This window comes from Narcine bancroftii, chromosome 12 (genome assembly GCF_036971445.1).
Source record: "Narcine bancroftii isolate sNarBan1 chromosome 12, sNarBan1.hap1, whole genome shotgun sequence".
Taxonomy (NCBI): domain Eukaryota; kingdom Metazoa; phylum Chordata; class Chondrichthyes; order Torpediniformes; family Narcinidae; genus Narcine; species Narcine bancroftii.
Genome location: NC_091480.1, coordinates 61,834,896 through 61,959,944, shown reverse-complemented (window position 1 = coordinate 61,959,944; position 125,049 = coordinate 61,834,896). Strand labels below are relative to the sequence as shown.

Here is a 125,049-nt window from a genome sequence, read left to right as displayed (position 1 = left end):
TTGTCTCCGCTCCATCCTCAACATCCATTGGAGCGCTCACACCCCTAACGTCGAGGTACTCGAGATGGCAGAGGTCGACAGCATCGAGTCCACGCTGCTGAAGATCCAGCTGCGCTGGATGGGTCACGTCTCCAGAATGGAGGACCATCGCCTTCCCAAGATCGTATTATATGGTGAGCTCTCCACTGGCCACCGTGACAGAGGTGCACCAAAGAAAAGGTACAAGGACTGCCTAAAGAAATCTCTTGGTGCCTGCCACATTGACCACCGCCAGTGGGCTGATAACGCCTCAAACCGTGCATCTTGGCGCCTCACAGTTTGGCGGGCAGCAGCCTCCTTTGAAGAAGACCGCAGAGCCCACCTCACTGACAAAAGGCAAAGGAGGAAAAACCCAACACCCAACCCCAACCAACCAATTTTCCCTTGCAACCGCTGCAATCGTGTCTGCCTGTCCCGCATCGGACTGGTCAGCCACAAACGAGCCTGCAGCTGACGTGGACTTTTTACCCCCTCCATAAATCTTCGTCCGCGAAGCCAAGCCAAAGTGACTCAACACCTCCTTCTGTCTTAGCTTCTTACTGATTCCATTCTCTTTGTTTCTGACAGTCTCTGTCAGGATTATTTTTGTTTGTGCTAATCAACACCTCCTTTTGCCTTAACTTCCTACTAAATTGTTTCATACATATCCTCTCTTTTGTATTTTGGGAGCAGGCAATTCTAAACCTACTGTAATCAGCCAACTTTGCTACATACTGTGGCTGCCCCTTACTTACATTACTCTTTCCCTTCAGCATGAGGTAAATATAAAATTGTTACATAGTACTGGATTCATGTATACAAACTGAATAGTACATCAGCATATATTCTACATATTTTCTATGATTAATTAACCCCTATATTCCAACACATCAGTGCGTAAAGTCGCGTCTCCCTGGCTTGCATTGGGCATTCTCTCTTAAAATGTCCCTCCTTTGGGGGAGGAGTCACGTGATGGAGTAGTGGCCGGACGGTGAACTCCAGCCCTCTCCAGAAAAGTCGGGAAAAACAAAGGAAAACACAAAGGCACAGAAATAAAAGTTACAGAAAAGTGAGTATAAAGGTGGGAAGAAGATGGCGACAAAAAAAGAAAAATCGAAAGCAACGGTAAGAAGAGAGGAAGAGAAGACAAAGGAGGAAAAAGGTGAAGGCCTTACCTGTCCGAAGAGGCCCGCTGCGGAGAGAGAAACCCGCTCCCTCAGGTCGGTAAATAATGGACTACAAAAATGGCTCGCAGAGCCGAGTAAAAGTGCGCAACCGCGCATGCGCGATGCGAATGAAAAAAAACACACCGACGGGAGGGGGGACCAGCTGGGGAGTCGATCTCCACAGCCGGCAACGACAGCTGCAGAACACCTGCAGCAAGAAGAGACCACAGAAGACAATGGAAACAAGAAAGAAGAGAAGAAAAGGGCAACAAAGAAACAACAGATGACCAACCCAGAGGAAGAAGAAGAGGAAGAGGAAGAGTACGGTGAAATAGAAGAAGAAAAGAAAGGCAAGGTAAAGGATATACTTTCTCTTATTAAAGGATACATGGAGTCATTTAAAGAATGGCAAACACAGGAATTTAAGGATTTAAGAAAAAGAATAAACAACACAGAAGAGAAAATAAATAAAATGGAGATGACCTTAACAGAAATGGGAAAGAAAATGGACAAGATGGAAGAGCGGGCAGTAGCAGCAGAAATAGAGGTAGAAGACTTAAAAAAGAAATTGGAGAAATCTAATAAAAAAACTAAAGAGACACAAGAACTACTAGCTCAAAAAATAGATACAATGGAAAACCATAACAGAAGAAATAACATAAAGATAGTGGGCCTTAAGGAAGATGAAGAAGGCAAGAATATGAGGGAGTTTATAAAAGAGTGGATCCCTAAGACCCTAGGATGTCCAGAACTACAGCAAGAAATGGAAATAGAAAGGGCACATAGAGTATTGGCCTCTAAACCACAACCACAACAAAAACCAAGATCTATTGTAGTAAAATTCCTAAGATATACTACAAGAGAAAAGGTACTGGAGAAGACAATGGAAAAAGTAAGAGAGGGCAACAAACCACTGGAGTATAAAGGGCAAAAAATCTTCATTTATCCAGATATAAGTTTTGAACTCCTAAAGAAGAGAAAAGAGTTCAATACAGCAAAGGCGATTTTATGGAAGAAAGGGTATAAATTTATACTAAAGCATCCAGCGGTATTGAAAATATTTATTCCAGGACAACAAAACAGACTATTCTCGGATCCAGAAGAAGCACGAAAATTTGCAGAACAATTACAAAAATAGACTGAGGGAGGAAGACGGGTAATGAGAGTTAAAATGATCACGATTGATATGTATGTGGGTAAAGACAAAAATAGACTGAGGGATGAAGACGGGTAATGAGAGTAAAAATGATCACGATTGATATGTATGCGGGTAAAGAGGTATAAGAGTGAATAGAGACAATGAGCATACATGAATGTATCTGTACTTAGAGGAAAATATAGATAGTATAGACAAGAATTAATAAGGGAAGGTAATGGAATAGGGAGAATAAGGAGGGAATTAAAAGAGTGACCTTTGTGACATATGAAAAGTGAAATCTTTTCTGGGGGAGGCTGGGGGGGGGGGAAATAGCGGTCACTGCAAAATCAGTTGACGCTTGCGAGTGGATTCGCAAATCCAAATGGAGAGGGGAGATGTGGTTGTCCGACAAGGGATAAAGGACAACTCAGGAGGTGAAGGGGAGATTGGGGATAAATAAGATAGAAATAGGAGAATAAGGAAAATGTTGGATGTTGTAGGAATGTTGTCTTATAAAGAGTTGAAAATAAGAAAACAGAAATGGAAAAGGAGGAAAGGTAATGATGGAAAAACGGAAAGAGAAGATAAACAAAATATAAAAGGGCTACGCTGAACTATATGTCTTTAAATATTAATGGAATACATAACCAAATTAAAAGGAAGAAACTACTAAATTTAAATGAATAAATGTATTCCATTAGAAAAAATAACATATAGGTTAAGAAATAATATTGAAATATTCGAACAAGTATAGGAGCATTACATTAAATACAATAGCGAAAACCTACCGGGGACAAACATTACCTAAGTTGATGGAAGGAGAAGGAAAGAAAAGAATGGACTCAGTAGAATTTCTGGTGTAATTTTGTTGAATGACAACATTGTCTGACTGGCTTAATGCAACCTAGATTGTATACCTAAAATGGATGAGAGGGGGAGGGTTGGGGGGTGGTTTGGGAGGAAAGGGGGGGGGGAGAAAAAGTCACTGTATATGTGTGAAAAAGAAATAGTGTATATCATGGCTAATGTGATTTATGGTGTGAAAAATAAAAAAATTAAAAAAAAAAAGTCCCTCCTTTTACAATGGTAGGAAACTAATGCTCCTGTTTCCCAATTCCTACCGGGATTACCACGAGGTCCCGGGAACAGTCGTTGTCCCCGGAATTCCCCTCTACCCTTGCCCCTGCTCTGGTCTCTATTCTCTCACTCCCGGAGCTCCTCCCAATGTCCAGGAGCTGGCACACACCCCCTACCCTTTCCTTGCTGTCCCTCCACAACTTCCTTGACTGCCTGCATCAAAATCTTCGCCTTTCCTTTCTGTTTATTGGGCATTCTCTCTTAAAATTACGCACCTCCGTACTAGTCAGGGGCACATTTACAAAACCGAGACCCCCTCCCATGGGAACTTCCCGTAAAGGTCTCATCCAGTTAATTTCTGGCTTATCCTCTCCTTTATAATGTCTAGATTCCTGCTCTCCGGGAAATGAATCAAAGGGTTCTGGTCTGCCCTTCCCTCCCGGAGGGTCTCACACTGTTTTGAATCAAAGTCTCCTCCCTCTCTTGTCAATTGAGGTGGTAATCTAGTACTTTGTGAACAGGTCATCATACCACCCCTACTTTCTTCTCCTTTCTTTAGCCGTGGGGGAGGAGGGGAAGGTGCAGAAGGGTAGCGCATAGGAGAGAGGGGAAAGATAGGAGCCGGCATAGGAGGAGCATAAGGTGGAGGAAGGGACTGTAACACATCCCATCCTTGTGTTTCAGGGACAAAAGGTTCCTTATCTTTCTTGTCCTTGCATTCCTTTTCATTCAAAACCAGTTGATCAAAGGATCCCCTGAGCCAGCAGGCTGCGTATTCCCTGCTCTCAAGATTATCTCTTTGGTTTTGATAGAGCCAGATGTTCAATGCCTGACACATCCAGTCATTCTCGGATCCGAGCTTTGGCCAATATACTGAACTCCCTTTTATCGGACTTTTAACCCATTCCAAACAGCAATACCTGACCATGGTCAGTATGTCTTTCCCACGGGTTCTCCCCGCACCCCAATCAGATAGCATTAATCCTAACGGACTTTGCTTGGTTATCTGATCTTCCCATCCTTCCTTAGGACTCTCTTCCTTACTACTCACACCTCCCATACTAACAGGTAAGTAAAATTTCTCTTACCGAGATCCAGTAGCTAGTTCTAGCGTGCTTCCTTAACGTCCTCTTGTTGTTTGTTCTCAATGCCTCTTCTCGGATATCATTCGCTTCATCCACTGACCAGTCACCCTTCGTCCGTGAGTCCAGCTGAATCAGTTTGGGTGCACCTACCCCCGTCGTCGGGCACTCTGTCAGTGGACGGAGTGGGATCCCGGACAAGCCCCCATTTGTTAGAAATAGAAGTACCTTCACAGAAATTGCTCGAGACAAAAATTGAGAACAAAGAACATTTATTCTACAACAATGCAAAGTTGGGTGCTTCCCCTTACCCTGGGAATACACACATACACTGGGGCTCACCCAACTTTTATACAGTTGATTTCAGTATAGAAGTACCCTCCCCCTTACATTCTTCTGCCTCCTGGATGAGTTTGGCATTAGGCAATCCTGTCTGCCTTCGTGCTGTTTCTGTGAACTTGGAGGACCAGGGGGTATCCTGTCAATGTCCCATCATGTCATTGTCCTTATTCACACCTTCCTGACCCTCAGGGCTGACTAACTTCTTACATTCAGAACTTGCTAATTCTGTCTAAGGCTAGAAGACCCTTATCTTATTCAGACTAACTTTACTCCTACATTCTAATATCTATTCTTATCTTATTCATACTGGCTTTATTCATTTACCCATATATCTATTTTAGTTTCCTCATCTTCATATTTTTATATCAGTTTTACTCGTCTCTCACAATCCTCACTTTTCTTTTAGATCAGTGTTACTCATCTCTCACAGCCCTGACTAATGTTCTGCCTATCATTTTCCCACCATCTTCTTTGTTCCATATTTTTAGCACTCATCTCTTTAATATCTGTAGAGGCCGGGACGCAAACCCAATCCACTCCCCAGGCAGTTCTGTTTCCCTGCTCCATGTTGGGATCCTAAATTAAACCATACTAAATAAGGTACCCCACTATGAATACACTCTATACCTGTCCCCTGTCTGCATTCTAAAGGTAAACTTGTCCATTCCTCAAAGTAATTATCACCTCTGCTACCCCTATTCCAGGAGGACTTAATACATTGTGTACAATTGGGTGGTTTCCCAAAAATTGGGAACCAGCAGAAAAACAATACAGCAAATAATAAAAATAATATTAAGCACTTTTTCCCGGTGTAGCGTAACTTTCAGGCCAGAAGGATGTGAGACTGCATGCCAGGTGGAGGGTATATTATCAACGTCTTTAGTTCGTGGATTAGCTTGTTTAATGCGTTGTGTGTGAGTCCACCCCTTTTCTTTTGTTCGCACTGCAGTGTCTGTAATCAGAAGTACACAATAAGGGCCGTCCCATATCGGTTTTAGTTTATGGTCTTGCCATGCTTTTACATATACCCAATCACCAGGTTTAACAGAATGAATAGGATAGTCCAGGGGTGGGTTTTGAGCTAATAAATCCTTCTGTCTTAAGTCATACAGAGAAGTAGAAAGTCCCTGTAAATATTTAGATATATACTGGTCATCAGCCTCAGGGGTAGGGGTATCAGTGTGGAATCCCATGTAAGGAAGACCAAACATCATTTCATATGGTGAGACAGCAAGGTCCTTACGAGGAGCTGTGTGTAGAGCTCGTCGAAAGAGCCAAAGACTTGTTGATCCAAACCAAGGCTTTTATTAGCAAAAGACAGGAGCTCTTCACAGGTGGCCGACCTGTCCGGAATGATCCGACCTGGCTAGGGACACAACCCTTTAAGGCCCAGACAGTAGACGTGGCTAAGCTCTCAGCCAATCGCTGTAAGCACAGTCTAGATACAGTAACTATATACACTATATACATTGGTGATAGATCTGTACTATCACACTGTGCGAGTCCTAATCAAAGCTAAGGGTAAGCATTTAATCCAGGAGAGGCCAGTTTCCTCATGAAGTCGAGTGAGTTGATTTTTCAGGGTCTGATTCATCCGTTCAACACGGCCTGAACACTGGGGGTGCCATGGGGTATGTAACTGCCAATCTATTCCCAGGATTTTACACACACCCTGGAGTACCTGAGAGGTAAAATGTGTACCTCGATCTGAGTCAATGGTTTGAATGATGCCATAATGCGGAATAACAGACTCTAGTAATATCTGGATAACGGTGCTAGCACGATCATTAGGGATCGGGAAATCCTCAACCCATCGAGTAAAATGATCCACCATCACTAGGAGGTATTTATAAGCCCCTTTCTTAGGTAATTCCGTGAAGTCAATCTGTATTCGTTGAAACGGCGTACGGCTATATCGCGACCGCCAGGCATTACCTGGTGCATGAGTTTCTTATTCACTCGCTGACAGATTGGGCACCCCCAAGTACTTTGCTTGGCTATGGTGTATATTCCCGAGCAATTAAAGGACCATACAAAAGCATCAACAAGTGCCTGTGTTCCCCAATGTGTCTGCTGGTGGAGCTGATCAATAATCTGATGAGCCAAGGCTTTGTTTAGTACTTGGTGTCCCTCTGCCGTCCACCACAACCCATCGGCAGTTTGACGCATTCCCTGGTCTTTCATATAAACCTCCTCTTCCTGTGAAAAGATGGGAGTCTTTTTAACCTCGTGTGGGGTGGGGAGTAATAGCTGCATGTCAATTTTTTCTGTGAGTGCAGCCTGTTTGGAAGCTTCATCTGCCCGTCTGTTCCCCTGTGCTTCAGGACTGTCAATAATTTGATGGCCCCGTACATGAACTACAGCTATCTCCTCAGGTAACATAAGAGCATCTAAAGATTGAACAATTAAGTTTTCATGGATCAACTTTTGTCCTTTCCCAGTTATCATTCCCCGCTCTTTCCAAATCTTTCCAAAGGTGTGCACTACACCAAAAGCATACTTTGAGTCGGTATAGATTGTGCCCACCTTTCCCTCTAAACCCTGGAGAGCTCTACAGAGGGCATATAATTCACAGGATTGTGCCGACCAATGACTGGGAAGACGACCGTTTTCAATCACAACTCCTTCATTCCCATCCACTACACTATACCCGCTATACCGAATGCCGTCAATGCAGCGGGAAGATCCATCAATAAACCATATTTCACCCTCCTGTAAAGGTTCATCACTTAAATCATCTCTAATTTTTGTCTGTAAATCTATCACTTCTAAACATACATGCTCTAAATCATTGAGGACAGTATCAGAATCTGGAGAAACCAAGAAGGCGGCTGGATTCTGTTCTTTGTTTATAATCGGTGTCAAATCATCCCTATCCATGAGAATTGTTTCATACTTTAAAATTCTAGGAGGAGTCACGTGATGGAGTAGTGACCGGTCAGGGAACTCCAGCCCTCTCCGGAAAAGTTTAAAAAAATACACAAAACACAAAGGTACAAGAATAAAAATTAAAACAAAGTGAAAGTAAAGGTGGGAAGAAAATGGCAGCGAAGAAAGAAAAGTCGAAAGCAACAGGAAGAAGAAAGAACGTCGGAGGAAGAAGGTGAAGGCCTTACCTGTTCGAGGAGGCCCGCTGCGGAGGGAGAAGCCCGCTCCCTAAGGTCAGTGGAAGTCCCAAGCTCGGGACTACAAAAATGGCTCGCGGAGCCAAGTAAAAGTGCACAACCGCGCATGCGCGAGGAGTCGCGCATGAAAAAAAACAACACTGACGGGAGGGGGGACCAGCTGAGGAGTCGATCTCCACAGCTGAGGATGACAGCTGCAACACAACAACAGGAAGAGAACATAGAAAACAACGAGAACAAGAAAGAAGAGAGTAAAAAGAAAACAAGGAAACAACAGTTGACCAACCCAGAGGAAGAAGAAGAAGAAGAACATAGAGAAATGGAAGAAGAAGGGAAAGGCAAGACAATGGATATATTTTTTTTAAAGAATATATGGAATCAGTAAAAGAATGGCAATTACAAGAATTTAGTGAAATAAAAAGAAGAATTAAAAGTGCAGCAGAAAAAAATGAATAGAATAGAGATGGTCATGTCAGATATAGGAAAAAGAGTGGACAAGGTGGAAGAATGAGAAACTGCCGTAGAAATGGAAGTAGAGGACTTAAAAAAGCAATTAGAAGAATCTAATAAAAAAGTTAAAGAGACACAAGAGCTGTTAGCTCAGAAGATAGATATAATGGAAAATTATAATAGAAGAAATAATATAAAGATAGTGGGCCTTAAGGAAGATGAAAAAGTCAAGAATATGAGAGAATTTATAAAAGATTGGATCCCCAGGGTCCTAGGAAGACCAAAATTACAGGAAGAAATGGAAATAGAAAGGGCACATAGAACATTAGCCCCGAAACCACAGCCACAACAAAAACCAAGATCCATATTAGTAAAATTTTTAAGATATACAACAAGAGAAAATATATTGGAGAAAGCAATGAAGAAAATAAGAGAAGACAAAAAGCCACTGGAATACAAAGGTCAAAAAAATTTTTTTCTATCCAGACATAAGTTTTGAACTCCTGAAGAAGAGAAAGGAGTTTAATACAGCAAAAACGATCCTATGGAAAAAAGGATATAAATTTATGCTAAAGAACCCAGCGGTACTTAAAATAGTTATTCCAGGGCAGCAAAACAGACTATTCTCGGATCCGGAGGAAGCACGAAAATTTGCAGAACAACTACAAAACAGGCAGAGAGATGAAGACATGTAACGAGAGTAAAAATGACCACGAACTATATGTATGTGTGTATATGGGTATATACATATGTGTGTATGTATATATGTGTGTACATGAGTGTATGCGTATTTAAAGGAAAATATATAGAGTATAGATAAGAATTAATAAGGGATTGAAAGGGAAGAGAGGAAGTAAGGAGGGAATTAAGAGAGTGACCTTTGTTATATATGAAAATTGAAATCTTTTCTGGGGGGGGCTGGGTGGGGAGGAGTTACGGTCACTGCGAAATCAGTTGACGCTTGCGAGTGAATTCGCAAATCCAAATGGAGAGGGGAGATGTGGTTGCCCGACAAGGGATAAAGGGCAACTCAGGAAGGGGAGGGGATAGTGGGGTTAAAGAAATTTTAGATAGGAGAATAAGGGAAATGTTTGATGTTTTAGAAATGTTGTCTTATAAAGTGTTCAAAACAAGAAAGCAGAAATGGATAAGAAGGAAAGGTGATGATGAGGAAACGGAAAGGAAAGATAAGCAAAGTATGAAATGGCTATGTTGAACTATATGACTTTAAATATTAACGGAATACATAATCAAATAAAAAGGAAGAAACTGCTAAATTTACTGAAAAAAGAAAAAATTGATATAGCATTCATGCAAGAAACACACTTAACTGAAATGGAGCACAAGAAATTAAAGGGAGATTGGGTAGGACATGTAACAGCAGCATCGTATAATTCAAAAGCTAGAGGAGTAGCTATATTAATCAGTAAAAATGTACCAATTAAAATAGAAGAGGAAATAATAGATCCAGCAGGGAGATATGTAATGATAAAATGTCAGATATATTCGGAGTTTTGGAATTTACTCAATGTATATTCACCTAACGAAGAAGATCAAAAATTTATGCAAGATATTTTTTTGAAGATAGCAGACACACAAGGGAACATACTAATAGGAGGGGATTTCAACCTTAATTTGGATTCAAACATGGATAAAACTGGGAAAAAAATTAACAGAAAGAACAAAGTAACCAAATTTATAATTAAATCGATGCAAGAAATGCAACTTTTGGATATATGGAGGAAACAACACCCAAAGGAAAAGGAATATTCATATTATTCGGGTAGACATAAAACACACTCAAGAATAGACCTATTCCTGTTATCAGCTCGTATGCAAGACAGAGTAAGAAAAACAGAATATAAATCTAGAATATTATCGGACTACTCACCCTTGATACTGACAATAGAATTAGAGGACATCCCTCCAAGAATGTATCGATGGAGATTAAATTCCATGCTACTTAAAAGGCAGGATTTTAGAGAATTCATTGAAAGATACTTTAAAATTCTCGAATCAGTAAGCCACCTTCCGGCACGTTGTAAGAGAATGGTGCGGACTGTGTGAGGGGTATGAGCTATCATCGGGGCACCAAACGTAATCTTTTGTCCTTCCTCGACTAAAATAGCAGTGGCCGCAATTGCTTGCACACATTCTGGCCAACCACGACAAACAGGATCTAAAATTTTTGACAGAAAGGCAACTGGTTGTCTAAAGCCTGCCCTCTCTTGCGTTAATACTCCCATGGCCACACCGTCTTTCGCATTGGTATTTAGGTCAAATGGCTTATTTAGGTCGGGTAAAGCCAAAACTGGGGCACTAATAAGACGCTGTTTCACCAAGGTAAAATCTTTAATCTCCTCCTCCGTCCAGACAACAGTTTTGCCCCCTTGAGTCGCAAGTTTATCATAAAGAAATTTGACCAGGCTAGAATAATTCTCAATCCAAATTCTACAGTATCCCACTAAACCAAGGAATTTCCTAAGTTCTCGAGCACTCTTTGGAGGTGGGATCTGCAGAATACCGCGTGTTCTCTCTGGACTTATCTTCCTAATTCCTTGACTAACCAGATGACCTAAGTATTTAACTTCAGATTGAACAAATTGTAACTTTGACTTGCTCACTCTAAGACCCTTATTCCCTAGAAAATTCAGAAATTCAAGAGTGTATTGTTTAACCACATCATACGTTTTTCCCGTGATTAATAAATGATCAACATATTGTATTAATTGACAATTCTCTCTCCGAGGGGCCTCATCTAGTACCTGTTCTTTCTTTCTTTTTCAATCTTTTTATTATTATTATAATTTATAAACACATACAGTTCAAAGAGATATAAAAAAATACATAGTAAGTAATGAATTAATACAGAGATATTAAACAATAATATTACAGAATAAAAATATATCATAAAAAAAATTTTAGATCAGTTTAGGGTGTGAACTATCTCTAAAAAAAAGATATAATTAATAACAATATATGAAAAAAGAGAAAAAAAAACCCCAAAAAAGAAGAAAAAACAAATCTGAATTAAAAAAACAAAAAAAAACTTAAAAAAAAACCTACAGATATAGCTAAACCACGCCGATCACTCCGATCTCATCTTACAGCCCAATTATCATACATAATCATAGAAAGAAAACAGAGCCAGATCAACTCACCACAAATGAAAATATTGAATAAATGGTCGCCAGGTTAACTCAAACTTAGAAGGGGATTCATAGACAGAGTTTCTAATTTTCTCTAAATTTAAATATAGTATAGTTTGGGTAAACCATTGAAAAACAGTGGGAGGATTAACCTCTTTCCAATTCAATAGTATAGATCTTCTAGCCATTAGTGTAAGAAAAGCAATCATACGATCCGCAGGAAGAGATAAATAAGTCAAATCTATCATAGGTAATCCAAAAATTGCAGTAATGGGATGTGGTTGTAAATCAATATTAAACCGATACAAAATTTTTCAATTAGCTCTATTTTGGGAGCTGCTCTCCCTTTTACTCTTACTAAATTATATAAACAAATTGATAATCCAATGGCTAAACATACACTACGTATATGGTTTCAAATCCGGAGATTTTTTGACATAAGTCATTTTATCTTGGAAACTCCTATTGTACTAAATTTCCTTTTTCATCCCTCTTTAATTGATCAAGCTTATTTACTCTGGAAAGTTAAAGGTATAACATGCTTTTCGGATTTATTCTTGGATAACTCTTTCATGTCATTTGAACAATTATCCATGAAATATGATTTACCTCGATCTCATTTCTTTCGATATTTGCAGATTAGGAGTTTCTTAGTTTCGACTTTACCCTCTTTTCCCAATCGGGAGACTACAACTGTTTTAAAGGATATACTATATTCAAAATTCCCTCCAAAAGGTGTGATATCTAAATTTATATAATATAATTACAAAAATAAATTCTGGGACTTTTGAAAAGTTTAAAAATGATTGGGAAAGAGAACTCAACCTTCATATTTCCAATGAAAATTGGAATAAAATTCTGCGACTGGTAAACTCTTCTTCTCTATGTGCAAAACATTCACTAATACAGTTTAAAGTTGTTCATATGTCTAAAGATAAACTCCATCGCTTTTATTCTCATATCGATCCTATATGTGATAAATGTCAATTGGAAATAGCTTCCCTTACACATATGTTTTGGTCCTGTCCCTCTTTACAGAATTATTGGAAGGAAATTTTTTCTATTATATCTACAGTACCTGTTCTAAAACTTGGCCAAACAAATTTGGTGATTCTGTAAAACCCTGGGGAAGGACCGTCCACCGGTATTGATTTTTCCGTCCTGTAAAAGGATTCTCCCACTCAAATGCAAACATGTCCCTACTGTCTATTGCCAACGGACAGGTCCAGAAGGCATCTTTGAGGTCAATTACACTAAACCACTTACTATGGGGATCAATTTTACCCATTATCGTATGGGGGTTGGGTACAACCGGATAACGGGTGAGAATAATTTTGTTTAACTCCCTCAAATCCTGCACTCATCGATAGGTACCGTCTGGTTTTTGGACAGGTAAAATTGGGGTATTAAAAGGTGACATACAAGGTTCGAGTATACCATCTTTCACCAATTGGTCAATTACTGGCTGCAGCCCCTTTCGGCCAGCCATAGGAATTGGATACTGTTTTCGTCTAATTACTTGGTCAGGGTCTTTTAAAGTAACTTGCAGGGGAGGAACATCTAACCCTCCTCTATTGCCTCTTTTTGCCCATACTCTAGGATTTATTAGTTCCCAATCCTCCTCTGTTAGAACATAAAATTGAACCCCGATACCTGATCCCTGTGGTCTGGTACCGATAGCCAATTGGTCCTGTAAATCCCGTCCCAACAAGCAAACTCCAGCTTGGGGAACTAGTAAAATATCCTCTGTTATTATCTTTTCTCCCATTTGTATCCTTACATTCTATAGTATAGGGACCATAAACTCTCTTCCTCCCACTCCCGAAATCATCACTGTCCCTTCTGTTTTAACACCCTCGGGCTGTTGTAAAATACTAGACCGAGCTGCCCCAGAATCTACTAGAAAAGTCATCTCGTCACTGTGGGGTCCTATGCTTAAATTTACCAATGGTTCTCCGTGCAGTCCCACGGTGTGTATTGACTGAGAACCGTGACCCCCCTATTCATAATCTGCCTCCATCTCAGGGAGATCGCGTCTCCCTGGCTCGTATTGGGCATTCCCTCTTAAAGTGTTCCTCCTTTTTACAATGGTAGCAAACTAATGCTCCTGTTTCCCAATTTCTACCAGGGTCTCTATGGGGTCCCGGGAATGGTCGTCGTCCCCGGAATTCTCCTCTACCCCTGCCTCTGCTCTGGTCTCTACTTCCCCACTCCTGGCGCTCCTCCCAACGTCCAGGAGCTGGCACACAGCTCCTAACATTTCCCTGCTGTCCCTCCACAACTTCCTTGACTGCCTGCATCCAAATCTTAGCCTTTCCTTTCTGCTGATCTTCAGACCTCTGGACGTATGCCCTTTGTGCGATCTGTAAAAGCTATGTTATTCCCTGTTCATGCCAATTCTCTGTCTTTTGTAATTTCTTCCTGATATCTGGGGCTGAATTAGTAACAAAGCCTGTCAATACCAACTGTTCACCTGCTGGGGATTCTATATCCAAACCCCCATATTGCTGTATGGCCACACGCAATCTATTCAGAAATGCAGAGGGGATTTCCTCGGGACTTTGGGGAACCTCAAATGCCTTCTTAAAGTTCTGTCCTTTTGGAACAGACTCCTTCATTCCTTTTACTGGATTAACCCTGTACTCATCCATTCGTGTGCGACCATCATTAGTAGTCTTATCCCAACTTGGGTTTCCCAAGGGAAATTTAGCTTCTCCAGGTTTCGCCTCTGGTCCCCCTTGGTGTTCTCTATCCCTGCCTGGCGAATCATTCTATGCTCAACCAAAGTAAATAGTCTTAAAGATAGACTTTAATTCATCCCAGGTATATATATTAGGTCCCAAAAATTGATCTAATTGTTTTGCACATCCCTGAGGGTGTTCTATCAGAGATGTAATTTCCTTCTTAAAATTGCGCACCTCCGTACTAGTCAGAGGCACATTTACGAACCCGAGACCCCCCCACATCCCCTGCCAAGGGAACCTCTCGTAAAGGTCTCATCCAGTTAATTTCTGGTTTATCCCCTCCTCTATGATGTTTAGGTTCCTGCCCTCTGGGAGACAAATCAAAGGGTTTTGCCCTTCTCTCCCGAAGGTTCTCACACTGTTCTGAATGACCCTCATAATCAAAGTCTCCTCCCTCTCGTGTCAATTTTTTTTTTTTTTTTTTAAATTTTTTTATTTTTCACACCATAAATCACATTAGCCATGATATACACTATTTCTTTTTCACACATATACAGTGACTTTTTCTCCCCCCCCTTTCCTCCCAAACCACCCCCCCACCCCCCCCCTCATCCATTTTAGGTATACAATCTAGGTTGCATTAAGCCAGTCAGACAATGTTGTCATTCAACAAAATTACACCAGAAATTCTACTGAGTCCATTCTTTTCTTTCCTTCTCCTTCCATCAACTTAGGTAATGTTTGTCCCCGGTAGGTTTTCGCTATTGTATTTAATGTAAGGCTCCTATACTTGTTCGAATATTTCAATATTATTTCTTAACCAATATGTTATTTTTTCTAATGGAATACATTTATTCATTTAAATTTGGTAGTTTCTTCCTTTTAATTTGGTTATGTATTCCATTAATATTTAAAGACATATAGTTCAGCGTAGCCCTTTTATATTTTGTTTATCTTCTCTTTCCGTTTTTCCATCATTACCTTTCCTCCTTTTCCATTTCTGTTTTCTTATTTTCAACTCTTTATAAGACAACATTCCTACAACATCTAACATTTTCCTTATTCTCCTATTTCTATCTTATTTATCCCCAATCTCCCCTTCACCTCCTGAGTTGTCCTTTATCCCTTGTCGGACAACCACATCTCCCCTCTCCATTTGGATTTGCGAATCCACTCGCAAGCGTCAACTGATTTTGCAGTGACCGCTATTTCCCCCCACCCCGCCTCCCCCAGAAAAGATTTCACTTTTCATATGTCACAAAGGTCCCTCTTTTAATTCCCTCCTTATTCTCTCTATTCCATTACCTTCCCTTATTAATTCTTGTCTATACTATCTATATTTTCCTCTAAGTACAGATACATTCATGTATGCTCATTGTCTCTATTCACTCTTATACCTCTTTACCTGCATACATATCAATCGTGATCATTTTTACTCTCATTACCCGTCTTCATCCCTCAGTCTATTTTTGTCTTTACCCACATACATATCAGTCGTGATCATTTTAACTCTCATTACCCGTCTTCCTCCCTCAGTCTATTTTTGTAATTGTTCTGCAAATTTTCGTGCTTCTTCTGGATCCGAGAATAGTCTGTTTTGTTGTCCTGGAATAAATATTTTCAATACCGCTGGATGCTTTAGTATAAATTTATACCCTTTCTTCCATAAAATCGCCTTTGCTGTATTGAACTCTTTTCTCTTCTTTAGGAGTTCAAAACTTATATCTGGATAAATGAAGATTTTTTGCCCTTTATACTCCAGTGGTTTGTTGCCCTCTCTTACTTTTTCCATTGTCTTCTCCAGTACCTTTTCTCTTGTAGTATATCTTAGGAATTTTACTACAATAGATTTTGGTTTTTGTTGTGGTTGTGGTTTAGAGGCCAATACTCTATGTGCCCTTTCTATTTCCAATTCTTGCTGTAGTTCTGGACATCCTAGGGTCTTAGGGATCCACTCTTTTATAAACTCCCTCATATTCTTGCCTTCTTCATCTTCCTTAAGGCCCACTATCTTTATGTTATTTCTTCTGTTATGGTTTTCCATTGTATCTATTTTTTGAGCTAGTAGTTCTTGTGTCTCTTTAGTTTTTTTATTAGATTTCTCCAATTTCTTTTTTAAGTCTTCTACCTCCATTTCTGCTGCTACTGCCCGCTCTTCCATCTTGTCCATTTTCTTTCCCATTTCTGTTAAGGTCATCTCCATTTTAATTATTTTCTCTTCTGTGTTGTTTATTCTTTTTCTTAAATCCTTAAATTCCTGTGTTTGCCATTCTTTAAATGACTCCATGTATCCTTTAATAAGAGCAAGTATATCCTTTACCTTGCCTATCTTTTCTTCTTCTATTTCACCATACTCTTCCTCTTCCTCTTCTTCTTCCTCTGGGTTGACCATCTGTTGTTTCTTTGTTGCCCTTTCCTCCTCTTCTTTCTTGTTTCTATTGTCTTCTGTGGTCTCTTCTTGCTGCAGGTGTTCTGCAGCTGTCGTTGCCGGCTGTGGAGATCGACTCCCCAGCTGGTCCCCCCTCCCGTCGGTGTGTTTTTTTTCATTCGCATCGCGCATGCGCGGTTGCGCACTTTTGCTCGGCTCAGCAAGCCATTTTTGTAGTCCATTATTTACCGACCTGAGGGAGCGGGTTTCTCTCTCCGCAGCGGGCCTCTTCGGACAGGTAAGGCCTTCACCTTTTTCCTCCTTTGTCTTCTCTTCCTCTCTTCTTACCGTTGCTTTCGACTTTTCTTTTTTTGTCGCCATCTTCTTTCCACCTTTATACTCACTTTTCTGTAACTTTTATTTCTGTGCCTTTGTGTTTTCTCTTGTTTTTCCCGACTTTTCTGGAGAGGGCTGGAGTTCACCGTCCGGCCACTACTCCATCACGTGACTCCTCCCTCTCGTGTCAATTGAGGCGGTAATCTTGTACTCTGTGAGCGGGTCATCATAATACCCCTACTTTCTTTTTCTTTCTCTAACTGTGGAGGAGGAGGGGAAGGTAAAGAAGGGTAAAGCGGAGGTGAGAGGGGGAAGATAGGAGCCGGCACAGGGGGAGCATAAGGTGGAGTAAGGGAATGTAACACATCCCATCCTTGTATTTCAGGGGCAGAAGGCTCCTCATCCTTCTTGTTCTTACATTCCTTTTCGCTCAAAATCATTTGATCAAACGATCCACTGGGCCAACAGGCTGCATATTCTCTGCTCTCGGTATTACCTCCTTGATTTTGGTATCGCCAGATGTTCAATGCCTGACACATCCAGTCCTCGTCAGTTCCGAACTTTGGCCAATATACCGAACTCCCTTTTATCGGATTCCATATGCAGAACTTGCTAATTCTTTCTATCACTATAAGACCCTTATTCTATACTTGCGTAACCCTTCCTCACACTTATCGGAATTCATCCCTACTCAGCACTTACTTAACTTCCTCTAATCTAGTCTAGTATTCCTTATTTCATTCATACTAGCTTTACTTCCTATATTCTATTCTCTCTCACACTGCATTGTTGCTACCTCCTGTATCCAAGCCAACTTCCATTCTGCCTTGAAATTTACCTCTACCATGTGTGGAGAGTGTGAGTGGTGTCCTGGGTTCTGTGGGTCATTGTGGGGTGGGTATTTTATTCCCGTCTCGCGATAAACACTGCAATGAGGAAAAGGGGGAGACTGCAGGTGCAAACCCAGAACTGCCGGAGGGGCTGAACGGCCCACACAACGCCCACGAGCAAACTCGCGGTGCCCGTATCCCCGTCGCTTCCGGTCGTGACGCGCCCACTCAGTGACGTCAGTACTTGAACTCCGGAGGTCGGGCGGGTGGCGCAATCGGTAGAGAGAGGGTAAGGCGGCGGCGGTAGGTACGCACGCACGCAGGCCCCTTAGGCGATGGGCCCACGAACCCGGACCCCGCACCCATCCCCGGGCTCCGCACCCGGGCGTTCCGTACCCACTGGGCCTCGGCCGACGGGTGGCCCCGCGGATCGTCTCCCTCCCTCCCCACCACCACCGCGGATCCCATCCCTCTCTCCCCCCCCATCACCGCGGATCCTCTCCCACCCTCTGCTCCTATCTTCTATGTTTCTATGTCTAACCTCCCTCCCCCCACTCCCCACCACCGCGAATCCCCTCCCTCTCTCCCCCCACCACCACAGATCCTCTCCCTCCCTTCCCCCCCACCACCGCGAATCCGCTCCCTCCCCCCCATCACCGCGAATCCGCTCCCTCCCCCCCATCACCGCGGATCCTCTCCCTCCCCCCCCCATCACCGCGGATCCTCTCCCTCCCCCCCCATCACCGCGAATCCGCTCCCTCCCCCCCACCACCGCGAATCCCCTCCCTCTCTCCCCCCACCACCACAGATCCTCGCCCTCCCTTCCCCCCCACCACCGCGAATCCGCTCCCTCCCCCCCATCACCGCGAATCCGCTCCCTCCCCCCCATCACTGCGGATCCTCTCCCTCCCCCCCCATCACCGCGGATCCTCTCCCTCCCCCCCCCATCACCGCGAATCCCCTCCCTCTCTCCCCCCACCACCACAGATCCTCTCCCTCCCTTCCCCCCCACCACCGCGAATCCGCTCCCTCCCCCCCCATCACCGCGAATCCGCTCCCTCCCCCCCATCACCGCGGATCCTCTCCCTCCCCCCCCATCACCGCGGATCCTCTCCCTCCCCCCCCATCACCGCGGATCCTCTCCCTCCCCCCCATCACCGCGGATCCTCTCCCTCCCCCCCCATCACCGCGGATCCTCTCCCTCCCCCCCATCACCGCGGATCCTCTCCCTCCCCCCCCATCACCGCAGATCCTCTCCCTCCCCCCCACCACCGCGGATCCCCTCCCCACCACCGCAGATCCTCTCCCACCACCACCGAGGATCCGTTCCCTCCCTACCCACCACCGCGAATCCTCTCCCACCCTCCCTCTCCCCATACCACTGCGGATCCCCTCCCTCTCTCCCCCCCACCACCGCGGATCCCCTCCCTCTCTCCCCCCACCACGGATCCTCTCCCTCCCTTCCCCCCCACCACCACAGATCCTCTCCCTCCCCCCCATCACCGCGAATCCGTTCCCACCCTCTCTCCCCCCCATCACCGCGGATCCTCTCCCTCCCCCCCCCCACCACCGCAGATCCTCTCCCTCCCTCCCCCTCCACCACCGCAGATCCCCTCCCTCTCTCCCCCCCACCACCATCACCACAACCACGGATCCTCTCCCTCCCTTCCCCCCCATCACCGCGGATCCTCTCCCCCCCATCACCGCGGATCCTCTCCCTCCCCCCCCATCACCGCGGATCCTCTCCCTCCCCCCCCATCACCGCGGATCCTCTCCCTCCCCCCCATCACCGCGGATCCTCTCCCTCCCCCCCCCATCACCGCGGATCCTCTCCCTCCCCCCCATCACCGCGGATCCTCTCCCTCCCCCCCACCACTGCGGATCCTCTCCGTTTCTCCCCCTCTCCCCACCGCGGATCCTCCCCCTCCCCCAAATGCAGATCTTTCCCCTGCCACCCCCCCTTTCCCCTGCCACCCCCTCGTCCTCCGACCTCTTTTCAGTCTCTCGTCCCCTCCTTCCTGCCCCCTTCCTGTTTTCCCCCCCCCTGACCCAGAGATACGGAGACTAGAGCTGTGCAAGGTACTCCCAGTGTGGCTGACCCAGGGATATGGTTACAGTGGGCCATACAGGGACTTCTGTCGATATACACTTGCACTGTGTGCAGTTCTGGTCACCCAGCTAATGGGAGGCTCTTAATATAAAACAAAGTGTTCAGGGTGGGTGCACCAGGATGTTGAAGGGCCTGGTGGTTTTGAGTGATAGGAAGAGATTGCATAGGGTTGGATCTTTCTCCCTGGAGTGTAGGAGGCTGCAGCGAGGCAGGGGTGGGTGAGGGGGGGGAGTACTTATAGAGGTTTCTAAAACCATGAGGGGCATAGATAAGGTGGGGGGGTCACAGTCATTTCTCCAGGGTCAGGGAGTCTAAAACTAGAGGGCACAAGTTTAAGGGGAGAGATTGATGAGGGAGCAACTTTTTCCTCAGAGGGAGGTTCATATCTGGAGCAAACTACCAGAGACAGTGATAGAAATGGTGCAATTATAATGTTCAAAAGACATTCTGACAGATGTATGGTCAGGTGCAGTTTAGAACAATGGTTCTCAACCTTTGTTTTCCCCACTTCACGTACCACATTATGTAATCCCTTACTAACCACACATATTAGGCCATGGGTGGGGAAAAATTAAGTGGGAACTGCTGGTTAAGAAGGATTTGGAGTATGTACAAGCAAATGGGTTTGGCCTAGAACACCAACTGGCTCAGCATGGACCAGTTGGACTTAAAGGGCCTGTTCTTTGCCTAATCACTCCTCTTTGGGTGGGGATAATATTCTTCCTGTTTCCTGCATGATGATTCTCGACTTCCTTGAATGGCTTTCTGTTGTGAGATTATTTACTCAGTTGTGCTAAACTCTTACCTCTGACGTCTTCCATAAACTTCCCTCCACTGACCTTAAACAGATTTCCTCTGGGATTTGTTATGAGTGGCATTGTTGGTATAGTGGTTAGTGTAATGCCTTTACAGCACGAGCGATTGGGAGCGCGCTGTCTGTAAGGCGTTTGTATGTCCTCCCTGTGTCTGTGTGGGTTTTCTCCTGGGTCTCCGGTTTCCTCCCACACTTCAAAAAAAACGTACTGGGGTTGTAGGTTAATTGGGTGTAAATTGAGCGGCACAGACCCTGGCTGAAATGGCCTGTTACCGCGCTGTAAGTCTAATCTCCCCAGGAAAAAGGTGCTGGCAGTCCACCCCATCTCAGCCACTCTAGACGCTCCAAAGCGAAAATCCCTAGCTGTATCAACTCTGCTTCATAAGACGTTCTGCAATCCAGGCAACATCCTGGTTGATCACCTCTGCACCCTCTCCAGAGCTTCCACATCCTTCCTGTAATGATGTGACCAGAACTGAACACGATACTCCAACTGTGATCTCACTAGAGATTTATAGAGATGCAACATTACCTCACGGCTCTTGAACTGAATCCCTTGACTAATGAAGGTCAACACATCGTAAACCTTAACCACCCTATCAGCTTGTGCTGAAACCTTAAAGGGGTCTATGGACTTTGACCCCAACACTTCACTGCTGAAGGGATGGGATCTCAGTGAAGAGAGGTTCTGCTGCAGTTGGACAGGGTCCTTGTGAGACCGCACGTGGAGTACAACATGCAGTTCTGGCCTTCTCACTGGAGAAAGGATAGACTGGAGGTGGTGCAGAGGGGGTCACCATGTTGGTTCTGGAGATGAGGGAGTGAGCCTGTGGGAAGAGAATGAGTCGCCTGGGACTATATTCTGAACAATGAGGGGGGGTCTTATAGAACCATAAAACAATGAAAGGAACAGATCAGATAGAAACAGGGAGGTTGTTCACACTGGGTGATGGGACTAGAACAGCGGACAGAGATTCTGGGAGTAGATGACAGAGATGAGGAGGAACTGCTTCTCCAAGAGAGTGGGGAATATGTGGGATTCTCTGCCCAAGGAAGCAGTGGGGGCTGCCTCATCAAATGTATTGTAGACATTGTAGATGGATTTTTGAACAGTTGGGGAATTGAGGGTGATGGGGAAGGGGTGGGTGTGGACCTATTGAATGGGGCAGCAGGGTTGATGGGCTGGGTGGCCAGAGTGGGGGAGCAGGATCAATGGGCCAAGTGGCAAAAATGGGGAGCAGTATCGATGAGTTGAGTGGCCAGAATGGGACTGCAGGCTTGAGTGGCTGACTCCTTACCCCTGTTAGTTAGGTTCAACAGTTGAATGCCATATGATCTCTGCCTGGCAGCAAAGCTTGGTCCTTGCTATTTATAACCTTCCAGAGCTTTCTGAGTGCTTATAACCTTCCAGAGCTTTCTGAGTGCTTATAACCTTCCAGAGCTTTCTGAGTGCTTATAACCTTCCAGAGCTTTCTGAGTGCTTATAACCTTCCAGAGCTTTCTGAGTGCTTATAACCTTCCAGAGCTTTCTGAGTGCTTATAACCTTCCAGAGCTTTCTGAGTGTTCGCTCCTGCTTCTCCCTCACCACAGGTGTGCTGTAGAGAGAGTAAAGAGTGGGCCAGGATAACTGGCAGGGTGTCGCTGATGGGGTACTGCAGTAATTGTGCTGAGGGCCCAATTCTTCGTAGTGATGTCCCATTAGCTGGGATTGTGAATAGGGAGGAGGAAGTTTTCCCAAAAATGTACATTATTCTTAATATCCAGTACAATTGGTGTGGTGGTTAGCGCAAGGCCTTTACATCCCCTGGAGGGCTGGAGTTACAAGGGGAGTCTGACATTTTCTCCCTGAGTGGAGGTGGGGGGAAGTGGGGGGGGGGGGAAACGGGACCTTATAGAGGTTGATAAAGCCATAAGGGGCATGGTTAATTTTCTCCCATTGAAACTCCAATCACCCCTTCCAGGTTGAATGATCTGCACCTTTTTTCAAGAAACTCTGGATGCATTTAACAAATTCTGCCCCATCTCGGCCTCTGGTACCGAGAACATACCAGACAATTTGGGGAAAATTAAAGTCTCCCACGACGACAACACTATTACCTTTGTAGCATTCTGTAATCTGTCTACCTGTCTGTTCCTCCACTTCCCAGTGGCCATTGGGAAGCTTATCGTATAGTCCTATCACGGTAATTGCACCTGTTTTATTTCCAATGTCTACACACTCTGCCTGAGTAGTTGAAGCCAATGTAAGGCCCTCCCTGAGTGAAGAAGTGACACTTTCCTTGATTAGCAATGCCACACCTCCACCTCTTTTACCTCCTTCTCTAGCCCGTCCAAGTCAACAAAGCCCAGGAACATGGAGTTGCTAATCCTGCCCCTGGTGCAACCATGTCCCGTAACAACATTGTAATTCCAAGTACCAGTCGAGGCTTGTCCACCTGCCTTCCCCACTGCCCCCAGCAGTTACCTAAGAGGTCCATGTTACTGAGGAGAATGGCCACAGCATACCCTGCACTGCCTGCTTTCTCCCTTTACTCTTCCTGCAGCCTGTACCTTAGGTGTGACCAACATTACTCCCTGCAACCTATCACCTTCTGAATGATCCGAGTTCATCCAACACCACCTCCAGTTAACTGGCTCATGAGTTGCAGCTGGATGTACTTCCCACAGATAGGGTGTCCAGGGACACTGATGTTTCCCATCCTGCATGAAGAGGGCACCAACAGAGTGAATGCTCAGTCATTTCTCAGGGTAGGTTAATTCCAGAACGAGAGGTCACAGTGTTAGGTGAGAGGGAGCTTCACACAGAACGTGGTCCATTTCTGGAATGAGTTGTCAGAGGAAGCTCTAGAAGTAGCTACAATGACAATGCTCAAGACATTTGGACAAATATGGGAATTGGACAGGCTTAAATGATGTGATCTAAGTGCAGGCAAATGGGATGAGCCAGCATGGTTGGCATGCATGAGTTGGGTCGAAGGAGCTGTTTCTTTTCCATTTGGGTTGCTGGGGGAATGTGACAGAGCTGTCTGTCCAGCCAGTGTGGGGTTGGGATGGGATGGGGGGATTCAGTCTGCATCCGTGAGGGGGCAGTCCACACTGTGTTGGGACCCTTAATGAGATCATCCCATTGTGAAATACTGTCTCTCTCCATGGATGATCCATGACACACGGAGACCTCCAGCCTCTCAGCGATGTTCTGTGCTCACCCTGTCCATCCCTCCAGGTACCTAATTGTGTCTGGACTCATCACTTAGGGTGGATAAATCCACAACAAGATGAACGCCTTCGACCGAAACCTGAACCTGGACAGTCTGTTCAAATTCTCCCAGATGTGAGTCTCCTCGGAATGGTGGGGTGGGGAGGCAGTGATGGGAGAGAGAGTTGTGTGTAGTCAAGGGCACGGTGCAGGAGGTCGGGTACAATGCACGGGTATGGGCAGTGGGTATGGTGCAGAAGGTGGGTATGGATGCGGAGTACTGGCACGGGGAGGAGGGGGGTACAAAGTTGGTGTCAGATTCTCTTCATTCTGTGCTTCACAATCAGAGAAATATTCTCCCCCCCCCCACTCCCCCTCTCCCCCCACCTCGCCCTCTACATCCCCTCCCACTCCTCCTCCCCTACCCTCTTCTCACCCCCACCATCTCCCCACAGCTCCTATTCCACACAGCAACACTTGAAGAAGGTGTACTCCAGCCTGGCCGTCTGCATGCTCCTGGCAGCAGCTGGAGCCTACCTTCATGTGGTCACAAGGCTCTTTCAGGTAAGCTTTGATTGGTCCTCCTGCTGGTTCTGCTCCAAATCACCCAATGGCCAGTCCCACAGGATTAAAAGAAACATGGCTTTCATCTCAAACCCCTCCTTCCCCAACCTTCTGGGATCTCTGGGCCCCAATCCCCCCCCCTCACCTTCCCTTTCCCTCTCCCTCTCCCAGGGTCACCGAGTGCTCCCCAGCATCTCCACATTAGGACTTGGTGTCCAGCTGCTTCACGGGGACAAGAGGGAAGAGGGTGGTGTCTGGCTAGGAAGTGGTGGTCTGACTAAGCTGCTACTGTTACAGGGCGGACTGCTGTCCACACTGCTGTCCCTGGGACTCATCCTCTGGCTGAGCATGACATCTCACAGCCCGCAGAATGAGACACGCAGGCTGTGCATCCTAGCTGCCTTTGCCTTCTTCACAGGTACGGAACTGCCCAGCACTTGGGCTTTTTACTCCTGTTGTCCCTCTCGCACTATTCTACAAGGGCAGAAGGTCTGCCTCCCTACCAACTTATTCTCCTCGTTCTCATCCACACGATGGCAGACACCCAAAAGTCTGGTGAAAGACCCGCGTCCCTCAATCAAGCCTGGCACCATGAGAGCTGTAATCAGACAGAATTCACATCCAGGTGCAGCCAACATACCTGGAAGTTGAACACAGGCTATCAGGAGAGGGTGACACAGAGAGGCAGGGAGGTATAGGGGTTACAGAGACAGGGAGGAGTGTAGTGACTGGAGGGGGTTACAGAGACAGGGAGGTGTGTGGGGACCAGAGTGGGTTACAGAGACAGGGAGGGGTGTAGGGGACCGGAGTGGGTTCCAGAGATAGGGAGGGGTGTTGGGGACCGATGGAGTTACAGAGACAGGGCGGGGTGTAGGGGACTGGAGGGGGTTACAGAGATAGGGAAGGGTGTAGGGGACTGGAGTGGGTTACAGAGACAGTGAAGGGTGTAGGAGACCGATTGGGTTACAGAGACAGGGAGGGGTGTAAGGTACTGGAGGGGTTTACAGAATCAGAGAGGAGTGTAGGAGACTGGAGGGGGTTACAGAGATGGAATCTCTCACGTAATGACTCTCTCCTCCATTCTTTTCTTACACCTTTTCTATCTTTCTCTCCCTCTCTTCATCTGCATCTCTCATCATTCTCTCTTCATTTATCCTTGATTGCCCTTCCTCTCTCTGCCCCCCACTCCCTGTCCCCCTTCCTGCCCCTCTCCCTCTGCCCTCCTCCCTATGCCCCCTCTCGTCCCCTTTTCTCTTTCTGCCCCTTCTCTCTCTCTGCCCCTTCTCTCTCTCTCTGCCCCTTCTCTCTCTCTCTGCCCCTTCTCTCTCTGCCCCTTCTCTCTCTGCCCCTTCTCTCTCTGCCCCTTCTCTCTCTGCCCCTTCTCTCTCTCTCTGCCCCTTCTCTCTCTCTCTGCCCCTTCTCTCTCTCTCTGCCCCCTTCTCTTTCTGCCCCCTTCTCTCTCTCTGCCCCCTTCTCTCTCTGCCCCCTTCTCTCTCTCTGCCCCCTTCTCTCTCTCTGCCCCCTTCTCTCTCTCTGCCCCCTTCTCTCTCTCTGCCCCCTTCTCTCTCTCTGCCCCCTTCTCTCTCTCTGCCCCTTTCTCTCTCTCTCTGCCCCTTTCTCTCTCTCTCTGCCCCTTCTCCCTCTCTGCCCCTTCTCCCTCTCTGCCCCTTCTCCCTCTCTGCCCCTTCTCCCTCTCTTCCCCTTTCTCTCTCTGCCCCCTTCTCTCTCTCTCTCTCTGTCCCCCTTCTCTCTCTCTCTCTCTCTCTCTGCCCCATCCACTTTCCCTTTGATTTTTCTCCCATTCCCATGTTCACTGTTCTCAGGTACTGGACTTGGCCCGCTGATGGACTTCGTCATTTCTATCAACCCATCGTAAGTCTGATTCCTGACTGCTCCCTTCCCTCAATACCCCTGTGCCCACCATGCCCACTCTCACTGTACCTCAGTGCCAGTGTGGGAGCTATAACTGCCTTTGCCTTGGCAGCCTGTGACTGCAGACAGTGAGAGCTACAGCCAATGTAACCCCCCAGCACAGTCGCTAAGCCTCAGCCACACCCAGTTACAGAACATGCCAACTGTGGCTCATGTGACAGCAGTCACACCTCGGTGGGAGCACCAATGCTAACCTGCAACTGGGCCTCAACAAGCGAGAGGCTCCTGTGGAGCTGACTGGGCAAATATGAGTGACCCTGGGGTACAGAACATCCAGAGCAGCCTTTCCACAGGACAGAGGACACTGGATGGGGTTGCAGAGATAGGGAGGTGTATGGGGGACCGGAGGGGGTTAGAGAAACAGGGGATGGGGTGTCGGGATCAGAGGGAGTTACAGAGACAGAAGATGAATGTAAGAACCATTGTCTGGGGGTGGGGTTATTGAGATTGCATTTAGGGGCAAGGAGTATTTGAGGGATAGGCCCATTTGGGTGGGGATGAGAGGGAGTTGCCGGAACAGATATATTGTGAGTGGAAGGGACTGAGGCATTGGTGACCAGTGGGAACGACCTGGAGGGGTTTGCAGAGAGGTGGTGGTGAGTGACAGGATTTTATGTGGTGCTCAGTGTGGAAGCTGGCCTTCATGTTGTTTGCCCTTACAGTATCATCCCGACTGCCTTCATGGTGTCCGCACTAGTCTTCTGTTGCTTCACGCTCAGTGCTCTGTACGCCCAGCGCCGCCAGTACCTGTTCCTTGGAGGTGAGTATTCATGAGTCTGGGAGTTCCCACATCCCCTCCTCCCGATCCCCATGTAACCCTTTCTCCCTCCTCCCGTGACCTCTCCACTGTAATGCCTTCTCTCTGTGATGAACCCCCCCCCCCGGTTTGCACTTGACACTGAAGTGCCCTCTCACCACTAGGTACGCTGATGTCTCTCCTCACTCTGCTCTGCATTGTCCCACTGGTCAACCTGTTCTTTGGATCCATCCTGCTCTTCAAGGTATTGGTGGGTGGGATCAGGTGGAGGGTGTGGGTGGTGGTAATCTATGTCAGGCACCAGGTGGATTCAGCCTGAGATCAGTCTCACTGTCTGTGACTGGGTCAGAATGTCTCAGATCACTGCAGAGCCACTAGGCCCTTTCAAACTGCAGCACTGTGTAGCCCTCCTCGGTCCCAGGTGCGATTACAGAGTCATACGTGCAGGATGCACTTTTCAAATTGAAGGCGGACCTACCTGCTAAATTGAGGGGGATCCCGCCCTTGCGATATCGCAGTGAGAGTTCAGATGCTGACGTCACCGAAGTAAGCAGGTCGGCCATTTTCATTTTCAAATCAGCCATGGAGACCTGGGTAAGTTGAACTGGGTTCTCTGACCACCTCTGAGGTAGGTCAGGAAACTGGTTGGGTTCTGACCAGGTTGACCTGGTAGTACCTTTTCAAATTGCCATGTAACTGGGGCGCTATCTGTGCAAATTGCCTGGTAAACCCTATTTAACACAACAGTTTGAAAGGGCCGACTAACTGCCCTTGATTTCCTCGCCAGGTCCAGTTGTACATCGGACTCCTGGTCTTCTGTGGCTTTATCCTGTTTGACACACAGCTCATCATTGAGAAGGCAGAGCATGGGGACAAGGACTACATCTGGTAAGTCGAGGTAGTGGGGGAGGGGGGGAGAGGTTGGCTGGTGCTGTCTCTGGGTGGTCTGACGATAGGATGCCCGCTGAGTGTCTGAATGAATGAGAGTTTATCGTATGCATGTATCAAAACAATTTATTGTCAGAGGAAAAAAAATTATAAAAGGCTGAGAAAAGAAATAGTTTGTCTTGGTGATCCCAGATTAATTTCAAGTCAGGGTTAGGGTAGTACGGTTCTTGCCAGTCTTCAGGCTTCTGCTCAGAAGGAGCAGTGAGGTTGTGACTGTGGGGTGATGGGGCAGAGATGACTGGTGTGTCTAGTTTGTCCAGAAGTCCTGCATTTGTTTTGTCGGTGTTGAAATCTGACCTACTCGGGGGAAGCTGAGTCGATTATCCTGCTATAACTAGCTCTTTCCCCCCCCCCCCCTCCCCTCTCTCTCCCCCTCCAGGCACTGTGTGGATCTGTTCATGGATTTCATCGCTGTCTTCAGAAAGCTCATGTTGATACTCAGCATGAACGAGAAGGTTAGAATACAACTCCTCCCATCCTCTGAGTCTAAACGAGAGCATTCTACAGGACATCTGAGGACCATGGGAAGTGGGGATAAGGAACAAAGGTCCACAGTCAGTTACAAGAATATTGATGAGAGGGAATCAGGGTCGCACACTCCCAGGGGTCAGACACAGAGTGAAGCTCCCACCACACCGTCCCATCACACACTCCCGGGGTCAGACGCCGAGTGAAACTCCCTCCGCACCGTCCTATCATACACTCCCACGATCAGACACAGAGTGAAGCTCCCTCTGCACCGTTCCATCACACACTCCCGGGGTCAGACGCCGAGTGAAACTCCGCACCGTCCTATCATACACTCTCACGATCAGACACAGAGTGAAGCTCCCTCTGCACCGTTCCATCACACACTCCCGGGGTCAGACGCCGAGTGAAACTCCGCACCGTCCTATCATACACTCCCATAATCAGACACAGAGTGAAGCTCCCTCTGCACCGTCCCATCACACACACCCGGGGTCAGATGCCGAGTAAAACTCCCTCCGCACCGTCTTATCATACACTCCCATGATCAGACACAGAGTGAAGCTCCCTCTGCACCGTCCCATCACACACTCCCGGGGTCAGACGCTGAGTGAAACTCCCTCTGCACCGTCCTATCATACACTCCCATGATCAGACACAGAGTAAAGCTCCCTCCACATTGTCCCATCACACATTCCCGGGGTCAGAAACAGAGTGAAGCTCCCTCCACTCGGTCCCAACATACACTCCTGGGGACAGACACAGAGTGAAGCACCCTCTACACCGTCTGATCACACACTCCCAGGGTCAGACGCCAAGTGAAACTCCCTCCGCACCATCCTATCATACACTCCCATGATCAGACACAGAGTAAAGCTCCCTCCACATTGTCCCATCACACATTTCCGGGGTCAGACGCCGAGTGAAACTCCCTCCACACGGTCCCATCACACACTCCTGGGGACAGACACATTCCATCACACACCCTCATAGTCTGATACAGAATGAAGCTTCCACTGCACTGTCCAATCGCAAAATCTCAGGATAGGGAATATTGTGCACTGAAGTATTTTACAGGACCTGATAATATAACCATATAACAATTACAATCTGGAAACAGGCCATCTTGGCCCCTCTAGTCCGCACTGATTTAAGTGAACTCCTCTAGTCCCACCTACCTGCTCCTTCTCCATAACCCTCCAATCTCCACATCTATACACTCATCCAACCTTCTTTTAAATGACAAAATTGACCCTGCTGCAACCACCTCTGCCGGAAGATCATTCCACTCAGCCACCACTCTTTGAGTGAAGAAGCTTCCTCTCATGTTGCTTCTAAAGTTTTGCCCCATAACCTTCAACTTATGACCTCTCATTCCAATCTCACCTACCATCAAGGGGAAGAGCCTATTCACATTTACTCTGTCTATCCCCTCATAATTTAAAAAACTCAATTTAAAAAAACCTCTTTCAAATCCCCCCTCAACCTTCTACGCTCCAATGAATAAAGACCCAGTCTACTCAATCTTTCTTTGTATTCTATACTGTAATCCAGGCAACATTTCAATAAATCTTCTCTGCATCCTCTCTACCTTATTAATATCCTTCCTATGATTTGGGGACCAGAACTGTACACAATATTCCAAACTTGGCCTCACCAATGCCTTGAACAGCCTCAACATCACCTCCCAGCTCCTATATTCTACGCTTTGATTTATAAAGGCCAGCCTACCAAAAGCCTTCTTCACCACCCTAGCTACATGAGATTCCACATTCAAAGAACAATGAACTGTTATTCCAAGATCTCTCTGTTTCTCTGCATTCCTCAATGCCCTCCCCTTCACTGCATATGTCCTGTTTTGATTATTCTTCCCAAAATGAAGCACCTCACACTTATCGATATTAAACCCCATCTGCCACCTTTCAGCCCACTCTTCTAAGCCGTCCAAATCCTTCTGCAGTCCCCAAAAACCATCCTTACTATCCACAACTCGCCCCATTTTTGTATCGTCCGCATATTTACTCACCCAATTTACCACCCCATCATCCAAATCATTAGACAAGTATAAAGCATGAGTCATAAATGAGACTTGAAAGTTTGTGACTGTAGGAGGCTGGAGGGGGGGGGTGGGGGGAGCCTTATAGAGGTTTATAAAATTATGAGGGGCAGGATCACAGACTTTTCTCCAGGGTTGGGGAGTCTAAAACTAGAGGGCACAGATTTAAGGGGACTTGAGGGGGATCTTCTTCACACAGAGCGTGGTGGTTGTGTAGAACGAGCTGCCACAGAAAATGATAGAGTTGGGGACAATTTAACAGATATTTGGACAGGTACGTGAATGGGAAAGGTTTAGAGGGAGATGGGCTGAATGCAGGGAAAGGGGACCAGCTCAGGTTGGGGAACTGGATTAGCCAGGAGGGGTAGGGATAAAGGTCCTGTTTCTGTGCTGTAAATTCTAAATCAGCCACGTTAAAATCTTCAAAGGATAAGTTTAGAAAAGAACCAAAAATAACCAGTTGAGTGATACAGGCTCTGATAGGAGTCCATTTAGCCCCTCTTTTGTTTGTTCCAGATGGACTAGGGTGTACTGCTGTAATACAATTTCTTGTCTGGGATACAAATGATGTCCATGTGTCATTGCAGGAGAAAAAGAGGAGCGACTCTAAGTGAACATCAACACATCTCTCCTGAAGAATGTTTCTTTCCTACAATTCATTAAACAATGATTGTAATGCTGAAGATGGGTATTTCTCTTGTGCCGCCTTTGTTCAATTGCCCCAGTGAGTCCAAAGCCCCGGGGTACCACCCTACCTTTGCATCGTGGTCCCTGCAACCTTTCTCCTGCCACTTACCTCTCTGCAAACACTCTGGGCTGCAGTATAGTGAACCCTGTGCCAACTCATGGGGGCTGTTAATGAGGACTAGGTTCATCTTTGTGGGCAGCCCTCCTGTGCTTCCACCATGTCCTGACGCCTAACCCACCATGAGTTGTCACCTGAACACATCAATTTCACCTCAGAATTAAACTGTGGCAGTTTCAGCTGAAGGCGGGGCAGGTATGGACACTGCGGATCTCTTCATCCCCTCCTCCCATCTGACTTTCCTTTTCTCTCTGCGGCTTTTAACCAGAGGACCCATGATGGGTGTTTGTTCCTTGCCATCCCTGTCCTTGTTGCTGACACATGTCTGTCCTTTGCTCTGAACACAATTTAAATAAATATTAATTACTATACTGATTTCTAATAAATGGCAGTTTTCACGTTGTTGTGAATTTTGATTTAAAAAAAAAACAAATGAACCGAACAAGTGTTGGAGGAACCCAACAGGGCATTAGCAGCATTTGGTGAGGATCATCAACGTCAAGGGCGCACAAAAAGGGGCTCTACAAAACAAGATTCAAGGTTCCTGAAAAAATATTCATTTTAATACAGTTGACCCGTCCTATTAATGTTATAGGTAAATCTTTCCACTGATTCAAATCATTTTAATTTTAGACAAAGGTAGGTAATTCAATTAATATGAATTATTATAATTACTATCTAAATAACTAAATACTTTTAAATCCATTTAAATTTCACCATGTTCCTACACAAAGAATGATCCATTTTAGCTAGAGGCATAATCTCACTCTTCCCAGTTAATTTTATAACCTGATATTTCATCATACTGCTGCAGATTCCTCAAAAGATTCCAACTCAGAGAGTCTCCAGGTGGCGCTCATGGAGTGAACACGTTTTGGTTTTTGCTCCATAAAATATACTATTTTTAACCTGTATCCACCTTTGAACTAACTTCACAGAAGTCAGAAAGATCTTTATTATTTCTCTAATTATACTTGAGTCTGAAAATTTTGAAGAAATGACTGAAGGAAAAGCTACACGAGCTAAAACCCGGGCAGAAGAAGGTAACGGCCGAGAGAAGAAACAACCAGACATTAAACTAAGTGAGATGACCTTCACTGACTTTTTAAAATTCTTTCGTGATGAATTCAAAGATGTTTGTCGCAAAAAAGACCTAGCTGAACGTACAGCTTTAATTGCCTCAGAAGCTGAAACAAAAAAACAACATACCTTAATTGCAGCTCTTCAAACTGAAGTTCAACAAAAAGAGATTAGACTGACTGAGGTCGAACAGAAACTTTCCAAAGCAATTAAACAACTAGAAGCACTCCAGCTGAAAAGCATTGATTCAGAGAACCGTTCCAGAAGACAAAATATTCGTTTGGTTGGAATTCCTGAAGGCATTGAGAAAGGAGATCTCCTGACGTTTTTTGCCGAGCTTTTAAAAGAAGCATACCCATCCGAATTCCCTGCTGATCCACCGCTACTTGATAGAGTACATCGTATCTGGAACCGAAATGCTGAAGCTTCCAAACCCAGAGTGGTGATGGTCCGTATGCATTACGTGAGTACAAAGGATAGATTGATTCGTACAGCCAGAAGACTTGGAAATGTGACTGTTCGTGGCTTTAGTCTAAGAGCCTATGAAGATTTTAGTCCGGAGGTGGTACGCGCTCGAAGACTGTTTAAAGATCTGATGTCCGAATGTTTTGAGAAGAAACTGAAACCTGCGCTCCTGTATCCTGCGAGGCTCAGGATTTCTCCGGAGAACCAAGCTCGTCAAATATTCGACTCCGTGTCTGCAGCACGGAACTACCTGTCGGCTAATTTCCCGTCTAGCGCGACCTCTCAGCCCGAGTGACCGATAAAAAATGCGGTAGATATTGGTCTTTTTCAGGTTAATAGTCAGATTCTGATTTCTGACCATTCGAAAAGTAATAGATCATTAAAAGATTCCAACTATTATATTAAATATATCAAAACATCATCTGCAAATAAATTTATTTTAAATTCATCAGATTTCACCTTAATACCTTTAATATTACTATCTTGTCTAATTTGAGCCAAAGGTTCAATAACCAATGCAAATAGAGCAGGTGACAAAGGGCAGCTTTGCCTAGTTGATATAATTAATGTAAAAGGTGAAGATAAGTGTCCATTTGTCACAATTCTAGCAGTAGGACTCTCATATAACACCTTAATCCAATCTTAAAAAAAGGCCCAAAGTTAAATTTCTCCAAAACTTTAAATAAAAAAAACTCCATTCTACACTATCAAAGGCCTTCTCTGCATCAAGAGAAGGCCTTTAATGCTCCCAAGAAGCATTAATTAACGAAATCAACTTTACAATATTGTCTGATGAATATCGATTTTTAATAAAACCCACTTGGTCTACATGGATTCAATCTGATAAATGTTTTTTTCAATCTATTCCTTGCAACATACCTAAAAAAAAATCTAAATGCTTTGGTGAGGTTTTGATGGAAAGATAAAATGGTAAGGGAGTCTTTACAGAAATTAACTTGGAAGTGTGCAACTTAATTTTCAAAATGATTATGAATCAGCAAATGGGTAAACCTTTGATATGGGTTAATGTTGAATTATCTCAGATCGGTGAAAAGATGGATCAGTTTATTTATGGATGGAACTCTCAATTAAGTAATTATAATTTACCTGTGTTGAAACATTTAATGGATTTATGGAGTTAAAAAAATGAAATTATAGGTACTCAAGGTAAAATTTTGGGTAAAACCTCTTTCAAAAGTTGTGGGATCAGAAAGAATTAGATTAGTAGAAGATTGTTATGAAACTGGATATTTTACTTCATTTCAAAGAATGAAAGAGAAATATGACATATCTTCGAATAGTTTTTTTATTCTTATCAATAAAGCCTTATTGGATAATTTTGGGCATACATTAAGTTACCTAGACAGTCTAAATTTGAAATTTTACTTACTGATGGTGGCAAAAAAAAGGATTTATATCTGAGATGTTTGCTTTATTATAGAATAAAATGCTTAAGCTGGATGTTTATAAATCTAGATTAAAATGGGAAAAAGATTTGTCTATATCTATTTCTCAGGATGATTGAATGAAGTTATGTGCAGATACTATGACTAAAATTGTACATGCAACGTACCGATTGGTTCACTATAAGTTTATTTCTTTGGATTTATGTTTTAGATGTCGTAAGGAAGTTGGTTCTTTTTTACATTCTACTTGGCTATGTGAGACGGTGAAACATTTTTGGAATAGATTTAAGGAAGTTTTAGAAGTTATTTTTAAATTGAAAATTTCATTTGATCCTTTAGTATTTTTTTTGTGTGACAGTATATAGAAATGTTTTTGGGAGATAAATCGGAAAAAGTTTGTTAGAGTAGGTCACATACAAACACTTTAAAACAGATCTTGTTAGAAATACTGAAGTTCTGCTAATGCTAGACATGTCGGGGGATCAAAGCTTTTGCAAGAGCTTTGGAGAGTGTCCAAGAGACTTCACTAATGGGTTGTTAACAAAAGGCAACAGATGAAAGATCTTATTGGAACCGCAGATTGTCTGGAAGAGAACCTGTTGTTCTAAGTGGTTTTGCAAGCAGAGAGTCAAACAGGCTTTCTCTAAGAGAGAGAGAGTCAGAGATCATTCTACAGATTTACAGCCAGCAGAAGCAGTTGGGACTGGAACAGGACAAGTGGGCAAGCTTGTGTAAAACCTTTTGGAAGACGGCCTGGTCAAAGCCATTGTGGTTCATGCAAGAGGAGAGGACTGGCTGTCTAATGTTTCACTTGGAATAAGGGATACAAAAAGGCACTCTATGGTGACCTGAAAGAAAGAAGTTATCATCTGGAGAAGCCTGAGGGGGCAGGTTTCATCAGCAATACACTGAAGTGAATGATGGAAGTACATCAGTTGTGGATGTCCTGGAACAACAAATCTTTCTCTGAAATATGACAAGAACCTTCCTGAGCAGTAACCATTTACCTTTCTAACACCAAAGCCTGGTGAACTTTATAAATGTTAAATTCTGTGCACAGTATAATAATTGCCTGCAACCAGTGAACTTGGAGGAATGAGAAGTGAGATTGGACTGTGAACCAAAGAACTTTTCTGAACTTACACACACATTACATACACGTGCACTTAGAATTAGAAGGGGAGCTCTCTTAAGGAGAGCCAAAAAATATATAAACAGAAATTAAAAATATAATAAATCAAAGTACATCTAAATGCATATAGTCCAAATATGGTAACCATTCATCAACAAAAAAAAGAATAATTAGCATGCAAAGTGTATGTAATTTTTTTCCATATTAATACAAATTTTCATTATGCCATCACATTATGTTAATCACTGTATTTTCTTTCCATGTACTTGCTACACATTTTCGAGCTATGGACAATGCTAAATATACAAAAGCAATTTGAAAATTATCCAACCTCAATCCCTTTAAAGGAATCACATAACCCAATAAAAAAATGGATGGATCTAATGGTAACTTAAACTTATACAATTTTTCCAAAATGGTTATACATACACACAGGACCAAACAGCATGCAAAAAAAGTTCCAACACGTACCACATCTAAAATAGGAATCTGAATCACTGAAACCACATTTGTTTTATTTTGTTGGGTATTTTGGTCTTCTTATTTTTATTAGAAATGTCTTGATGTTGGTCTTCTTCCTCTGGGTGGGTCATCTGTTGTTTCTTTGATTTCTTATTTTTATTCTCTTCCTTCTTGTTCTCGTTATTTTCTATGTTTTCCTCTTGCTGTTGTGTTGTACTTGCCTGTTTCAGCTGTGGAGATTTACTCCTCAGCTGGTCCCCCCTCCCATCAGTGTTATTTTTGTCTTGCGCATCGCGCATGCACAGTTGCGCACTTTTGTTTGGCTCCGTGAGCCATTTTTGTAGTCCTGAGTTCGGGGCTTCGACTGACTTCAGGGAGCGGGCTTCTCTCTCCACGGCGGGCCTCCTCGTACTGGTAAGGCCTTCACTTTCCTCCTCCGACGTCCTTCCTTCTTTTCTTACCGTTGTTTTTGGTTTTTCTTTCTTCGCTGCCATTTTCTCCACACTTTTACTTTCACTTTGTTATGATTTTTATGTTTGTGCCTTTGTTTTTTCTCTATATCTTTTTTACTTTTCTGGAGAGGGCTGGAGTTCCCCTACCAGCCACTACTCCATCACGTGACTCCTCCCATATCTGTCCAATATTCTTCAGGAAAAATAAAAGTTGTAATTTTCCCATTTAAATTTAGATTTCTCCCATTCCGGTTTATCCATATTGTCTTGTAATACTTGATACATAACAGGAATATAGCCCTTTTATGGTAGAGAGGAAATCAGACTCAAATTCCAATAATGCAGATAAAATAATCTCTCTACCATACATATTTTTCACCGAAGATCAAATTTGATAATAAATAAATAAATTTCCGCGAAACCAAAACGTTCTTTCAATTGATTAAAAGAAAGAAACTGTCTTTCTACAAAGCAATCCTGTAATGTTTTTATACCCTTAGAATCCCAACTCTTTAAATAACTATTAAATATTGAAAAAGGAATAAGCTGATTATTATATAATGGTGTTAAAATAGACAATTTACCTTTTGATCCTAATCTTTTTGTCCATAACATCAATAAATGTTTTAATATTGGCATATTATACTCCTGTAACAAATTTATATTCCACCAAAATATAAATTGATGTATTGCAATTTCAGAAATACAGACCATCTCAACTTTAGCCCAACTTGGAGGCCGATCCAAATCCATCAAACCACTAATAAATTTGAACTGGGCTGCTTCATAATAGTTCTGAAAATGAGGTAATTGTAATCCACCTAATGCATACTTCCAAGTAAGTTAACTTAATGCTACCCTTGGTAGTTTACCTTTTCATAAAAATTCCCTAGCGACTTAAATATTTAAGTCCTGAAAAAATTTATTTGTAAGAAAACCTGGTATTGATTGGAACAAATATTGAATAAGTGGAAAGATATTCATTTTAATGCAGTTAACCCGACCAATTAGAGTTAACGGAAGGTCCTTCCACTTAATTAAGTCTGCTTTAATCTTTTTCAACAATGGAACATAATTTATATAAAGATTGATACTCAATATTCACAATTATTCCTAAATATTTAATTTTATCTGACCATTTCAAATTAATGACATTTTATATACTGAATAATCTCCTTCACCAACTGGTAAAATTGGACTTTTATTCCAATTAACTTTATATCCAGATAATGATCTGTATTGTAATAAACATTCCCATAAATATGGCAAAGATTGTTCTGGGTTTGTTAAATATATCAAAACATCATCTGCAAATAGATTAATCTTATACTCTTCATCCATAACTCTCATCCCTTGTATCTGTTCATTTTGCCTTAATAATTGAGCTAACGGTTCAATAACCAATGCAAATGGAGCTGGTGACAATGGACAACCTTGTCGGGTAGAGCGTGTCAATTTAAACGATGATGAAACTTGTCCATTTGTCACCACCCAAGCAGTCAGGTTTGTATATAAAACTTTAACCCAACCAATAAAAAAAGGGCCAAATTTAAACATTTCCAAAACCTTAAATAATCCCATTCGATCCTATCGAAAGCTTTTTCTGCATCAAGTGCAACCACCATTGATTGGATGTTTGGGTTGCTGCCAATATGCATTGACCAAGTGTAATGTGTGTCAAAAGAACCAAAGACTTGTTGATCCAAATCAAGGCTTTTATTAACTAAAAGAATGGAGCATATCACAAGTAGGTCGACCAGTCCAGAATGACCTGGTCTGGCTAGGAGCAATCTTTTGGAGTGTGGCTACACTCTCAGCCAATCACAGTCATCCTACACTACCATCTGTACATATGTACATATACACATTGGTGATAGAATCTGTACTATCACATTCACCCCTTCTTTGAGAACTGACCCCAGGGTGAATGGAGGTTAGGGGCTGTACCAGTCAGGGGATCTGGCCATCCAGTGTGACTGTCATGTCGCCGGGATTGGGGTCGCCAGCAGGCCCGTAGAGTGCAGCCACTGCTTCGCTCAATTCCCCAATGGCATTGTCAACAGACTGGCCTAAGCTGGTGGGGTGGTGTTCGTCCCTCTGTTCAAGCACATGACTTGGGGGAGAAGGAATAGGGGGAGGTTGGGTTAAAGTCACTGCTGTGCTTGATTCAGCTTGGGCTAGGTCACTTACCGAGACTGTGTCCTCCCGTCCGTCCGGGTACTCAACGTAGGCATAATGTGGGTTCGCATGGAGCAGAGTCACTCGGTCAACCAAGGGGTCATTCTTAGAGTACCAGATGTGGCATCGTAAAAGGACTGGACAGGGAAATGTGAGCCAAGCCGGTATGGTTGTACGCGACTTGGATTTCCTCAGGAAAGAGAACATCCTTTCTTAGGGGGTGGCATTGGTCGCGGTGCATAGGAGGGAGTGGATGGAGTGTAGGACATTAGTGAGCACATCCTGGCAGTGAGAGGTGGGGAGACCTTTGGACTGGAGGGCATTCTCTCTTTCGACTTTCCCATTACCGCATCGGTTATAGCTGGTGGTCCTGCTTTTTTTAAAAATTTTTTTATTTTTCACACTATAAACCACATTGATCAAGATACATACATTTTCCTTTTCAAATATATACAGTGTCGTTTTCTCCCACCCTCCCTCTTCCCATCCCACCCTCCCTACCTTCCCTCCCATTCATTTAAAGTTCATAATCTAAGATACATTAAACCCGTCAAACAATGTTGTCACTCAATAAAAACAAACAAGAATTTCCACTGAGTCAATTCTTTTCATTCCCTTCTCCTTCTGTCATTTTAGGTGGTAGATGTCCCCAGTAGGTTTTCTCTATTGTGTTTCATGTATGGCTCCCATATTTGTTCAAATATTGTAATCTTCTTCTTCTTCTTTGGCTTGGCTTCGCGGACGAAGATTTATGGAGGGGGTAAAAAGTCCACGTCAGCTGCAGGCTCGTTTGTGGCTGACAAGTCCGATGCGGGACAGGCAGACACGATTGCAGTGGTTGCAAGGGAAAATTGGTTGGTTGGGGTTGGGTGTTGGGTTTTTCCTCCTTTGCCTTTTGTCAGTGAGGTGGGCTCTGCGGTCTTCTTCAAAGGAGGTTGCTGCCCGCCAAACTGTGAGGCGCCAAGATGCACGGTTTGAGGCGTTATCAGCCCACTGGCGGTGGTCAATGTGGCAGGCACCAAGAGATTTCTTTAGGCAGTCCTTGTACCTTTTCTTTGGTGCACCTCTGTCACGGTGGCCAGTGGAGAGCTCGCCATATAACACGATCTTGGGAAGGCGATGGTCCTCCATTCTGGAGACGTGACCCATCCAGCACAGCTGGATCTTCAGCAGCGTGGACTCGATGCTGTCGACCTCTGCCATCTCGAGTACTTCGACGTTAGGGGTGTAAGCGCTCCAATGGATGTTGAGGATGGAGCAGAGACAACGCTGGTGGAAGCGTTCTAGGAGCCGTAGGTGGTGCCGGTAGAGGACCCATGATTCGGAGCCGAACAGGAGTGTGGGTATGACAACGGCTCTGTATACGCTTATCTTTGTGAGGTTTTTCAGTTGGTTGTTTTTCCAGACTCTTTTGTGTAGTCTTCCAAAGGCGCTATTTGCCTTGGCGAGTCTGTTGTCTATCTCATTGTCGATCCTTGCATCTGATGAAATGGTGCAGCCGAGATAGGTAAACTGGTTGACCGTTTTGAGTTTTGTGTGCCCGATGGAGATGTGGGGGGGCTGGTAGTCATGGTGGGGAGCTGGCTGATGGAGGACCTCAGTTTTCTTCAGGCTGACTTCCAGGCCAAACATTTTGGCAGTTTCCGCAAAGCAGGACGTCAAGCACTGAAGAGCTGGCTCTGAATGGGCAACTAAAGCGGCATCATCTGCAAAGAGTAGTTCACGGACAAGTTTCTCTTGTGTCTTGGTGTGAGCTTGCAGGCGCCTCAGATTGAAGAGACTGCCATCCGTGCGGTACCGGATGTAAACAGCGTCTTCATTGTTGGGGTCTTTCATGGCTTGGTTCAGCATCATGCTGAAGAAGATTGAAAAGAGGGTTGGTGCGAGAACACAGCCTTGCTTCACGCCATTGTTAATGGAGAAGGGTTCAGAGAGCTCATTGCTGTATCTGACCCGACCTTGTTGGTTTTCGTGCAGTTGGATAATCATGTTGAGGAACTTTGGTAATATTACAATAATATTGTAATATTATTTCTTAAATTATATGTTATTTTTTCTAATGGAATACATTTATTAATTTCTATATTGTTGTATTCTCAAGTTATCTTCTAATTTCCAGGCTGACATAATACATTTTGTTGCTACAGCTAGGGCTATCCTAACAAATCTTTTTTGTGCACCATCCAAATCAAGTCTAAATTCTTTGTTTTTTATGTTACTTAGGAGGAAGATCTCTGGGTTTTTTGGTATATTGCTTTCTGTGATTTTATTTAATATCTGGTTTAGATCTTCCCAAAATTTTTGCACTTCCTCACATGTCCAGATTGCATGAACTGTTGTTCCCATTTCCTTTTTACAGTGAAAACATCTGTCAGATACTGTTGGGTCCCATTTATTTAACTTTTGAGGTGTAATATATAGCCTATGTATCCAGTTATATTGTATCATACGTAACCTCGTATTTATTGTATTTCTCATAGTTCCTGAGCATAACTTCTCCCATGTTTCCTTCTTTATCTTTATGTTTAGATCTTGTTCCCATTTTTGTTTAGTTTTACCATTGGTTTCCTCGTTCTCCTTTTCTTGCAGTTTAATATACATGTTTGTTATAAATTTTTTGATTATCATTGTGTCTGTAATCACATATTCAAAATTACTTCCCTCTGGTAACCTCAGACTGCTTCCCAATTTGTCCTTCAAGTAGGATTTCAGTTGGTAGAATGCCAACACTGTATCGTGAGTGATATTATATTTATCCTTCATTTGTTCAAAGGATAATAATTTATTTCCTGAAAAGCAATTTTCTATTCTTTTGATCCCTTTTTTCTCCCCTTCTCTAAAGGAAAGGTTATCTATTGTAAAAGGGATTAGCTGATTTTGCGTCAGTAGTAGTTTTGGTAGTTGGTAATTTGTTTTATTCCTTTCTACATGAATCTTCTTCCAAATATTGAGCAGATGATGTAATACTGGAGAATTCTTACGTTGCACCAATTTTTCATCCCATTTATATAATATATGTTCGGGTATCTTCTCCCCTATTTTATCTAGTTCTAATCTAGTCCAATCTGGCTTTTCCCTTGTTTGATAAAAATCTGATAGGTATCTTAATTGTGCGGCTCTATAATAATTTTTAAAGTTTGGCAGTTGTAAGCCTCCTTGTTTATACCATTCTGTTAATTTATCTAGTGATATCCTCGGTTTCCCCCCTTTCCATAAAAATTTCCTTTTTATTTTCTTTAATTCCTTGAAGAATTTCTCTGTCAAGTGTATTGGCAATGCCTGAAATAAGTATTGTATCCTTGGGAAAATGTTCATTTTAATACAGTTTATCCTTCCTATTAGTGTTAGTGGTAAGTCTTTCCAATGCTCTAAGTCGTCCTGTAATTTTTGTAATAATTGAGTTTATATAGATGGCCGAGGTTTTTATTTATTTGTATACCTAGGTATCGTATTGCTTGCATTTGCCATCTGAATGGTGATTCTTTCTTAAATTTTGAGAAATCTGCATTATTCATTGGCATTGCTTCACTTTTATTTGCGTTAATCTTGTATCCCGATACTTCTCCATATTCCTTCAATTTCTTATGTAATTCTTTTATTGATATTTCTGGTTCTGTTAAGTATACTATAACGTCATCTGCAAATAAACTGATTTTATATTCCTTGTCTTTTATTTTTATCCCTTTTATTTTATTTTCTGTTCTTATCAGTTCTGCTGGTGGTTCTATGGCTAACACGAACAATAACGGCGATAGTGGGCATCCCTGCCTTGTTGATCTGCTTAATTTAAATTGTTTTGATATATATCCATTTACTGTCACTTTCGCCAATGGCCCCTTATATAATGCTTTAATCCAATTAATATATTTCTCTGGTAAACTGAATTTTTTGTAGTACTTTGAATAAATAATTCCATTCTACTCTGTCAAAGGCCTTCTCTGCATCTAAAGCCACCGCTACTGTTGGAGCTTTATTTCCTTCTACTGCATGAATTAAGTTAATAAATTTACAAATATTGTCTGTTGTTCATCTTTTTTTAATAAATCCAGTTTGGTCTAGATTTACTATTTTTGGTACATAGTCGGCTAATCTGTTTGCTAATAGTTTAGCTATTATCTTATAATCTGTGTTAAGTAAAGATATTGGTCTATATGACGCTGGTGCGAGTGGATCTTTCCCTGTCTTTGGTATTACTGTAATTATTGCTGTTTTGCATGAATCTGGTAAGCTTTGTGTTTTATCAATCTGGTTGATTACTTCTAGGAGGGGAGGAATTAATAAATCTTTAAATGTTTTATAGAATTCTATTGGAAATCCATCCTCTCCTGGTGTTTTATTATTCGGCAGTTTTTTTTTATTATCTCTTGTATTTCTACTATTTCAAATGGTTCTGTTAATTTATTTTGTTCCTCTATTTGTAATTTCGGTAGTTCAATTTTAGTTAAAAATTCATCTATTTTGTCTTCTTTCCCTTCGTTTTCAGTTTGGTATAATTGTTCGTAGAATTCTCTGAAGTTTTCATTAATCTCCGTTGGATTATATGTGATTTGCTTGTCTTTTTTCCTTAATGCCAATACCATTCTCTTAGTTTGTTCTGTCTTAAGCTGCCACGCTAGAATTTTGTGCATTTTTTCTCCTAGTTCATAATATTTCTGTTTTGTCTTCATTATGTTCTTCTCCACCTTATATATTTGTAGTGTTTCATATTTTATTTTTTTATCTGCCAGTTCTCTTCTTTTAGTTGTGTCTTCCTTCATTGCTAATTCTTTTTCTATATTTGCTATTTCCTTTTCCAACTGCTCTGTTTCCTGATTGTAGTCCTTCTTCATCTTGGTTACATAACTTATTATTTGCCCTCTGATGAACGCTTTCATTGCGTCCCATATTATAAACTTATCTTTCACTGATTCCGTACTTATTTCAAAGTACATTTTAATTTGTCTTTCAATTAATTCTCTAAAATCCTGCCTTTTAAGTAGCATGGAGTTTAATCTCCATCTATACATTCTTGGAGGGATGTCCTCTAACTCTATTGTCAATACCAGGGGTGAGTGGTCCGATAATATTCTACCTTTATATTCTGTTTTTCTAACTCTCTCTTGCATGCGAGCTGATAACAGGAATAGGTCTATTCTTGAGTATGTTTTATGTCTACCCGAATAATATGAATATTTCTTTTCCGATTTAATTATAAATTAGGTTACTTTGTTCTTTCTGTTAATTTTTTCCCAGTTTTATCCATGTTTGAATCCAAATTAAGGTTGAAATCCCCTCCTATTAGTATGTTCCCTTGTGTGTCTGCTATCTTCAAAAAAATATCTTGCATAAATTTTTGATCTTCATCGTTAGGTGAATATACATTGAGTAAATTCCAAAACTCCGAATATATCTGACATTTTATCATTACATATCTCCCTGCTGGATCTATTATTTCCTCTTCTATTTTAATTGGTACAGTTTTACTGATTAATATAGCTACTCCTCTAACTTTTGAATTATATGTCGGTGCTGTTTCATGTCCTATCCAATCTCTCTTTAATTTCTTGTGCTCCATTTCAGTTAAGTGTGTTTCTTGCATGAATGCTATATCAATTTTTTCTTTTTTCAGTAAATTTAGCAGTTTCTTCCTTTTGATTTGGTTATGTATTCTGTTAATATTTAAAGTCATATAGTTCAACATAGCCATTTCATACTTTGTTTATCTTTCCTTTCCGTTTCCTCATCATCACCTTTCCTTCTTATCCATTTCTGCTTTCTTGTTTTGAACACTTTATAAGACAACATTTCTAAAACATCAAACATTTCCCTTATTCTCCTATCTAAAATTTCTTTAACCCCACTATCCCCTCCCCTTCCTGAGTTGCCCTTTATCCCTTGTCGGGCAACCACATCTCCCCTCTCCATTTGGATTTGCGAATTCACTCGCAAGCGTCAACTGATTTTGCAGTGACTGTAACTCCTCCCCACCAAGCCCCCCCACAGAAAAGATTCCAATTTTCATATACAACAAAGGTCACTCTCTTAATTCCCTCCTTACTTCCTCTCTTCCCTTTCTTTCCCTTATTAATTCTTATCTATACTCTATATATTTTCCTTTAAATACGCATACACTCATGTACACACATATATACATACACACATATATATATAAACCCATATACACACATACATATAGTTCGTGGTCATTTTTGCTCTCATTACATGTCTTCATCTCTCTGCCTGTTTTGTAGTTGTTCTGCAAATTTTCGTGCTTCCTCCGGATCCGAGAATAGTCTGTTTTGCTGCCCTGGAAGAACTATTTTAAGTACCGCTGGGTACTTTAGCATAAATTTATATCCTTTTTTCCATAGGATCGCTTTTGCTGTATTAAACTCCTTTCTCTTCTTCAGGAGTTCAAAACTTATGTCTGGATAAAAAAAAATATTTGACCTTTGTATTCCAGTGGCTTTTTGTCTTCTCTTATTTTCTCCATTGCTTTCTCCAATATATTTTCTCTCGTTGTATATCTTAGGAATTTTACTAAAATGGATCTTGGTTTTTGTTGTGGCTGTGGTTTCGGGGCTAATGTTCTATGTGCCCTTTCTATTTCCATTTCTTCCTGTAATTCTGGTCTTCCTAGGACCCTGGGGATCCAATCTTTTATAAATTCTCTCATATTCTTGTGTTCTTCATCTTCGTTAAGGCCCACTATCTTTATATTATTTCTTCTATTATAATTTTCCATTATATCTATCTTCTGAGCTAACAGCTCTTGTGTCTCTTTAACTTTTTTATTAGATTCTTCTAATTTCTCTTTTAAGTCCTCTACTTCCATTTCTACAGCTGTTTCTCATTCTTCCACCTTGTCCACTCTTTTTCTATATCTGACATGACCATCTCTAATCTATTCATTTTTTCTTCTGTACTTTTAATTCTTCTTTTTATTTCTAAATTCTTGTGATTGCCATTCTTTTACTGATTCCATATATTCTTTAAAAAAAAAAATATCCATTGTCTTGCCTTTCCCTTCTTCTTCCATTTCTCTGTGTTCTTCTTCTTCTTCCTCCTCTGGGTTGGTCATCTGTTGTTTCTTTGATTTCTTTTTACTCTCTTTCTTGTTCTTGTTGTTTTCTATGTTCTCTTCTTGCTGCTGTGCTGTGGCTGTCATTCTCAGCTGTGTAGATCGATTCCTCAGCTGGTCCCCCCTCCCGTCAGTGTTTTTTTGTCTTGCAAATCGCGCATGCGCGACTCCTCGCGCCGCAAGCCATTTTTGTAGTCCCGAGCTCGGGACTTCGACTGACCTGAGGGAGCGGGCTTCTCTCTCCACAGCGGGCCTCCTCGGACAGGTAAGGACTTTACCTTCTTCTTCCGATGTCTTTTCTTCTTCTCTTCTTCCCGTTACTTTCGACTTTTATTTCTTCGCTGCCATTTTCTTCCCACCTTTACTTTCACTTTATTTTAATTTTTGTGTTTGTGCCTTTGTGTTTTCTGTGTTTTTTAAATACTTTTCCGGAGTGGGCTGGAGTTTCCCGACTGGCCACTGCTCCATCACATGACTCCTCGCTGTTGGTCCTGCTTGAAGTAATACCATGCTCCAGAAGGTACTGCCGCAGCTCTGTGCGCATAAACGAGGAGCCCTGTCACTGTGGATGTAATTGGGGTACCCAAAGATGGCAAAGATGCTGTGCAGGGCCTCTTTTGCTGAGGAGGCAGTCATGTCCGAGCAGGGCACAACAAACAGGAAGTGGGAATACTCGTCGATGGCTGTAAGAATGTAAGTGTTATGGTTGGTCGATGGTAGGGGCCCCATGAAGTCTACACTGAGATGCTCAAAGGGGTGGGTGGCTTTGATGATGTGGGTTTTCTCCGGATTAAAGAAGTGGGGCTTGCACTCAGCGCACACTGGGCAGGCTTGGGTCATGTAGCGAATCGCCTCGACCGTGTAGGGCAGGTTGCGAGATTTGACAAAGTGCATGAACCTAGTGACCCCTGGATGACAGACCTCCTCATGGAGTTTCTGCAACCTGTCCAGTTGCCTGTTGGTACAAGTCCCCCTGGAGACTGCATCTGGCAGGTCATTGAGTTTACCCGGCTGATACAGTATGTCGTAATTAAAGGTGGAGAGCTCGATTCTCCACCTGGTGATTTTGTCATTCTTGACCTTACCTCACTGGGTATTGCTAAACATGAAGGAGACCGCGCGTTGTTCGGTCAGCAGCATAAAGCACCTGCCAGTGATTAGTGTCTCCAACGATGTACTGCCTCGACTATGGCCTGGGCCTCCTTCTCAACAGAGGAGTGTTGGCTCTCAGGACCCTGGAGGGTTCTGGAGAAGGCTACCGGCCGGGTTCAAAGTGGCTGCCAGTCCAAAGTCAGACTCATCGTTTTCGACTTGGAATGGAATGGACTTGTTGATGGCGTGCAGCGTGGTAGCAGCAATGTCTGATTTGATGCGGTTGAAGGCCACTCTGGCTTCGGTTGACAGGGGGAAGTCTTGATGACTGGCCGTGCCTTGTCGGTATAGTGTGGAACCCATTGGGCATAGTAAGAGAAAAAGCACAGGCAGCGTTTGAGTGCCTTCTGGGTGTCGGGGGGTGGGGGGCAAGTCCATGAGGGGACACATGTGGTCAGGGTCTGTCATGACCACCCTGTTCTCCACCACACAACCCAGAATTGCGAGCCGAGTGGTCCGGAAGACACACTTGTCGAAATTGTAGGTCAAATGCAACCGAGTTGCAGTCTGAAAAAATTTCTCAAGGTTGGCATCATGATCCTCCGTGTCATGGCCGCAGATGGTGACATTGTCCAGATACGGGAAAGTAGCAGTCAGCTACTGGTCCACCATCCAGTCCATTTCCCGCTGGAAGACCGCGACATCATTTGTGACCCCAAAGGGTACCCTGAGGAATTGATACAGCCACCCATTCGCTTCAAAGGCCCTGAAAGGTCGATCTTCTCGGAGGATCAGGAGCTGATGATAGGCCGAACATGTCAATGTGGAAAATACATGGTATTGGGCGATCTTATTCACCACATCCATGATCCATGGAAGGGGGTACGCATCCAGGAGCGTGAAACAGTTGATAGTCTGGCTATAGTCAACCACCATCCGCAGTTTCTCCCCGTTTGTAACAACCACTACCTGGGCCCTCCATGGACTCAAGCTAGGTTCGATAATGCCCTCATCCAGCAGTCTGCACACCTCGTTTGTGATACATTTCCTGTGTCCAGAACTATATTGCCGGCTTTTGGTGGCCACAGGCTTCCAGCCAGGAGTGAGATTTGCGAAAAGTGCTGGCGGAGCAACTCGGAGGGTTGAGAGACTACAGGTGAGGTCCTGGGGCGCGGGGGTGGGTGGCTCGGCCTGCTGCTGGCAGGAGGTTCCCGGGGTGGAGTGGTTACAGACAGGGAGCGGAGCGTGAGGCCCCCCAAAGTGCAAGTTTGAAATTGGCACTGAAAATCCAGTCCCAGCAGTGCAGGGGCGCAGGGGAAGGACTAATAGTTTGAAGCCTGTGAACATGATGTCCTGGACATTCAGGGTCGCCATGCTGTACCCCTTTACCCAAGTCAAGAGCGATCTGGTCGCCAATTAAATTCTCTGTGTAGTGGGGAGAATAACTAGTCTGCAACGGTGGGCCAGGTCCGGGCGGATAAAACTGTCAGTTGACCCCGAGTCAAATAAGCAAGTGGTATAGTGTCCATGCACTTTAATCAGTTCCATTGCTTTTGTGAGGGGTTGGGGGAAGCCCTGGTCAAGGGTTATTGATGGAGAGACTTGTAATGTAGACAGTGGAGACCTGCATGATGACGTCACGCAAACAGTGAGGACTGAAAAAAGTGTCGGGGAGGTGGTGTTGGGTTGGGGGTTGCTGCATACCATCGGTGGTGGGGCGGTCAGCAGGGAAGCGGTCAGTGGCGGCGGGTCCCTGGTCAGCGGCGGCGGGTCCCTGGTCAGCGGCGGCGGGTCCCTGGTCAGCGGCGGGCATTGAGGTCGGGGCTAGGGCCTGGTCGGATATTAGGGTGAATGTAATTCCGGCGAGAGTGGGTTGTACCTTTCACGCTCGGCATCTGTCCCGTGATGTCAGGCGCTGCAGTGCGGTGGAGTCCTCGCTCTCATTGGACGAGAGCTCTTTTTTTTTAAAATTTTTTATTTTTCACACCATAAATCACAATAGCCATGATATACACTTTTTCTTTTTCACACATTTACAGTGACTTTTTCTCCCCCCCCTCCCTCCTCCCAAGCCACCCCCCCACCCCCCCCCCCCTCTCATCCATTTTAGGTATACAATCTAGGTTGCATTAATTCAGTCAATGTTGTCATTCAACAAAAATACACCAGAAATTCTACAGAGTCCATTCTTTTCTTTCCTTCTCCTTCCATCAACTTAGGTAATGTTTGTCCCCGGTAGGTTTTCGCTATTGTATTTAATGTAAGGCTCCCATACTTGTTCGAATATTTAAATATTATTTCTTAAACTATATGTTATTTTTTCTAATGGAATACATTTATTCATTTCTATATACCATTGTTGTATTTTCAAATTATCTTCCAATTTCCAGGTTGACATAATACATTTTTTTGCTACGGCTAGGGCTATCTTGACAAATCTTTTTTGTGCATCTTCCAAGTCAATTTCAAATTCTTTATTTTTTTATGTTACTTAGGAGAAAGATCTCTGGATTCTTTGGTATATTGTTTTCTGTTATTTTATTTAATATCTGATTGAGATCATCCCAAAATTTTTCTACTCTCTCACATGTCCAGATTGCATGAATTGTTGTTCCCCTTTCTTTTTTACATCGAAAACATCTATCAGATACTGTTGGGTCCCATTTATTTAACTTTTGCGGTGTAATGTATAGTCTGTGTAACCAATTATATTGTATCATACGCAGCCTCGTATTTATTGTATTTCTCATCGTTCCAGAACATAATTTCTCCCATGTTTCCTTTTTTATCTTTATATTTAAATCTTGTTCCCATTTTTGTTTAGTTTTACCATTTGTTTCCTCATTCTCCTTTTCTTGCAGTTTAATATACATATTTGTTATAAATCTTTTGATTAACATTGTATCTGTAATCACATATTCAAGGTTACTTCCCTCTGGTAAACTCAAATTGCTTCCTAATTCATCTTTCAAGTAGGATCTCAGTTGGTAATATGCCAGCGCTGTATCTCCAGTTATATTGTACTTATCTCTCATTTGTTCAAAGGATAAGAATCTACTTCCTGAAAAACAATTTTCTATTCTTTTAATCCCTTTTTTTTCCCATTTTCTAAAGGAAAGGTTGTCTATTGTAAAAGGGAGTAGCTTATTTTGCGTCAATATTAGTTTTGGTATTTGATAATTTGTTTTATTTCTTTCTACATGAATCTTCTTCCATATATTGAGGAGATGGTGTAATACTGGAGAAGTTCTATGTTGTACCAATTTTTCGTCCCATTTATATAATATGTGTTCAGGTATCTTTTCCCCTATTTTATCTAATTCTAGTCTCGTCCAGTCTGGTTTTTCCCTTGTTTGATAAAAATCTGATAGGTACCTTAATTGTGCGGCTCTATAATAATTTTTGAAGTTTGGCAATTGTAAGCCTCCTTGTTTATACCATTCTGTTAATTTATCTAGTGCTATCCTCGGTTTCCCCCCTCTCCATAAAAATTTCCTTATTATTTTCTTTAACTCTTTGAAGAATTTTTCTGTCAGTTGTATTGGCAATGCCTGAAATAAGTATAGTATCCTTGGAAAAATGTTCATTTTAATACAGTTTATCCTTCCTATCAGTGTTAGTGGTAGCTCTTTCCAATGCTCTAAATCGTCCTGTAATTTTTTCATTAGTGGATTGTAATTGAGTTTATATAATTGGCCTAGATTTTTGTTTATTTGCACACCTAGGTATCTTATTGCCTGCATTTGCCATCTGAATGGGGATTCTTCCTTAAATTTTGAGAAATCCGCGTTATTCATAGGCATTGCTTCACTTTTATTTACGTTTATCTTGTATCCCGACACTTCTCCATATTCCTTCAATTTCTTATATAGTTCTTTTATTGATAGTTCTGGTTCTGTTAAGTACACTATCACATCATCCGCAAATAGACTGATTTTATATTCCCTGTCTTTTATTTTTATTCCTTTTATATTATTATCTATTCTTATCGATTCTGCTAGTGGTTCTATAGCTAGCGCAAGCAATAATGGTGATAGTGGGCATCCCTGCCGCGTTGACCTGCTTAAGTTAAATTGCTTTGATACATGTCCATTTACTGTCACTTTCGCTAACGGTCCCTTATATAATGCTTTAATCCAATTAATATACTTCTCCGGTAAACTGAATTTTTGCAATACTTTGAACAAGTAATTCCATTCTACTCTGTCGAAGGCCTTCTCTGCATCTAAAGCAACTGCTACTGCCGGTGCTTTATTTCCTTCTACTGCATGAATTAAGTTAATAAATTTACAAATATTGTCTGTTGTGCGTCTTTTTTTGATAAATCCAGTTTGGTCTAAATTTACCATTTTCGGTACCTGTTCTGCTAATCTGTTTGCTAATAGTTTAGCTATTATCTTATAATCTGTGTTTAGCAGAGATATTGGTCTATATGACGCTGGTGAGAGTGGATCTTTCCCTTGTTTTAGTATCACTGTAATTATTGCTGTTTTACATGAATCTGGTAAGTTTTGTGTCTCATCAATCTGGTTGATTACATCCAGGAGGGGCGGTATTATTAGATCTTTAAATGTTTTGTAGAATTCTATTGGGAGTCCATCCTCTCCTGGTGTCTTATTATTTGGTAATTTTCTTATTATCTCTTGTATTTCTACTGTTCCAAATGGTTCTGTTAATTTATTTTGTTCCTCTATTTGTAGTTTTGGTAGTTCAATTTTAGTCAAAAATTCATCTATTTTCCCTTCTTTCCCTTCGTTTTCAGTTCGGTATAATTGTTCATAGAATTCTCTGAAGTTTTCCTTAATTTCTTTTGGATTATATGTAATTTGTTTGTCTTTTTTCCTTGTTGCCAATACCATTTTCTTAGTTTGCTCTGTCTTAAGCTGCCATGCTAAGATTTTGTGTGTTTTTTCACCTAGTTCATAATATTTCTGTTTTGTCTTCATTATATTCTTCTCCACCTTATATGTTTGTAATGTTTCATATTTTATTTTTTTATCCGCCAATTCTCTTCTTTTGGTTGTATCTTCCTTTATTGCTAATTTTTTTTCTATGTTTATTATTTCCCTTTCCAACTGCTCTGTTTCCTGATTATAGTCCTTCTTCATCTTGGTTGCATAACTTATTATTTGTCCTCTAATGAATGCTTTCATTGCGTCCCATAGTATAAACTTATCTTCCACTGATTCCGTATTTACTTCAAAGTACATTTTTAATTGTTTTTCAATAAATTCTCTAAAATCCTGTCTTTTAAGTAGCATCTCCATCTATACATTCTTGGAGGGATGTCCTCTAGCTTTACTGTCAGTATTAAGGGTGAATGGTCCGATAGCATTCTCGCTTTATATTCTGTTTTTCTTGCTCTATCCTGCATACTAGCTGATAACAAAAATAGGTCTATTCTTGAGTATGTTTTATGTCTAGTCGAGTAGTATGAGTATTCCTTTTCTTTTGGGTTTTGTTTCCTCCATATGTCCACAAGTTTCATTTCTTGCATTGATTTAATTATAAATTTGGTTACTTTGTTCTTCCTGTTAATTTTTTTCCCCGTTTTATCCATATTTGGATCCAAATTCAGATTGAAATCCCCTCCTATTAGTATGTTCCCTTGCGTATTAGCTACCTTCAAAAAGATATCTTGCATAAACTTTTGATCTTCTTCGTTAGGTGAATATATATTAAGTAGATTCCAAAGCTCCGAATATATCTGACATTTTATCATAACATATCTCCCTGCTGGATCTGTTATTTCCTCTTCTATTTTAAATGGCACATTTTTGCTAATTAATATAGCCACTCCTCTTGCTTTTGAATTATACGATGCTGCTGTTACATGTCCTACCCAATCTCTCTTTAATTTCTTGTGCTCCAATTCAGTTAAGTGTGTTTCTTGGACAAATGCTATATCTATTTTTTCCTTTTTCAGTAAATTTAGTAGTTTCTTCCTTTTAATTTGGTTATGTATTCCATTAATATTTAAAGTCATATAGTTCAGCGTAGCCATTTTATATTTTGTTTATCTTCTCTTTCCGTTTTTACATCATTACCTTTCCTCCTTTTCCATTTCTGTTTATTGGACGAGAGCTCTGAGGAAGGAGTGTTTGAAATGGAGAGTGGCAATTTGGCTTCACACGAGGCACTGTGTTTGATGGTAGCCATTTTGGAGCAACAGACTGCAGCAAAGTGGCTGTTTTTAAGGCACTTCTGGCACCTGGCTTTTCTCGCTGGGCACTGGAACCTGCTGTGCTTGTTCTTCCCACAGAAATAACACTTTGGGGTTGCATCGGGCAGCGTAGCATAGAGGGAGGGCATCCTACTCACATCAGAGTGTGGGGTCCAACCCTAAGAGTACACATCCATACTTAAGACCGCAGCCTCCATTGTCTCTGCGATCCGGATCATGTCCTCTAGGTTTTCTCCCCCATGCTCTAGCAGGCACTGCCTCACCTTATTCGATCGAACCCGGCCACGAAGGCATCCTGAATGAGATTGTCTGTGGTTTCCGCAGCAGTTCTGTCTGTGCAGGCATAGTCCTGGCCCATTGCCCTTAGTGCCTGAATATAAGCTTTACAGGTCTCACCGGGCTGTTGCCTCCTTGTAGAAAGTTTGTACCGAGCATAGACCCTGTTCACTGGTCACACGTAGAGCCCTTCCAGCACCTTCATGGCTGCGGCGTAAGTGGTCGCGTCCTGGACACTCTGGTAGACTCTCGGGGACACCATAGTCATCAATATTAGTAGTTGACGGCTGTCCTCTATCACAGGAGGATCAGAGAGCTGCAAGTATGTTTCGAAGCATCTCACCCAGTGCTTAAAGTAATTCGAAGCTGTAGCTGACTGTGGGTCGATGTCAAGGCGTTCCAGCCGTAGCATATGCTCCATCCCTTCAAAATTTATTTTAGTTAATAAAATTGTAATGCGCGTCAAAAGAACCAAAGACTTGTTGATCCAAACCAAGGCTTTTATTAACTAAAAGACTGGAGCATATCACAAGTAGGTCGACCAGTCCAGAATGACATGGTCTGGCTAGGAGCAATGCTTTAAGATCTGCCAGTAGGTGTGACTACACTCTCAGCCAATCACAGTCATCCTACACTAGCATCTATACATATGTACATAAACACATTGGTGATAGAATCTGTACTATCACACCAAGCTAATTAATCGAAGAATATTATCTGAAGCATGTCTATTTCTGATAAAACCTGTTTGGTCTATATGTATCAATTTCAGCAAATATTTAGCAAGTCGATTTACTAACATTTTACCTATTATTTTATAATCCACATTCAGTAAAGAAATAGGTTTATACGAAGACACCTTTAACAGATCTCTATCTTTCTTTGGAATTACAGTAATTAGAGCACTGGAACAAGATTCTGGTAACTCAATGTTCAGTCACTTGTTGTAATATCTCCCCAAACACCAAAGATAAATCTTCATAAAAAAACTTTATAAAATTCCACTGAAAACCCATCATCACCTTGTGACTTACCATTAGGCATTTCCAACATAGCTGTCTTAATTTCTAAATCTGTAAACGGAGCTTCCAAATCTATAATATCCTGTTCTTCTAATGCTGATAACATTAGTGTAGATAAAAAAAGAATCAATAGATCCATTGTCCCGTCTCCCCTCAGAAGTATATAATTTTTAATAAAATGAATAAAACTGATCATTAATTTCCTGAGGTTTATAGGTAACTGTTGAATTCTTTTTAACAGTATTAACCCGCGAGGTGTTTTTTCTTTAACTGCCATGCAAGTACTTCATGTGCCTTCTCACCCAACTCATAATATCGTTGCTTAGATCGATTAAGTAAACATTCAAATTATTAAGTCTGTAACATTATATCGCAATTTCAATTTAGTTAAAGCTATTTTCTGATCTTCCGTCACTTTTTTTCTGAAATTCCTTCTCCAGTTCAATTTGCTTCTCTAATTTAAGACTTTCAGCCATATACCCTTTCTTAACTTTACTAGTATAACTAATTATTTGCCCTCTTAAGTAAGCTTTTAACGCATCCCATAAAACAAAATGACTTTTAACTGAATTAGCATTTTCAGTTAAGAAAAAAAACAATCTGTTCCTTAACAAAAGTAACAAATTCAGGTTTTTTCAACAACATTGTATTAAATCTCCATCTATAGGATGAACGTACTACCTCTGAACTTTCATAGGGAAAAAATAATAAAGAATGATCTGATATAACTCTACTCTTATATTCTGCCTGCGATACCTTTCCTTATAAATGTGCTGATATAAAAAAAATCTATTCTAGAAAATGAATCATGTCGAGAAGAGTGAAAAGTAAAATCTTTCTCTGTAGGATTAACCCTTCTCCAAATTTCTACCAAATTTAAGTCTTTCATTAAAGCCCCAATTTGTATCGCCATCTTTGATTTCCTAATACATTTTGGGATTTATCCATCAAAGGATCCAAAACACAATTGAAATCTCCCCCAACTAAAATATTTTCATTAGCTTGACAATAACATAAAACCGTCTGAAATAAAACATTCATCATCCACATTAGGTGCATAGATATTAAGTCCAAAGTTCGTTAAAGATTTTACAATCCACTTTTAAAACCCTCCCAGCATTCCCCTCTACAGCATGCAACTCCAAAGATAAATTCTTATGAACTAGAATCGCTACACCTTTTGCCTTAGAATTAAATGAAGAAAAAAAAACATGACTAACCCAATCTCTTTTCAATTTCAAATGGTTTTTCGGTCAAATGTGTTTCTTGTAAAAAAGCAATATCAAGTTTCATTTTCTTAATATAAGCTAAAACTCGCTTTTGCTTAATTGGATTATTTAATCCCTGAACACTAAAAGTTGCAAATTTCAAACTAGACATCTTAACAAACTAACAATAAAAATCACTTAATACAAAAGATCGCTCTCCTAGTAAACAAACTCCACTCTCCCTCCCCTAATATTATAAAAAGTTTATATAAAAAGGAATATAATTAATTCCCCCCAAAAGAAAAAAAACCACCCAAAGGTAGTAACACCCTAAAAAACTGGGTGTGGTAAACCCCACCAGTGGCAGATGACTATCAAAGAGTTCAGTGCCATCCACCTCCCCCCAGCCAGAAATATATCTAATACAATTCAATGTCAAAGAAATATTCAGTCCGACTCCAGTCCCAATGACTGGTTTGGATCTTCAACACCAGTAAGACAGTGTGTCAAAGCCTCCTTCTTTCCATCTTTCCCATTCTTTCCATTTCCATTGGCCCTTCTTTTAGGCGATGACGGCGAAACTCTTCCCTGGCCATGTAAATCTGGTAATGAATTAGCAAAAACCAATTCATCATGATCATTCTCAAAAAATTGAGACTGATAATTGCCATAAAAAACCTTCATCACAGTAGGGTATCAAAAAGCAAATTTATATCCTTTCCGCCACAACACATCTTTAGCTGAATTAAACTCCCGTCAACGCCTAATAATTTCTTGACTCAAATCTGCATTAAAACTATTATTCTGAATCATAATTGGAGCTTGACTTTGTCTTGCCTTCTGGACTGCCAACCGTAGAATCATTTCTCTATCTTGATAATTCAGACACCGAATTAAAACTGCTCGTGGTGGTTGTCCCGGTAACGGTTTCCTCCTTAGCGCTCTAATACTAAACCTCCCGAAAACTCTTTACCCAGCATCTTGGGGATCCTGAAAAAAACTCTTTATCCAGCATCTCGGGGATCCAGTTCTTAAATTTTTTTTATTGGATCAGCTCCTTCAATGTCTTCTGGAAGACCCACAAATTTTTACATTATTTCTCCAACTTTGATTTTCCAATGAATCAATCTTCTTCAATAAACCTCTCTTCTGGATTCGAATCTTCCACTTTCTCTATTTTATCCTTATTACGCACATCTTGTTCTTTACATTCAGAAAAAGCTGTCTCAATTTAAAAAAATTTTTCTTGTACTACATCCACTGATGTCAGGCATTTAACAACATCTCTCTTAAGTTGGGACAAACCTTCAGACATATTAGAAATTTTAGTTGTCACTTGAGTCATCTGTTGAGATATGTTATCCATATAAGCAATCCCTTCCAGGACTGAGAGTCCAGTCCAGATTCCAGTGCCACATCTTGAGGTCTACCTTCTGCAAACTCTTCCTCCAATTGTTCCTGTGAACTGGCCATTAGAGGCAAGTCTTCTTGTTCCACTATTGAGACTTTACCTGTGCAGGTCCGCACACCCAACGGCGGCACCCCGACCACATTGGGATGCCTGTTTGGGCCCCCCCACAGTCCACACATGCTCCAGCAGATCGAGGACCCGAGGCCGTGCAGGGGCAGTCTCCAACGCCATCCTGTACGTCCTTGGCTCCCCCGACAGCAGCGCGGGCTCGAGGCCTCTTCTCAGTCGGGTCGTCCACGCACCAGACATCACGAACACGCTGGTCAACATCTACCAATTTCATCAACAAGCTGGCGCCATCTTGTGAGACAAGACCAGCACCGGCATAATACTTAACCTAGCTGGAGTTCTCTGTGGCTTGGAAGTTCCAGACGACGACTCCGTGGTTCCAACTGGACAGGTAGGCCTCAGTTCTTCAGCACTTTTAAAAAGTAATTTTTTCTGTAATTGGGTCTTAGGTTTTTTAATATTAGCCGCCATTATTAACAAATAGTGTTCTTAGAAGTAAAAATAAAATATTTATGTACATATTTAAAAATGGCTGTTTATAAAAACTGGCTGGGAGGATTAGGACCACACTTCTGCCCATCTGCTTGAAGGAGTGGGAGGGCGGGTGGGGATTTAATTTTGGTAATTTTTTGTTTCCTTATTTCTTTCATATAAAAATGTTATTGTTTGTATTTTGTATTATTAACAATTTTTCAAATAAAGTTTTTTTAAAAATTAGTTAAGTCAATAGAGATGTTAGTTTGATTCTGTTTTCATGTTTAAAGATAATTAAAAGCAACTTTTGTTTAAGTAACCATTTGTCTTGGTGAATATCTATTGCTGTTGGGTTTATGGGTCCTCTGGGCTTATAACAGCTGGATTATATTAAGAAATTGAGTTGGAGTTAAAATTAAATAAATTTCAAATTGCTTTTTTAAAGATTGGCTTTAGCTGTGGCTAGAAAATGTTTGGCAATAACCTGGAAAAATTAGACTAATTTGAGTATTCAGTGATGGCATTTAAAAATGAGATCTTGTATTCTGTGGAAAAGATAACATGATTTATGTAATAATTATTCCTTTTTTGTTAAAACTTGGAGCCTGTATTTGGAACATATGGGGCTGGATTATTAATTTTCTTTCCACGCATTGATGGTATTACTCCAAACCATTGCAAATAATTGATCAAGTTTTGTTATTTGATCTCTTTTCTTTGGGGATGGGTAAGAGTAGGGTGCTGTAGGGGTTTTATTACATAAAAAATATCATGTATGTATTTTGTTTTTCTAAGTTGTATCCATTATTGTATGTTTAACCATGATTTAATAAATAAAATTTTCAAAAAGATTCAAGGTTCCTTTATTATCACATACATAAACAAACATTTGGGTGCCACCCACCACCAATGAATGAGAGTCCTTCCCTGCATTGCCACAACCCTGCAGCTGCCAGACTTTCTGTGTGTTCCAGCAGTGACCCCGAGCTCCCAGGAAGCTGCTGACACCCAAGAGCCATGGTGATCCAGGACTGGACAGGAGTATCACCCAGCCCAGGGACAGAGCTCAGCTGTGCTCTGATGGTCACACAGACAAGAGGAAGGAGTGTGCCTATGATTCTGAATCTGATTGGGGTCGAGCCAAGAGTGTGGAGCTCACCACAGGGTGAGACAGTCGAGAGGTGGAGCACATGTCAGGCGGAGGGGTGACTGCCCCCGAGTCATCCGGAGCAGCTGGGTCAGTGCCATCAGCCAAGTCTGACTCGTCTGTTGACTGGGCCCCAGTGCCCAGTGTAGCATTGAAGAGCAGCGATGGTGGACAGTGGACACTGTCGCCAACCACGTCTAGGCAGTCCTAGGAGAGGCAACCAGAGTGAGAGAGAGGGACACACCCTCCCCATCTCCATTACCCCCACACCCCTCCCTGTCTCTGTAACCACCTTCCCCCCTCTGGTCCCCTACAACCCTCCCTGTAACCCTCTCTGCTCCCTTCCCAGTCTCTCTAACCCCCATAGTCCTCCTTACCCTCTGGTCCCCATACCCGTTCCTGTCTCTGTACCTCCCTCCAGTTCCTACACACCTCACCATCTCTGTAAACCACTCTGGTCCCTACACAGTTCCCCATTTCTATACCCCATTCCCCATCTCTAACCACAGAGCATCACATCTCATGTCACTCCCTGATGAAAATAACTGCTTTTTGGCTGCAAATGTGAGCAAACCAATAGACCACAGGGAGAAGAGCTTGATGTTGGCTTTCTGTTTGAAACCCCTGGGCACGGCAAGCCCGTGGGTCTTGATTCAGAGCCAGGCATTGCCATAGTTAAAGACCACCATTTATTTATGTCAAGACTCATCCCCCCCCCACCCCCCGCAAAATCCAGGCACGATAACATCTGCCCCATCCTACTCCACAGGATCCTACAAGCCTCACCATGCAGCCTGCCCCCCTCCTCTGTCACTCTACCAAGCCACACTCCACAGGAACCCATTGTCTGCTCATTCAGCTAGCACACCCTTCAGACTTGGTACACCAAGTCTCCAACCACATTCTGGGCCCCACACCTTTGTGGTGAGAAAGGACTCACTCACTGACTGCTTGTCACTTCCCCCCCAGAAAAGAACACATCTCCTTGGTCACCCCTCTCTCTCCAGCAATAGCAATAGCAAATAACAGCTGTTACAGTCCACAAAAAACCCCTCCAATTCTTACACCCCTCCCTGTCAGCTCCTCCAGTCCCTACACCCATCCCCATCTCCTTTACTCCCTCCAGTCCCCCACACCTCTCCCTGACTCTGTAACCCCCTCTGGTCCCCTACTTCCCTCCCTATATCAGAATTATGATGTTGTGGCTGTTTGGGATATGGTTGCACCAGGGGGAGGATTGGCAACTCCATGTTCCTGGGCTTCGTTGACTTGGACAGGCTAGAGAAGGAGGTAAAAGAGGTGGAGGTGTGGCATTGCTAATCAGGGAAAGTGTCACTGCTTCACTCAGGGAGGGCCTCACATTGGCTTCCACTACTCAGGCAGAGTATGTAAACATTAGAAATAAAACAGGTGCAATTACTGTGATAGGACTATACAATAGGCTTCCCAACGGCCACTGGGAAGTGGAGGAACAGACAGGTAGACAGATTACGGAATGCTGCAAAGGTAACAGTGTTTTCGTAGTGGGAGACTTTAAATTTCCCCAAATTGTCTGGTATGTTCTCAGTACCAGAGGCCGAGATAGGACAGAATTTGTTAAATGCATCAAGTTTCTTGAAGGTGCAAATCATTCAACCTGGAAGGGGGCCATACTAGACCATGTATTGGGCAAATGAACCTGGTCAGGTGATCAGAGCATCAGTGGGAAAATATTTTGGGAATGGGGACACTTAAGTTTAAAGATGGTTATGAACAAGCTCAACCTAACAGTTCTAACCCCCCACGAGCACTCAATGCCTCACCTCACTAAACTCCAGTGGCAAGACCTCAGAGGGCTGGAGCTCAGCAGCACTTAGATACATCTCGACAGGTGCACTCTCGAGCTGCTCAGAGACACAGCAGACGGGTTCAGGTTGGTACATCTGGGGAAGCACCTGGAGGTGGAGAGGGCAACAGGGTTCTTCACCCAGGCTCAGAGACACTGGCTTGGTGCAGGGTACCTCCTTCACTCCTGGGCACCTCCTGAACAACACCTGGCTGGGGTCCTGGCAAATGTCTGAGCACAAGTCAAGGGAGAACAGGCCAGGGAGGAAGGGAGTGATCACTCCTGTGATACCAAGCTTAGCCTATGCCAGGCTTCCCTGTCCCAGGATGTGCCCACGGTCAGCAGTAACGCTGGCCCCAGCAACACCATTTGCAGGGCCCACTACATTACTTCCTACGAGGCCATCGGGCCCTGACCCCCCACCGCCCCCACCCACCGGGTCCTATCCCCTCCAACCCCCCCCCCCCCACTCTGGGGCCCTCTCCGTACTGGCCCCTTTCCCCCCCCCCCTCCTGGGCCCTCTCCCTGCCCTAACTAGCACCCCACCTCAAATGCCCTCACCCTGGACTGCCTTCTTACCCCCCCCACCCCCTCCTGAGATGCTGCTGCCCCCAGATTAGCCACGGGTAGCAGCGGAAGGATACGACTGAGGCAGTGCCTGCTGAGTGGGAGGGAGGGAGCAGAGCAGCGGACTCCATCAGTCACCACACCACACCGCTGCACCGTGCGGGACGATGGATGTGCCTGACAGAGGAGAGAACATAGATCAGCGATGAGCACGAACCATCCCTGGACCACCCCATAGACACACTAACCTGCTGCAGATTCCCCTCGCTGGCCAATGCCCGCCGCTCCTTCAGCTGCCGCTGTAGCACTGCCTCAGCCCCATAACGCTTCCGGTATCGGCGCAGGGCTTGCAGCTCCTGCATATCCACACGTTCCCTGGGAGAGGCAGCGGCCTCTGAGCTGAGCATGAGGCTGCCCCCTTCCGCAAATAAGGGGGGTGGGGAACAGAAGCACCAGGTAATTAGTTCCTCATTGGTCAAGCATGATCCCCTTCCACTCCCACAAACACCTGGGATAGTTCAGTGACCCTGCACAGTCATCAGACAAGAGGAGGGAACCACAGTACCCAGGGTCGGGAGAAAAACACACAAGGTCTCAGGGAGACAGATGCCAACAGTGAGAATCTGTGCAGTTTCACTATCTGCACCCCCACCCACGTCATCCTGCCCAAGCCATTTACAATGTGACATTGAAAACTGTTCATGTCAGACCTTCAGTCTCCGCCAGAACCACCCCTCCCTTCCCCTCTTCTCCCCCCACCATCTCCCAGGTACCACAGGAGGCCAGTCCCTCCTGGAAAACATTCTCCTCTCTCCCCCTCTGAGCTCGACTCATAAACCAGCAATGTGGCCCTTCTCTCAGCATCTTTGTGCTCCCTCTGGACTCACCAGCCCCCTGGGCTTGGGGCCTGCTAGCATGCAGGTAGTGACGTCTCTTCTCCTTCAGCAAGTGCTGCAGCCGCTTGAACTGATCGATGTAGAGTGACTGGAGACGGATCAGCTTCTCACGCATGAGCAGTGCCACCTCCTCTGCTGTAAACACCCCCGCGTGCCTGTGGTGAGACGGAGGGGTCAGAGGTCAGAGAGGGAGTGTGCAGGGGGCAGGCTCAGAGACGTCGGGGGGTGGTGAGGGTCAGAGACGGGCAGATGGTAAGGAAAGTCGGGGATGTTGGGGGGGGCAGAGAAGAGAAGGGAGGGCCTTGACAATTGGTTTGGGGGGTGGGGTGGAAAGGAGGGCCAGGGGTGGGGGTTGAGTAGAGGTGGTCACCAAGCCTCACCACCCAGGCATCACTCACTCACTTCAGGGGATCCTCCTGGTCACTGTCAATGCTGTCTGCTTCACTGTCGGGGTCACCCCTCCAGGTCTGGTCCACGAGCACGGCTTCGGGCTCCCCCTCACTCCAGCTGTCATTATCTGCTGGTGGACAGACATGTGGACTCTTAGTGCTGCCGCCACTCATCCATCACCCCCATCCCTCCACCCCAAAGACCCTTCCCCACGAGCCTGGCTGGCGCATTGTTCTGTTTGAGAGAGATGATTGCATAGCTGCCATTTCCAGACACCCTCATATCTGCTGCCTCTCCCTCAGCCTACTCTCAGTGTCCACACCAGGCAACCCCAGGACTTGGAAATTGCGACCGTACCCAGGATCCTGCTCGCCTCACTCTGGTTGCTCTCCAGTCCTTGCAAGGCCACATCTCCCTTCAGGTAGTTGCTGAGCTGGACAAGCAAGGCCTCGGGCGAGGGTGCAGCACTGGGTTTCTTCGACGGGACCCGTACAGCCAGGGCATTCCTCCGTGTGTGCTCAGCGCAGAAGGCCACTCTGCAGGGTCGAAGGACCAGAGGTTAAAGATTATGCAAGCCCTCAAATTGGTCTGAATACAGAGGGTGAAAAGGTAGCAGACCTTATTTACAAGTGGGACACTTATCTGGTTTAAAAAAAAGCCCCATATTAAAACAATTTTTATATGGAACAAAATTAATCAATATGTAGGGTCTAAAGTGGGGCTGTCCCCAAAAACACCCGACTCCAAATAGATTAGTCACATTGACAGTGAACAACAAGATCCTGGTGCCAAAAGGGGGTGGGTTCAGGTATATCGAGGACTGTTATGAGCAGAGGCAATTATTATAATTTGCGCAACTCAGAAATAAATAAGACTTGTCAAATAAAATGTTCCTCTGCAACCTTCAGACAAGATCTTTTATGAGGGACAAATTATGCTCATCCATGACCTCATCTATATCCATGACATAGAAACCCTGATTCAAAAGAACACACGGAACTTCATCTCGGCGATTTATTTCTTACTCCATGCAGAAGACCCTAAACCAGACCTTCACAAATCAAGGCAAAGGAGGGAGTCATACTGAGGAAAACGATTGACAAGCGGTCCTGGTCAGAACTATGTTAGAACAGCATGACCGCAATTATTAATGCAAGGTATAGGTTGGGGGAAGTACAACTTTTTCCATCGGCTATATTTGACACTGCAAAAATTGCATAAGGCTAAACCAGAAATTTCAGACCAATGTTTCAGATGTGTCATTGTGACAGGAACCTTTGTGCATGCAACCTGGACACGTACCAAGGTGAGACCCTTCTGGGTGGCCCTCACTTAGACATTGTGTACTGGATACGGAAATGCAAAGCTGTGTTCCTCTGGAGAAAATTACCTACGACTTAAAGAAAATATAACATTTTTCTAAAAATTTGGCAACCATATTTTAAATTTTATAGGAACACAGTTCTAGTGTGAATCTGCATATCTCACTGGCCTGCCTCCCCCGTCTATCCTTCTACTGAGGGAGGGGCAGGGCGGTCCATTCCAACCTAACCAAGTAAAGTCAAGGAAAATGTACCAGCCAAGGTGCCGGCTGTCGGGCCGTGACAAATCCCTTTCTTTATTGTGGGTGTCTTGAATGCTGTGCATAACTGTGGTCTGTTGAGGGGGGAAAAATGACTTCAGATTCAATGCCGAATTTTGTATATAATTGATAACTGTAATTTCTGATTGATTACTGGAAACTGAAAATATATAAATAAAACACAGGTGCCCAAACATTTATCTGGAATTCCAAAAACTGGCACTTTTATTCTATAGATGACATCTGCTCATCAGAGATGGAGTTTGGCATCAAACGTGACCCGACGCAACCCTCCCTTGCTCAACTCCCGTTGCATTCCACTACTTTATAAGCACATCTGAATATCGCCTATACTGATGCCCATCCTGCATCACAGCACTTTCAGTTGGCTCAGTGGAGGCGGCATCATCTCTACCCATAACCCCCAAAGTGGAAGACACTGCCGCAGCAGTGCCAGTGCAGGGGACCATGACCCGTGCGCGGGGGGGGGGGGGGGGGAGAGAAAGAGGGGTGGCAGCACAACCCGGGCAAGCTTAAAGGGACAAAAATCAAAATGATTCCAAAATCCGAAAGATTCCGAACAATGGAAGGAGTCCAGTCCCAACAATCCCAGATAAAAGGTTAGACACCTATATTAAAAAAAAAAGACGATGCAACCCCAGACCTCCTGACCCCTTTCACTGCTCTGTGATCCAGGAAGATTCCTCCAGCTTCCAGGCCTGAATCCGTGGCTGAGTCCACCCCCAGGGCAAAACAAACAATTCTCCCGCTCATCAACACCATGGCTTCCAGAGCAGGTTGGAGTGACTCCCCTCCATCGGCACTTCATCCATCGACTCAATCTACACCTCATCACACCCCCTCCCCTCTATGTGCAGCTGACTGAAACCCACACTAGTGTCATAATGTTACCCATGCTCTGTCTGACAGTGAGTTCTTGTACTCTGTTTTTGTTGCTGTACTACATGTTGAATGTGCTGCTGGTCTCTTACAAGTCAAAGGTTCCCACTGCTCCTTGGTACTTGACAATAAACTTGGAAAAACATCTCCCTTTCTGATTCTTCTTTGTGTCCTACACCATCCTGACTGAGAAACACATCAGTTTCTTCCCTGTTGCTAGGTCCAAGCCCATGCTCACCACCTACCCGTCCTTCTTCTCCGGTTTGGGGGCTGCGTTCGGGCACCTCCTGTTGTTTTTTGATGATATATAGCTGCACTGCTTGAAGGGTGCGCTCTTGTCCTCGAGGATGTGCTTGAGGCAGAATTCCTGACCTTCCAGGCGGGCCTGAGAGCAAGGCCGGTGGGTAAAGGAGCAGGCCAGTGTCTCCTGCACTTTGGGTATCGGGGTCAGGCGTCCCCGGGAGGAAGGCAGCACGTGAATCCGGATCCTATTCATGACCCTTGGCACCTCACTCGGCCCAATCTTGACCCCTGCAAAGTACAACTGGCTGCTCAGTGGAGGTAATGGGAGTCAGTGCATGTTTTTCTTTCCCTCATATTGATTAGGGTATACATAAGAATGATTTGGAAGCACTTGGAACTCTGATCACCCCATTCCAGGAAAGATGTAGAGGCTTTGTACAGAAGATATTTATCATGATGCTGTACAGATTAGGTTGGGGGGGGGGGGGAGGGGGGAAAAGAGGGAAGAGTTGCAAGGAGAAGTTGGACATACGTGGGTTCTTTTCTCTGGCGTGCATACAGCGCTGTTAAAGGGTACAACAGGATACAGATCAGTGACAGATATGGGCAGAGAAATGGCGGATGGAGTTTAATCCGGGCAAGTGGGAGATGAGAGACTTTGGGAGGTCAAATAAAAGTGAACGTATGGAATTTTTCAAAATTACAACACAGTAGAAGCCAATTTCAGCCATTGCAACCTGTGCTGCCCAACTACACTCAATTAACCTACAACCCCATACATTTTGGAACACCTGGGGAAAACCCAGACATGGGGAGAACGTACAAACTTCTTACAGCCAATGCTGGATTCAAATCTAGGTCACCGAGCTGTTATAGTCTTGAGGTAACCACTATGATAACTGTGCCACCCAGCAGAATCCTTAACAGCATTGATGTACAGTGGGATCTGGAGGCTCAGGCCCAAAGATCCTTGAAAGTGACCATAGATGGAGCAGTAAAGCCAACATAAAGCATATCAACAGCAAACAAAATCTGTTTAAGGTGAGTGGAGGAATATTTAGCTGAGCTGACAGGTAATTTTTTTTTAAGAATAACAAATTGTAGTGGGTGCCCACTATGGATTGCCAGAGGTGGTGGAGGAGAGGGAGTACAATTGGGACATTTAAAAGATACTTAGACAAGAAACATGGATGTGAGAAAAATGGAGGGTTTTTTTACTGTTAGGGAGAACGATTAGTTTGACATGAGGTAGGTTTACATGGGTTGGCACAACATCATGGGCTGAAGGGGCCAGCACTGTGCTGTTCTACACTTGCTGGTACAATGAGTTTAATAATAATAATCTTATATCCACGTAAAACGTTGGTGTAAAACGTTGGTTAGAAAACTTGGAATACCAAATGCAATTCTGGTTATTCCATTACAGGAAGGACATTAAGGTTTTGGAAAGGCAACAAAGGAGATTTACCAGGATGCTGCATGGATTGGAGAGAATGAGTTACAAGATAAGAGCTGGACAAACTTGGGATAGAAAAGATTGCAGATTAAACAAAAACTAATCTGCTGAATAAACTCAGTGGATTAAACACCATGACAACAGGGTTCACAAACCACCTTAAATAATCATTACTAACCACAGAGTACTAATGACATCAAACACCATTGTCCCTGACTCCCATCTACCTGCCAGCTGCACGGCCATTTTGACTCCCTCCACACGTTACCATCAAATCCCCAGACATTCCAGCCTCCGCCGGCACAGAACCAACAACCAACTTCCCCTCACCCCCCCCAATTTCCCCTCACCCCCCCAACTTCCCCTCACCCCCCACCAACTTCCCCTCACCCCCCCCCCAACTTCCCCTCACCCCCCCCAACTTCCCCTCACCCCCCCAACTTCCCCTCACCCCCCCCCAACCTCCCCTCACCCCCTACCACTCACCCTCCGCCACCGCCCCTGAACCCCATCTCCTGCGAACACTCACCCTCCACCCCTGGACCCCCACCACCTGCGACCACTCACCTTCCGCCCCGAGCCCCCACCACCTGCGACCACTCACCCTCCGCCCCTGAGCCCCCACCACCTGCGACCACTCACCCTCCGCCCCTGAAGCCCCACCTCCTGCGACCACTCACCCTCCGCCACCGCCCCTGAGCCCCACCTCCTGCGACCACTCACCCTCCGCCACGGCCCCTGAGCCCCCACCTCCTGCGACCACTCACCCTCCGCCACCGCCCCTGAGCCCCCCACCTCCTGCGACCACTCACCCTCCGCCACCGCCCCTGAGCCCCCACCTCCTGCGACCACTCACCCTCCGCCACCGCCCCCGGGCCGCCACCGCCCCCGGGCCCCCACCGCCCACCGGTGCCGCCACCGCCCCCGGGGCCCCCACCCGCCACCGCCCCCCGCACCGCCCCCGGGCCCCCACCTCCCCGGGGGCCCCCACCGCCACCTCCCCCGGGCCCCCACCGCCACCTCCCCCGGGCCCCACCGCCACCTCCCCCGGGGCCCCCACCGCCACCTCCCCCGGGCCCCCCACCGCCACCATCTCCCCGGCGGCCGGGCCCACCGCCACCTCCCGGGCCCCACCGCCACCTCCCCCGGGCCCCCCACCGCCACCTCCCCCGGGCGGCCCCTCCACTCGACCACCTTCCCCCGGGCCCCCCGCCACCTCCCCGAGCGGGGCCCCCACCGCCACCTCCCCGGGCCCCGGCACCGCCACCTCCCCGGACCCCCACTTCCACCTCCCCTGGACCCTCATCTCCACCTCCCCTGGACCCCCACCTCCACCTCCCCTGGACCCCCACCTCCCTGGACCCCCACCTCCACCCCTGGACCCCCCACCTCCACCTCCCCTGGACCCTCACCTCCACCTCCCCTGGACCCTCACCTCCACCTCCCCTGGACCCTCACCTCCACCTCCCCTGGACCCTCACCTCCACCTCCCCTGGACCCTCACCTCCACCCTCCCCTGGACCCTCACCTCCACCTCCCCTGGACCCCCACCTCCACCTCCCCTGGACCCCCACCTCCACCTCCCCTGGACCCCCACCTCCACCTCCCCTGGACCCCCACCTCCCCTGGACCCCCACCTCCACCTGGACCCCCACCTCCACCTCCCTGGACCCCCACCTCCACCCCTGGACCCCCACCTCCACCTCCCCTGGACCCTCACCCCTCCACCTCCCCTGGACCCTCACCTCCACCTCCCTGGACCCTCACCTCCACCTCCCCTGGACCCTCACCCTCCACCTCCCCTTGACCCTCACCTCCACTTGACCCTCACCTCCACAACCCTCCTCCTGCCCTTACCCTTCACCCCCCTCCCCCTCGTAACTCTTACCCCTCTCCCTCACCTCCCCACATCTCGCCCTATTTCCTCATTCTCTCTTTGCTCCTCCGCTCTCTTTCCCACATTTCCACTCCTCCATCCCTTTCCCTCTTGAAACAAAATCCCCCGCCTCGCGGCACCAACCTCACCTCGACCACCTCTAACGAGCGAATGTACGTGCGACAGCATCGCGCGCCTACACCCGCTCCACCTCTCACCATTGGGCAGATCGCTCCCCTCTCCTGATGTTGATTGGATGTAAGACATGTCATTTAAACGCTCGGCGGAGAACCCTAGCTTGTTATTTGTTGAATATGACGTCACTCACATGGGACCCCACCCCCCCATGAAGGAGCCAACAAAACCCGCCCTTCTTACATTTGACTCATTTCCACTTTCAATTAAAATTATATACTTGTAAAAAACAATGCGATGGAACAAGTTAAGTTGTGTGGGAAGTTAAATGCTTTAAGTCGATGAGTTTATAATCAAAATTGACTTAAGATCCGAATAAACTCCGTCCTTTATTACCACTCCAACAGTCCGCACTCCCCCATTGGTCACTTGCACGTCAATCATAGACCTTAGCCGCACCCCAATCCAGCATAGAACCACCTCATTGGTTGCCTCTCATGGACATCAGAACTATTGGCCGCGGACTGGCTCTGCATTGACGTAGTCTCGCCTGATTGGATGATCGACCGCCCACTTTTTATCAATAGTTTTAAATGTTTTCATGCGTCTTCTTTTCAAAAGACGAACTGATTTGGTGCAATTCTAGTCCTCCTGCCTTGAAATGATCGGCAGCGACGTGGAAGAAACGCACCGTGACGGAGAGGAGGTTGGAACGCCCCACAAGGCCCTTCCGCCTGACGGGCAAGGCCCATTATTCTCCATGGGCGCCGTCCGAGCCACTCAGGCACTCCGCCCAATCCCTTTCCGCATAACATTTCCGCGCCCGCAGTCTTCGCGTTTTCCTTGTCCCTGGTGGCCACTGCGCAAACGCGGGTGGTGGCGGCCGTGCCTATTTATAGGACTCGCGCAGACTCCGCCACCATTCCCAGCAGAGGCTGCCAATGAAGATAGTAGTTGGGTATTATCAAACGGCATGGGGGTAGGGTTTTTTTTTTAACGGACAGCGTCAACAATAATAAAAGGCTGTAAATTTTATTTTGCAGGTTGTTTTTCAAGTGAACGTCGCGGATAAATAATATTTTGTATATCATCCACCTGGGATCAATGCAAAGACATCAGCGCAAGCGCAGTAGGGTGGCGGGCGTGCGGCGACGTGAGCGCAGGGAGGCGTTGTGCCTTTCCACGCATGCGCGTCCGCGTTGTTCCCCGCCGGTGCTGTGGAATAAAATGGCGGCGGGGTCGTTGACGCCGGTTGTTCGGTGGTGTTTCACCCGGCAGCAGTTACAGGATACCCCGTCGCGGCGCGGTGGTGTGGACTGGGACAAGGAGCTCTCGTATCGGCAGCAGGCCGCCAACCTGGTGCAGGATATGGGCCAGCGGCTCAGCGTGTATCCTGACGCCTGTACTCTTAAGCTGTGAAGATGAGGGAAGGGCCGGGGCCCACGGGCGGGAAGGGGAAGGAGGCCTCGAGCGTGGAGAGTGAGGTTTAGGCCTGACACTTGTAGTATCATGAAGGGTGAGTGACAACCCGTTGGAGTGGGATGACTGGGGCCATTAAAGCGAGAGCGGGTCGCCCAGATAGATACAAGGGTGTCCTTAAACTGGGAAGGGGTGTAGAAAAGGATGAACTGAGGTCAAGCAGCATCATTAGAGAAATAGATAATGTTTCAGTCCGAAATCCTCGGTCAAGACGTCAGCAAAATGCGTATTGATAAAGGTGTTCTGCCCGAAATGTGGTTTGGTTTTTATTTTGTTGCTCCTGCTGATGCTGCTCGACCCGCTGAGTTCCACCAGATTGTGCCTAGCTTCAAATTCCAGTATCGGCAGTCTCCTGTGTTCATCAGGATGTAACTGGGTCTTGGGGGGGGGTCTTGAGTTAAGAGGACAGGCTGGAGTGAAGGAAGGGGGATGCTGGGAGAAGTTTATGAAATCATGAGCGTATACAGATGAAGTAGATATTGGGATAATAGGAAGGCTGATAAGCTGGTGTGAAATTTGAAGAGAGGAGGTGTCAATGGTACATTTGTCATTGAAGGTTGGAATGCATGTACAGTAGGTCGTGAAAAAAGGAAGTGGGATGTTAACCCTATTGCATGTTAAGATACTACAGTTGTATAGGCCCTGGTGAGATTACACCTTGAGCATTGTGTCGTTGTTGCTTTTGAGGGCTACAGTGAAGGTTCACCAGAAGCTGGGATGGCAGGAGTGACTTGTGACTATGGTTATGCTTGTTAGAATTTAGAAGAGCCTTGTTGAGACAAAATTCTGGCAATACAGGTTAGATGCAGGAAGTGTTCCTGATGTTGGGGAAAGTCCAGAATAAGGGGTCACAGACTAAAGATTTAAGATGAGGAGAAACCTTTTCAAAATTGTGAACATTTTGAACTCCCTATACAGAAAATTAAAGCTGATTTGTTAGGTATAAAAAAAGGTGAAATGCAAAAGCTACAGATGCTAGAAATCTTGAGCAAGCAAAGAATTGCTGGAGGAACTTAGCAGGTTGTACAGTATTCATGGAGAGAATGGCCAGTCAATGTCTGTCTGAATCCTTTATCAAGATGGAGTAGGTGGAAGTAAGGGGGGAAAAGAAGTTGGGGGAAGGAGCCCAGTAGCCAAATGTTCCTACAGTGGCATATTTGTCCTCATCAGGGCAAGGTTCAATATAAAGTTGAGGAACAGCACATTTTCTTTTGGGTAGCCTTAAACCAAATGGCATGAACACTGATTTTGCAATTTTAAGTAATCCTCACCCCATCTGATAACACTATTCTCATCTCTTTACCTGCTTTTTGTTCTCTCACATTTTTCCCCACCCCTTCTCCATGGTTTCTCATTCTTGTCTTGCCACCTCTTACATCTTATACTCTTGCTTCTTTGACCCTTAAAGTATGTAGTTTCACCTGTTCTATCTTGATAAAGGCTCTGCACCCAGAACATTAACTGATCATTTTTACCCATTGATGAAGTCTGACCTGCTGAGTTTCTCCAGTGATTCTTTCCAAATTCAGAGTTGGATGTGGCCATATTGGTGAAATTGATCAGGAGGTTCTGAGAAAAGCAGGAATATTTATTTTTTAAAAATGTAGGCATACAGCACGGTAACATGCCCTTTTGGCCCATGATCCTTTGCTACCCAATTGACCTTCAGACCCCCCCCAGTACTTTTTGAATGGTGGGAGGAAACCTGAGCCCCCGGGGAAGAACCATGCAGACATGGAGAACATACTCCTTATGCTAACCATGCCACCCAGGGTACTAAAGTACAATTAGCCATGGTCTTGTTGAATGGTGGAGCAGGCTCAATGGATTGGCTGGCCTTTTGCTCTTTTCTGTTTCTGTAGCTAGTCTTTCCCAGAGTAGGGGAATCTAAAACTCATATAGACAGACAGCATGGTAACAGGCCATTTCAGCCCATGACTCTGCCACCCAATTTACCCCTGATTAACTTGTTTCCTCGGTACATTTCCTCTTCCCTCCCTGAAGTAACGGAGAGAGGATTCCTCACCTACCATTCCACCAGCTTCTGCACCCAATGCATAACTTTACACAGTTTCCATCTCCTATCAATAGGATCTCGCCAGCAGATGCATTTTACAGGATTGTTCTCTCCAACACCCTTTTCCTCATCCCTTTCTACTAATTGCCCTTCCCTGACACTTACCTATATAACTGCAATAAAAAGGTGCATCTGCTTCTCACCACTATTTGGGTCCCAAAAAGTCCTTCAAGGTTAGACTGCACTTCAACTGCAATGCTGTAGGAGTCATTTACTACATCTGGGGGTTGGGGGGGGGGGGGGGGCAGTGGATCTGGATGAAAATTGGGTGATTGCTTCATTGAGCATCTGCTCTCTGCTGCAACAACAAGGATTTCCTGGTGGCTAACTACTTCAATTCCATTTTCCATTCTCATACTGACATGATTGTTCAAGATCCATTTGTCATGTAATAATACAGAAGTATGTTGTGCACAATGTACTTTTACCTGCAGTAAAGGCCAACTGAGTCACCTGGTGCCTGGTGCCCCCAATAATAAGAAAGAGAAGCAAAAGAAAGTACCTTCAGAGACACTAAGGATTTGCCTTTAGTCCTTCCACTCAGATATCTGTTCAATCCATCGGCAACCCAAGCTCCAGATCCAAACCTGCAATATAATCAGGAATCTTTCACTGCCCGAGGCCCCTTGAGAGCCCGTCGCCCTCAGCACCCTCTGGAATCCCAGCCCTGATACCTGTTTTCCATGAATCAGTCTCTAGCAGCGGTGTGAGTCCTTCAACCGCAAGTTGGCAACAGCCTGCGTGTGTCCTTTGTTCACAAGTCGCCAGCAACCTGAATGGGTCCTTCAGGCGTTCAGCCTCTCACTGATCCCCTGTCGTGGTCATCTTGCTGTAGGGTCGTTTCCTAGGCTTCTCCAGTTGGTGGGGGCGGGGAAATGTTACCCCCATTTTTGGTGGCCTGTGCTGGTCCTTGTGGTCCGCTGCCCAGTACAGGTTCTGCCATCTTGGGCACATACCTCTGTGGATGCAGGATCTTGCAACAAAAAAAAACACCCTGCGCCTTTAACACCCCTTTTTAAACCTGTACAATGCCATCTGCATCAGTACTGGGCAATAGGACCCTACGGAACAGCACTGTGTCTGCTCCCCGCTCTCCCAGTTCCGCACCAGTGGCAGGACTGCTGTGTCGGTGGCCTTGTGTACTGCCAGGTTAAGGCAACAGGTAAATTAGAAGAACCGCAACTTGTACTCCATCAATGGTCTCCAACAAGACGGCATCAATGTCGACTTTTCCAATTTATGGTAGTCCCCACCCCTGCTTTCCTTTGCTTCTCTAGCCCCATTTGTTCTCTTTTCGCTCCCCCACCCTCCCTACCTGCCCTTTACCCACATCTCCATCCAGCTCCCCTACCCCTTCCTCCTGTCAGAGAGCATCTTCCTCTGCCCCTTTCCCCATCACCTCAGCTTCGCACGTTTGCGTAGCAATTCAACATTGTTACAGCGCCAGTGATTGGGACCAGGGTTTGAATTCTGCGCTGTCTGTAAGAAGTTTGTATGTGTCTGCGTGGGTTTTCCCTGAGGGCTCTGGTTTCCTCCCACCATTCGAAATGTACTGGGGGTGGAGGTCAATTGGGTGTAATTGGACGGCACGGGCTCGTCGGCCAAAAGGGTCTGTTACTATGCTGTATGTCTAAATTCAAATTTTAAATTTCTTCCCCCTCCCACTTGTCTCTTGCCAGCCTATGCTCCTCAACCCCACCTCATTTATTCAGGCATCCACTTGGCTCTTGCTGTTTCTGATGAAGAGTTTTTGGCCTGAAAAATCAACTGTTTTCCACTGATCTGCCTGTCCTCTTGAGTTCTAAAAGCACTTGAATGCTCTAGTTTTCCAACATGTGCAGACTTGTTCACCAATGTGAATAAAGATATTTGGATGGGTTCGTAGGCAGGAGGGGTTTACATCAGGAGCAGAAGTCTGTGCAGTTAGTACCATGCCAGCAACCCGGTTTGAATCCGATGCTGCCTGTAAGGACTTTGTACACTCTCTCCGTGTTTGCATGCTGGTTTCTTCTTGGCCTCTCTCTTTCACATTGACTTGCCTTGGTTCAAGAGATCCAGGGCTTGCAGTGTTTGTGGCATTGGTCCAATCTCTGGGTAACTTGCGTTGTTTTGCATTACCTCAGTATATGCTAGTTCTAGAGGTTTGCACTGTACTTGGAGAGTGAGAGAAATAAGCAACCCTGCTAAGGTATGAACCAACCAACCTTCATGTTTGCCCAGCCAGAAACAAGTGAATGCTTCCTACCTGAACTTGTATTGGAGATCAAGGGTTTGTGGTGTTGAGGCAGTTCATGAAGGGTCTGGCTGTCCCTTCACAATGTTGCCTTCTGAAACAGTAACAGAATCAGAATAACAGTGTTGGTGTTCAGAGGGACATGAATTGTTGTAAGTTGATGTGCAAATTCGATTATGAAGCCAAATGGTATGTTGGCCTTTATTCCAAGAGAATTTGAAGAGATGAGATGCAGTTAGGTGCAGTTTTGGTCACCTAACTACAGGAAAGATATCAATAAGATTGAAAGAGTGCAGAGAAGATTTACTAGGATTTTGCCTAGACTTCAGGTACTGAGTTACAGGGAAAGGTTAATCAGGTTACGTCTTTATTCCCTGGAGCGCAGAAGAATGAGGGGAAATTTGATGAGATATTTTATGACGGGTATAGACTGCACTGACTATAGAGAGTTTGTACATCCTCCCCGTGTTTGTGTGGGTTTCCTCCCACCATTCAAAAAATGTACCAGTGGTGGTAGGTTAATTGGGCAGCATGAGCTCGTGGGCCAAAAGCTGTGCCGTATGCCTAAATTTTAAAGAAATAGGGATATTACACTGAGTTGGAAGAATGGCCATGATCCTATGGAAAGGAGGAATGGGGTCGTTGCTTCTGTTTCTTGTATCCCTCTGGTCACTGACCCTCCTGTCCTTCCCATTTCTCGCTTGAAATCCCCACCTCCATCTGGGTGGGTGTGAATATAGCTTCCTCTTGAAAGGTAAATGCTCAGGAGGCATCTGAACGGAGAGAAACGGTTAGCGTTTTCAGGGCAATGGCCCATTTCGATCTCAGCTTTTCCAAAAGTCTCCACAGAAGTGGAGAGGGGTACGAAGGTGTTCTATGAGAGTGTTCACAGGTCTGGATCATGGTAGCTCAGAGGGAAGATTGGAGAACAGGCAGAGGAAGACTGAAGTAGTTAAGATTACAATGGGCTCGGATGGAGAAAATGTGAAGTGCACAGAGAAAGTGTTGTGCACAGTTCTGCCACCCACCTGTAGGAAGGATGTCACTGAGCTGGAAAGGGGGCAGAAAAGATTCACCAGGATTTTCCTAGGACTGGAGGACCAGAGTAACAAGGATAGTCTGGGACTTTTCTCCCTGGTGTGGAGGAAGATGGGGGAGGGACCTTCTAGAGGTTTATAAAACCATGATGGGTGTGGATAAGGTGGGTGGTCATAGACTTTTCCCCAGTGTCGGGAGTCTAAAACTAGAGGGCACAGGTTTAAGGTGAGAGGGAAGAGATTTAAAGGGGACCTGAGGGGCCTGTGTGGAACGAGCTGCCCCAGGAAGTGGTAGAGGCGGGGACAATTACACCATTTAACAGACATTTAGACAGGTCTGTAAAGGTTTAGAGCAGAGGTTCTCAACCTTTTTTTTTCCACATGCATTCCACCTTAAGTAATCCCTTGCCAACCACAGAGCACCTATGGCATCCTCTGTGGCTAGTAACGGATTTCTTAACCTGGTATGTGAGTGTGACAAAAAAGTTGCCAAAGAGCATGGAGGAGATGAGCTGAAGAGATGATTTCAGTGAATTCTGGATATACTCTTATGGCCCTTTCAAAGCTGCCTGGGGTTTCCTTAACCAGCAGCAGTCGTGGAAGTGTGTGAATCAATCTGCTGGTATTTTATTCTGGGCATGAGGTCCTTACAGATGGCAGGGCAGGGAATCGTAACAGGCTTTAAGTTTGCCAAACTGATGCATCTTTTCTTTAATGCTGCACTCACAGTTCACAGCTGACCATCAACACAGCGATTGTTTACATGCACAGGTTCTACATGCAGCAATGCTTCACCAAGTTTCATCGCAACGTAAGTGGCTTTCGCCAACCTCGACCAGTTTACTGCAGCAGGTGGGCGATGTGATGATGGACCTCATCACGCATCCCTGTCCATAATAAATATGTGGCCCACTCTGATAAATATGTGGCCCACTCTCTACTCTGCCCTTTGTAATGTTGGTGCATTGCAATGTTTCACACACAGACACAGTTAATGTACAGCAGATGGTGACACACAGATCCCTGTCATGTACAGCACTGTATCTCACATCCATGCCATGATACAGTTGATGTCCAGCACTGTAGCACACACATACACACCCCCACCACAGTTAATTTACAGCACTGTATCACATACTCCACAATACAGTTAATGTACAGAACTGTATCACACATCCACTCCACGATACAGTTAATGTACAGCAGTGTATCACACACAGCCCTGTACTCTGCCTTCAAGTTTAACCTTCCAAAATGTATCACCTCACACTTATCCGGATTTAATTCCATCTGCCACTTTTCTACCCAACTCTGCATCAACTCTACGAAATCCTTCAGCACCATCCACAACTCCATCCTTCATGTCATCCTCAAACTTGCTGACCTATCCCTCTACATCATTGTCAAGATCATTTATAAAAATCACAAAGAGCAGGGATCCCAGAACAGATCCCTGTGGAACTCCAGGAAGAATACTTCCCATCCACTATTACTCTCTGCTTTTTACAGGCAAGCCAATTCTGAATCCACACAGACAAAGTTCCATGGATCCCATGCCTCATGACTTTCTGAATGAATTCCTCATGATGGACCTTATCAAATGCCTTTCTAAAATCCATGTACACCACATCTACCTTCATTAATTTCTTTTGTTACCTCATCAAAAAACTCAATTTGGCTCGTGAGGCACAACTTTCCTCTCACAAAGCCATGCTAAGTATTCATGAAGATACTGTATTTCTCTAAATGCTCGTAAATCCTCTACAATAGTTTGTCCACTACTGATATAAAACTCACTGGTCTATAATTTCCAGCATTCTCCTTGTTACCTTTTTTTAAACAATATTTGCCATTCTCCATCATCTGGGACCTCCACTCTGGCCTTTAAGCTGCCCTGGCCATTCACCCACCAATTTGCTTGTTGGGTCCAGCGCCACTGCGCAGGCTGCTGGCCTTTGGTTGCACTCGCCGCCGCCGCAGGCTGCCACATGACCGCCCCCCCCCCCCCCAGAACTGGTCGTATTGTCGTTGGTGCTTGGAGGCAAAGTCTCTGCAGCCTTTGGTGGCCTGCTTCTTTGGCATGGTGCTGGTGTCTCAACCAGGAACGTCGGGTCCAGGTTTGCTGGCTTCAGCCTGTCTATGGTGAAGACCTTCATTCATCTTGCCGCTGACCTCCAGCTCAAACGTGGCCCTGTTATTGCGGATGACCTGGAACAGACCCTCATATGACCACTGAAGCGGTGGATGATGTGGACCTCTGCAAAGGAAAACACACTCACAGTCCTGCAGGTCTTTGGGTATGTTGGTCCTTGCATGTCCGTGTCTGGAAGGTGGAATTGGGACCAGGCTACTGACTCTTTCGCTGAGTCTGCTGAGGAATGCTGCAGAGTCATCCTGCTGTCTGCCTGGGAATGGTATGCATTCTCCCGGACCACCAGTGGAGGTCTGTAGATGAGTTCAGGCGAAAAAGTGTTGAGGTCCTCCTTGGGTGCTGTGTGGATGCCCAACAGCACCCATGGTAGCTCGTCTACCCAGTTGGGTACTTAGAGTCTGATCATAAGTGCGGTTTTGAGGAGCCTGTGGAAGTGCTCCACCAACCCATTGGACTGTGGATGGTAAGCTGTGTGGTGCAGCTGGCCGCCCACAAGCTGGTGAGGTCAGACCACAGGCTGGAGGTGAACTGGGCCCCTCTGTCCATATAACCATATAACAGTTTATGGCATGGAAACAGCCATCTCGGCCCCAAGTCCATGCTGGTTCATGCAAACAACTCCGCTAGATCCCCCTCCCCCCCCACCTATTCTCTGCCCATAACCCTCCAACCCCCTCCTATCCATGTATATATCCAGCCTCCTCTTAAATGAAAGAATTGACTCGGCCTCAATTCTTTCCTCTCTCTGAGTGAAGAAGCATCCTCTAATGTTTCTCCTAAAATTTTGCCCTCAACGTGTCCTCTGTTAGATGTGAGGTGGGACGGTAACCTGAACCATGCCACCCAGGATGAGGTGAGGGCCCTGGTGCATGAGGTTGTGGACGTGTCTGCCAGTGGGACTGCTCCTGGCTACCTGGTGAAGCGGTTGACCATTGTGAACAGATAGTGGAAACCCGGGGATACCACATAGATGTGGTCAAATCTTCATTCTGTGGGCTTGAAGTGCTGAGGTGGGGTCTTAGTGTGCTGCTATACCTTGGTTGTTTGGCACTGCATGCATGCCTTCACCCACCTGCTGACCTACTTCCGCAATCCATGCCACACGTATTTGCTGGCCACCAGCCAGACCATGGTCCTCATGGATGGGTGAGCCAGTCCATGGATGTTGAAAACCTGTTGTCTCCAAGCCGCCAGGACAATGGGTCTGACGTAACCGGAGGCCACGTCGCACAGGAGGGTGGTGTTACCTGTGTCGACTGGGATGTCCTGGAGCTGCAGTCCCAATATAGCAGTCCTATATTGGGGCAGCTCCTCGTCTTTCTGCTGCACCTCTGCCAATGCTACAAACTCCACTCACTCAGTGTGTGGATATTTTGCCTGGACAGTGCGTCGGCCACCACGTTGTCCCTGCTAGAGACATGCCTTACATCTATGGTGTACTCTGAGATGTAAGTTAGGGGCTTGTGATCTGTGAAAACCATGAAGGATCCGCCCTCTAGGAAGTACCTGAAGTGGCAGATGGCTAAGTGCAGCACCAGTAGCTCTCTGTCAAAAGCACTGTACTTCAGTTCTGGAGGCCGCAGGTGTTTGCTAAAGAAAGCCACCAGCCGCCAACTTCCTTTGACCTGCTGCTCCAGAACTCCACCGATTGCCGTTCATGGGGCATCCACCGTCAGGGCCATTGGAGGGTCTGACCTGGGATGTGCCAGGAGAGCGGTGTCTGCCAGGGCTTCCTTGGCCTTCACGAAGGCTTTCGCTGACTCCTCATCCCAGGTGATGTCCTTTGCCTTGCTTGCCATCTGGGCGAACAAGGGCCACATGATCCGGGCAGCTGAGGGGGATGAACCTGAGGTAGAAATTGATCATTCCCATGAACTCCTGTAGAACCTTGGGTCTGGGGAACTTCCGGATGGCCTCCACTTTACTGGGTAGCAGTGTGGCTCCTTCCTTGGTTACCCTGTGGCCCAGGAAGTCGATGGTCTCCAATCCGAACTGGCATTTGGCTGGATTGATTGTCAGGCCAAACTCACTCAGTCAAGTGTAGAGGTGGCAAGGTGTGCCATGTGCTCCTGTTGGTTCCTGCTCGCCACCAAGGTGCCAGCCAGGTCTCGGCCCACTGCGTCCATGAGTTGCTGGAAGGTCTATGCAGCGTTCTTTAGCCCAAATGGCATTCGGAGGAATTAGAAGAGGCAGAACGGGGTGATGATGGTGGTCTTGGGGATATAATCGGAGTGCACTGGGATCTGATGATATTCTCATACGAGGTCCACCTTGGAGAAGATCCTTGCCCCGTGAAGGTTAGCCGCGAAGTCCTGGATGTGTGACACGGGGTACCAATCCGGAATTGTGGTCTCGTTGAGCCGGCAGTAGTCGCTGCATGGTCTCCAGCCCCAAGTTGCTTTTGGTATCATGTTCAGGGGAGAAGCCCATGGGCTGTCCGACCACTGTACGATGCCGATCTCCTCCAGTTTCATGAATTCCTCCTTTAACGGCTGGAGTTTCTCTGGAGGAAGGCCCTTCTGTGGAGCAGTGGGCCCTGGGTCAGGATGTGGTGCTGTGCTCCATTTCTGGTCATCACTGTGGTGAATTGGGGGGTGAGCACTGCAGGGAACTCGGCCAGGACCCTGGTGTACTCGTCCAATCTCTGTACGGAGTCCAGGTGGAGTCCTGGGAGCCTGGTGTCTTTGAGGGGGAAGGATTGAAAAGTCTTGATGTGGACCAATCTTCATCCCTTGAGGTCCATGAGCAGGCAATGGGTGCACAGGAAGTCTACCCGCACCCGTGAAGCAGCTGTTCCACTGCGGCCAGCGTGAACACCCACGAGAAGAGGCCGCCTCCCAACTTCAGTTTGACCTTGCGGGTACTGTAGGTCAAAATTGTGCTGTTGTTGGCAGCCCTCAGCGTGGGGCACGACTGCCTTTTCCTGGTGTTCTGTTCCAACGGGGGCTCCTGTGTCCACAAGGAAGCGTTGCCCAGACTGGCGGTCCCAAAAATACAGGACTCTGTCTTGGTGGCCAGCCATCATGGCCATTAGCGATGACTGGCCCCAGCATTTCCCTGAAACATACATGACAACCTGCACCAGTGGGCTCCGGTGCCCCATCTCTGGTGGTAGAAACACCACTGGTCATCTGAATCACCTCCTCTTGGGCGCTGCTGTTCTCTCGGCGGGTCTGCACGGGTCTGGCTGCAGGGTTTAGTGATGAGCCCTACGGATGTCGAACACACTTCAGTTTCCATAGAACGTCCAATCATGTTGTGACTTTCCAGGGGTCACTGAAATCTGTGTCAGCCAGTAGCAGTTGGATGACCTCGGGCAGTTGCTCCAGGAATGCTTGCTCAAACATGATGCAGGGCTCTTGTTTGCCCAGGAGGGCCAGCATCTCGTTCATGAGGGCTGACGGGGGCCTGTCCCCTAGCCTATCCAGGTGGAGCATGTGTGCCCCTCTCTCGCGCCTTGAGAGCCCAAAGGCCTCGATCAGAAAGTCTTTGAAGACAGTGCACGCTCATTCCGATGGGGGGGTCCTGGATGAAGTTGGCCATTTGGCCTGCTGTGTCCTGGTCCAGGGCGCTCTCCATGTTGTAGTAGCAGGTGGATTCTGCTGTGATCTGCCAGATCTGGAACTGCCTCAGCCTGGTCAAACCACCGCGTGGTTGATTCTTCTTGAAGGTCGGCAACTTGAGAGCGGCCACATTGACTGCTGCCTGTTCGGTTATTGCTGGGTTTAGATGCCGTCTAAACAGTCAGGGTCACCAATTGTAGTTGTGCATTACTCGAAAGAAGACACACACACATAGTGTAGTCAGGTTAAGTTTTATTAGGGCTCAGGGCTGACTTTTATACTTGCACTGTTCCCACTGTGGCCACCCCTTGGCATAACAAATGCGGGTTTCCCACGGGTGAGTACTTTCCTGCATAACAATGCCCTTCCCCGTACAGTGTCCCTGTATTTTGGCTGCACAGCAAGGCCAGTGCCATTTTGGGGTCGCTGGCCTTTAAGCTGCCCTTGCCATTCACCCGCCGGTTCACTTGTTGGGGCCAGTGCTGCTGCGCGGGCTGCTGGCCTTTGGTTGAACTCACCGCCTGGAGCACCAGCTCGATCACCGCCGCGGTGATTAGATTATGGAGGAAGATTAACACAGGTCTCAAGAGCCTGGAAGAACACCTCTACATACTTGCATATACGTGCTCCAAATTTGCAAAAATATACCATATTTATTTCTTAAATTATATGTAATTTTCTCCAAGGGGATAGAGCTTTGAATTTCTGCTTTCCATCTTCCCATACCCAAATGTTAATCCAATTTCCAGGTCAACGCACTACACTTCCTTGCCACTATTAATGCTATTTTAACAAATTTCATTTGGTATGTTGATAACTTCGACTTGGGTCTTGTTCCTTCTATATCCCCCCAATAGAAATAAATCTGGGTTTTGTGGAAATACAATGCCTGTAACTTGTTTTAAGACATTCCCTAAATCCACCCAAAAAGGCTTTACCTTAGGACACACATGTCAAACTCTGGCCCCCGATATAATTATATTTGGCCCGCAAGATCATATTAAATATATATTAGCGTTGGCCCGCTGGCCGCCGCGCCAGTATAGCGCATGCACACTGAAGGTGAAAATGAAGACGCCTGAGGTGTGGAGGGATCTCAGAGTCCCGAATCCCGGGGATCGGAGCGCCGCACTCAGCCCGCCCGGCTCCCGGACACACAGACGTGGCTGGAGTTGGGGACCATCCTCGCTGGGTCTGCGCTTCAGCGGCGACGCCGGACCGAACGTCTCGTTGGCGATGCCTTCCCCCTCGCTCCGTGCGCGGCGGACCCTGCCTCCCGCTCCTTTTGTTGAGGACGAGCCCGGCGCCGTGAGATCGCAATTTAATCCCTCTCCAACCATGGGAGGGGGGGTGGGAGCAACGCGCTCTTCTCAGCCAATTCCTCCACCGCCCCGGACGCTGGCGTTTCAACGGGGGGTTCGGGTGCCTTCGTCAGGCGACCGACCTGTTGGTCCAAGACAAGGGGAGAGCGTACAAACTCCACACAGACAGCACCTGAACTCGGGTGAACGTGGACCTGCGACCCCACATTCCACATCAGGACTGTGTGTAACATTGGGAGCAGTGAGACGGAAGCTTATTTTGTTCCTGTGATTTAAGCCTTTCTTGGGGTGGGGGGGGGGTCCTTCTCTGACCACTTTCCTAACAATTAACCTAATCAGATGTGGAGTTACCACAATACAACAGTTCTCAACCTTTTTCTTTCCACTCGCGTCCTTGTGCCATTGGTGCTCTGTGATTAGTAAGGGATTGCTTAAGGTGCTCTGTGGGTGGGAAGAAAAGTTTGAAGACCACTGCTTTAATCATCCCTCATTGACTCGTCATGTCCACGGTTTCAGATCTCCAAAGGAAATGGGCCAATGACAATGAAAAAGTTTATCCAAAACTATTATTAAACATTTATTTTAATAAGAAAAAGTTTAACATTACATATGTTGAAAGAAGAGAAAACATGCAGATGTTGTTGAAAATTTTCAATAAATATTTAGTTCGGCCCTCGACTTAGTCCAAGTTTTTAATTTTGGCCCTCCGTGAATTTGAGTTTGACACCCCTGCCTTAGGACATGACCAAGTTGAAAGCAAGAAAGTTCCTGTCTCTTCAAACCACACCTAAAACATTGATCTGATCAATGTGTTTTCATTTTATTCAATTTTTATGGTGTCAGATATTAGCTGATGTGGCCATGCGAAGGACTTAGACATGTTTTGATTGAACTCTCTGTGAAGAGTATCAAAAAGATGGTTAAAATCTTAAAATTAAGAGCTTTTTCACCATCAAATGGACAAAACAAGGACTAAAAAACCAAGGCAGCCAAGAACAAAAATTGAGGGAGTTTCTACTCAGCCAGGAATATCGAGCGAAAACCCAAAAGGGAGTAGCGTAAGAGTGGCCTCGGGACCAGTGGACCCTGGAAGAGTCGGGACAAGAACTAAATATTATCATGAAGAAAATGGAAAACTTGAGGAATCGATTTGCAGGTGTTGACATTGCAATGAGAGCCACAACTGAAAGGATGATTGAAATTAAAAAAATTGTTGAAGATTTAATGGAAAGAATGACCCAAGCAGAGAAACAGACTTGGTAAAAACACAAGATAACCTAAAAGCTTTGGAGAAAGATGCGAAGAAATGGGAGTCGGACAGATAAGGTCTGCTGGACAAGATCGACCACAAGGAGAATTTTACCAAACGAAACAATGTTCAAATTATCAAACTGAAAGAAGGAATAGAGGGAAGAGATCTGGTGAACTTCTTTGAAACATGGATCCCACGAGTGTTGGGAGAAATTCAGAGAAAAATTACATATTGAAACGACTCACCAGGCCCTCGGACCCAGAGAGCCGGCAATCAATAACCACAACTGGTCCTGGTAAGCCTTTAGAGTTACCAGGAATGGGAGACAATTCTGGGAGCACTAAGCAAAATAATGGCCCGCCCAAGATTGACCATGAAAAAGTGCTATTCAAGATTTTTGACCTACTTTGATTAAGCAAAGGAAGGAGTATGACAGTGTAAAAAGGCAACTGTGCTCCAAAACTTGGAATATTTGATGATATACCACGTGACTCTGAGGGTCAAAGTAGCATAAGGTCATCGGCGATTTTTCAAGACTAAGAATGAGGTGGAAGACTTACTGCGAGGTTTATGAAAAGACAGGCTGTCAAAGAGGAACACAGTGAAGAATGTTTACAATGGGACTGTAAAAGTTGTATTTTTCTAAACTATTGTATTTATTGTTGAAAAGTAAATTTTATTGAAATGTTCACAGAGAGCTCAGTAAAAAGTGAAAACTTGGGAAAAGTAGTAGCAAGGTGGAAGAATGGCACCCAGAGAGGAGTATCAAAAAAAATGGCATTAAAGGGAGGGGTTCTTTTTACTCGAGAGATTCTGCGGACTTTTACTGCGGGCTTTCGGGGTTTCCTGTAGATGTCACCGTCAGGGCAGGGACGTTGTATGTGCTTTTTAAAGGGGAAAGAACAATATTATTTAAATAATCAGAAAGGTTTTATTGTTAAACAATACTTGTTTAAAAATCGATATGGATAGAATGTTAAAATTTATTAGTCTTAATGTTAATGGGATAAACGAAATGGTGAAAAGAAAGCGGGTCTTGACTCATCTAAAAAAATTAAAGGCGGATATCGTCTTTCTACAAGAAACATATCTTCCAAATCTGAACATGCTAAATTAAAAAGAGGATGGGTGGGACAAATAATATTGTCTTCATTCGGCTCAAAAACAAGAGGAGTAGAAATTCTAATTAATAAAAATATACCAATAATAATAGAAGAGACACTGACCAAGCTGGAAGATCTGTAAAGGCACACAAAATTTAAGCAGAATCATGGACTTTTATATCTATGCACCAAATTATGATGATGAAGCCTTTATGAAAGATATCTTTTTAAAAACAGCAGAGGGAAGATAAAATAAATTGGTTGGAGGAGATTTCAATTTCTGTCTAGATCCAGTACTAGATACATCAGCCAGAACAGTGACAAGGGCAAAGGCTTATTATTTATGAAGGATTTAAATTTGATTAATACATGGAGGCAGTTTAACCCTGTTCCACTCAAGGAATGATTTGTTTTTAACATCTGCTCAGTTAAAAAAATGTGGTAATTGGCGAGACCTTTATCAAATCATTCGCCATTAACTTTAATTATTGCGATAATGAAAATACAAGAAAGTGTATATAGATGATGTCTCAATACCACACTGTTGAAAAAGTAGGACTTTTACGAGTTTATTAATAGACAGATAGAATCATTTTGTGAAACTAATCTTCTACGGATAATAGCTTTTGAATATGGGATGCGCTTAAAGCTTATCTAGGAGGACAAATTATTTCTTATACAAAAAGTCTTAAGAGAGAATATGCTACAGAGTTGGAGGGTTCAGAGAAAGACAAAGAAATTGGAAAAAAAGATTATCAGAGCACAGGGTTACAAGAAAAATATAATTATTAGAGAATAAAAAACTGAAATCTAACATTACAAATATATAGAACAGAAAAAAAAATGAATTAGGAGAACGAGCACATAAAGTCCTATCTTGGCATTTAAAGGCAGAAGAGTCATCTAGAATGATAAATGCAATAAAGACAGAGGCCGATATAACATATAATCAAAAATAAATGTTTTTTTAGTCAATATTATACAAAACTATATATATCAGAACTATTAGGAGATGAAAATGAGTTGGATGAATTTTTAACAAATGTTGAACTTTTAAAATTAGAAGTTAGAGAACGAGTTGATTTAGATACCTCCTTCACAAGAGAAAAAAATCAAGAAAGCTGTGGGTACTTTACAAACTAACAAATCTCTGGGGGAGGATGGGTTTCTTCCCGCATTCTATAGACAATTTAAAGATTTATTGATGTCTCTTATGATGGATGTATTAGACTGGCAGACGGTTGAGACCCAGATCCTCCTGGAATCTTTCTCAACTGCTATACTTACAGTGCTACCGAAGAAAAGTAGAGACCCATTAAAAACTTAATCCTATATCACTTCTGAATGCTGATTATAAAATATTGGCAAAGGCGCTAACTAATAGATTGGGACAATATCTACCAAAATTAAAACATACAGACCAGGTGGGATTTGTCCAAGGAAGACGTTTCTTCAAATAGTCTAGGTAGACTCTTTAATATAATACATAGAGCAAAATCAAACTTGAATCCAAGCATAACCATCTCTCTAGATGCAGAAAAAGCATTTGATCAATCAGAATGGACTTTTCTATTTAAAACTTGGGAAAAATTTGGTATTGGCAGAAAATTTATAAATTGGATAAAACTCTTTATCATAAACTACAAGACAAAATTAAAACTAATAATCAGATGTCAATGGTTTTTCCCTTGAGTAGATCAAGTAGACAAGGGTGTCCTCTGTTCCCAGCACTTTTTATCCTAGCGAATGGACTGCTGGTGGAAATTATAAGGAGAGAGACATATTAAGGGCTTCAAAGTTGGACAAGAAGAACATAAATCAGGACAAGAGTGAGATAATACCATTGAAGAATTTTGATTATGAAATCAAATTAGATTTAAATCAATTAGATTTAAATGAAAGATAGATGGAATCAAATATTTAGGAATAATGACAGATAATAATTTACAGAACTTATATAAGTTTAATTACTCTCCTCATAAAAAAAATTGAGAAAGATTTACAGAAATGGAAAGACTTGCAGATTACTTTTATTGCACTAACTAAAAATTTAATTTAATTATAAATAATTACATAAGATAATTCCTATGGAATAAAAAAGTGCCAAGAAGTACATTGGAAAAGTTAACATGGGATTATAAACTGGGTGGATTTAGGCTTCCAGATTTTAAGAAGTATTATTTATCAGCACAAGCTAGACTTTTCTCATCCTTTTTTGAAAAAGACAGTCCTCCTTGGATCCAATTGGGATTGAAATCAATAGAAGACAGCAAAGGACTTTATTTACAAGTGGAATGTTAAGTTAATAACAAAAAAGATGGATTACCCTATATTAATACATAAGATTAGAATATGGCAAGAAATCAATGAGTGTATTGGAAAAAAATATATCACTAAGAACACCATTATGTAAAAATTATTGTTGCCTATGAATCTGGGCAGCAAAATATTGCATTCATGATATGACAAAGGAATAAAATATATTGATGACTGTTTGTGGAGGGATCTCTCATGTCTTTTGAACAATTAACTTTTGAACAGAGTGACTTTCTTTTGTTGTTCCTAAGAGAAAGATGGGGGTCAAATTTGGCCCCACTTGAAATTAGTGAAATGGAGCAAACAATTTGGCTGGAAATACACCTAAATTTATAACTAAGATGTACTATGCTCTCCAGAATGAAAGTGCAAAACCACGTTTACAGAGATCGAGAGAGAGAGATGGGAGTTGCATCTTGGTGTTGCAATAATGGAAAAATGTTGGTCTGATTGGTGTTTGAACAGCATGACGTCAATTATAAATGCAAGATACAGATTAGAACAATATAATTTCCTGCACCAATTATATCTCACACCACAGAAGGTGCATAAATCAAAATCTGAAATATCGAAGATGTATTTTAGGTGTGAGATAGAAAGAGAAATGTTTTTACATGCTACGTGGACGTGTGTGAAGGTGAAACCTTTCTGTCAGAAATATTAACAAGGATAACGGGGATGGCCTTCACGGGTGATCCAGATATTTATCTTTTGGGCAACTTTATTGAAATAAACAAAAAATTAACTAAATTCCAAATTTCATTTGTTAAAATAGCTTTAGCTGCAGCTAAGAAATGTATTGCAATTACATGGAAATCCAACTCCCCTCTACAGACAACACAATGGACTACTTAGATGAATAGTTGCATACCTATGGAAAAATTTTAAAGAACAAAAATGACGTTTATCAAAATACGGCAGCTGTATTTGGGTCATATAGGGGCCCAATTGTAATTATAAGTACAATAATAAAAAGGATAATAATAAATGCTGCTAAAGTATAAATGCAAGTGACTTCCCCATTGAGAATTTTTTTATAGTCAACATAAATGTGAGCCCTGATGGTGTGTGGATTTATACTGTGAAAAGGGAGGGGGTTGTTTTGTTTGTTTTTTTTTGTAAGAAAATGTTTTATACTTTGATATTGGAGAGTTTACTATGTATGTTTATGAAAAAGAAATCAAAAATAAAATATTCAAAAAAAGATATAGCTGATGTAAAAAATTGAACTGAACTAATCTTTATCTTACATTAATAGTGTTTGTTATACAATGTCAACAGATCTGACCATCTTTGCTCATCAACTGTAACATTCAAATCCAACTCCATTTCTATCTAGATTTATGTTTAGTAATAAAAGCTACTTTGCAGAAGTAAATTCCTTAGTATTTCCTCTCCTAATAAAGAGTGTCCACCTCACTACAAGTAGATAACAGCATCGCTGGGCCTAACTTTTCCCTCAAATATCCTCTCAATGGAAAATAACAGAAAAGAGTATTATTAATTATTCCTTATTTATTCTTTAGTTGTTCAAATGACATCAATTGGCCTTGTTCATAACAAACTTCAATATTTTAATCCCTTTACTAAACCAAGTAGTTAAAAACTGATTGTCCTTTGATAAAGATACAAGATGATTTTGAATCAAAGGCATCTTAGGTGATTTACTTCCTTTTGTTCTGATTTTGTCATTTATCGTGTTCCAAACAGTAATTGTGTTTTAACAATGGTGTCCCTTTAACACCAGTTATTAATTTTGAATCCCATTTATATATGAATTCCTCTGCTAATCTCTCTCCTATTTGATCCAATTCTATTTTAATCCACGCCAGTTTTTCTACTTCAAAAATAAGAAGTAATAAATCTCATTTGAGCTGCTTGAGCTCTGTCTTACCTCTATTCTGACCTCATATTGAACAAAGTACTTTTCTCCTTTGCCTCCGGCACATGTTGCCTCCTTTATCCTTAAGCAGCCCTACTATCACTCTTGTCATCCTTCTGTTCTTCACGTATGCATAGAATACCTTAGGATTTTCCTTAATCCTACTTGCCAAGGCCTTCTAATGCCCCCTTCTAGTTGTCCTAAGTCCTTTCTTAAGTCCCTTCCTGGCTATCATTGTAATTCTTATGAGCCCTTCCTGTTTCCTGCTTCCTAAATCTAATGTATGCTTCCTTCTTCCTCTTAACTAATCACCTCACCTGTTTTGACCTACCATCTTTTCCCTGTCTCAGTGGGACAAACCTATCCAGAACCCCGCAGAAGTGGTGTCTAAACATCTGCCACATTACTTCTCTGCTTTCTCCTGTGAACATCTTCCCATTTTTCTCTCCCTAATTCCCTTCTCATCCCTTCATAATTAGTCCTTCCCATTTAAACTCTTTACCATTTTTGTCTGCTTTTATCTTGTCCTTAGCTATGCTAAAGCTCAGGGAGTTCTGGTCACTCTCACCGAAATGTTCCCTCACCTGACCAGATTCATTACCCAGTACTAGATCCAGTATGGCCTCTCCTCTAGTTGACTGGTCCACATAGGTTTTTAGTATATGTGCTACCAAAGCAAGCACAGCTGGTCCACATAGTGTGTCAGGAATCCTTGGACACATCTGACAAATTCTGCCCCATCAGTCAATATTTGGGAAGTTGAAGTCTCCCATAACAACAACCCTGTAATTGCTGTACCATTCCAAAATCTGTCTATGTATCTGCTCCTCAGTATCCCAAGGGTTATTTAAGAGCGTATAGACTACTCCCAGTACTGTGATTGCTCCCTTCCCATTTCTGACTTCCACCCAAACCGACTCCCTTCACAGCATCCTCCCTTTCTGCAGCTGTGATACTATTCCTGACCAGTAATGCTACTCCCCACTTCCTCTTTTACCTCCCATCCTATCCCTTTCAAAGCATCTAAACCTCGGAACCTGCATTAGCCAAGTCTCTGTAATGACCACAACATTTAAATGAGTATAATATGACATCCAGTCTCCGTCTAGTTCCGTCTGTTCTCATTCCCTGACCCTGGGTTGTGTTTTGCATAGACCATCGCCCCTGCTACTCTCTTCCTGGCTGCCAAGGTGGAAGAGCAACCTCGCAAACTGGAGCATGTCATTAAAGTGGCTCATGCCTGCCTGAATCCACAAGAGCCCCCACCAGACATTAAGAGTGAGGTAAGTCCCACCCAGTCTCCACTTGGTGTGAACGTCACCACACTCCAGGATCTTGGCATTCCATTTGTTTTCAGATGCGTTGGTGTAGAGTTGCAAGCTCGAAAGGTAATGCCCATTTAAACCATGGAGTGTTGTGAACATGGTCCAGACCATCACTCAAAGACCCCCCCCCCCCCTTGCCCATCAATTCTGCCTACACCTCACTGCCTCAGAAAAACTGCCAAAAATATTAAAAGACATCCCACCCCGGCCACACTCTTCATTCCCATCCTGTTGTGGAGAAGATTCTGGAGTGTGGGATCTCGCCCCGCTAGATTAGGCGACAGATTCTTTCCCGTTGTTATCAGACTCCTGAATAAAACCTAACACAGGTGAAATGATGTTGTCTGCTCCGATCTAACTGATTTCTCTGTAACCATGACTTGTTCATGACAACAGATTTTGATTCTGAACCCTGCTCTCTACGGTGTTTTACCTGCTGAACTGCTCGCAAAATGAACTTCCTCACTGTACCTTGGTCCACGTGACTGTAAATTTGAACTTGAACTTCACACAGCTGGAAGAGTCCATTTAATGCGTTGCACAATTGTAGCAGTCTCTTTTGAAACATGCATCATTCTCCAGTGTCCATTTGAGTGTTGAAACATTTGATAGTGTCCATTTGATTGTTGTAAAACTACAATTTTTAAAAAAATTTTGTTTTTCACACTATGAACCATATTGACCAAAATACACGTAAACATTTCCCTCTTGAATATAGTGTCATTTTCTCCCCTTTTCCCCCCTCCCTTTCCTCCCTCCTTCCCAGCCCCCTCCCCACCCACTAAACGTTCAACATATACAATACATTAAACCCATTAAACAATGTCATCACACAATGAAAATAAATAAGAAAATTGTGTCATCTACTTTTACACACTGGGTCAGTTCATTTCGTCTTCTTCTTGTTCTGTCATTTTAGGTGGTGGAGGTCCGTGGTACGACTTCTCTGTTGTGTTCCATGTGCGGTTCCCAAATTTGTTCGAATACTGTGATGTTATTTCTTAAATTATATGTTATTTTTTCCAATGAAATACATTTATTCATTTCTATGTACCATTGCTGTACTCTCAGGCTCTCTTCTGATTTCCAGGTTGACATTATACATTTTTTTGCTACAACTAAGGCTATCATAATAAATCTTTTTTGTGCTTCATCTAAATCGAGGCCAAGTTCTTTACTTCTTATATTACTTAGAAGAAAGATCTCTGGATTTTTTGGTATGTTATTTTTTGTGATTTTATTTAATACCTGATTTAGATCTTCCCAAAACTTTTCCACTTTCTCACATGCCCAAATTGCATGTACTGTTGTTCCTGTTTCCATCTTACAGCGAAAACATCTATCTGATACTGTTGGGTCCCATTTATTTAACTTTTGGGGCATGGTGTATAGCCTGTGATGTATCACGCGTAACCTCCTGTTTATTGTATTTCTCATAGTTCCGGAGCATAGCTTTTCCCATGTTTCATTCTTTATCTTTATGTTTAGATCTTGTTCCCACTTTTGTTTGGGTTTACAGCTTATTTCATCGTTCTCTTTCTCTTGCAGTTTGATGTACATGTTTGTTATAAATCTTTTAATTATCATTGTGTCTGTAATCACATATTCAAAATTGCTTCATTCTGGTAACCTCACCCTGTTTCCCAATTTGTCCTTCAAGTAGGTTTTCAGTTGGTGGTATGCAAACATTGTACCGTGAGTTATACCATATTTGTACTTAATTTGTTCAAAAGATAATAATTTATTTCCCAAAAAACAATTTTCTATTCTTTTGATCCCTTTTCTCTCCCATTCTCTAAAGGAAAGGTTATCTATCGTGAAAGGGATTAGTTGATTTTGCGTCAATATTAATTTTGGTAGTTGGTAATTTGTTTTTTTCCTTTCTACGTGAATCTTCTTCCAAATGTTCAGCAGATGGTGCAGTAGTGGTGAATTCCTATGTTGCACCAGCTTTTCATCCCACTTATATAGTATATGTTCAGGTGCCTTCTCCCCTATTTTATCTAGCTTTAATCTGGTCCAATCTGGTTTTTCCCTTGTTTGATAAAAATCTGATGGGTATCTTAATTGTGGTGCTCTATAAAAATTCTTAAAGCTGTAAGCCCCCTTGTTTGTACCATTCTGTTAATTTATCTAGTGCTATCCTCGGTTTCCCCCCTTTCCATAAGAATTTCCCCCTTTCCATAAGAATTTCCTTATTATTTTCTTTAGCTCCTTGAAGAATTTCTCTGTTAGGTGAATTGGTAACGATTGAAATAGGTATTGTATCCTTGGGAAGATATTCATTTTAATGCAAATTGCCCTTCCTATCAGTATTAGTGGTAAATCTTTCCAATGTTCTAAGTCACCTTGTAATTTCTTCATTAATGGCTGATAATTTAATTTGTATAGATGGCCTAGATTATTATCTAGTTGAATACCTAGGTATCGGATTGCTTGTGTTTGCCATTTAAAATGGTGATTCTTTCTTAAACTTTGTGAAATCCACATTATTCATTGGCATGGCTTCATTTTTATTTGCATTGATCTTGTACCCCAATATTTCTCCATATTCCTTCAATTTCTTATGTAATTCTTTTATTGATAATTCTGGTTCTGTTAAGTATACTATGACGTCATCTGCAAATAGACTGATTTTATATTCCTTCTCTTTTATTTTTATCCCTCATTTTATTTTCTGTTCCTTTCAGTTCTGACAAGGGTTCTATAGCTAACACGAACAGTGAGGGAGATAGTGGACATCCCTGCCTAGTTGACCTGCTTAATTTAAATTGGTTTGATATATATCCATTTACTGTCACCTTCGCCAATGGTCCCTTATAGAATGCTTTAATCCAATTAATATATTTCTCTGGTAGGTTGAACCTCTGTAGTACTTTGAATAAATAATTCCATTCTACTCTGTCAAAGGCTTTCTCTGCATCTAAGGCAACCGCCACTGTTGGCATCTTGTTTCCTTGTACTGCATGCATTAAGTTAATGAACTTACAGATATTCTCCGTTGTTCATATTTTCTTAATAAATCCAGTTTGATCTAGTTTTACTATTTTTAGTACACAGTAGGCCAATCCGTTTGCTAATAGTTTCGCTATTATCTTATAATCTGAGTTGAGTAGAGATATTGCTCTATACGATGCTGGTGTTAGTGGATCTTTCCCTGTCTTTGGTATTACTGTAATTATTGCTGTTTTGCATGAATCTGGCATGTTTTGTGTTTCTTCAATCTGGTTCATTACTTCCAGGAGAGGAGGAATTAATAAGTCTTTAAATGTTTTATAGAATTCTACTGGGAGTCTGTCCTCTCCCGGCGTTTTATTGTTCGGTAGTTTATTTAAGATATCCTGTATTTCCTCTATTTCAAATGATTTTATTAATTTGTTTTGCTCCTCTTCTTGCAATTTCGGTAGTTCAGTTTTAGCTAGAAACTCAACTATTTTGTCTTCTTTCCCTTCATTCTCAGTTCGATATAATTGCTCATTTCTTGAAGTTTTCATTGATCGCTGTTGGGTTATATGTAATTTGTTTGTCCTTTTCCTTGATGCCAATACCGTTCTTTTAGTTTGTTCTGTTTTAAGCTGCCAAGCTAGTATTTTGTGCGTTTTTTTCTCCTAGCTCATAATACTTCTACTTTGTCCTCATTATGTTCTTCTCCACCTTGTACGTTTGTAGTGTTTTGTATTTTATTTTTTTGTCCGCCAATTCTCTTTTAGTTGTATCTTCCCTTGTTACTAATTCTTTTTCTGTACCTGCTATTTCCCTTTCCAGCTGTTCTATTTCCCGATTGTAGTCCTTCTTCATCTTAGTTACAAAACTTATTATCTGCCCTCTGATGAAGGCTTTCATTGCATCCCATAATATAAATTTATCTTTCACTGATTCCGTATTTATTTCAAAGTACATTTTAATTTGTCGCTTAATTAATTCTCTAAAATCCTGTCTTTTAAGTAGCATGGAGTTTAATCTCCATCTATACGTTCTCGGTGGGATGTCCTCTAGCTCTATTGCTAATAACAGGGGTGAGTGATCCGATAACAATCTAGCTTTATATTCCGTTTTCCTAACCCTCCCTTGGATATGGGCTGACAACAGGAACAGGTCAATCCTTGAGTATGTTTTATGTCTACTCGAATAATATGAGCATTCCTTCTCCTTTGGGTGTTGTCTTCTCCATATATCCAAAAGTTGCATTTCCTGCATCGATTTAACCATAAATTTGGTTACTTTGTTCTTTTTATCAGTTTTATCCATTTTTGAGTCCAAATTAAGGTTAAAGTCCCCTCCTATCAGTATATTCCCCTGCGTATCTGCAATCTTCAAAAAGATATCTTTCATAAATTTTTAATCCTCTTCTTTAGGTGCATATACATTGAGCAAATTCCAAAATTCTGAATATATCTGATTCTTTATCATTACATACCTCCCTGCTGGATCTATTATTTCCTCCTCTATTTTGATTGGTATATTTTTATTGATTAATATAGCTACTCCTCTGGCTTTTGAATTATATGATGGTGCCGTTACGTGCCCTACCCAGTCTCTCTTTAATTTCTTGTGTTCCACTTCAGTTAGATATGTTTCCTGCACGAATGCTATATCAATTTTTTCTTTCTTCAGTAAATTTAACAGCCTCTTCCTTTTGATTTGGTTATGTATTCTGTTAATATTTATAGTCATGTAGTTCAACATGGCCATTTCATACTTTGTTTACCTCTCATTTCTGCTTCCTCATCACCACCTTTCCCCCATATCCATTTCTGTTTTCTTTTTTTGAACCCACTATAAGACAACACTTCTAAAACATAAAATATTTCCACTATTCCCACATCTAAAATTCCCTTAACCCCAAATGTCCCTCCCCCCTCTCTGAGTTGCCCCTTGTCCCTTGCCGGGCAACCACAACTCCCCGTCAACTGATTTCGCAGTGACTGTTATTCTCTCCCACCCAACCCCCTCCAGAAAAGACTTTTATCTTCACATATAACAAAGCTCACCCTCTTTATTCCCCACTTACTTCCTTTCTTCCCTTTTCTTCCCCTCCTTAGTTCTTTCTTATACATTATTTTTCTTTTATCTCTTCATCTCTCTTTCTGTCTTGCAGGCATTCTGCAAATTCTCGTGCTTTCTCCGGATCTGAGAACCGTCTGTTTTGCTGCCCCGGGATAACTATTTAAAGCACTGCTGGATATCTTAACATAAATTTATAGCCTTTCTTCCATAGGATTGATTTTGCTGCGTTAAACTTCTTCCTCTTCTTCAGGAGCTCAAAACTTATGTCTGGGTAGAAAAAATTTTTTTGGCCTTTGTATTCCAGTGGTTTTTTTTGTCTTTTCTCATTTTTTTCATTGCCTTCTCCAATATATTTTCTCTTGTCGTATATCTCAGGAATTTTACTAAAGTGGATCTTGGTTTTTGTTGTGACTGTGGTTTCGGGGCTAATGTTCTGTGTGCCCTTTCTATTTCCATTCCTTCCTGCATTTCTGGCATTCCCAGTACCTTGGGGATCCATTCTTTTATAAATTCTTTCATATCTTTGCCTTCTTCATCTTCCTTAAGGCCCACTATCTTTATATTGTTTCTCCTATTACAGTTTTCCATTATATCCATCTTCTGAACTAACAACTCCTGTGTTTCTTTAACTTTTTTTATCAGTTTCTTCCAATTTTATTTTTAAGTCGTTCACTTCCATTTCTACGGCTGTTTCTCGTTCCACCTTGTCTAATCTTTTCCCTATTTCTGTTATGACCATCTCTAATCTATTCACTTTTTCTTCTGTACTTTTCATTTTTCTTTTTATTTCACTAAATTCTCGTGTCAGCCATTCTTTTAATGCTTCCATATATTCTTGAAAATTTTTTTTAATCTATGTACTGTCCATTCACTTTATCTTCTATTTCTCTGTGCAGAGCTTGATGTTCTCCTTCTTCTTCTTCTGTGTCTGCTCTAGGGTTTGTGTCTTCTACTGCTCTTCCTTGTATCTGTGTCTCTTCTGACTTTTTTGTTAGGCTGCTTGTCTCAGTTTGTTGGATATTTTTTTTTATGGTGTCTTGATGTTGGTCCTCTGCTTCTGGGCTGTTTATCTGTTGTGTCTCTGGTTTCCTTTTTGCATTCTCACCCCTCCCATTCCCAATATTTTGTATATCTTCCTGCTGGGAGCCCTGCTGTCGGGTCTTTCTCAGCTGTTCGTGCTGTAGAGTTCCACTCCACAGCTTGTCCCCCCTCCCGTCGGTGCGCATCACGTATGCGCGATTCCTCATGCATGCGTGGTTGCGCACCTCTGTTTGTCTCCGTGAGCCATCTTTGCAGTCCTGCGTTCGATGGGTCGCGACCCTGCAGGGTCTCCACTGACCTCAGGGAGTGGGCTCCTCTTTCCACGGCGGGTCCATGCTTCTTCGTACAGGTAAGGCCTTCACCTTTCTCTTCAGGCGTCTTTCTTTCTTCTTCCTGTTATTTTTGCCTTTTCTTTTCTTTGGTGCCATTTTCTCCACACCTTTATTTTTTATTTGTTGTGATTAGTGTGTCTGGGGCTTTGTTTTTCCCTCACTTTTTTCCTTTTTTTCTGGAGATGGCTGGTATTCTCCTACCGGCCACTACATCACGTGACTCCTTCCCGTCGTAAAACTACAATTGACACATTACATACTTCTAAAGAATGTTCATTTGTAATTTTGTTTTTGAAATGTGCCCTTCACAGTTTTGTGCAGTTGGAAAGAATCTATTTGAGTGTGATGCTTCCTCAATGTAGCACATTCGAGGAGTGTTGAGTCTTTGATAATGAATAGGAGTTTGTTGTCATACACATGAGTACAATGTTCATATGTATCGAAATTCTGACCTGCTGGAGCCACACAAGTACTTTGTACATAAAAGATATCAATTTGAGCATTGTAACTTTGGAATATGCCGATATGTCTGCTGTGAATCTCAGGATTGCACAATGAATTGTGCATTTGAGTGTGAGATTTCCAAAGTTATCCCTTAAAATGTTGTACTGGTGAATTGAATTGAATTGTTCAATGTCACATGTTCCAAGATACAGTGAAAAGCTTTGTTTTGTGCTTTATCCAGGCAAGTCAACAGGCAGTAAAGAAACAGCAGTGTTCCAATAAGTCAAACAGTGAAGGGTGTAGAGTAAACATTGCAGACACAGTGAGAGGTCCATTCCAGAGTCTGAGTGATAAGAACAGGAAAGAAACTGCCCTTGAATCAGGAGGTTTATGTTTTCAACCTCTTGTATCTTCTGTCTGATGGGAAGGAGGAGTTAAAGGTGTGCTCTTGAGTTTTGATTATTTGAAAAGTGTCCTCTGAGTAATGCACATTTTATAAATGTACAATGATGCAGTTGCACCTTTGGAAGGTCCAATTTGAATGTCACAGTTGAAAGGGTCATTGTGTGTGGTTATCTTTCCAATGCTCAAATGTATGCTTTTCATTGTTTAAAGTGTCCATTTCATTGTTGGACTGTTGTGTAGTGTAACCCTGTTCAACTTGTGGGTAGAGGGTCCCTGACCTTTGCAAACAGTCTTAGAAGATTGTTAGGAGATTGTCACTTGGTCCCCTGAGGTCACTCCGTGGCTCATTCAATAAGATCGTGGATGATCTGATTGTAACCATAACTCTGCATTTCTGCCTTCCATGTCACCTTTGACCTCCCTTCTTATGAAGAATCTCCCAACTACCTTAAAAATATCCCACTTCTCCTGATCTTTGACGAAAGAGCTGCAATGACTTGCAAACTCGCGAGATAAAAGAATAACCTTACGTCTGCTGCAAATGGACGCCCCCTTATTTTGTATTCTGTTACAGTAGGAACTAGTCTCTCCACATCTACGTGTCAAAACCGCCTCAGTTACTTATTCCCTTTCGTTTCTCTAAACTCCAGAGGATACAAGCCCAGCCTGTCCAAACTGTCCTCATGGAACATACCACCCATTACAGGGAAGGTCTAGTAAATCTTCTCTGAACTCCTCCCAATCTACTAATGGCCTTCCCTATTAATAAGGAGATGGGCTCTATCCATAGTCCTCCAGATGTGGTCTCACCAACACCCTGTTCTACTCGTACCCCTCTCAATAAATAATTGTTAGCTTTTCAAACTCTTTGCTGTGCTCACAGACTGACCATTCATGAATCACACATGAAATCACCCAGATCGCTTTGCTTCTCAGAATTCCCCATCCTCTCACCATGCAGTCCAAAAGCTCCTTTTTTAATTTTTCCTGCTGGATTAAACATTTTCTCTTTACTGTGCCTCATATTGTCATATTGTGTGTCAGTGTGCAGTGTCACAGTGAGTCAAAGAGTGCAGGGTGCAGTGTTATAGCAAGTCTTACCCGCTTTTACATAGAACCTTCAAGACAGCTTTCCTCTTGCTTTTATATGCTCCACCTACCTGCATGAACGCAGAAAAGGTGGATTGGAGGGTCCATTTCCCTCCACGCTGAGGTGGACTGAAGTCGCAATGCCTCCTGCCTAAACTGATGAGCGCTAAAACCAACTCAAAAAGGGGGTGGGTGATGACATCATCAGCCAGCAACTGAAGAGCGTGAATTTTAAAGTACCCATCTGCGAAGAAGGAGATTATGATGCGCAGAAGATCTGCTTGAGTTCTAAGACTGCTAGAAAAGATCTCCACTAGTACTCGTACCTGCTGTTCAGTGGCAATTATTATGCATAGGGCGCTTTCACTTCCCGGCATGCATGTTCCACATCACAATGGAGGGCGGTGGTGCTGTACTACTGCCCTGCCCCTTTCGCTAATCTTGGCTATATACAGCATGGCCTTAATCCAACCGAGAACCCATTTAAACTTATCTAGGTCGCGTCCACAAGCGATTTGAACAGGAAAGTAGCTGACCCGGTTACTTCGGTGACATCAGCGCTTGCGTGCTGCCATCACAGGGAACCCCCTGTCTGAAGTACCTGCCACAATTGGGTGGAGAGAGGGGTCACTGCCGTGGGGCCTGGGATGGGGAGGGGTGGGGGGGAGGTTGCTGTCGTTGGAGGTGGGAGGAGAGAGGGTGGCCCACAATTGGCAGGGGAGTGTGGTCGCAGCCATGGGGGGAGGTTGCCACTTGGTGGGGTGGTGTGGCACGATTGGCGGGGAGACGTCGTTGCCGCAGCGCGGGGTGGGGGTGCCACGATCGGCGAGAGAGAGGTCGCTGCCGTGGGGGGAGGAGAAGATGTCGCTACCATTGGGAGGGGAGAGTGGGGGGCCATGAACTGTCACTCCAGTTCGCAGGGATGGCTCAACGTTCGCGGCAGCAGGACGTTGCTGAGGGGGGCACACAATTGACGGGGTGGGTGTCAATTGACAGTGGGGGTGGTGACTGACAGGGAGAAGGGTGATTGACGGTGGGTGATGACTAATGGGAGGGGTGACTGAAGGTGGGGAGGGGGTGGGGGAGACTGACTACCGATAGTTCCCGTGAGTGCGTGACGCATCATTTACCGCATCATCGCGGAGATGGGATCCCCCTTAAATTGCTGGCTTAATGGGTCATTCCCCCGCAGCTTAAAAGGTGCTTCCAGCATCTTTGCCCCAGTAATTGCACCTGGGTCCAAAGAGGGCTACCCAAGTGCTGCAATTTAAAAGACCCTTGTGAGTCACAGGGTGGTAGGGGCAGGGGGAGGAGAACAGACCAACAGTTAAGAGGTCACAGGTTGATAAAGATGAGAGGGGTAGCTGTCGAATGGACAGGGAAGGGAGAGGGGAGCTGGAGGAAGAGAAAGAGAGAGACTCGGGGGAGGAATTTAATAAAAATTGGAAAAGTCCATGTTAATGCCATCCGATCGGAGAGTGCCCAGACGGAATATTAGGTTTTGTTCCTTCAATTTGTGGGTAGTCTCAGTTTGACTGTGCATGACGCCATGGACAGACTTGTCTGTGTGAGACTGGATTGATCTTGGTGATGGTCAGCAGGGAGTCTGTGTGATGAAGGACGTATTTCACTGCTGTATGACTCGAAGGAGGGTTTGAGGGTGACATATTGTGGATCAAGTGGGGGATTGGGTGAGAGTAATGTGGTGATTGTGGTTTGGAACCGAGGATGAAGAAGCCCAAAGGTGTGGCTATGAAATTGTCTTGGTTCCACTGGTCTGATAACTCTGCTGTTCTCTTTACCACAGGCCTATTTGCAGGAAGCACAGGACCTGGTCATTCTAGAGAGTGTCATACTGCAGACCCTGGGTGAGTTCAGAGGCTGAGCAGGGCTGGACGCATGGAGATGGGGTGGGCAGTGGAAATACAAAGCCACATGTTACAGCCACATCCAGGCTATGGAGCTGCCAGGGTGAGAGCCACAGAATGTGGCTAGGCAACATCTTTAACCAAAATTTAATTTGTTTCCAGACTGACACTTTCCATCCTTTGGGAAGCTGCTCCCTGCAACATGCAGTCAGGCTGAGGGGCAGAACAGCCTCCCATTCCCCTGTATAAGGACAGGGAAGTGTTGCAGAGAGGGGCTGAATAACCTCTTGCCCCGGTGCAATGGGCCAGAGAGAGGTTGAATGGCCTCCCGAGCCCATGTAACAGACCAGAATGGGGCTAAATGACCTCCTGTCCTGGTGAAACTGGCAAGAGAGGGGTTGAACAGCCTCCTGTCTCAGTGTGACAGGCCTGACAGGGATTGAATGGCCTCCTGTCCCAATGTAATAGGTTGGAGAGAGGCTGAATGGCCTCCTGTCCCAATGTAATAGGATGGAAAGGGGCTGAATGGCCTCCTGTTCCAATGTAACAGCCAGAGAGGGGATGAATGGCTTCCATTCCCAGCGTAAGAGGCTAAGAGGGGCTGAATAGCCTCTTGCCCCAGTGCAGTGGGCCAGAGAGGGGTTGAATGGCCTCCCGAGCCCATGTAAGAGATCAGAGTGGGGCTGAATGGCTTCCTGTCCTGGTGAAACAGACCAGAGAGGGGTTGAACAGCCTCCTGTCTCAGTGTAACAGACCTGAGAGGGGTTGAATGGCCTCCTGTCCCAGTGTAACAGGCTGGAGAGAGGCTGAATGACTTCTTGTCCAGGTGTGACAGGCCAAAGAGGGGATGAACAGCCTCCAGTCCTGTGAAACAGACTGAGAGGGGCTGAATGGCCTCCTGTCCTTGTGTGACAACCCAGAGAGGGACTGACTGGCATCCTGACCCAGTATGACAGGTTCAAAAGCTGCTGAAAGTCCTGTCTTCCCTGATAACAAGCAAGAGAGGGTCTGAACATTGTCTACCTGTTGCCATATAACAGGTCTTCAAGGGGCTGAAGGGCCTGCTGTTCCTGTGGAGGATGCGGAACAGGCTGGTGTTAGCTGCAGGTATCTCTGTCACTAGGCCAGGCCTGGAAGTTCCAAGCGAGCATCTCTCGCCTCTCCATTTGTTCTGCTTCTGTCTTGTCCTGTTCACTTCCTAACTTTGCTGTGACCTCTCTCTTCCAGGGTTTGAGATCACCATTGACCACCCACACACCCATGTGGTGAAATGCACACAACTAGTGAGAGGTAAGGGGGTGAGCAGACAGTAATGGGAGCAATACCGTGATGTGTCGTAGAGTGCTGCATCACAGAAACAGGCCATTTGGCCAAACACCTCCATGTTCTCCATCAGTCACCCATCAATACTGATCCCAGAGCACACGGAGCCCACCGCACAGCATGGGTTCTTCCCTTCTCTGCCTTGCCGATTCAAGTGCTGCTCCAGGGAGTCTAAAACTAGAGGGCACAGGTTTGAGGGGAGAGATTTAAAGGGGACCCGAGGGGCACCTTCTTCACAGAGGGTGGTGGGTGTGTGGAACGAGCTGCCACAGGAAGTGGTGGAGGTGGGGGACAAACACACCGTGTAACAGACATTTGCATGATTTAAAAAAATTTAGACAGATAGTACTACAACAGGCCATTTCGCCCACAAGCCTGTTCTGCCCAATTACAGTCAATTAACTAAAAACCCTGGTACATTTTGAACGATGGGAGGAAACTGGAGCCTGCAAGGAAAACCCACACAGGTATGGGGAGAATGTAAAAATTGCTTACAGACAGCGTAGGATTCGAACCCCTGTCCTGATGGCTGGCGCTGTAACAGCGTTGCGCTAACCACTACGCCAACCATGTTGCACTTTATGGGCAGGAAAGTTCAGAGGATAGGGGAAAAATGCAGGCAAATTGGACAAGCCAGAAGGCCAACTTGGTCAGCATGGATGAGTTGGTTTAAATTGCCTGTTTCATGCTCAATGACTCTATGACCCCCCCCACCATGGTAAAACGACTTACTTTCTGCTCTCCCCAACACCCCTCATAATGGTGTCCACATCCATTGGGTCCACCCTCACTGCTCTGATCCAGAGAGAACAAACCCTGTCTCTGTAACCCCTCCTCCCCCCTCCACCCCTTCCTGTCTCTGTAACCCACTCTGGTCCTGACACCCCTCCGTATCGCTGTAACCCCTTCCAGTCCCCACTCCCCACCTTATCTCTGTAACCCTCTCCAGTCCCAACACCTCTCCCTATCTCTGTAACCCCCTCCAGTCCCAATACCCCTCCCTATTTTTGTAAACCCACCCTCCTGTTCCTACACCCCTCCCTAAATCTGTAACCCCCTTCAATCCCCTACACCTCTCTTTATGTAACCCCCTCTGGTCCTCACACTCCTCCCTGTCTCTGTAACCCCCTCTGGTCCCCCACACCCCTCATTGTCTCTTAACCCCTTCTGGTCCCACACCCCTCCCTGTCTCTGTAATCCCCTCTGGTCCCACACCCCTCCCTAACTTTGTCATCCCTATCTTTGTCACCCCCTCCAAGTCCCTACACCCCTCCCTATTTTTGTAACCCTCTCCAGTCCCTACACCCCTCCCTGTCTCTGTAACCCTCTCTGGTTCCTACACCTGTGCTTATGTCTGGAACTCTGTCTTGTTCCCTGAGACTACCCCCTGAGACCACCCAAGCTGCTGATGGGTATCTCAGTGCTTCTCGCTTGCTCAGAGATGGGAACATTCTGGAGACAGTATTAGCATTGCAGCAAAATGCTGCCATTGTTTTCAATCCATTTGTGTCTCTGTTTGGAATATAACACTAACTTCTCTCATTCTCTCTACCCCCTGCCCCATTATATTCTCCCCACCCTACCCACCATCCTCTCTCTCCAGCGAGCAAGGATCTGGCACAGACTTCCTACTTCATGGCTACCAACAGGTTATTTATCACTGCATCCACTGTGGTGCAGTGGCCAACTTTCTTTCTATTTACAATCCTCCCCTCTGCTTCTCATTCCCTCCATCATCCACTTCCGCCATCCCCCTCCAATCCTTCTCCTCGGCCGTGGCTCTGCCTGTAATGGACATGGTCGCCTGCGAATGGGGAGACCATGAGACATGAGTGTCCAGCTGTTTCTGCCATAGCACAGAGCTACTCACACACCTCAAGGGTCTGTGTCTGTTTATCAGTGTCTGCAAGGCTCCTTGAGAAAACATCTATGTACATTGTGTATGTGTCTCTCTATGTTAGGTGTACGTGAGAGCTTTATCTGTATGGTGTACATGCCTGTATGTTTTGTGTGCATGTGTGGTGCCTGTTGTATGTGATGCGTGCTGTGTGTTTTGTCTGTGACTATTGTGTCTGTATGTATGTTCTGTGTATGTGCACATCTATCTGCGCACGTGTCTATGCATGTGTGTGTCTGTATGTGTTAGTCTGTGCACACGTGCCTGTATGTGTTTGCACATGTGCACATGCATGCCTGTGTGTGTGCTCACCTGTATGCGTGTGTCTGTGCAAGTGTGCTGGCATGTCTGTGCTTGCGTATGCTTTTGTGTGTGTGTGTGTGTGTGTGTGTGTGTGTGTGTGTGTGTGTGTCTGTGTCTGTGCCCGCGTGTGCCTATATGTGTGTCCCAGTGTGTGCGTGTTTGCCTGACCGCCCGGCACAAACTCCAGCCTGCCCTTTGGGAGACACCCTGGTGGAAGGGGTAGGCTGAGGTTCCAGCCTAGCCCCAAGTCCTGTCCCTGAGCTTGCTGCTGACACCATCACCCCGCGCGTGGGCTGCATCAATCTAGCCACCAGCAGCGTGCTAGATGACGTGACATTGTACCTTCTCTCCCCACAACATATGCAGCCTCCACCTCACCACATTCTGCTTGCAGTACCAGCCTCCAGTGGTGGCTTGTGTCTGCATCCACCTGGCCTGCAAGTGGTCCAACTGGGAGATCCCTGTCTCCACCGATGGCAAGAACTGGTGGGAGTACGTCGACCCCACCGTCACACTCGAGCTCTTGGATGGTGAGTTACTTCTGGAGTGAAACATGAAAGCCTGGATATGGATAGGAGGACAGGAAAGAGGAAAGGTGAGAAGTGATAGAGGGAGGAGGGAGTGTTTTTTGCTCTGTGAAAGCAGAGATGGGGAAAGGAGACAAAAGGAAAGAGAGAGCTAGAGGAAAGGAGAAATTGGGCAATCAAGTTCAACAGTTGAAGACAAAAGGGGGAGCAGTCATTGTTGGAGTAGGATGAGTCAGGGTGGTAAGGCTTTATCACAACAGGCTTTGACAAGAACAAGTAAAAGGCAATGAATAGTCGGAACCCTATTCGAGGAACAAAAAGGATTCAGCAGGTAAGCACAGGTAAAGACAGGTTTTAGATATATACAGGTGCTCCTCAACTTACAATGCGGTTGAGTTCCAGCAACTCCATCGTAAGTAAAAAATATATATCGTAAGTTGAAAATACTGCACCTACCCTTTTTTATAATTAAATTTTGAATACCTTGATACCACACTGAAAAAAACCATTAACGTACACAACTGAAAGCACACTGGACATTGAAGCATTGAACTAAAATTAATTGCTGGATAGCAACAAGGTCATCAATTTCACTCATTCACGTGATCGCTACAGAGACTGCAAGCATGGTTGAGTCAGCATTGCGAGAGAGTATGGTGTATGATACTCCCGCGTGAGGCTGCCATTGCCCAGCATTGCGAGAGAATAGTGTACCACACATCGCAAGCACGGGAACCGATCAGAATTCAAAATTGAAAGCACAGATCTGAACCATCGTAACGTTGAAAAATCGTAATTGGAGGAGCACCTGTATTTTGTTCACCTCGTCATAACAATGGGAATGGCAGCCAAGGGAGGGGAATGCTCCTTTTGCAGAATGTAGGTCATCAGGGAAACCAGCAGTATCCCTGACAACTTCATCTGCGAGAAGTGGATCCAGTTGCAGCTCCTGACAAGCTGAATTAAGGAATTGGAGCTGGAGTTGGATGAACTGTGGATCATTCAGGAGGCAGAGGGGGGTGATAGACAGGAGTTATGGGGACCTAGGAGGCAGGAGGAGGGAAAGGGAACAGGCAGGCAGTGCGTGACACCCCTGTGCTATTCCCTCAATAACAAGTATACCATGGGGGGGGGAAACGACTTACCAGGGACAAGCCACAGCGATCAGGTCTCTGGCACAGAGTCTGGTCCTGTAGCTAAGAAGGGAAGGGAGGAGAAGAGGCGAGCTGTAGTGATAGGGAATTCCATAGTTAGGGGGACAGATAAGAGGTTCTGTGGAAGAGATTGAGTATCCCAGATGGTACGTTGCCTCCTTGGTGCCAGGGTCCAAAATATCTCAGATCGAGTTCACGGCATCCTCAGGAGGGAGGGTTAGCAGCCAGAAGTAGGTCTATGTAGGGACAAATGAGATGGGTAGGAGGGGTGAGGAGGTCCTACAAAGAGAGTTCATGGAGTGAGGCACTAAGTTAAAGGACAGGACTTTCAGGGTAGTGATCTCAGGATTGCTACCCATGCCACGTATTCGTGAGGTTAGAAATTAAGAGTGAGGGATATTCAAACTAGAGGGCATGGTTTAAGATTGAAGGGGGAAAATTATAAGGGGAACATGAGGGGAAATTTCTTCATGCAAAGGGTGGTAGGGATGTGGAATGAGCTTCCGGCAGATGTGGTTGAGGCGGGATCATTGGTTACATTTAAGGAAAGACTGGATAGTTAAATGGAGAGGAGAGGACTGGAGGGGTATGGACCGGGTGCTGGTCAGTGGGACTAGGAGGGTGGGGATTTGTTACGGCATGGACTAGGAGGGCCGAACTGGCTTGTTCTGTGCTGTAAGTGGTTATATGGTTAAATAGGATAAAGCAGCTTAAAATGTGGCTAAAGACATGGTGCAGGAGAGAGGGCTTCATATTTCTGGATCATTGGGCTCTCTTCCAGGGAAGGTAGGGACCTGTTCCGACTGGACAGTTGACATCTGAACTGGAAGGGGACTAATATCTTTGTGGGAAGGTTTGCTGGTGCTGCTCTGGTGGGTTTAAACTAGATTTGCAGGGGGAGGGGAACCAGAGTGCCAGACCAGATAGAGGAGTGGAGGAGGGAAAAGATGATGTGAAAATTGCAGGCACTGTAAGAAGTCAATGGGTTGTATGTGGTGGAAAAGTTGTCAGGTACATCTACTTCAATGCAAAAGGTATTGTAAGAAAGGCACGTGGAATTATGACATTGTGGCTATTAGTGAAACTTGGTTGCAGGAGGGGCAGGACTGGCAGCTCAATGTTCTGTTGCTTTAGACACAATGGGGCGGTGGGGGTGGGGGGGAGGAGAGGCTCTGCTTGTCAGGGAAAATATCACAGCTGTGCTCAGGTAGGACAGACCAGAGGGCTCATCTACTGAGGCTATATGGGTGATGCTGAGGAATGGGAAAGGTATGAGCACACTCATGGGGTTGTACAATATGTTTCTGATTATCCGAAATGCTTGGGACCAGAACTTTACCAATTAACTGGATTTTTTTTGATAACCGAGAAATTACTTTAAGCAGCCCAGTAGCATCAGTAGGATACTTGTATCGGCTGTCGCCAATCCCCGACACCTCCTCACCACCTTCACTGATCCCACCCAGGAGCCCAAGGTCCCTGCTCCTGCCAGGGAGTCTTGAGTTCCCGTTCCTGCCGCCATCACCAATCCCCAACACCTCCCCAACGCTGTCGCCATCTTGCCTGGGAGCCCGAGGTCCCCGCTCTTGCCTGGGATGCCTCTCTCCTTGATAACGCTGGGACAGCGGAGAACGAAGTACAGTGGAGAATAAAGAGAAGTGTAAAGAGAGAGGGGAGGGAGATAACTGAAATGAGGACAATCTCCCCATGCGCTGCCTGACCCACCAACTTCCTCCAGTTGCTCGCTCCAGTCTGCTTCTCTGAGCTTACATCCAGTCGTTCAGCTGGTTCTGAGCTCTCTTACCAAACTGGCACTAACAACGCGACAGAGCCCCACATGATCACGTTGGGTAAAAAAAAAATTCAACTTGTGACATCATGTTACTGCTGAAAAAATTTATGGATAACTGAGAATTTTGGTAAATTGGTTTTCGGATAATCGAAAACATATGGTATTATAGACCACCCAACAGTCAGCAAGAATTGGAGAAGCAAATCTATAGGGATATAGCAGAAAGCTGCAGGAGACATAAGGTTGTGATAGTAGGAGATTTTAACTTTACACATATTGACTGGAACTTCCATATTGTAAAAGGGCTGGATGTGTTGGAGTTTTTCAAATGTGTTCAGGAAAGTTTTCTAAATCAATATATAGAAAAACCAACTAGAGAGGAGGCTGTATTGGATCTACTATTAGGGAACAAGACAGGACAGGTGACAGAGGTGTGTGTAAGGTGTTATGAACTAACAATTTTATGAAGCAACAAAGGAACAGCAATGGAAAATTTACCAGACAATGGTAAATTCAAAATAATAGTTTTTATTAAACTATTAATAACATAACATTATTTACTTATCTCTAAACATAACTCTAACTTAATTCCCACTAGGCACAAATGTGTGTGTGTGTCAAAATCCAAACCATTACAGTTGGAGCTTGTTTGAAAAATCCATTTTAAACTTCAGCATCAAACATCTTGTGTTGCTTGAAGATATTTAAATTGCAGTTCAGAGGTAATTTTGAAGCACTTTTAAACATCATGTCTTCAGATCTCTTTAAACTCATGAGTCTTTTGATGAGTGTCTTTTCGAGAGATATTCTTCATACGAGTGTTTTCACAAGTTTTCCCCTATCTTGTTAGGGTTACAGAACTGTAATCTTCATGATGAGTTCTTTCTTAATCAAAAGCGAATGGTCTTACTTGCTTTAAAGCCACTTATTTTGAGTATATCCTATGATAAGGATAATACAGAACAGCATCTCCCTCAGGATAGTCAATCTCTTCAGTCTGGTTATATGGTTCTCTGAAATCATGTGGCATGATATCACCACTGTTTCAGTTTCATTTCTTCCAAAATACAATCATGGTAGATGACCTTTTGCCTTCCTTCAAATGATCACTTCACATCCATAAAAACATCTGACCTCATCTTTGTCCAAGAGGTTTAAGTGGTTTATGACTCCCTAACATATGAGCATGTCGCTCGAAAAAAAACTTGATTAATTGCACAACTGCCAGCATAATGCTGTGTATAGAACCAATGTTCTGGATTCAATTAACACCCACTTTAGTTCCATTATGATCTGGTTCTGCCAGACTCAACAACTCTGAAATGAACTCTCTCGCTCTGAGTCTCTGTAAATGTGGTGGGTGACCTTTGTGTGACCCTGTCCAGCCAACAATTCCCTAACTAGAAATATATTTAATTCTATAACTAAGCTCTACCAAGAAATATATATTATATAACTAAAGATTTTTAACTTTAAAGATTAATATTAACAAGGGGAATATTTTGGGTCCAGTGATCATAATGTCATTAGTTTCATTAATTATGGAGAAGGATAGGTCTGGTCGTCAAATTAATTCTAAATTGGAGAAAGGCCAATTTTGAAGAAATGAGAAAGCATCTAAAACGCATGGATTGGGATGTTGTTTTCTGGCAAGGACGCGCGAGGTAAGTGGAGGACCTTCAAAGGTGACAATTTGAGAGTAGAGTTTGTAAGTTTCTGTCAGATTCAAAGGAAAGGTTAGCAGGTATTGGGAATCTTGGTTTTCGAGGGATATTGGGGATCTAGTTCGGAAGAAGAGAGAGGGGTATAACAGGCAAAGGCAACAAGGAGCAAATGAGCTTGAGGGGTATAAAAATGCAAGAAAAACCTCAAGAAAGAAATCAGGAGGGTAAAAGACAACGTGAAGGGTTTCTACAGGAATATTAAGAGCAAAAGGATAGTAAGGGACAAAATTGGTTCCTTGAAGATCAGAGTGGTCGGCTTTGTATGGAGCCAGAAGAGATGGGGGAGATTGTAAATGTTTTTTTCATCAGTATTCACTCAGGAAAAGGGCACAGAGTCGTGGGAAGTGAGGAAAACAAGCAGTGAGGTTATAGAACCTGTACAGATTAAAGAGGAGGAAGTGCTTGCTGTCTTAATAAGAGTGGATATATCCCTAGGGCCTGACAAGATATTCCCCCGGACTTTGAGGGGAGGCTAGTGTAGAAATTACAGGGGCTCTGGCAAAAATATTGAAACTCCTTAGGTTTGGAAGGTAGCTCATTGTTTAAAAAAAGCTCCAAAAGTAACCCTGGAAATTATAAGGTGGTGAGCCTGACATCAGTAGTAGGTAAATTATTGGAAAGTGTTCTAAGAAATTGGATATACAATTATTTGGATAGCCATGTACTGATTTTTCGAGGAGGTTACCAGGAAAGTTGACTTTAGTATGGCCTTTGATAAGGTCCCACATGGGAGGTTAGTCAGGAAGGTTCAGATGCTCGGTATTCATGGTGAAGTACGTAGTGAACTGGATTTGACAATGACTGGACGGGAGAAGCCAGAGAGTAGTGGTGGATGATTGCTTCTCAGATTGGAGGCTTGTGACCAGTCTCAGGGATCGGTGCTGGGACCATTGTTGTTTGTCATCTATATCAATGATCTGGATGGTAATGTGGTAAATTCGATCAGCAATCTGCAGGTGACACTATGATTGGAGACATTGTGGACAATGAAGAAGGTTTTCAAAGCTTGCAGAGGGATCTGGACCAGCTGGAAAAATGGGCTGAACAATGGCAGATGGAATTTAATGCAGACAAGTGTGAGGTGTTGCATTTTGGAAGAACAAACCAAGAAAGGACGTACACAGTGAATGGTTGGGCACTAAGGAGTGCGGTAGAACAGAGGGATCAGGGAATACAGATACATGATTCCTTGAAAGTGGCATCACAGATGGATAGGGTTGTAAAGAGAGCTTTTGGCATATTGACCTTCATAAATCAAAGTATTCAGTATGAGAGTTGGGATGTTATGTTGAAGTTATATAAGGCATTGGTGAGGCCAGATTTGGAGTATTGTGTGCAGTTTTAGTCACCTAACTACAGGAAAGATATCATTAAATTGAAAGAGTGCAGAGAAGTTTTACTCAGATGTTCCCTGGACTTCAGGAACTGAGTTACAGGGAAAAGTTAAACAGGTTAGGACTTTATTCCTTGGAGCGTAGAAGAATGAGGGGAGATTTGATAAGAGGTATTTAAAATTGAGGGGGATAGATATAGTAAATGTAGGTGGGCTTTTTTCAGAGGGAAGGTGAAATACAAATGAGAGGACGTGGGTTAAGAGTGAAAGGGGAAAAGTTTAGGGGGAACTTCTTCACACAGAGAGGTGAGAGTGTGGGACAAGTATCTAGCTGAAGTGAATGCGGGCTCAATTTTAACATTTAAGAAGAATTTGGACAGACAGATACATGACTGGATAGAGGTCAGTGGGACTAAGCAAAAAAAAGGTTCAGCACAGGCTAGATGGGCCGAAGGGGCCTGTTTTTATGCTAAATAAGGAAATATTGGGGGGGGGGGAGGGCGAACAGAAACTGCCAAGTCAATTTTAATGCCATCTGATTGGAGTTTGGCCAGACAGAATGAGGTGGTGTTCCTCCAATTTGCAGGTGGTCTCAGCCTGGCAGTGCACGAGTCTATGTTAGCAAAGGAATGGGGCAAGGAATTTGAATGGGTGGCCACTGGGAGATCCACGCTATTGCAGCAGACAGAGCAGGGGTTCTCAACAAAGTGATCTCCCAGTCTGTGCCCAGTCTCTCCAATGTAGAGGAGACCATTACTCTCCTCTGTATTTGTAGAGTTACCTCTATCAGCACCCCCACTCACAACCACAGACAGGGCTCAGGGTCTGACAGCCCAAAATGGGATTTAGTACAAAATTTCCCCACCTGACCCTGGGTTCAGAAACATTGAAGCTCCCTCTGCTCCATCCCATCACACACTCCCAGATGCAGACAGAGTGAAGTTCCCTCCACACCATCCCCTCACAAATTCTCCCGCCCCATCCCCTCGCACACACCTCCCACCCTGTCCAGTCTCACCCTCTTCCCGTCTCCACACCCCCTATCCTGTCCCCTTGCACCCTCCCCCACCTTGACTGCTTGCACACACTCATCCCCTCCCCCGCCTTGGCCCCTCACACCCCCTGTCCTGTTCCCTCACTCTGTCCCCTTGCATACTCCCCCACCATCCCTTCACACACTCCTGGGCCTGGCATTGATGTACCCCTCTGGGTTAGTCTCTCACAGTTGAGGAAGGGGGGATTTAGGGCAAGATCTGGGAGCGGGATTGCTGTCCTACCCTCCTTCACTCCCTGGACTCTCATTTGGAGGTTCTGAGCCCACTTGTTCCCACCCTGTGAATGGTCTGGGTATTAGGAAGATCTCCTGGCCAAGCCCATCCCCTCTTTGCCTTGTAATTTTGTTTCTAACGAGGGAGAGGGTATTTGTTTTCTAGAACTGACCCACGAGTTCCTGCAGATCCTTGAGAAGACCCCGAATCGCTTGAAGCGCATCAAGAACTGGCGGGTGAGTTGGTGAGGACCTTGTGGGTGACCCCTCGTACTCCGTGCCCCCACTGTCATTCCCTCCCCCTGCCTCATCTCCTCCTGCCCTGACCACCCCCACTGTCACCCCCACCATCTCCCCTTCTGCTGTCTGCCCCCTGACACCCCTCCTGCCTCCACTGTTGCCCCTCCCACCCTGATCACCCCTCCTGCCCCCTCCAACACCTCTATTGCTGCTTCTGCCAACTGCCCCACTCTGTCGTTTCTCTTGTCCCCTCCCTCATTCATCCCGCCCCCTCCTGCCCAGACCACCCCCACCATCATCCCCCGCCCCTTCCTGTCACCTCTCTCACCCCCAATTGCCTTGACTGCCTCCTCCATCACCCCCCCTCGCCCCTTCCATTGCCCCTCTTGACCTGACGGTCCACTCTGTCATTCCTGTAGGCCTGCCAAGCAGCTAAGAAACCGAAGCTGGAGGATCGGGATTCAGAGGAAGGCTGTAGTGAGCTGCCCTCCCAGTGTGCTGGCATCCCATGCGGAGATCTGATAGGGCCAGTGTACGCAGGCAGTGAGGATGACCGAGGAGGCCGGAGGTGGGGGGGAGCGGCCCCCCAGCGTGTGAGCCTCAACCAGTACCGGGCTAAGCGAGCGGAAGAACTGGCCTGGCAACGGCAGAGGTCAGACAGCGGCCCAGCCCCGCAACGAGAGAGAGATCGACGCCCCCGGCAGTACCGGCTGCTGGTGACCGGGGCGAAGCAGGAGCAGGGGGAAGCAGTGGAGACAGAGGAGGATGGGTCAGGGGGCAGGAGGGAGCATCCAGGGAGCCGTCATAGGAGGAGAGAATCGACACACCGTCACAGACATCACCACCACCAATGGGCACGGAGGGGCGAGGTGGAGGGTGGTGAGGGGCACAAACGCAACCAGCTGAGGCCCGGCAAAATGCCAGGACTTTACCCCCATTCCTCTTCCTCAAGGCCTCTAGAACATGCTCCGGTCACCCCTGACACCAACGGACACGGAGCCAGTCACAGTCACTACCAGGATACCTTCAACATGCTAGAATCCCTGCTCACTGCCCAAGGTGTTCCCCGCGGCTTCCAGCATAGTGAGGAACTCAGGGCAGGCTCACAGGCCCCTGGAGGTGGCCGTCCCCCTCCACTCCCTGATGGACCCCCTCCACCTCTCCCACCACTCCCCAAGTGAACCCAGGGGGAGAGAAGGCAGTGAGTCTTCGCCTGTCCTGCGCAACAGGCCAGAGAGAGGCTGGACGGTCTTCCTCTGCCCTGGTGTAACAGGCCAGAGAGGGGCTGAACAGCCTCCTGCTTGTGGTTGGGGGAAGGTCAACTGTGTTCTGCAGCATAAAGGGACCAAGGAATTGTGGTGCAAGGGGTGAGTTGTGTGCGTGTGCATGTACCTGTGTGCATCTATGTCTCCCTGTTTGTCTCTATATTTGTGCGTTTGTATCCATCTGTGTGTGAACATCTATGCTCGGGTCTCTGCATGAATCTGTGTGTGCATCTGCATGCACGTTTGCGTGAATCTGCAAGTGTGAATGAATCTATGTATTTATGTGCGTGCCTCTGTCCCTGTCTCCATATACACATATATTCCATATGTGTGTGTATCCTCTGGACATGTGTGACTGTGCAGGACGAGAAAATATTTTCAATAACTTTATTGAATGTGTGATCTTGAGATGTGAATTGATGTGTGTTACTGAGGAATGTCACTGAGTGAACTTGCAACTTTCTTCTCCCTCTGAAAGATGCAGGGGTGTAAGAGAGTGTCCATTCCCCTCAACGTTCTCTGGAGCAGGGGAAGCCGCTCCATACACACCCTCAACTCTCCAAGCATACTCCATCTTGGGGAGGGGGACAGGGGGAGAAGCAATTGGGCCATGCAGGGAGACAGAAGCCTCCTCTCCCTCAAAAAGTCTTTATGACTCTAATCTACAGAGGTGGGAGCAGTGATCTTGTACATACATTTTTGTATGGTGAACTGTAAAATTAACTCAGGTTTTTTTCTCTGAAGAAAGACAGGGTGAGGGCTGGGGGAAGGAGGGGAGTGTTCATTATGAAACAAACCAGTGTTTACACGTTAATGTACTTTGGAATATGTACAGATTCATGTTATAAAAATTCCCAGTTCTGAATAATTGTGATGTTTGCCTTCTTGCACAGTAATAGGACAGCTCCTCTCCCCACCACCCAACAGAGAGGTGGTGAAGTGAAAGGATACAGCAAAGATGCTGGTGGGAACATGGACCCTTCTCAAGCTGCCCACAATAGGCACTCCCCCCCCCCCTCGGCCCCACCCGGAATGGGCACTCCCCCCCCTCGGCCCCACCCGGAATGGGCACTCCCCCCCTCGGCCCCACCCGGAATGGGCACTTCCCCCCTCGGCCCCACCCGGAATGGGCACTCCCCCCCTCGGCCCCACCCAGAATGGGCACTCCCCCCCTCGGCCCCACCCGGAATGGGCACTCCCCCCCTCGGCCCCACCCGGAATGGGCACTCCCCCCCTCGGCCCCACCCGGAATGGGCACTCCCCCCCTCGGCCCCACCCGGAATGGGCACTCCCCCCCTCGGCCCCACCCGGAATGGGCACTCCCCCCCTCGGCCCCACCCGGAATGGGCACTCCCCCCTCGGCCCCACCCGGAATGGGCACTCCCCCCCTCGGCCCCACCCGGAATGGGCACTCCCCCCCTCGGCCCCACCCGGAATGGGCACTCCCCCCCTCGGCCCCACCCGGAATGGGCACTCCCCCCCTCGGCCCCACCCGGAATGGGCACTCCCCCCCTCGGCCCCACCCGGAATGGGCACTCCCCCCCTCGGCCCCACCCGGAATGGGCACTCCCCCCTCGGCCCCACCCGGAATGGGCACTCCCCCCCTCGGCCCCACCCGGAACAGGGATTTCCCACCCTCGGCCCCACCACAGGCTCCCTCCTCAGCCCCACCCAGAACAGGGACCCCCTCTCACCTAAATTGGGCACTCCTTTCTCACCCCCCCCCCCACCTGGCACTCTCTCCTCACCCTCACCCAGAACCATGTGCAGTTTCGTCCTGTGATTATGTTGGGGGAGCATGTGCAGTTAATGAACAGGTCTGTGCAGTGAATGAAATTGTTATCAACAGGTGGGTGATGTCCACACAGACCTGGTGGCCTGAGAAATCTGTTTCCAAACATCTCAGACACACCAAACCCTCAGGAGGTGCTGGAAAAAAAAAACACCTGACCCAATGAATGCAGAGCCAAATCCATAATTACACATGAGGGCTAAATGTTCATGAATACCTTTCCAGCAGAAGAATGTTCCCACCCAGCATGGTTCTGGCATGTTGCACACTGCTCTCTGCCTGGACAGTGTTGTCACCTTGCCCATTTCACACAAGGCAGAATCCCAGAACCACCAGCTGAACAGAGACAGAGAAAGAGAATGTACTGCTAGTCAGAGCACATTCAGTATGTACCCTCCTGTCCTACCCCAGAGACCCACCAAATCCCACCTGCAGTGGTTGGGGAACTTCAGACCTTACATATTCAAAAGAAAAAAATGAAAACCACCTTTGCTGGAATCTGGAACAATTCTGGAGGACTCAGCAGGTTAGACAGGACCTGTGGAAAGTCAGCATTCCAGGACAGGATGCTTCAAACAGATTACAGTGGGAAGGGGTGGTAGGACACACGTCCAGGGGGAAAGAGACTGGGGAGAAGCAAAGAGGTCTCGGTGCTCTCCTCTCCCCCTCCCCAATCATCTGTCTCTCCTCCTTTTAAACCCAGATAGGCTGGGAGTTTTCTCCTTGGAGTGAAGGATGTTGAGGGGGGATCTTGTAGAGGTTTATAAAATTAAAGGGGGCATGGATAAGGTGGGTGGTCACAGTCTTTTCCCCAGGGTTGGGGAGTCTCAAACTAGAGGGACAGGTTAAAGAGGAGAGATATAAAGGGGACCTGAGGGGCACCTTCTTCACATAGAAGGTGGTGGGTGTGTGGAACGAGCTGGAAGTGGTGGAGGCACAGTTAAACACATTTGGACAGGTCTATGAAGGTTTTGAAGGATTGGACCAAACACAGGCAAATGGGACTGGGCCAGATGTCACATTGGTCAGCATGGAGGAGTTGAGGCAAATGGCCCATTCCATACTGTCAGATTCAGACATTTCTCTTCATCTTTTTGTTAATAACACTTAAATTGTTGTTCCAGTCATGTCAGCTGGTTCTTGATCCTGGTCAGAAGGTAACAACCCTGACCTCAACGCTCTCTCGCTCTCCTCCCCCAAGGCATAAATCAATAGGATGTAAAGTTGTACAAGACACTTGTGAGGCTAAATTTGGAGTGTTGTGTGCACTGAACTACAGGAAACATATCAATTAGATAGAAAAAGTACAGAGAAGATTGACAAGAATGTTGCCCAGACTTCAGGTACAGAGTTACAGAGAAAGGTTAATAAACAGATTAGGACTTTATTCCCTGGAGCGTAGAAGAATGAGGGGAGATTTGATCGCGGTATTTAAAATTATGAAGGGAATAGACAGAGTAAATGAAAGCAGGATTTTCCACTGAGGTTAAGTTAGGCAAGACAAAAATTAGAGGACATGGGTTAAGTGTGAAAGGAGAGAGATTTAGAGGAGTGGGGATCAAGCTACCAGCAGAGGTGATGTGGGCTCGTTTTAACATTTTAAGAGACTGGACAGGTACATGAATGGGAGGGTATGCTCCACATGCACGTTGTTGAGACGAGGCAGAATAACAGTTCGGCACAAACGAGAAGGGCCGAAAGGCCTGTTTCTGTGCTCCAGTGTTTCACAGTTGGTTCGATGTTCTGGAGGTTGTTTAAGATCCCGCAGTCGCTTTTGCCTTCATACCAGTTCTGACAGAAGGCCCGAGGGCAGGCGAACACCATTCCTTTCTGAATCGAGACCCAATATCAATCTCGGAGGGCATAGACGCAACTTCATCACACAGGCTGCAGCATTTCGAGGAGGTGGGTCACCCTCACCTTCCTGAGGGGTGGAGTCGTCCCCACCTCCCCGTCCCCCCCAACTCCTCCCCCCCCTCCCCCCACACAACCCCCCTCAGCAGGCCTGCTGCCTGACCAAGGGGATGTCGATCTCCAGGGTGGAGAGATGGGAGTGGTAGGAGGAAGGGGGCAGATAGGAGGGCAGGCGGCCCGGTGAGGGGGCCAGGGGCTGCCAGAGCGGGGAAGGCAACTCCCGGCAGGAGCCATACCAGAGGAAGAGGAGGCTGCTGGTGAGGAGGAGGCCAGAGGCACTGCCGAGTGCCAGGTAGGCGGCCAGGCCAGGGCTCCACACCGGCCCGTAGCGCTGGTTAAGGCGGGCGGTGTGCGTCAGCAGCCAAGCCGAGGGAGCCAGGGCAAGGGCTGAGGACAGGAGGAAGAGGACGCCGGCCACCAGGTAGCAGCCAGCACTGTTCACCAGGCAGTTGGCCAGACCAGCACGAGGAGCCTGGGAGCTGCAGGCTGCGTGACACATGCCAAGGAGACAGAGTAGAGCGGCAGTGGTACCGGCAGCGAGAGCCAGCGGCAGGGCCAGTTGCAGCAGCCGCAAGTCCAACTGGTCCACTGCACGGTACCAGTCAGCGTCCCGGTAGGAGCAGGCGGCCTGGCCCTGAGCCCGCACACAGCGACTCCACAACCCCTCGCTCACCGTCAGGTTGCGCTCATTCCGGTTCGTGGAGGAGAGTCGCTGCGTGCGCCAACAAGGCAGCAGCGTGGCTCCTAGTAGCACGGCCAGCGAGCACACGCCACACAGCAATGCCAGCACTGTGGCCGGATGCATCTCCCGGCACGACATGGAGCCACGGCACCACCACACGCCGGCACCTGTGGGGAAGGGGGGAAAGAGAGAAATTAGACAGGCAGGGCACGAGGGAGGAGGAGGGGACGGGAAAGGAGAAGAGGGGGAGGGATCCCGGGACAGGTCCCTCGGTACCTTTCTTCCTGTCCTCCGCCGCAAACTCCAGCGTTCGCCCCGCGGCCCTCGGTGTCAGGCCGCCGTCCAGGCCGTCCCGACCCTCGGTGTCAGCTCGTCATTTGCCGCCTCCACCGGGCCAATTCCCCGATCCTATTGGTTCCCACCCCCGTCCGTCAAAGACTGCGCTAAAGGGATGTTGCGCTGCTCCCAGGTTTTATCTCTAATACTCAATCATTCAGTCCTATGACGTAATTGCTTTTCTGCACTGCCATTGGTGACATGCGCGGTACACGGCTCCTGATTGGTGGATGGATGCCTGCGATTGGCAAGTTGCCACAATCGCCTTTCCGTTGTGCTGACGAGACGACGGCGCTACAAAGAGGGACTCTGATTGGTCTCGTTCTGTGACGCTATAGGAGACCCGCTTCTGTTGCCAAGGTGCCCTGCCGAGTGAGTGGGCCTGTGGACTCAGACGTGGCGATGTTGACTACCGGGGTGAGTGGTAGATGGTTCCCCTGCACCTGTGTCTGGCACCATGAACTTCACCAGGCACCATATAGGTCACCAGGCACCATATAGGTCACCAGGCAACCATGTATGTAACGATGCACCGTGTAGGGCAGGGGTGTCAAACTCAAATTCACGGAGGGCCAAAATTAAAAACTTGGACTAAGTCGAGGGCCGAACTAAATATTTATTGAAAATTTTCAACAACATCTGCATGTTTTCTCTTCTTTCAACATATGTAATGTTAAACTTTAGGATAGAACTTTAGAAGGATAATGTTACAGGTCAGGAGTAGGTAGCTCAAGTTCACCCTTTGCTTGACCTGAGGGAAACCTATTTGGTCCCTGTGGAGATGTAGTCAGTATTCACAGGCTGTGTCCATTTTGGCCTGCATCAGGACTCAGCATTTCCTGCTCACTCCTCAGGCTCTAGGTCTCTATTCACCCTCGACCCACCATCCCTCTACCTGACCAGTCCTTTACCCAACCTCTACTCACCCCTCACTCCACTCGCTCTGCCTCTACCCACCCCATCCTATACACGCCCCTCTACTGCCTCTCCCCTCAACCTGTTCCTCCCTCTACCCATCTCTCACCCTGTAATCACCCCTCCCCTACTCGCCCTTCCCTCCCCTTTTACCTCTTCCCTATCCACCCCTCCTTATACTCATCCCTCCCTCTAACTGCCCCTCGCACCACCATAACTTCCCCTGCCCATTACTCCTCACCTACACCCTCTGCCCACCCCTGCTTACCTACCCACTCAGGCCCAGCACGCTGCCGATCAGCCTTTGTGGAACAGCGGGGGCCGTGCACAGCCTGCCATGTCCGTCGCGCTGACAGGAAATCACAGGCGGTCGCCAATCTGCCGCTCCGCTCGACAGGTGGGAGAAGTGACTGGTTGTGCGGGGAGCCTTCCAACTGGCTTGCCGGCTGATGACATCGACAGACTTCTCGTGTTACAATTTTGTTTATCCTGTTCTCAAAGTTTGCACGGTCAACCTGCAACACTCTTGCTCCCTCCGCGTCCCATGGATCTGATGCCCAGGTGTTGTTAGGATTCCCAGCAGAAGGTTTGTGGAACTTTACCATTCTGGATTTCTTTTTAAGAATATTCTGGCCATCTTTTAAGGGGGGTGGTTTTAGGGGGGAGGGGATAGTTAGGGGGTGGGGAAGGATGTGCAATGAAGGGGGAGGATGGTGGGGGTGACATTACCAAAAAACAGCATCGCCTCTCGCTGCAGGGTGGGCCACCTCCAATACATTTTTGAAATGATCTTGCGGGCCAAATATAATTATATCGCAGGCCAGAGTTTGACATGTGTGGTGTAGGGCACCAGACACCGAAAACGTCACTGGGTACAGTGAACGTTTCCGGGCACCACGTACGTCACCAGGCACCGCGTATGACACCGGGTGCTACATACATCACCAAGCACCACGTACATCACCGGGCACCGCGTATGTCACCGGGTGCTACATACATCACCAAGCACCACGTACATCACCGGGCACTGCGTCTGTCACTGGGCACCATGAATGTCACCGGGCACCATGAACATCACCAGGCACCATGTACATCACCGGGCACAGTGTACGTAACCGTGCACCACGAACTTCACCAGGCATGCATATATCACCATGCAGCATGAACATCACTGGGCACCACATATGTCACCAGGCACCACATACTTGACCGGGCACTGTGAACATCACCAGGAACCCTGTACATCACCGGAAACCATGTGCATCACTGGGCACATCTATGTCACCGAGCACCAGGAGTGATGGTAGATGCTTCCTCTACATACACCACATACGTCACTGGGCACAACATATGTCACCAGACATCACATACATCATTGGGCACCATGTGTAAAGGTTAAAACTTAAAGGTTAATTCTTTGTTAATTTTGTGCCTGTCTCTTTAAGAGGACTGCTGTTTGTAGTGTTACCATAGTGACTATGGAATATGTCCTAATAACTGCCCAGACTAATGGCTTGCTCTCATTCTACAAGATGTGAAGGAAGCATGAGCACGAGAAATTTTTCTTTGAATTTTTGTATCTCTTTAACTTTTTGTATCTCTATATATATCTTTGTATCTTTATACAGTAAATGTTTTGTTATTCACCATTAAGAAAGTTTTGTGGCGAAACTATGCAAAATGTTGATCCGTTCTATCAACGAATTAAAACTACATCAAGTAACAGCCACAGGGGGAGGAGTCACATGATGGAGTAGTGGCCGGTCAGGGAACTCCAGCCCTCTCCGGAAAAGTTTAAAAAAAAATACACAAAACACAAAGGTACAAGAATAAAAATTAAAACAAAGTAAAAGTAAAGGTTGGAAGAAAATGGCAGCGAAGAGAGAAAAGTCGAAAGCAACGGGAAGAAGAGAAGAAGAAAGAACGTTGGAAGAAGAAGGTGAAGGCCTTACCTGTCCGAGGAGGCCCGCCACGGAGAGAGAAGCCCGCTCCCTAAGGTCAGTGGAAGTTCCGAGCTCGGGACGACAAAAATGGCGCGCGGAGCCAAGTAAAAGTGCGCAACTGCACATGAAAAAAAGCACACTGACGGGAGGGGGGAACAGCTGAGGAGTCGATCTCCACAGCTGAGGATGACAGCTGCAACACAACAACAGGAAGAGAACATAGAAAACAACGAGAACAAGAAAGAAGAGAGTAAAAAGAAAACAAGGAAGCAACAGACGACCAATCCAGAGGAAGAAGAAGAACAGAGAGAAATGGAAGAAGAAGGGAAAGGCAAGACAATAGATATTTTTTTTTAAAGAATATATGGAATCAGTAAAAGAATGGCAATTAAAAGAATTTAGTGAAATAAAAAGAAGAATTAAAAGTGCAGAAGAAAAAATGAATAGATTAGAGATGGTCATGTCAGAAATAGGAAAAAGAGTGGACAATGTGGAAGAACGAGAAACAATCGTAGAAATGGAAGTAGAGGACTGAAAATAGAAATTAGAAGAATCTAATAAAAAAGTTAAAGAGACACAAGAGCTGTTAGCTCAGAAGATAGATATCATGGAAAATTATAATAGAAGAAACAATATAAAGATAGTGGGACTTAAGGAAGATGAAGAAGGCAAGAATATGAGAGAATGTATAAAAGATTGGATCCCCAGGGTTCTAGGAAGACCAGAATTACAGGAAGAAATGGAATTAGAAAGGGCACATAGAACATTAGCCCCGAAACCACAGCCACAGCAAAAACCAAGATCCATTTTAGTAAAATTCTTAAGATATACAACAAGAGAAAATATATTGGAGAAAGCAACGAAGAAAATAAGAGAAGACAAAAAGCCACTGGAATACAAAGGACAAAAAAAAAATTTTCTATCCAGACATAAGTTTTGAACACCTGAAGAAGAGAAAGGAGTTTAATACAGCAAAAACGATCCTATGGAAAAAAGGATATAAATTTATGTTAAAGTACCCAGCGGTACTTAAAATAGTTATTCCAGGGCAGCAAAACAGACTATTCTCGGATCTGAAGGAAGCACGAAAATTTGCAGAACAACTACAAAACAGACAGAGAGATGAAGACGTGTAACGAGAGTAAAAATGACCACGAACTATATGTATGTGTGTATATGGGTATGTATATGTATATATATATATAATCCAGCTGCGCTGGATGGGTCACGTCTCCAGAATGGAGGACCATCGCCTTCCCAAGATCGTATTATATGGCGAGCTCTCCACTGGCCACCGTGACAGAGGTGCACCAAAGAAAAGGTACAAGGACTGCCTAAAGAAATCTCTTGGTGCCTGCCACATTGACCACCGCCAGTGGGCTGATAACGCCTCAAACCGTGCATCTTGGCGCCTCACAGTTTGGCGGGCAGCAGCCTCCTTTGAAGAAGACCGCAGAGCCCACCTCACTGACAAAAGGCAAAGGAGGAAAAACCCAACACCCAACCCCAACCAACCAATTTTCCCTTGCAACCGCTGCAATCGTGTCTGCCTGTCCCACATCGGACTGGTCAGCCACAAACGAGCCTGCAGCTGACGTGGACTTTTTACCCCCTCCATAAATCTTCGTCCGCGAAGCCAAGCCAAAGAAAAGAAAAAGATATATATATAGGTGTGTATGTATATATGTGTGTACATGAGTGTATCCGTATTTAGAGGAAAATATATAGAGTATAGGTAAGAATTAATAAGGGAATGAAAGGGAAGAGAGGAAGTAAGGAGGGAATTAAAAGAGTGACCTTTGTTATATATGAAAATTGAAATCTTTTCTGGGGGGGCTGGGTGGGGAGGAGTTACGGTCACTGATAAATCAGTTGACGCTTGCGAGTGAATTCGCAAATCCAAATGGAGAGGGGAGATGTGGTTGCCCAACAAGGGATAAAGGGCAACTCAGGAAGGGGAGGGGATAATGGGGTTAAAGAAATTTTAGATAGGAGAATAAGGGAAATCTTTGATGTTTTAGAAATGTTGTCTTATAAAGTGTTCAAAACAAGAAAGCAGAAATGGATAAGAAGGAAAGGTGATGATGAGGAAACAGAAAGGGAAGATAAACAAAGTATGAAATGGCTATGTTGAACTATATGACTTTAAATATTAACGGAATACATAACCAAATCAAAAGGAAGAAACTGCTAAATTTACTGAAAAAAGAAAAAATTGATATAGCATTCGTGCAAGAAACACATTTAACTGAAATGGAGCACAAGAAATTAAAGAGAGATTGGGTAGGACATGTAACAGCAGCGTCATATAATTCAAAAGCTAGAGGAGTAGCTATATTAATCAGTAAAAATGTACCAATTAAAATAGAAGTGGAAATAATAGATCCAGCAGGGAGATATGTAATGATAAAATGTCAGATATATTCGGAGTTTTGGAATTTACTCAATGTATATTCACCTAACGAAGAAGATCAAAAATTTATGCAAGATATCTTTTTGAAGATAGCAGACACGCAAGGGAACATACTAATAGGAGGGGATTTCAACCTTAATTTGGATTCAAACATGGATAAAACTGGGAAAAAGACTAACAGAAAGAACAAAGTAACCAAATTTATAATTAAATCGATGCAACAAATGCAACTTTTGGATATATGGAGGAAACAACACCCAAAGGAAAAGGAATATTCATATTATTCGGGCAGACATAAAACATACTCAAGAAGAGACCTATTCCTGTTATCAGCTCGTATGCAAGACAGATAGAGTAAGAAAAACAGAATATAAAGCTAGAATATTATCGGACCATTCACCCCTGATATTGACAATAGAGTTAGAGGACATCCCTCAAAGAATGTATAGATGGAGATTAAACTCCATGCTACTTAAAAGGCAGGATTTTAAACAATTCATTGAAAGACAAATTAAAATGTACTTTGAAATAAATATGGAATCAGTGAAAGATAAGTTTATACTATGGGGCGCAATGAAAACATTCATTAGAGGGCAAATAATAAGTTATGTAACCAAGATGAAGAAGGACTACAATCAGGAAACAACAGTTGGAAAGGGAAATAGTAAATATAGAAAAAGAATTAGCAATAAAGGAAGATACAACTAAAAGAAGAGAATTGGCAGACAAAAAAATTAAATATGAAACACTACAAACATATAAGGTGGAGAAGAACATAATGAAGACAAAACAGAAATATTATGAACTAGGAGAAAAAACACACAAAATTCTAGCTTAGCAGCTTAAGACAGAACAAACTAAGAGAATGGTATTGGCATTAAGGAAAAAAGACAAGCAAATTACATATAATCCAATGGAGATCAATGAAATCTTCAGGGAATTCTGCAAGCAACTATATCAAACTGAAAACAAAGGGAAAGAAGACAAAATAGATGAATTTCTAACTAAAATTGAACTACCGAAATTACAAACAGGAGCAAAATAAATTAATAAAACCATTTGAAATAGAACAATTACAGGAGATAATAAAAAAAACTACCGAACAATAAAACACCAGGAGAGGATGGATTCCCAATAGAATTCTATAAAACATTTAAAGATTTATTAATTCCTCCCCTCCTGGAAGTAATCAACCAGATTGATAAAACATAAAGCTTACCAGATTCATGCAAAACAGCAATAATTACAGTAATACCAAAGACAGGGAAAGATCCACTCACACCAGCGTCATATAGACCAATATCTTCACTTAACACAGATTATAAGATAATAGCTAAACTATTAGCAAACAGATTAGCCGACTATGTACCAAAAATAGTAAATCTAGACCAAACTGGATTTATTAAAAAAAGACGAACAACAGACAATATCTGTAAATTTATTAACTTAATTCATGCAGTAGAAGGGAATAAAGCTCCAACAGTCGCAGTTGCTTTAGACGCAGAGAAGGCCTTTGACAGAGTAGAATGGAATTATTTATTCAAAGTACTACAAAAATTCAGCTTACCAGAGAAATATATTCATTAGATTAAAGCATTATATAAGGGGCCATTGGCGAAAGTGACAGTAAATGGATATATATCAAAACAATTTAACTTAAGCAGATCAACAAGGCAGGGATACCCACTATCTCCCTTATTGTTCGCGTTAGCCATAGAACCACTAGCAGAACTGATAAGAACAGAAAATAAAATAAAAGGGATGAAAATAAAAGACAAGGAATATAAAATCAGTTTATTTGCAGATGACGTTATAGTATACTTAACAGAACCAGAATTATCAATAAAAGAATTACATAAGAAATTGAAGGAAGATGGAGAAGTGTCGGGTTACAAGAT

At 44.8% G+C, this 125,049-nt stretch overlaps 4 protein-coding genes and 1 long non-coding RNA gene across 14 annotated transcripts; 2 read left to right on the top strand and 3 right to left on the bottom strand.

Annotated features, from left to right (window-relative positions):
- Positions 1-17,955: 17,955 nt before the first annotated feature.
- tegt (testis enhanced gene transcript (BAX inhibitor 1)) lies at positions 17,956-31,294 on the top strand. Of its 4 annotated transcripts, none has more exons than XM_069906346.1 (10): positions 17,956-18,054; positions 23,914-24,021; positions 24,342-24,450; positions 24,748-24,868; positions 26,274-26,322; positions 27,045-27,142; positions 27,304-27,383; positions 27,927-28,027; positions 28,467-28,542; positions 31,199-31,294. In XM_069906346.1, exons 2-10 carry the CDS (start codon positions 23,966-23,968, stop codon positions 31,223-31,225), a joined length of 717 nt encoding a protein of 238 aa, XP_069762447.1. In that variant the 5' UTR covers positions 17,956-18,054; positions 23,914-23,965; the 3' UTR covers positions 31,226-31,294. The 4 variants fall into 4 exon arrangements, with proteins under 4 accessions (XP_069762447.1, XP_069762445.1, XP_069762448.1 ...); XM_069906344.1 differs by having other exon boundaries at positions 17,976-18,068; XM_069906347.1 differs by having other exon boundaries at positions 17,976-18,068; positions 31,128-31,294.
- A 26,940-nt stretch (positions 31,295-58,234) lies between these two features.
- kansl2 (KAT8 regulatory NSL complex subunit 2) lies at positions 58,235-68,594 on the bottom strand. Of its 3 annotated transcripts, none has more exons than XM_069906312.1 (9): positions 68,488-68,594; positions 64,940-65,225; positions 62,570-62,748; positions 62,225-62,342; positions 61,814-61,977; positions 61,175-61,344; positions 61,004-61,103; positions 60,337-60,590; positions 58,235-58,741 (listed from the first exon to the last, which is right to left on the bottom strand). In XM_069906312.1, exons 1-9 carry the CDS (start codon positions 68,534-68,536, stop codon positions 58,499-58,501), a joined length of 1,563 nt encoding a protein of 520 aa, XP_069762413.1. In that variant the 5' UTR covers positions 68,537-68,594; the 3' UTR covers positions 58,235-58,498. The 3 variants fall into 3 exon arrangements, with proteins under 3 accessions (XP_069762413.1, XP_069762411.1, XP_069762412.1); XM_069906310.1 differs by having other exon boundaries at positions 68,419-68,524; XM_069906311.1 differs by having other exon boundaries at positions 62,225-62,339; positions 68,419-68,524.
- A 340-nt stretch (positions 68,595-68,934) lies between these two features.
- LOC138747254 (cyclin-T1-like) lies at positions 68,935-114,024 on the top strand. 5 transcript variants are annotated; one of them, XM_069906304.1, is made up of 10 exons: positions 68,936-69,110; positions 69,448-69,792; positions 75,960-76,041; positions 89,975-90,103; positions 100,271-100,331; positions 101,559-101,621; positions 103,258-103,303; positions 104,221-104,384; positions 111,818-111,888; positions 112,311-114,024. In XM_069906304.1, the coding sequence occupies exons 2-10, from the start codon at positions 69,509-69,511 to the stop codon at positions 113,070-113,072; spliced, it is 1,662 nt and encodes a 553-aa protein (XP_069762405.1). In that variant the 5' UTR covers positions 68,936-69,110; positions 69,448-69,508; the 3' UTR covers positions 113,073-114,024. The 5 variants fall into 5 exon arrangements, with proteins under 5 accessions (XP_069762410.1, XP_069762405.1, XP_069762408.1 ...); XM_069906307.1 differs by lacking the exon at positions 89,975-90,103; XM_069906306.1 differs by lacking the exon at positions 101,559-101,621 and having other exon boundaries at positions 68,937-69,110.
- On the bottom strand, positions 71,309-90,808 carry LOC138747256 (uncharacterized). The gene is made up of 4 exons (XR_011347394.1): positions 90,617-90,808; positions 74,206-74,287; positions 72,463-72,547; positions 71,309-71,452 (listed from the first exon to the last, which is right to left on the bottom strand). It is a non-coding gene; the product is annotated as an uncharacterized lncRNA (long non-coding RNA).
- Positions 114,025-116,312: 2,288 nt separating the features above from the next.
- cldn12 (claudin 12) lies at positions 116,313-118,308 on the bottom strand. The gene is made up of 2 exons (XM_069906294.1): positions 117,821-118,308; positions 116,313-117,711 (listed from the first exon to the last, which is right to left on the bottom strand). Exon 2 carries the CDS (start codon positions 117,680-117,682, stop codon positions 116,945-116,947), a length of 738 nt encoding a protein of 245 aa, XP_069762395.1. The 5' UTR covers positions 117,683-117,711; positions 117,821-118,308; the 3' UTR covers positions 116,313-116,944.
- Positions 118,309-125,049: the final 6,741 nt, after the last annotated feature.

Coding starts and splice junctions, on each gene's coding strand:
- tegt (XM_069906346.1), top strand. CDS start 23,966: ATGAACGCCTTCGACCGAAACCTGAACCTGGACAGTCTGTTCAAATTC. Junction 24,869..26,273: donor TGCCTTTGCCTTCTTCACAG/GTACGGAACTGC, acceptor CACTGTTCTCAG/GTACTGGACTTGGCCCGCTG. Junction 27,384..27,926: donor GATCCATCCTGCTCTTCAAG/GTATTGGTGGGT, acceptor TTTCCTCGCCAG/GTCCAGTTGTACATCGGACT.
- kansl2 (XM_069906312.1), bottom strand. CDS start 68,536: ATGTCTTACATCCAATCAACATCAGGAGAGGGGAGCGATCTGCCCAAT. Junction 61,104..61,174: donor GCGAGGGGAATCTGCAGCAG/GTTAGTGTGTCT, acceptor CTCCTCTGTCAG/GCACATCCATCGTCCCGCAC. Junction 60,591..61,003: donor CAGCAGGCACTGCCTCAGTC/GTATCCTTCCGC, acceptor ACTTGTGCTCAG/ACATTTGCCAGGACCCCAGC.
- LOC138747254 (XM_069906304.1), top strand. CDS start 69,509: ATGCAAAGACATCAGCGCAAGCGCAGTAGGGTGGCGGGCGTGCGGCGA. Junction 69,793..75,959: donor ATGGGCCAGCGGCTCAGCGT/GTATCCTGACGC, acceptor CTGCACTCACAG/TTCACAGCTGACCATCAACA. Junction 76,042..89,974: donor TCACCAAGTTTCATCGCAAC/GTAAGTGGCTTT, acceptor TGTTTTGCATAG/ACCATCGCCCCTGCTACTCT.
- cldn12 (XM_069906294.1), bottom strand. CDS start 117,682: ATGTCGTGCCGGGAGATGCATCCGGCCACAGTGCTGGCATTGCTGTGT.